Below are 144179 nucleotides of genomic sequence, written 5' to 3' on the forward strand. Positions count from 1 at the left end.
TTTCCTTTTTGTAGTATTCTTAGAACTTAATTCCAGGGGACTATAGGCAGTCTGAACTTACTAATTACTATGAAAAATCAGCTCCAAGGTACCCCATCTTAGGCAACCAAAGTTAGTGAGCAATTTTGGCCATACTTCATTTCCATCTAAAAGCTGGAATGAATAGAAATGGAAATCTGTATATAGTGTCTGAACAGCCATACCAGATGTTTGTTCAGCAATTCCCTGGCTCTTTGCCCTGCTTCCAAAGATAAAGAAACATCCATACTTGGACTTGAATCTCCATCAATGGTTCTCCACTGAGGTATTTGATGTGATTTGAAGGATCACAGAGAACATCACAAAACGGATTTGTTGTACAACCTGCACATCAGCTTAACTTACTTTCAGCAAGCAAAGATGATACCACTGACACAGCTCATGAGAGTCAAGAGAAACCAGTGGTTGTTTGTGAAGTGCTTAGGTGCTGTCATGAGGAACACCATAGCAAAGTCTGTAAGAAATCAACAGTGTCTATCAAGATCAGCATTTGAGCAGACAGTGATAAACAAAATGCAAGATCCCATGTTGAAATGGGAAGAAAATTATAGTGAATTATTTGGCACCATCCATTCTATCCAATAAATGAGGTAAGGGTATATAGAAAGAACACTGATCTGATAAAGCAAGGCCATTGAAAGGTGCCTTTGCAGAGGGGCTTACGTTTGCATGGACATTTTTAATTCTGAGCTATTCTAAATCATCTCATCTTGTACATGCCAGTTTATGTGCCATTTCCTAGATTTTTGTTAAAATAAAAACTATCTACTTCACATTCCAGAAAAATATATAAATGCAGTTTATTTCATATTACATTTCACTGGGACTTTTGAGTTCCCTGACTTGTTGAAACTGCTACACCTCTATATTTGAAGTTTGTATCCTTAACAAATACATGCTCCAATTACCCAAACATACCCTGACATATCTAATCAGTAGGTACCCAACTCATTAAGGAATTAAACAGAGAATTGACACACTGACAAGAAATTACATGGAAATAACACACCCAATTGAGCAACTTCACCTTGATGCTTGCTTTTCCTAATCATCTGGTGTACAACACAGTATTATTGTTATATACACTTTTTTTCCTTATGACTTCCACTTTTCTTTTACATATTAAAATACAGGTTTAAATAAATTACTTGCTCAAGCTCAGTTGAAAATCTGTGGCACTGCCACGCCTCCATGTACAAATCACTGATGGATGCTTTGGTCACACTAAAATCCTTTCTTCCTTTTACAATTCAGTTCTTAAAATACTACTCCTCTACAATGTTGATGAGTTTTGCGATTTTTAAATTTAAATAGTAAGAGAAATGTTTTTCCAATAGCACTATGAAGTGAAATTAAACATTGATTCCTTTCTTGCTTTCAGCTGGATCCAGTCTTCAGCTCAGCTGTATACACTGCACTCCTCCCTTGTATGAACTTTTCTTCATACAGCATTTTAAAAGGTATAAATTTTTCTTCAAATTTTCATTCTGTGTGGATTATCACCTTGAGAAAAGCCACTTTCTACATGTATTTGTTTTCATCTGGGGGCTCATTCCAGTGCAAAGTCAAATCCTTTTAAACCTTGAATTGATTCCCGGCTTTACTGATGGGCACCCTAGACTTTGGGTAGCTATGAATAATTCTTCCTCTATCATTCTGATCTCTAAAATTTTTATATACCATTGAATCGAATATTGTAGAAAGAATTTTTTTCATTCAACGGTGTTATAATATAATGCCCTGTAAGACAGTTTCACCAATATAACATCCATCAAACCAGAGATCACAGGGGAAGAGCCATGTTAGGCTGGGGCCATCTACTGGTTGTGTTGTTGAGCTTTCATTGACAGATTTGGAAAATCACTTTATATTTGTAATTCCACTGTAATTATAAAAAAAGAAGCATATCTTAATAGATTAATCACCTACATACATGATGTTTCTTATGTACTGGTAATTTGTTTTTAAGATTAAATATTCCATGAATTTAATATGGCCCAAACATCAGAAGAAAAAAAATTAGTTTATCTTGCTTTCATAAACAAAATAAAAATGGATGGAAGGAGGCCTGAAAAAGCTCTTACTTCTCAATAACACCGAAAAGAAATCAAGGAATAAAGTAATATTAATTCTAAGATGTAAACAATTTAGTAAAGGAATCCACATATCTTTAGTTTTTATTTCTGTAACGAAAGAGATAAATAATTCTTATTGCCTTACTTGATGCTTTGTAAGATTTCACCTTGAATTTGTATGTGTTGTTCTAAAATAGCTGAGATGTGCCATATACAGTTTTCTTAAGATTTAAAAAGATCTCAGTCACTTTCATGATATTCTTCAAAGGTTTTTATTAAAAAGAAATTCATGCCAGAAAAGGTAGCATATGAAAAGAAATATAAAGCCTTTAAAACCAGCAGTTCTAATCAATGAGCTACTGCAAACTAAGAATAATCCAGACAATTTAGTTCAAAGTCCAAAAGTGCATTTATATAATGATGCTATTTAGTGTGTATTTATTCACTTATTGTAGGATAATATTGATAACTATTTGTGCTGTGATTGAGTCTTATTTCTATTATTACAAGACTATACACAAGTTTTAACTGTGTTCTCAGGAGCAAGAGAGAACATTTTACAGATTTTGCAAGTTTAAGAGAGATCCTTTGCACCTATTAAATTAGTATATGTATACATTTATGTATTTATACAAACAGACACAAAAACACATACATATTAACTTTTATGCTAATGCCATGGTTTAGTTGATGAGGAGGTGGTAGGTCATAGGTTGGACTTGATGGTATCAAAGGTCTTTTCCAACCTAGTTCATTCTGTGATTCTGTGCCTATACATACATATATGTGCAAGTTTGCAATATATGTGTATACACCTATATATGTATATGCAGGCATGCACACCTATGTATAACATCAACAGCTAAGTTGTACTGTTTACAGTCTCAGTTAAACAAAATCTGCTGTTGGCTCTTAGTTGTACTGGGATTAAATATCTGCCATTACTCACATTTGCCCTTAGCAGATTCATCAGCAGGACAGACTTCTAACAGGAGCTGTAAGTGGCAAGTAATTTTATCAAGAAATGCAAAATGCAATTTAAAATGTATAAAAGGCAGATAAACAATGACACTTCCCAGCATAAACAGGAAAGCGTAAACATATTGCAGGTTTGGAGACCAGACTATGGGAGCTAGAACTAGGAAGAAAGACATTGCCACCATCACAAATGGAACAGGTAAAAACACCTGTAAGAGAAAGAAAAAAAGTGGTTTAGGAAATAAATGAACAAACTGTGACTTTATGCTTCATTCATAAGAGTAACAATGTGTTCTTTTCCCCAGTAGAGTACCATTTTTCTCGCTGCTATAAATTCACCCAGAACAAGAGTCATCTGACTCAAATTGCCTGTAAGAGAGGAATCTTTTTAAAAATATTTGTTTAGGCTCCTTCTATTGTCAAGAGGGAGAGATAGGCAGTACTGGAAATCCATTTGTTCACATATGATATTGTGGATTCCTATAGGACACTCAGGGCTGGGTGCCTAGAAGCCTTCACAACAAGCATATACTTCTAACCCAGCTTTCTGACTGCTAGAGTAAGAGGAAATTCAACCTATCCTTAATGCCTCTGATTGTGCTAGGAAAAGTGAGAGCAGATCAAAGCTTAATTGTGAATGGCAATGGGTCCTATACTGTTCTTGTTCCTGCTCCACACTGGTATGGTACCACCTTGTTTCCAAGTCTCCCCCATTCTGCAAAGAACCATCTCCTGTTTTCAACCGCAAGTTCTCTGGTGCAGAGACCATCTGTTTCTCTTCTTTTTATAGTGAAACAAAATTTTCAAATAAGGCTCTAAGCATTATTATTTGTATTTTTGTGACTATCCACTTTGAATCTGCACTTCTTCTGTAACTTTTGCATGCTACCCATGACTCAAAAAAATCTATAAAAATATTTTGTAACTTAGACCCATTTACTTTGTATGGTCGATGTAGATGAGGTTCCCGGTATCGAAGTACAATCAGGCTTGCACAAGTCAGTCCAATCATAAGCCAGGCAGAAAATCCAAAGTAATTTGTTAATGTAATAAGGTCAGAGGGGATGATAAAAATGGATGCAATGGTGGTTGAAAAAATCATGGCTGGTGCTGGAGTACAGGAGTGGACATTAAGCATGGATATTAAAACAGGTAAATGTCCTGACTGACTTCCAGCATAACTTAATCGACCGAGTGTGAACATGCTGCTGTTGAGGGCACCAAAAATTGAGACAGCAACAGAGAGAGGAATGATCCAGGCAACAGAGGGGATCACTCGATCAGCCCAAGTGACTGCCACAGCAACTGCAAGAAAGCAAAGAATTAGTGTACTACAAGTACCATGTTCTGAATAACCAACAGACTCAACAGGAACAAAACTTAAAATACAAGAAACACCTATTATTTACCAGAAATGCCTGCTTTTTTGTTGCAGTAGCCAAACACAAATCCAATCCTAAGGGTATTTAATTCAGGAACTAAGCATTTCCTGGGAGGATGACAGCAAGAAGGAGTGCTGCCTGCCAGAGCAAGTCAGGGAAACCTGCTGGGGCCAATACCACAGTCATGGACTTCCCAGCAGGAGTGAGCTGCATCTCACATCCTGCATCACAAACACACACGTGGGCAAGGAAAGAAAATTAACTCCTTGGTCCCTGGCATGACAACAGTGGTGACACGATCTGTTGTTACAGGAAACTGCCAACAGGAGCACATCTACGTTCAGAGATGGGTCGAACAAATGTGCTATTAATGAGATTTTGCTTTGGGTGGAACTGGGAAATGTGAAAGATTGTTTCTGAACAAGAGATATTCAATACTGCTAGGATATTAGCTATAGCTGATATTGTTACGAGGACAATATTTAGTGGGTCTATAACCAAATGCCATGAGGAACACACATCTTGCAGCACAGGAAGTTATTAGAGATGGGGAAAACAGTGCCCCCCTCCTCAAAAAAAAAAAAAAAAAAAAGTAGTGAAGGAACATGAACAAGCAATGTTTAAAAAGAGTGCTATAATTTTAGGGCTATCTTCTCAGCTGGATAAACACAGTTCCCCTGGTATGCATGGAGCTGGTCATGCCAGCTGGCAGCTGCTATTCATGGATAGTCTGGTATTTGCTGCCTCCTTCATTGTAGCATGCAAATGATCCATCTCTCCCAGCAGATGGCCTGACACTGGCTGAGCAATAATAGGAGGTTACTGAGTGACAGCTACACTCCTCCTATTTATATTAGTGAACTTTTTCCATAGGAAAAAAAATAATTGATCCATCCAAATGAGGTATGGTTTTTGTCACACCTGTAGGCAAGGTCTGATGGCTCAGTCTCATTACAGTGGGATTTAAAATGTGCTGCTTGGACAATCAAGGAGAAATACAGTTCCCCTTGGAGCTTTCATGGGCAGTTTATTGGTACAGGATCTGAGACAGACTTTACATACACTGGCCTTTTGTATAGGCTCTTCTAAGGAATCACAATATTTATCATGAATAATACACACCCAAAATGGCTACATTTTTGTGTCCATAGTCTTTTCTATACTCCTGAACATGTTAGACTTGTCCACCTCCTAAAGAGTAATGACTTTAGCCTGAGACTCCATGAGATAGGGAAAGAAGGAGGAGTGAAAATTTAAACTACAGGAAAACAAAGGTCATCTCTGTACTTGGGACCTGACATTCACCTTATTTTCCGGGTTTTTATACACTTCTGATTTCTTTTTACAGACAGTGTAGGAAAAAGCCAACAATTTCAACAATCTACCAGCATTCAGTCCAACTTGTGTCATAGAGTAAAATTTAGGAAGAATTCTCTGTTAAAAAAAAATTAACACAAATTTCTGGACTGTGAAGATATGTGAGCAGAAGTAACCCAGGACACAGACATCAGATAGATATGCTAATGTACACTCCTTTTTAATTAAAAAAATATTAAATACATACCTGAGGAGACAATTTCCTTAGGTGTGAGGACAGTCAGATATGAAATGTTCACCAGTAAATAAAAAACAATTACTGCAGGAACAGCAGTCATCACAGTTAAGGGGATATTTCTGCTGGGGCTTTTCATCTCCTCTGAAAAATACAATTTAAAACAACAAATGAAGCAAACAATGTAGCTTCTGCAAAGGTTTTTCAGTGGTGAAGCTGTGCAGAGTTTGATAAGACTGATACCAAAGTCCTGTCCCAATCCCTAATCATGGCTGCTAAATTCTCTGCTTGTGAAGCCCTACAGTGGTTCTCAAATAGGTTAATATCAGAAAACCTTAAAAAAATTATTTTTATTTATCTGTCTTTTAACTGTTTGGAAGGAGGGCTGGATGAACAGCTGATTGATTTAAAAAGATTGCAAGAGGAGTGATAATTTCCCTTTGATTTGATTAAGCACATGTCTGACTTACATTAGAAAACTGATTTGGTAGGAAATTTTCAAGTAGCCTTACTTGAAAATCAGTAGCTTAAAAATGAAACTCCAAAGTCACATTATGTATTCTTACATCACTTCATGAGTCCTGATCTGTAACTTACTGAGCATATTTGCCTATTCCTACTCAAAACCTTTCTCTTTGCTATTATATCAAAAAATACAGAAAAAGTAACAGAAAAGACTGAAGGTATAGACATAAGAGCAATAATGCAGTAGCTTTAAAAGGGGGCAATTTCCAGATGGATTATGATGATTATTGTCTTTTCCAGTGCAAAGACGGTGAAGGAAAATTGTTTAGTGCTAAGCCTGATAGCTTAGAATTACTCTTACCAAACAAGAAAAAAAACCCAAATTTTGCAAGTGAACAACTCAGGCACTGGCACACATTCCTGAGCATGTCATAGTCCCAGCAAAAAATGGAGCTGGTTTCCAGAACCCTAACCTCAATCACCCTCATCTCAATCAAAAAGGTTCTTTTTCATCTCTTTCACTCCTTTGTCTTGTTCCCTCCCCATTTCCCACTTCCCTCAGCATTTACAGACAATTTCCTGAGTATTACCAGCAAATAACTAACAAGAGAGAAGAAGTGAAAAGTCAAATGTACATCTTATTTAAACTCTTTTTAGGAGACAGAAATCCATTTTCTCCTTCACATTTGATTTCTGTCTTCTGCTCAGGACATCAGCCTTGAGCCATGATCCCTGTGCTGGCTGTAGTGCACAGAGACAGGACTGAAGGACCACAACACTGGAATTCAGATACTATCAGAGAATTTGGGATTTATTTAAAATGTAAGAAATATACGTAGTAATTTTGAGCTCAGAAGAGGATAATCACCAAATTTGCCAATTTAAATTTATCTTTCCATTCATTTTGTTCCTTGTTGCAGTCTTGCCATCCAGCTGGCACCTGATCTATCAGCTGAAGCTCACAGAAATGAAGTAATTGTTGAAGAATAGAAAACTCAGTTTTGTTCAGAACTATTGCATAGGTTACATCTGTCTAAACAGCTGTGCTGCCCAGTGTATGGCATTTATTAGTACTGCTAGCTGATCAGAAAATAAATCAGTATTTTACCATAAGTCTTGTACTTTCTCAGGCTTACAAAGCAAAGAGCTCACCTTTGAGGAAAACCATACTTTCTTGATTTATATTACTTTTTTTTAAATTACAGCCTATTTTTAAAGCTGGAGTACCTGGATTATAAAGATAATAGTCAGTTTTTTAAACATTAACCAAATTTTCACACTGTCCTCACCACTGAACTTTGTGTTATGCATTTAACACATTCAGTTTATTTAATATGTTACATGATCGAGGTCAATGGATGCGAATGGTTAAAAATATAACAGCAATATCCATTTGCTTACAATGTAATTCGATTAATCTGATGATACTATAAAACACCAATAATTTAACTAACATCATGAACACCATCTCTGTAGCTTTCATGAAAAAATGCTCATGTATTACTGCCACGTCATCAGATACAGAATAGGGTGAGTAAATAGATATGCAAAAACATTTTGAATGTTGGAGTACAAGTTCTATGAAAAATTTTATATGACCTTCCTTGGATCTCTCTTCACCTTTTGTTAGACTTCAAAAGTCTGTTTTCCCAAGAAAATACATCCCATAAAATTACTACATTCTAAGAAAATTCAAAATTAATTTGTCCATGCACAAACCAGCTGCATAACCTCAGATTAAGGCAAAGATATTTAAATAGAAATTATCTATGCACACAGTTTGGCATGGATAACTCAGTACTTTCCTAAAAATACAGTGAATGGACACTGAGAAAGACAAAATGCAAATTTTTAAGGTGTGAAAAATTCTTTTTATGCATATTTTAAATTAACTATTTTGATTCTTTTGAATGCCCCTGGAAATGTCAGCTTGATTCTGCACAAAAAGCAGGAATCTTCCCTAGAGAGGAACAACGCCTCTTGTACCAGCCCCAACAAACACAAAACCCATGTAAAACGTGAAGGACCCTGTGGTCTTGAAGCAGAGACAAGTTCTCCCAAAATAAGCTGAGGAACACAAGAATGAGAGCAGCAGAACTAAACCTAAAGAAGAGCAGCAGAATACCTGCCATGTAATTGAGGGACCACCAGCCTCCATATGCGTACAGTCCCTGGAAGAAGGCTTCGGCAACCTGTGAGGCGTTGGGGATCTCTGAGCCGAACATGTCCTCAAACCTGGCCAGACTCTCCTTTTGCCTGGCAACAAGGAAAACTATGCCACCGACAGCAATCACAGACAAGGCCATCATCTTCAGCAGAGTGAAAATTGTCTGCACCCATGCAGCCATTTTGACACTGAGGCCATTCAAAATCCCCAGGGACCAGAGAACGGCCAAGGCCAAGCATTTCTTCAGCACATCTGGTGCAGGGCAAATGCCATAGAAGGGCTGGGTGGCGTATTCAGCAAACAGCAAGGCTCGAGCAGCATTTGATGCTGGCTTGGTAAACGTTGATGTCCAGATAAACACGAAGGCGGGTAGGGATCCAAGGCCTCTTTTAATATGGCTGTATTCTCCTCCGGAGAAGGGCAGAGCGGTCCCCAGCTCCGCATAGCAGAGGGCACCCATCAGAGAAACCAGCCCAGATGCAGTCCAGATCGTTAGTGCAACGCCAACATTGAGTAAGGAATGTTTTAACACCCCTGTGGGAGACACGAAGATCCCTGCTCCAACAATTGATCCTACAATAAAACTTACCCCATCAAAATAACCTATATTTCTTTTGAGTTGCATCTTGGCTTTTTCTTTTCTTTGCACATCTTTAGGGTCATTGTTTTCTCCTTTTTCCATTTTTTCTGGGTTTTTTTTCACAGCAGATTTCACTTTGTTGTTAGCAGTCTGTCATGGCCCTACTTTCTAGTGAAATGTTATGGGAAGCTTGGCTTAATCATTCAGAAAAGAGAGCATACTTTGGGTTTTGATGTCTCCTGTGTGAAGATGATTAACCAAATACTTCAAGAAACACTGGCAAATCATGTACTTGTTGGTTTAATATGTACTTCAGAAATTATTAAGGTCTGCAGGTATTTTAAAAGAAAACAGCATAAAAAATAATGCATAGCAAATGCTCATTTCTCAGATGATTTTCATCAAGAGATTTCAATTTGTTTTATGTACATCTTCAGAAACAACCACAAGAGGTGAGTAAAGGTGACTTCTACATCAACCCTAGGGAAAGAGGAAGGCTATGGCAGCATGAGGAAAGAAATCAACCTTCCTTATATTATTGACAGTGACATGGACACTAGATGAACAGCATGGCCACTATTTTTCCACAGCCCATAAATAAAATGGACAGTGAAAATCACTAATCACCAGTATGTTTTGCCAAAACCTCATCAGTCACTGGGTATACTGGACCTTGTTTATACTTCACTCATTAAACACAGCCCTAGAAAGAAAATTACCAGTTTTATTCCAAGTTTTTTCCTGAACACTCATTTGTTAGAATAGTACTCCAGCACATCCTAAGATGGCATTAATCTTCAGAAATTGCTATGAGGGAAAGAAGCTGTATCATAATTTTCATTGTCTGCGCAGGGGCTGTGGAACAGAAAGATGAAGGATGGAAGCTCCCAACAGTGTGGCATGTGTCTTTTAAGGTGTGGCCACTGATTTTTCTACATATTTATCAATCTGTGATATATTTTGTGTTAGGAGCTTCTCTTCAATCAGATGTGGAGACATCATAAACCCATGACTTTTGTACAAAAGAAATGCATTTATTATTTCTAAAAGATGCAGAGAAAAATGGGCAGAAAGAAGAAAACTAACTGAAAAGAAGCTCAGCATGGACCCTAAGGGTTGTGTAGGTGCCCAAACCCATAACTGCAAAGTTCTTACTTTTTGTCAGTCAAGTTGCAGAACCAGTTTTGTCCTGCAGGTCAAAGCTCAGCAGTGCAGTGAACAAAATTCACGCTTTTACAGGGGCCAACTTGAAAGACACTGGTTCACACCAGTCCTGAACAGCAGGATTTTCACTCAAATACAAAATAAGTTCATCTGAAAAGTTAGTTTACATAATATGTCATAATGTAAAAAACCTTCAGCTAAAATAGGCATGCACAGACTGTTCTTTTGTTTCAATGACTTAGCTAAACTGGGTTTCCTTCACCACGCAAAAGCTTTGCAGCATGGTCAGTGATAGAACTTACAGCTCCAGAGCAGCTTATAACTATAGGAAAATTCTTCCATCTTCTCCAAATCCCTGCAGTACTCACTAACTACTTTCGCCTTACAGACTACAAAAATTGTAGTTCTACAAGTTCTACTAAAACTTGCATGCATTTTAAATTGCATTTATTCATTTCATAAACTATACTATGTATTTAAGTATGCATTTAACATGCATAGAAAATAATTCATAATAATTCAAATATTAATTCTCTAGTATTCATGACTGGGAAATTAAGCATAACATATATTTTAAATGCTTAAAATGCTTAATTTCCTGTTTTATTTCAGTGTGTTTTCTGAGTATCCTTCTCTGTGAATGTGCACATATTTTTTAATACCCAGCAATCTTCCAACTCTTTGTGTGTCCTGCCATGTACAGCTGGATTTGGATCACTATTTTAAAACAAATCGATTTTACACTAAATGGCATCTTTGAGTACAGATGCAACTGACTTTTTTCTCTGATCATCCTAAAGGACGATTTCTAGTACAGCAAAGGCATTTACAGAATCTCCCAAGCAGCAGATTAATAAGGCTTTTTTTACTTCTGACAAAGCTGCCTGATCTCAGAGAACCTCACTGAGGTAACAACCCCTTGGTGGCTGGGCACGGGAACGGGCTCCCCAGGGAGGCAGCCACAGTTCCAGCCTGACGGAGTTGCACATTGCTCTCAGGCACATGCTGTGACTCTTGGGGGTGGTCATCGATGATCCCTGTGTGTTCCTTCCAACTCAGGCTATTCTGTGATTCTGTGAAACTCTTAATACCGTGTGAGCTCTAAGAAACAACAAAGCCCCCCAACACTCCCCCGACAAGAATTCAAAGCAATCCGGTCTGTAGACCCGGCCCCTTCCTGGGCCGACGGGTAAGAAGCGGTAGGAAGCGGCAGGAAGCGGTAGGAAGCGGCAGGAAGCGGCAGGGAGCGGCAGGGAGCCCAGCGGAGGCAGGGAGCCCAGCGGAGGCAGGGAGCCCAGCGGAGGCAGGGAGCCCAGCGGAGGCAGGGAGCCCAGCGGAGGCAGGGGCTGTCCCCACGCTGGCCCGCGCTGCGCGGGGCTCCGGCAGCGCCGCCTCCCCACGGCCGCGCCCGCCCGCGGCAGGAGCGGGAAGCGGCGGGAGCGGAGCGCGGCGGCGCGGCCGTGAGGCGTTTGTGTCCCGGCCGTGAGGCGTTTGTGTCCCCGCCGTGAGGCGTTTGTGTCCCGGCCGTGAGGCGTTTGTGTCCCGGCCGTGAGGCGTTTGTGTCCCCGCCGTGAGGCGTTTGTGTCCCGGCCGTGAGGCGTTTGTGTCCCGGCCGTGAGGCGTTTGTGTCCCCGCCGTGAGGCTGGGAGCGCTGCCGGGGGAGGCGAGGGAGGTTTGAAGCGAGATGCGGCCTGCGCGGGGTCCCGGCGGGATGGCGGGCATCCCCGGCGAGCTCAGCCTTATGGATAAGGGCGTTAAGAGGTGAGCGCCGACGGGCCGGGGCTGAGGGCAGGCCGCGGCGAGGGGCGGAGCCGCCCGGCTGACGGTGGGCGCCTCTCTCCGCAGCCTGCGGGACGTGTCCCTGAGCTCGGACCTGCACACGCTCAACGCCCACTGCAACCTCATCACCAGGATCCAAGGGCTCGACCACCTCCGGAATTTGCAGCACTTGGATCTGTCATCAAACCAGATCCGCCGCATCGAGGGGCTCAGTTCCCTGGCTAACCTGCGCACCCTGAGCTTGTCCTGTAACCTGCTAACCAAAGTGGAGGGTCTGCAATGTTGTTTATTTTTGTCCATTTAGCAAGTTACAAAGGTTTTCTAAGAGTCGTTCTAAAGTTTACTTCTGGAATGTTTGCATATAATTAAGGTTATACTAAGTTAGTATGGATTAGTATGCTAACTATTTTGTAAAGGAAATTTTAAGATGCATATATAGAGCCTTTGTAAGCCTTATCATAGCAGAATGCCTTAACTTAGAAGGAAAACCTGATTTTTATATTATGATTATGGTTTAATGTCATAATTCATAGTTATGATCTTTAAAGGTTCATTTTTCAAGCTTTGAATTTGATGCAAGCAGAGCATTCTTCTGCAAATCATACTGTTTCTTTTTTTTCCTCATTTTGTTTAGGACTGGAACAACTCTTTAATTTAACTATGCTGAACTTGTCATACAATCACATACATGATCTCTCTGGTAAGTGACTTTGCCATGTGCTGTGCAATATAAAGCATTTGCCTCACTTTAATTTTGAAAAACTCGACCGAGTGTATTTTGAGAAGTTTCTAGCACTTCAAGTGCCAATTCACTGAATAATTCTAATAAAGATGGCAATTGCTGCTCCTCTCAGCTTTCAAGTTTCTAACACCAAAGATTGTTCTGAACTGGAATTTATTCTTTGTTTGGTGAGGCCAAGCTTGTTCCGAAAGTAGTACAACAAACATTTCAAACTTATTTCCAAAATATTCATATCTTTCAGTTTTATACAACAAAAATGCAAGTTTACGTATGATATGGAAGTTCTCTTCTATATCTCTTTGTTGAAATGGTCAGTTATTGCTTGTAAGATTTTATGCTACAAAATCAAGAGAACTTGTAATGGAAAATTAAAATAACATTTGTAACAATTTTGTTAATGAGCTGAGTTATAAAATGAAACTTAAAGGAAAATGTTTATTTTTATATGCTTTTTAGCAGTCAGAGATTAATCTGTTTCTTTAAAGTTAGTTCACATAGCTAGCTTAACTGTTGTACTTTGTGGTAGAGTAGCATAAGTAATTAACATATGTAGTCAAGGATATGGAGCAAGTGTTGTTCTCTCATTTCCAGTTATGATCTATTATTTACTGGATATTTTTCAACAAGATGCTATTTGTTCTAAACCCCATAGTCTAGGACTGTAGCAGAAAACATTACTTTGTGGTTGTTTGGGTTTTTTTCTGAAATTTCCAGGATTTCGATCCCTTCATGGAACCAGGCATAAGATTAGCCACATTGACCTTCACAGCAACTGTGTAAGCAATATTAATCACTTACTTCAGTGTGCAAAGGGGCTGCGCTGTTTGACAATCCTCACACTGGAAAAAAATGGAAAAGCCAATCCAGTGTGTCACACAGCAGGTATGGATCTTATCTTACGTAGATATTTTGTGCTCATTAGGTCAGTGATTTCCCTTAAGTTGTGAGCCATTTTCTGAAGCTTGCAAATGCATTCATAAACTGGCCAGCCTGCAGAAATCTAAATTCTGTCAAAGTTAATTCATTTTCCATTAAAAAAAATATTTTTCTTTTTTTTTTCCCCCCATGGCATATTCTCAAAATTGTAACTTGTATGCTTTGGTAAGACTCAACATTTTCACTTGTGAGTCCAGAGGAGGGCCACCAAGATGTTTAGAGGGATGGAGCACTTCTGTGAGGAAAGGCTGAGAGAATTGGGATTGTTCAGCCTGGAGAAGAGAAAGCTTCAGGGTGACCTAATTGTGTCTTCACAGTACCTGAGAGGAGTCTACAAGAGTCCTGTCCTAGTGTCCTAGTGACAGGACAAGGAGGAATGGCTTCAAACTGGAATAGATTTAGATAAGATATTAGGAAAAAAGTCTTTACTGTGAAGTGTGATGAGGTACTGGAACAGGTTGCCCAGAGTGGTTGTGGATGTCCCATCCCTGGAAGTTTTCAAAGCCAGGTTGGAAGGAGCTCTGAGCCACATGGCCTGAAGGAAGGAGTATTAATATTATAAGCTGGATAGGTGGAGAATTCAAAGAAAATACGAAGAGTTATTGAACTGTATAGACAGAGGGCAGGCACAGGAAGTAGATAGTCTGTTACTGATAGAGAACACAAAAGAAAGATCAGTAGCACTGTTAGCTTTTCCTTCTTTTCCTCCTGCTTTGGTTAGCAGTGACAGACTCTAGGAACCTCTGCAGTAATTAGCATTTTCATCCCAATAGGTGGCAGGTGTTTCACTAGGCAGCATGGAGACAAGTTGGAGAACGCATGTGGATACATCATTTTCAGTTGCATTGTTTAGAGCTTCTGGTTTGGGGGTAGTTTTTTCAGGCCACTAAAATGTTGCACTCTAAGTTCAAACAAGTTAAATTGTTTGCATCCTATACTGGTGTAGATTTGTGTGTAAGAAGGGAAAATCTCTTAGAGGAAGGTAGAAATGGAGGATTGATACTTTTGGGAGAGCTCAAAGATAATTTCATTATGAAGAGTAGGACAGTAGGAATTACAACAATACAAAACAGCAACCATATCATGAGCATACAGCTGATGCAGGTGTAATATACGTACAGTTAGAAAAGAAACATCAGAGATAACTGAGGAAAACCAAATAAGGTTCTAAATAATCTTGTCAGGCACACCCATCATGTTTTACAAATACTTTCAGGCACTACAGAAACAGTAAGGGCACTATTGAAGTTATCTGATTAACTTAGAAAATGCCACTAGTTTTCTTCTGCAAGTATTTACATACCTCTTCAAATCTATGTCTTTTGTGGCACTTTCAAAACCACAGTGTTCAGCAGCCCAAATTCCAGTAATTTAAAAACGTTAACTTCAGTGCTTTACAGTTTCATAATGCCTGACTTCATTCACTGAGAGAGGATGAAGTTGTCTAAGCCCTTTTGGAATTTGTTTTTCCATTACATTCATCTGCCCTTCCATTTGGTACAACTGTTTGGGTGCAGTAGGCTGATGTTGAAAGGTTGTCTGTGCAATTGCAGTGTGCTGATGGGGGTTGGGAAATCCTTGTGTAGATCAGGACTAGGCAGGCAGCTTCCCAGTTGATTCAATTTGTAGTGGTATCTGTTGAAAGCCTTGGGTGGGGAAAGGTGAGACAATTGTAGATAACTCACTCCTTTTTTTCTTACATTAAAAATGCAGTGAATCATTTAAGGTGATGAGGTACCTAATATACTAGACATCTCCTTAGGAGCTTGATTTCAATTTAAATGTGGTCTTTTTCTCAAGGTTATAGGGAAGCTGTTCTTCAGTCATTGCCCCAGCTAACAGCTCTAGATGGAAGAAATATTTCTGGTGAACCAGTGGACCTGGCAGAAGAAAACTGTTCAGATTTGCAGTGTTTAGAAGATATTATGGATTCTTTGGTTTCATCTGGGTGCCCTTCATCCAGAGATCAGGTGCCATAGTTTGTGTGTACTGGTTTTAAAAATGACACGTTCTATTTTTATATTGCATGCCCCATATTAATGCTACAAGGGTTGTCTTTTCTTCTGATAGAACCATGTCCCCTTACCACTGGCAACACCTCACATCGACCAGGCACTGGCTCAGTTTCGGCAGCGTACAAGGATACCAGTGCAAGGTGCCACCAGCTCCTCCACAGAGCTGGTCTCATCTTCTGAACCAGAGAAGACTGAGCTTGATAAAATACACTGTGAGATGAGGATTAAAAAAATAGAAGATCAGATTTTACAGATACTGCAAAAGGTGATTTTTTTTTTTCTGTGATTGCACAGCAAGTTTTATTTGTAAGATAAGGTGTGCCTTTCTGATAATGAAACATTTGCTGAACCAGAGTAGAGAATTTCTGCTGGTATGTATGGACTGACTGTGCTAATGTGTTCTTAATAATTTTGAGAAGCTGGGAATAAAATAAAACAAGTCTTTAAAACTGAAGATTTTACTTTGAATCATGACAACTTTCACACAGTATAAAAACCATAGTGTATGGGACTAGCAGACCTATTTGATCATGTTATATTAGAAAATTCTTTTTATGTTTTTTATTTTACCCTGAAGCTATCAATATCATAGCTGAACCAGAGTAAAACATGAAATGCACCAGAGTACCTGGACAGTTGGTGAAAATTAATTTCGCCAGTAGGTCTACTTGGTCTGACATGTTTGTCAGGTAATACAGTTTGTTTTATTAACATAGGTAGCTTAAGTTTGTTGGGTTTGCTTTGTGGTAGGGTTTGCATGGCTTTTTTGGCTTTAAGAGCTGTGTTTGTTTTACATTTTTCATCAACTTTTTATGCCCAAGGATTTTACCAAACTTCAGGTATTTCAAAAGGAAACAACTATATTTTCTCAAGCATCCTGGGTTTACTTTAGCTTTAAAACAACAAAATATTTTAGCAGGGAGGGAAGGGATTGTAAAAGTAAAAAATTGGAAGCAATTATTTAGTTTTTATCAAAATTACTTTGTGTGAACTTTTTTAAAAATAGCTCCTGAATAAGTGTTAGAAATTAGCCAATCAGAAATTGTAAAATTTCTATCTAGAACTTTGTTCTCTTCTTAGGTATCTGATAGTTCAAGACAGGAAGCTGCTCCAAGTGCTCTCAAAGCTAAGAGAGACACAGATCCAACTTCTGAGAGTGAAAATGAGAGTGGAAAAGAGAACAACAGAAAGGTCATGAAAGGAAGCAAGATCCCCACTTACCGTAAAACTACCTTATCCATGAAATGTCATGCAAGTCATCTAAAGAAGAAAGTAGCTGACAGGTATCCCAATGTTTACCATATAAAGCCAAAATGAACTAAACTGAATATTGTCAGCATGAACAAAGTTTTAGCTTGACACATTTCGCTGAAAGTGGTAGGTTGAGTAAATCAGCTCAGTTAAAAATGCCCTGAAAATGAGTAGCTACTGAGGCTTCATTCAGTCATTTCTCCTTATGAGCACAGTTTCTGTCTTGATGTGAGAAGGAAATTAAACTGAAGATTCCAGAACAAATATTTCCAAATTATAACAGCTTGTATTTCCATCTTTATTTTAAATTGTGGTTACAAAAGAATTCTCCACAGATGGAACTGAGTAATTAAAAAATAAAAATAAAACATACATGGTGTCAGAACAATGGTCAAGAACATATATCCTTGATGAAGCTGAGTATGCCATAGTGATTTGTTTGATTTATATAGTAAATATCAGAAGTGATGAGTAGAAGACAATACAAATTGGAATATATTAGTTCAGTAAGCCTACTCTACTACTACAGCTACTCTACTCTTCTAAAATTATTTCATGTCTATGTGATCATGAGATGGTTTCAAATAGCATCTACTAATTGTAAGTATCTTTTTAGAGCTGAATGTTTGAATTTAGCTGTTGCCGCTATGGTCTGATTGCAAATTATTTTCTAAATGATTTGAACTCTCTAGTATTCAGCTGCTGCACAGAACTGTAATTTTTTTTCATTTAAAAGCATCTGAATCCACTGTTACTGTTTAAACTCTGCATATAGGGAAGAGAAGAAGAGTTCCTCAAAGTGTCCATGCTCCAATCAGAAAGACTCTCATTTTAAAGTAGTGGGAAGAAAAGCTGAAATACTAACTGGAAGGCAGAGCAATATGGAAAAAGTAGAAGAATGTAATTCAAATCGCATAGAGGAATCAACATACCGAGTAAGTTTTGCATCATTTCAAGTTAAATAAAAGTATATCTTCACCTGAAGCCAAACATATGTCTCCTGGTCAAACTAAAACTGGAGGTGACAAAAATAATTGCATGTAGATAGTGTCAAAAGTAGTAGAGTTCTTGCAGCATCAACTGGGAGAGGATGTATTTTTTTTCACTTTTATGGGAGTTTTTGGCCTGGTCTCTTGCACTTTCTTCTGTCATCCATGAATTCCAGAGAGACAAAAAAGTCGTGTTCTACAATTATAAGTATTGTTTGTCATTTTTGGATATGCTTGAATATTTCCTAGTGAGTTGATGCTTATCACATTCTTGCTAAGGCACTGATTCAAGAACTGGATCAGGAAAAAGAAAGGAGGTGGAAAGCAGAGCAAGCAGAGAAGAAATTATTAGAGCATGTCAGTGAGCTACAGAAGCATGCAAAAGAAGAAAAGAATATTCAGAGTATGGCTGTGTACAATACAGACAGGTAGGGAAACAATGCTGTAGTCTAAGAGTTTGTTATGGGGTTTTTTTTAGTTTCCAATAATTCATTTTGTAGGCTTAAGAAACAAGAACAGCTTTAAGCAATATACTTAGAAAATAAGGCATCAAGAAGTAGTGCTAGAATTTCTCTCATTATTAACTAGTGACATTCCTTTCTGCAGCTTGCTTCTGGTTCTTGTAGAACAGGATCAGTGAGCCACTTTCCTACAGTTCTAGCTGTTACTTTCCAAACAATCTGTATCATAACTGTACCTTCAGTTCAAGCTCTAGTAGCTGTCCCATGTCATACTTCTGCCTTCTGTTTCCCAATCTCCCTTTCCACATATACCTAGAGTGTTCTTTGTTTTTTTCTGCACAGCATATTAGAAAAAAAATGTTTCTAGCAGGCCAGAGTCAGCCCACAGGCTATGTGCTGTGCAGGGCAGGCCTAGTACATCTTCAGAGAGATGGTTGTCCCCGTCCTTGTGTGTTCTGAGCAGCAGCCTTGTCTTCAAAAGATCTCCCTATTTTTGGAGATGTCTGCTCCATTTGTCTTTTTTTAACTGCATTGTATTTATCAAAACCACATTTTCTTTCTTTTAGGAAAAACCAAGCCACGTGCTTCCTGAGTTACCATCCGTGACTGACTGAATATTTCCCCTTTTCCCCTTCTTGTTTTAGGTTCACCTCCCACTTTTATTTTATACCCATCTACATTTATACCATCTTCTATAAGAGGCTTATTATGTTTCTCTTCTGTTGGGATAGATCTTATATAAAAATTGATAAAATATTTAGGATATTTCAGAGTTTCTGAAGATAATTATTAAATTACAAATGGATAGTGTATGTTCGAAATTGATGTAAAGCAAAGTCATACTGGAATGTCATTTCCTAAAAGATGTATCTATGAGGTTGTTTCCACCTCAGGCTTTTTAAATTGAAGCTCCATAGAGTAATGCTACACATGACTTAAGTAATAGTTTACATCTTTTTAGACACTTTTATGTGACAGTGCTGTAAATAGTAAAATGCAGTAAAAACCAAGATATGTTGCTACAACAGTTACTAATGCCTTTTTCTCAATGTATTTGGCATCAAACTTATAGGTAAAATGTTTGTAATACAACTGCATTGCATTTATTCTCAGGTTAAAGGAATTGATATTGAAAGAGAGAGATGCCAAAGCAAGACTCCAAGCAGATGTCCAACAGTTGAAAGGTGAAACTGAAAGACTTACTAATGAACTAAATCAGGCAAGAAATAAAGAAGCAGAACATCAGAAGGCCATGCAAGCTTTAGAAGAAACACTGTCCAAGATGGAGACACAGAGATTGCAGCAGCGAGCAATAGAGGTAAATATTTTTCATGAGTAAGTTATACAGTGGCAACAGGGTGGCTACCATAGTCCTGAATACAAAGAAACACTACATTTTACCAGCATTGAGTCTTGAGTTTTGCACAGTAAAACCTGGGGCTTTTTTTCTACATGGTAGTAATTAATAACAGGTATCCATTTTAATTGTCAGTTAATGTATTTTATAAATAGAAGTATGTCATGTGATGTGGTCTTAAGATACAGGAGAACAAATCCTATGTACATAATACTGAGAGTTGATATTTTCTGAAAACAGAGTGTTACAAAGACAAGTTTTTTAAAATATTGCTAAAATCAGTAGAGATCTTACTGCTGGGATGGAAATCTGAGGGTTGTTTGTTTTGCTAATCTAAAGAATTAGATGCTTTTAATTGCAACCAGAACAAAACAGTGATTGCTGAGAACTTCAAAGATTCTGGTTAGTTTGTGTGATGTTTTGTTTTTGTTTGTTTGGGATTTTTTTGTTTTGTTTTTACAGCTAGAGAATATAATGATGCTTTTGTAGTCAGGGGCTCTTTGTTGAGTATACAAATATGTAAGATCAAGATGCTGGACCAGATACTGCCACTATTTCTTTCTGAAAAATTAATTTCTGAATTTTCGGTGTCCTCCAATGTCTATTCCTTTTGTTTGTTTATATTCCTATGTTAGTCCATTCCTGTCTCACTGAACTTAAAAAAATTGACTCTTACCACATCCATGAAAAGTCAATAAACTGATAGTGTGGTGCTCTGGGAAGTGATGTTGTTCAGGTTTCCTGAAAGGAATGAGAATCAGGGAGTGTGCTGACAGACAAACTGCAAAGCACCATTCAAGACACTCTCTACTTTAGGCTCCTGTTCGGGCACTTGAGTGGCTCTTCCGTTTCTTCCTTAGCAGCAGATACCCTGGAGCTGTTAGAGAACCTAGAAGTGACCTTCGGTTTAGATCAGGTATCTGCCTGTCAGTTTGAAATGTACTAAATTTAGTGATTTAGAGAACAGAAGAGTGGGATTTGTGTGTGTGTGTTTTTTTCTATCCTATAAGAATGGATACACCTTATTGATGTATGAGGTTTTTATTTTTCCTTTAATGAGTTTGTAGAAATAAATCATCTCTTTTGGTGGTAGTAGCATTGTTTTTATCAACTGCAAAACTTTATTAAGGGAAAGTCTTTGTTCCTGTCTTTAAGATCCTGTAGCAAATACTCTGTAATAATTATGTTTCAAAGAATAATCATGATGCTCTAGAAACTAAATAGTATTTTTGAATGTTCAGATTTAATATACATTTGGCCTATTTTATCAATTCCAAGATTAAGAAATTCTAGAATATTTCATAGAGCTTTCTCATCTACATCCTGGCAATTACCTTCAGTGGTAAATTACTCCACGTAGCCACTGTTTAAGACCTTCAGTCAGCATTACTAGATGACCTCTTGAAGGGGGATTCAAGATGAGTAAGTTTACTATGCATCTAAATGTGTACCCTGTTTTCAGGCAGTCTTTAAATTTGCATGTGTTCTTGCTTGGCATTTTTTAAGTGCTTTAATTTAGGAGAGAATTGCTTCTGTTCTTCCACAAAACAAAGGAATACAGTGGGGTATGTCTAAAAGTTACTCATTAAACTATTCATGAAAAGGCTTACCATGTAGAACATGAAAACTTAGCCTTCTGAAGTGTCCTGATTCTGAACTACCATTTAATGAGTAATCAAAACCTTTTTCATAACTTTTTTTTCATCTTTTTTCTTCATGTTGAATCAGAAAAGAGTTTTGTATTTAAAAGGCTTAAGTCTATAAAATGGAATTACTCATAAAAGCTTGCATCGAATAGGAAAAGTGGAGTATGCCATCTGGTGTTTATACTGATTGTACATTTTTTGTAAAATCATTAGAAAGCAGCTCTGTTCAGCAACTCTAAACTGTACAAATCAGAAAGATGGAGATTTTTACAAAAGTGGAGTGTTAAAAAAAGAAATTTCTGTTGAAAACATCTAAAAATATTTTGTTTGAAACTAATACAAGTATTACAATATGAGAGTTTCTAATTGAAGAAATCATTCTGTCAATGCACTTCTGCTTCTGCAGGACACCTTTAAGTTCTTTACAAATTAAGTAAATGCCCTTGGTTCTTTATTAAGGTCACTTTTTGTGTTGTAGTAAGTTAAGACTTTTTTTTAAACATCTTGTCTTAAATTTCTTCAAGTGTTACAATATATATTAAGAAAAAACCAAAATAAAACCAGAACCAAACAAAAAAGCTCAAATAAACTCTTAGAAAGCACCTGTTCCTTTGCATTCTAGTATAAAACATGAGGACTGGATTACAGATTTAAGAAAATCTTGTTCTTGTCTTTATGAATTCCACACAGATGAAACAGGTGCAAGAAGCAGAGCTTAAAGCATCAGCAAATGAAAGAGAAGTACAGTTACTGCGAATATCCGTCCGACAACAGAAGGAGAAGGTAAAACAACTACATGAGCTTCTTGTATTAAGAGAGCAAGAGCGAAGGTATGGGGTCATTATTTTCTTTTCACAAGTTAATAGAGATGCTTGTGTTGCCAACATGTTTTGCTTAAATGTGTTCTAAAGTACTGGTGTGGTTTTGTTTCAGTTTGTTTTGTTTGGGGTTTTTTTGATTAGTGGGAGAGATGGTCTTTGTGAAAATGTAGAGGTACTCCCACACATTTTCTTGCTCATTTAAGAATATCTTGTAGATTCCTGACTCATGAGTTCATGTAGGCAACTTCCGGCCTTTCACGTGAATGGTTCTTGTCTTATTATATGGGTGAATTCTTTATTTTAAGTACTCGATCTGTAATCCAGGAATTATCAGATAAAAATAAAATTGTATGTGAATTACTGTCTGAAGAGCTGCATATGCTACAGTAACACAGTGTTCCAAAAAACCAGTCAGCTTCTGCAGTATCTTGCTTGTGGGTGGAGGGTGAGTTACTTGCCTGGCTGTTCTCCTCTTTGAAAATTTCCCCTTTTTTGGCAAATACTTGAGGCTAAGTTCTGTGGTGTTCAGCTAATACAATCAAATATGTGTACAAACTAAAGCAAGAAGCACCGTGTGGTATAGTAATCTATAACAAAGGTTATTAATAAAATAAGCTGGTTACATTTGCTGAATTTAACAAGGGAAAATGTATTCAGATACCAAGAAAATTGCAGGTTTAGATGGGAAGAATCTGATAGCTGTGTTTTGAGAACTTCCAATAATTACCTCATAAAGCTCCAAAAGATGTAATGTGAAGGACAGTGGATATTTTATTTTATATTGTTTTGATTTTAAGTAGATGAACAGAGTAGTGTTAAAGTACAGGGTAGATTTGCTTCATCATTGTCCTTTAGGTCCCTCTTGCTGCTGCTCTTTTCAGGTTTTGGGTCTGAGTGAATAGCACCAGTTGTTGGGTGAGGGTGAAGGGAATGACTGACTGCAGAAGAGGGTGTCTGGCTGTACACGGCTTTTCTCTGATTCCAGTGTCACTTCCAGATGTTTGCTAACAGCAAAGCAAACAAGTGCTAACTAACAGGAAAAGCACAATTGAACAATTTCTACAAATATTTGAATTAAAAAGTAAGGATATTCCTTTGGGTGTTTTAACAGTAGTCAACAGAATTTTCCTCATGCCAGGGCCATTGTCATAGAAGACTGAAAACTGTCTGTGCGATGAACGAATTTATCCCATTTATTATGTAGTTCATTATCCTTATTCAGTAAGGCCAAGGAAATGAATTAAAGCAGCATTGTGAGATCCTGCAGTTCATGTCTCAAGTATGCTTGACAATTTCAGGAAAGAACTTGAAACCCGAGTTGCTTTAAACGGACCTGAATTTCAAGACGCTTTGTCAAAAGTAATGGCTAAAGAGGAGCAGAGGCATGAGCAGCATGTTAGAGAATTTCAGGAGAAAATTGACATGTCAAACCAGAAGTACAGAGAGTTAGAAGATGAATTTCGTTTAGCTTTAACAATCGAAGCAAAAAAGTTTGAAGAGGTAAGACTAAGGGAACATTTCATCTCCCATTAGGTGGGGTTGTAGTTCTCTTAAGTATGCTGGGTTTGGGAGGATATTTTGGGTGTGGTTTTTGGTGTTTTGCTGGGTTGGTTTTTTATCCCTATGGTCTTTGCTCTAAGGATTCATGCAAAAATACTGGTAGAAAGATTTGAAATACCAGTGATTAGAACAATGACAGCAAATGCCAAGTCAACACTCAAAAACCCCAGCATTTTTGTTTATATGTAGAACATAATCAAAAGAAATTTTAAAAACACCTTTTGTCTGATGTTATTAATTTCTTTTAAAATATGTTGACCTTCTATTAGACTATACTCAATTACAAGTTTTACTCTTTTTTGGTTTGTGTTTTGATAAGGTTATAGTTAAATACCTATACAAGTGTATTTAATAATATAGTTCCTTATTGTGTAAATTTTCCAAATTGAATTTTGGATATACGTTTTGAAACTCAAATTTGAAACTTGCTTGCTTACTAAATTCCTTAGGGAATTTGTTTCTGTGGCTAGTATGTACATTTTTTTATATGTTAAATAAAATATTAAATGCTTCACCTTAAGCTTGGTTTTCTTCATTTTAAATCAGTTTTAAATAGATGGGAAAAGAGGGGAAAGAAAAGACAGGGGTTTTACCCTTCAAGTCTTTCTGTTGCAAGAAAAAAAGGTTTGAATGAACTTTGTTCTTCTTTTGAGATTTTAATGTCAATTTTAACAATGAGATTAAATCAAGGTATTGTTTCCAGTTACCAAGTATGGTTTTTCTGCTCTGCTTCCCATCCACCCATGGATTTTTTTTCTCTATGTGTGGGTTTTGTTTGTTTGTTTGGGGTTTTTTTGTTATGTTTTGTTGGGTTTGGGTTTTTTCTACAAATATGTAGCTGGGTAGAATATGTAGCTGTTTTTCAAGTAGAAGTTTCACCAACAAACCAGGAGAAAACCAGTTTCAAATATTCACTAATTTCATAGACCACTGATGAATTTCTGTGTCTTCACTTAAAATTCACATGTCACTTGTGTTTATATATGCATACTTTTTTTTGAAATGTTAGCATTTTTTAAGTTATGTCTTATAAAATTTTAGGTAAAACACGGTTTTGAAAAAGTTTCTGCTGACCTAGTTGAACACAAACAAGCCCTCTTTGAGTTGGAACAAAGGGAAAAAGACATGGCAAGTCTGATCCAAGACCTGACAAATATAGTGGAAGAACAGAAAGGAAAAATTGCAGACTTAACAAAATCAAATGAAGAAGCTACAGCAAACCTGAAGGTATTTGTTTCAAAACATTTCAACTACATGTTATTTTTTGTAATGTTTCATCTATAAAAGTTAATGATTCCATACAAGCTTGATAAACTAAATGACACAGGTTTCCTGTTGCACCAAAACCCAGTACTGCATGTCAGCCTTTATTCTTGCATCTTGCACTTCTATTTCTCACAAACACCGCTCCCCATATAGAAAAATCTAGATCCATTCTTGTCGTCGAAAGTGCACTCCTTGCCCTTCGAGCAGTAGCAGTTTATATATAATCAGCTGGTCAATCAAAACTACGCTAATATTCCTGACCCCTTGTAAATTCAAGGAAATAGAACATGCTTCTGCATTGGTCATTGTACATGAAGTAGAAATGTAATTGAACAAATAATGCAGTGTAATTGTTAGGAGCTTAGTATCTCCTACTTGTGTAATACTAGCAGTATTATTCATTATCTACTAATTGTCAAATTTTAATCTTAAACACTGTGGGCACAGTTGCTTTGTGGTAACATATTCTAGTACTGTCCTATTATCCTTAATTAATTCTTAAAAATCTTAAGAACATAACTTCTAAATGGTCGTGTGATCTAGTCCAGCTTTGTGCTAGAAGTTGGGTGCAGTACAACCTCTGCACAGCTGTTTCTAATCTCCCCTCTACATGTTGCTGTTAGGGTGTCCAAACATTATGTTGTTGTACAGAATAGGATTCTGCCAGTCAGTGGTGCTTCTAAGAACAAAATTGGAAAATACCTACATTAAATAGCTGTAATCTGTAAAACAAAAAGTAGCTTGGATAACTGAAAATAAATACTTATCATTGGAAGTGAAAGTTCATCCCAGCTTCTGTCTTCTTCTGATTCAGTTTTTAATATCTTTACTTTCTCTTTTGCTTTTCTTGACTTCTGCATTTGTAATTCTAAATGGGTTTTTATAATGACATTGAGAACTTATAGTGGCTATTTAGAAACCAGCTTTACTGGTTTTTGGAATTGTATGTCTATTTGAAGCAAAGATACGTGTTTCACAACTGGAACAAGATGCAGATAGAACCCTGAATGCAAGTAGAATATTTCTCAGTGAACTTAATCTGCTGTATATAAGTATTACTTTCCTAATCCATTAGTACTGATTTGAAATTTTGAATGTTGTTTTAAATGATCTTACTGTCTTTTCCCAATGTTTGTTCATATAGTGTCGAACTGAAGAACTTGAAACTCTGATTGAGGAGGACAAACAAAAGGCTGTTCAAGTTGAACTTCTAAAAAAGGAAAATGGAAAACTTATTTCCCAGCTGACAGCCCAGGAATCTGTGATTGATGGACTAAAAATGGAAAGAAAAATATGGGGGCAGGAGTTGGCAGAACAGGGTAAAATAGCAGGTTATTTTTCTTTTGCAGAAGAAACAGTGGTGTTCAATATCTTATGTTTCAAATAAACACTCCAATATAGTTGTAATCATGACAGGGCCCTTGGCTGCCTTCCTGATCTTATCCAGTTGTAAAGATGATGTGCAAAAATAGGTGTTCTGTGGCACACAGGCTGGTACAGGATCTGTAACAGCATTTGTGGGAGTCAGCTGCAAATACAATATATCTGTTTCCTGAAAATGTGAAAATACCATAATGTTGAACAAAGAACTTTTAAACATGAAACTAGAAAAACAAGGATTTGTAAATAATGTTATGTATTACTTCTCATCTAGCAGGGAAGTCTAATATGAAAATTTCAGTATATATCTTAAAAGAGTGTTAAATGCTGGGAGGAAAAAAAAAGTTTGGGCATTTTTTATTTTCATGTGACTCAGCACCACCTTGTGGTCCTTTGGGGTCTGTAAGATTTGCTGTCAACTATTTTTCAGAGAAGTTTTCAAAAAGGATAAAACACAGACCTTCAGTTCTGCATTTCCTCTTAAGTGTTATCTACCTACAGATTAAATCCCTACAGTGTTTCCATTGGACAAAATAGTCAGTACTTTGGTTTGTAAGGTTCTTACCTTTTCCTCCCCCAGCCCCATCTCCCAACATTCTACATCTTGAAATCATCTATAACATGAGTTGCTGTAATGTGAAAATCCTGTTTTGTCTAGGAGCTCATCTTGCACAAGATCGGGGGAAACTGGAGGCAAAAATTGAAGTTTTAACAAATGAGATTGACACGTTAAAAAAGCAAAAGGAACAGGACAGTGATACCATAAAAATTAAAAACAAAATAGTGGATGATCAGACAGAAACAATTAGGAGACTAAAAGAAGTAAGTGCCATATCTGACAATTTGTGTGCTTAACTTTCACTGCAAGTCTTAATTTTAGCTGTCACAAAGCCTGTGATGAAAGCTGGGTCTGCACTCGTAGTTTACCAACTCACAGATCACAATCAGGCTGTCAGTGGCAATTCCTTTCACTGAGAGCAGAAGAGGGCTTTTTATTAAATTGATGCACAGTGATGGTACTTTGAATCTCCCACTGAACCATATTTATGTACAGACTTTCTTCTCTTTGCTTTGCTTCAATTTATTCTTGATAATGATTTTAAGAGAGGTGAAAGTAGGATAGCATAATTCTTCCTGAGTGTTTAAAAGAAAAGGAGAAACATTTATTTTACAACATAAATATTTTTTCTTTATTTTGTTCTTGTAAAACAGTGTTTTGGCAGCAGAGGTGCTATGTTTTGTCCCATAATTCCATTTGTCTCATTTAGAGACTTAAGACTAGCTTATTAATCAAAATTTTGTAGCATGTTATGTCAAAGTTAGATGCATTACTCATTGTTACAGATTGTGACCTCAGTGACTTACATATAAGTTGTTTATTCAACTCTTATGTAGAATAAGAGTTCAAAATAACTTTTTTCTTAACTTGCTTTCAACTTCAGATTTGTGTTTTGATGACTTTGCTTTTTATTCTGACTTCTTTCAGATGAAGATTAAGTAACTGACTAAGTAACTGACTATCACTTTCTAAGTGTTCTTCATACATTCAGAAAAGTAAATTTTCACGTTCTTCTCTGCTTTATTCCATCGTAGACTAAACAAATACTCTTAAGGGGTAACAATAAAGTTTATGTGTTCTAAAATAGTTGTCTTCTAAAGGGCTTACAAGAAAAAGAGAAACAAGTCAGAAAACAGCACGAAGAAAATCGGGAAGCTCAGAAATTGCTTCAAGTGCAGTTGGATGAAAAAGCTGCTGAATGTGAAAAGCTAATAGAAAAATTAGAAAGGCAAAATGAAAGAAAAGACGAATTAAAGCAACTGCTAGAAGAAAAAGAAATAGAACTTGATGACATTAAGAATGCACACAGGTAATACAAATCACAATAATTCTTTGGGATCATTGTATGCAACACAGCTCTGAAGTTATTCTGTGTTCAGAGAGTACTCGCTTGCTATTAAAACTCACAGAAATGGGGAAAGATGGAAGCATGAAAAACTTTTCTGCCCTCCTAAGAAGTGGTATTTGCATTAATTGTAAATATGTGCATTTTATTTTCAGTGCACTGAAAAAGAGGTGGCAAGGTAAAGGAGAGCTGTTAAGCCAGCTGGAGGTGCAGGTTAAACAAATGAAGGAGAACTTCGATTTCAAAGAGAAGAAGTTGATTGAAGAGAGAAATAAAAGCCTTCAAAGTCAAAGGTGAACACTTTATTAGTTTATTTTGTGACTACTCAGTTACTGTAGAGTTGCACTATTAATAACTGCAGAAATGCTCAATTATGTGGTGAAAGAATGCATTAATACCTTTTTAACTACTTGGTGAGCCCAGTTACAAACTGGGCCTAGAAGGAATTCCTGCTGTAGAGGTGACTTACTTCATGGAACTGGCATTCAGTTACAGCATTCGTTGTCTGAACTTCTTAATTTCCATTTTCTTTGAAAATAACCTCATACAATTGGCCTTGTCCCATCAATCCAATCTGTCCCAATCCTTTCTGTAGTCTTCCTGCCCTCCTGCAGATCAGCACTCCTGCCCACCTTGGTGTCTGTTAATCACTGTTTGAGTCTGTGACAAACAGACTGTTTCTAAATTACCTGTCATTCTTTTCCCATAAAAATAGCAAGATTTTTAATTTATTTTCTTATTCCTCTTGTACTGTCAATTTCTTTGATCAGTTAATAGTTAAATATGAGATGATACAGAAACAAGTAGTCATAACCTGGAAAATTATTTCATATGCTTCTGGAATGATGGAGAAGTTTGTTAGACTGATGCCTGTGATAAGTTTAGATTCTTACTATAATTTTTACTTTATTCTTTGGCCCATTTCTCATGGTTTTCTTCCTTCCTCCTAACTACTCTTGAGAAAATACCAGATAGTTAATAAGACTGCATAAAAAGAAAAAAACAGAACTACAGCAAATCAACAGCAAACAACACTAACAAAAAAGCCAAACAAAACCAACCACCTCAAATAGCCAATAGTACTGGGGTTTGGAAGTGTTAGAAGAACAACAGTGAAACTAAAATTTTTGATCTAAATAATTCTGGTTTGTTTCAGAATTTTGTTGTAAATTTATTGTATAAATTTGCATTGCTTTTTGTTCCTACATACTTAAGAATTATCCCTTAAAAGCAGAATGTGCTTGGAGTTAAAGAAAATGCTTCTTTACAGTGAAGGAGGCACTTTTCTATTTCTGTGAGACACAGGCTCACAGGCCATTCACAGGATCACACAGTTCATTCCCTTCTTGGGAACCAAAAGCATAAGGAAATGTTTGAAAACAGGTGGAGCTCTTATCCATGTTGACAGTAGCAAGCCCTAATCTTCATATCCTTTGCTAGCGATTAAATGCCTCTCCGAAGAGAATGCCCAGAGTCCTAAACACAGTGCATAAAGCTAGAACATGTACTTGAGAAAACAGGACACCTTCTGATGCCAATATGTAATTGTCTTCATGCTTATGTTATTAAAACCTTATCAAAGGCAGAGTTGGACAAAGCAAAACACTTCAGCTGTTTGCGGGAGTGTGATTTTTTTTGTTGTTTTTTTAGGATTGCTGTGGAAAAGCTTCATAAAATGGATAATGCTTTCAGAAAACAGCTTGAGTCAGTGTTGGCAGCACATCAGGAAGAACTCTTGCACCTGGCAAATGAAAAGGAAAAACAAATTGAAGCAGCAAATGAAAAAGTAATTTTAGTACTCAATTTTATATTTATTGTATTTGCATTTTTATTCTACAGCTGCTACAAGAGTGGTGCTTGGAAGTCTCCTGTTTCAATCTATCAGGCTGACTCTGGATGGAAACAGTCCTGGTTGAGTACTCAATCTTTGCATAGCAAGAAAATCTCTAGACTTGTGCCATCATGAAGTTTTGAATTCAAGCAAAGTAAAGCTCCATGCTATGTAGCTACTACGAATCACTAGCTAAACATTTCCTTATCTATACAGGCAAGGGTAATGATGACTGTGCCAGATAATCCATTTAACTCACTTATGCCAACCTTAACAGTTACTGTTTCTGTTACCTACTGCATTCTTCCTTAACATGACAACTGGTGCACTTTTTTCCATAATAACTTTCTGGATTGATACAGTACTTGCTATGTCCTAGCAGATCAATACATTTTTTTAAAGAAAGATTTTGCTACTGCATCCAGTAGCAAGAGTAGTGCATAGCATATTCAAACAGAAGCATATAAGTCTTGCATTACTTATCAGTGTTAAAAATTGCCAAGATTATATGGGTTTAGGTGTATTAAGAAAAGCAAGAATTCTGTTTCTTCTCTGTGTGCTCTTTCAGGTTTATTCTGTTGAAGAAGAAATGCGGGAGCTTCTGCAAGAAATGGCAAACAATAAAAAAGCCATGGAAAATAAAATACGACGACTTACACATGCACTGAATGATATTCAAGAAGACTTTGAAGATCATTAATATTTATACTAAAAATGGATATTACACAAGCAGTTTCATACACTGCAATGCACTTTGCCTTGTTTTCTAGACAACTAAGTCTGTTGTATATTTTGATAATTCAGGGAGTAGACATAAATGTTTTGACATTATTTTCATAATAAATAGTTATTTCTAATGTTTGGTTATTTTTAACTGCTGTCAAAACGGGTCACAACATGTATAGATGAAAAGCATCATATAAAATTAGGAATTGGCATGTTTAATAAGAGAAAAGGAAGTTGGAAAGTTCTAACCCAAGAGCTTGAAGCTTTGCTTCAGTGAGGTAAAGATTCTTAAAATGAGAAAACCAAGAATGTTGAATCACAGAAGGACTTGGGTTGGAAGGGCCTTAAAGATCATCCAGTTCCAAACCCCCTGCCATGGGCAGGGACACCTTCCACTAGACCAGGTTGCTCAGAGCCCCATCCAACCTGACCTTGAATACTTCCAGAGATGGGGCATCCACAACTTTCTGGGCAATCTATTCCAGTGCCTCACCACCTTCACAGTAAGGAATTTTTTCCTATTATCTAATTTAAACCTACTCTCAGTTTAAAACCATTCTCCCTTGTCCTGTCATAACATGCCCTTGTAAATAAACTCTCTCCATCTTGCTTGTACCTGAAAACATGTTTACTCTGCCACTGTTGGAGAATGTACAACTACTGCAACTTAGAGTGGCTTTTTTGGCAGCATAGTTTGGTTTTCTCCACAGCAATAGGCTTCCTACCAGGCTTTTGAAATAAAGGAGATAATAACCTAAGAGCTTCTTATGGAAGCAAAACATAAGCCTTATGTTAATATATTACATTTATTTCTTGGTGGAGGCCTTACCATCTCCACTGTATTTGGGCATTTACTTCATGTGCTTGTTCTCTAAGGATCCTAAACTGTTACTGAACTATCCCCCATCCTCCGAAGCGTTTCATGCTGCACTAATAAAGGGAACCGTGAGTAGTAAAATCATGGAGGTACACGCTGCTACACCAGGTGGAGCTATTTTCTCCCTCCTTGCACCTCGCAGTAGCTGGAGCAGAGTCCTGTTGCTCCAGTGACGGTAGCAGCCCCTAAGCCAACTTTACCATCATTTGTTCGGAACCCAGGCTTTAGCACAGTGTAACTGATTGTGCATTTTTGTGCCCAGCAGCCCCATAACAGTACTTAGTGCTGGTAAAAAGCCCTGGCCTTTGGGTAACTGAGGTGCTGCATTTGTTAACAATTTGTTAATGAAAGCTTGTTGTGTAAACCAGAGCTTGATACCAGCTGCCTCTTGTTATGAGGTGCAGCTTAAGCGTGGGCTGTAAAAGGCCTTGAAAACGTGGGCACGACTTGAAAGTATAGGCCATGGCAGTGAAAACAACTTCCTGATGATCAGTAACTTGTCTTTGACAAAGCACAATCTTGAGAGCTAGCAGCACACCCTTTGTTTTAAGAATGGAAGTAGCAACAGCAAAGCAAAATAAAAAAAGGCCGCCCAACAACTGAATGAGACGCCTGCAACAGCCTGGGGAACAACCCCCACTGTGGGGAGGCGTGTAGGGCTGGGAATTGTCTAGAGATTGCATGGTCTTATAAAAGGGTAAAATTCCAAATTTGTGGAGGGGACAGAAAGCAGACACCTGCTTCAGCTCTGACTCCCTGCATCAAGAGTTCCTGCACCTGACCCATGAAAACACCAGGAATGAGCCATCAGCACTAACGGGGAGGTGTCTGCTCTGTGGTACTCCCAGCTAAGGTAGGATAGAGCTGTTAAGGACTGTTTGCTTGGAATCTGTCCCATTTATTTGTAATATGTAAAAATTAAGAAATAGTGGTAATGGTTAGCAAGGTGTAAGGACAAACTTTTAACTCAGTTCTCCAAAGGCAGAAGAAAATTATTTCTTGTGCTACAGTATGTGAGGAAATGCTCACCTGGAAAGCTGTTCTATAGTATTTTTACGGATATCATTGGTGCAGAAAGGTTGCACCACTTCAGTGTGCTTTTCTGTCATGTTGATCGAGTGTTTCCTGGGGCACTTCTTTTTTCTTTCCTTACTATTTGGCCAAGCTACGCTTTGGGTGAAGTAATTGAATACCTGGAATGCACCAGGAAGTTAAGAGAACTTATTCTTGCCCTGATTCAAGTTTTTAATATCTCCTCTGAGTTTTAACTCCAGAATTTTTGTTCTGAAACTCATTGTCTGATTTCATCATAGGGAGTTGTTTACGTTTTTAACATAAATTCTTTCTGTTCCTTGCTCTTGGCTCAGGAATTTCATATTACAGTACTTGGGAACGTTCATGTGTTAGCAGTGCTAGGAACATTTGTTTTTCTTGCAGATAACTCTGTCTTTGGCATTGCTTCCCTCTTTATGCTTACATGGCTTCCTTAGAGCTTTTTAATAAGTGTTTAAACGATTTTTACCTTCAAAATGGTGAAACAATAAAGATGTGGTGCAGGTGAAAGCTGTACCAAATTTACGTATTCACAAGGATAAATTTCAACCCAGCATGACTGAAAGATAAAACTTAATAAAATAAATAAAATACACTTAATTAAATAAAAATATGAACAAAATGTGAATGCTGACCTTGTCAGATGCAACACATGCTCTCGTGCATCAATCATGACAATTTAAAATCAATTCCATTTTTAGTCTTTGTTTTCATTTCCTGACTAGAGAATTATCTGTTTCAATCAATACTGAGAACGGAATGAGGAAATTGCTGTGTTATTTGAGACCAGGAGGACTGTGATTCCAGAGAGAGCGTGTTACCATGCACACGTTGCCCTGAACATGGGATTGCACGGTACAGCTCCTGTGCGCCATGGCACACCCAGGGTACAGCGCTCCGCTGCCGTGTGTGATGGCTACCTGAGGGTCTGCTCTTCCTTAAGTGCATCCCCTGAATTCTTATCCAGTATGGACTTTAAAGCTTCTCCGCTTTTATCCGATGGTAACTAGGGCACGAGGTGTACCTGAATTAAGGCCAAGTGTATTTGGACACAAGGGGAAGGGACTGGGTAGGCATTCAAAACTCCCTGTGCCCCTGGCCAGATCATCAACGTGTCCTGTGCCTGGCCTGGCAAGGTGTGAGAACATCGTTTGCAATTAATCTAAGTGCTTTTATATCAAATGCAAACGGTGAAATGAGCGACAAGGAGCTATCGAGGCGGGGACAGCCAGGCTCGCGGGACGTACCTCGCCGACTCCAGGCCTGCGCTACCCGTCCTGGGGGCCCTGAGCGAAAGCCGGGAGCGGCCCGCGCCAGCCAAGCGCAGTCCGTCTCCCGCAGGCCGCGGGGCCGCCCGCCCTGCCCCGGTCGGAGGGGCCGGGCCCGTCCCCCGCCCGCGGCCGCAGCCCCGCGGCCGACCCGCGCCGGTGTCCCGGCAACGGCGGCGGCGTCACTTCCTGCGGGCCGCCCCTCCCGCCGCCGCGCTCCGGGGCCGGGGCCGCGCTCCCGCTCGGGCCGTTGCGGCGGTCGCGACACGTGGCCCCGCCGGCGGCATGGCCGCGGCGGCCGAGGCGGCGGGCGGCGGCAGCAGCCGCCACGAGAAGAGCCTGGGGCTGCTGACCACCAAGTTCGTGTCGCTGCTGCAGGAGGCCAAGGACGGCGTGCTGGACCTCAAAGCGGTGCGAGGGCGGGGGGGCGGCCGGCGGCACCGCCGGGCCCGGCCGGGCGCAGGGCCCGCCGCGCTGCAGGGAGGCCGGCGCAGCCCGGGGGCCGGGCAGGGCCGCCCGTTCCCTCCCTCCTTCCTTCCGTCCGTCCGTCCTTCCCTACCGCCCGCCCGGCGTGGCGGGGCCTCCCCCGGTCGCTGACGGGCTGCGGGTGTCCGGTGATGGCTGACAGCCGTCGCGGTCGGCTCAAATACGCGTTTCGGCTTTTATTAAGGGGCATAATTAATGGATTCCGTGCGTTAAATTTAACTTATTGAGAGTGGTCTTATTTACTATGCCTTGTTGTGGGCTTCTCAGTACAAGAAAAACAAGGAGCTACTGGAGGGGGTCCAGCAGAGGGCTACAGAGATGATGAGGGGTCTGGAGCATCTCTTATGAGGAGAGACTGCGGGAGCTGGGCCTGTTTAGTCCAGAGAAGAAAAGACTGGGAGCAGGTCTCATCGGTGTTTATAAATATCTTATAGGTGCGTGCCAAGAGTATGGTGCCAGACTTTGGTGCGCAGTGACAGGATGAGGAGCAATGGCCATAAACTAAAGTACAAGAAGTTTCACCTCAAGATGAGGAAGAACTTCTCTACGTTAAGGGAGGCAGAGCACTGGAACAGGCTGCCCAGGGAGGTCGTGGAGTCTCCCTCTCTGGAGACATTCAAAACCCACCTGCATGAGTTCCTGTGCACCTGTTTCAGGTGACCCTGCCTTGGTGGGGGTTGGACTAAATGATCTCTAGAGGTCCAGTCCAGCCCTAATAATTCCGTGTATTTTTTTTACTGCCCTATGTTTCTCCCTGCACTGACTCAGTGTGTGGACTGCTGTTTAAACCTTGCCCACCCCCCTCGATGTCCTTTTAGCAAGAGAAAACGATGTTGAAAACCAGACCATTGCCACCTTATACTTTCTGTTATGTGTGAATGAAAGAAACTGAATTGGTGTATGAGTGACAAATCATTGTCACCCAGCTCTGCAGCCAGCCCACTGCCTCCAGGGTATGAGGGCATTGGGCAGCAGCAGCTGGAGCATCTCCAGTGATGCCCTGGGACCAGCCTACCTTGGCGTGGCCCTCATGCCAGGGGGTCACTGTGTTGCAGGAGGGATCCTTGGCACTGTGTCCTGCCAGTTCCCTGGAGCATGCTGCTGCTCTGGCCCAGGAGCTTGGGCCCCCCGGGTTGTCAGGTGTGCAATGCATTGAGGCAAAGGTGTGTTAACCTGACTGGTTAAGGTTGTCAGTGAATGGCTGAGGTCTTCAGCAAAGTGCAGCAAGAGGCTGGCTTGGTGCTTTGGTTAAAGTACTTTCTGGAAAATTGACTTATTTTTTAATTACTCTTAGTAGGCCCCAGGAGGTGAATGGTGTTCTCGGAGCTTTTTTTGTGCATCCCTGTTCAGACCGGATGCACTTCAGTGATATTACTGTGGCTACTGAAACTTCAGGGTGAATAGGGAAGGAACACTGATAGGTTTTATATTCCTCATTTGGTTATGCTGTGGTCTGGACAAGTTGATGAGCTCCTTATTATTAATTGCCTCTTTCTCTAGCAAAACAGAACGATGACGTTCAGATCTTTGGGATTGTTGTGCAGCTTCCTTTATTGTCTGTCATGTCCTGAGAGATGTTCCAGGTCAATCTGAGAAGCAAAACATACTCAGTTTGTAAGACATCAGGCCCAAAAGCTTGGCTTAATGTGCCAAAGAGGATTGACTTGAACAATAAAGTTGGGCTGCGTAGTGGGATGGAACAATGCTTCTTCTCTTTAGTGAGAAAGGTACTTACTCAGAAGGAATGAAAGGTTGATAGCCACGGAAAAATTAAGTAGGCACTGCAACCAATCACAGACATTTGTGCTCGAGACCTATTGGAGACTGGTGTAAGAATTATAGGTTAGTTTGTTGAAAGTAAATACTAATTGCAGTGCATAAATTGTTGGTACTTTCATAAACAGTGAGTCAGAACATACATTTCTGTGACTGGTTTTCTCATATATAAGCCATATATCTAAGGAAAAATGAAGACCAGTTTGTGTGTTTGTGTTCTGTCAGTGTGCTCAGCAAACTGAAGAACAGGACAGTCTTGAAATGGAACAGAGTATTCCAAGAAATGATTCATGCAGTGAACACCTTTAAGTGTCTCCCTGCTGGCTGGTATTGACCATCTGACGTTGTGCTGCTGATCAGTATTTCTTTAGCAAAACCAGCACTAGGAAGAAAATAAAATTTGGAAACAGGTGGACTTCCAGCTTTGCGATTTAGCAATTGAGAAGGAAAATCTGTTTTATGGGACATTTTCTGGTGATCTTTAATACATCTATAATTTCAGTTTAGTAGGCTGTAAAAGGAAGCTGTGAAAATGTTTTAGTGGTGGACACTTCACTGTAACATCTGAGAAATTGTGGGAGTGGAAGTGAGAATTTTCTTTACTTGAAATTTGAATTTTGCATTTACTTTAAAATCAAACAGCTATTCTAAAATAATGACATACTTATCACTGAATAAGCCTTTGTAAAGAAATCTAGTCATGGAGTTAAGCTTAGAACACTAAAGGATGATATAAAACTAAGTTTCTATCTGCAGCAACCCATGAATTGCAGGGAAGAGCGAAAAAGACCAAGTGAATAAGGGATAAAGCACCTGAAGGAATGCTCTTCATAGCATACAGTGCTTCTGCCTTAATTTCTTAAGTGGCCTTTGTTTCTAGCAGAATGCCATCTCTGCTCTAATGTTGGTTAAGTAGTGTTTCTGATCATCAGTGCAAAACATGAGGTATTCTAAAATCTACTTGTTTTAGAAGTGTGTTGGTCAAGGTCAAATAACAGCTGCCTTACACTTGTGGCACTCCACAGAAGAGCGAGCCTATCTATTAGATTTTACATTCCTTTTGTGTTTATGTTGCAATGACATTCAGCACTTTTCCATACAATTTGACAAGAGCGCCATTCAATTTAAAACTCTCACCAAACTGTTTACAACCCTCCTGGGGAGAAAATGTTGTCATGTGGTATGGGCAGAGTTCAGAAGATGCAGGACCTCTTTCCTTTGACACGTGGAGAGAGCAAGCAGGCAGTGCTGGCCCTTGTGCTTTAAGCTTCTCAGTAATGACTCTGTCACGGGTGCTCTATTGAGTTCCTCTGCTCTCTAGGGCTAACGCAGCACATCTGCAGCTGAGGATTTCTGCTGCCTTTTGTCAGCTCCCAGGGAGCAAAGAAGTTGGGGTGGGGGGCGAGGGGGGGCTACAAACTCTCAATTGCCCTTTTCCCGGCCTTTCTTTCTTATTTCTGGGTGGGTGTGCATGTGTGTGCGTGCCTGCAGCTGAACCTGTGCTGAACAGTGTGTTTTCTGTATTCCAAGAGCTGCACGATCGGAATGCACGGAACCATAGCTCTGTGCTTAGATATTTTATTCCAGCTCTGAACCTGTCTATGAGACACTCGTGAGTGCTTGGCTTGAATACATACTTAATCAAAGCATGAGGAGATAATAGGAGGAATAACTAGAGTTCAGCAGCTTTACATTTGAAAGATTTTATGAAAGAACTCTGAATGTGGAAGCTATGTCCACCTATGTTAGCAGAGTAATTGCTGTAGATAGGCTGAGAAATGATGAGTTTTATACAGTGTTTTTGACAACAAGAGATTTGTCTAAGAAAGCTCATTTAATTATTTAAATTATTAGTGAATGGTTTATGTGGAGGACTGAACTTAATTTCTGATCCATGTACCTGTCAGAAGGTATCACACTGATAACTGCTAGAATGTCAGGGAGGAACTTCTCAATTGCTTTTTAAGTATCTGTGAAATTTTTAAAAGATAATTAGATTACAAGATCAGCACCAGAATGCTAGTGAATGTCTGGATTAAACATCTCAGTTTGGGAACTGGCCCCAGCTTGTGTAGGTACTCTTGTAAGTAGCTGAACTTCATAGCAGTGCTTGAATTGTATACAGGGTAGTCGAGCCAAATACATATGTAACTGTGTCCTTCATTTTCCTGTGAAATGAGCCCCTGTCCTGGGGATCTGGAGCTGGTAGGGGTGAATCTGCTGCTGGTGTTCATGGGAGCTGTGCTTGGGGGATACAAAATGCAATAGCATTTAGAGTGCAACAATTACTTCAACTTTGAAACATTTGAAATTGGACACTCAGAAAAAGTGACTTTAAAAAAAAAATCTTAAGCTTTGGTTTCACAGCTCCAAATTTATGTACATTGGTATCTTTTGCTACCAGTACAATTTGAAAATACATTAAGATTAGTAAAGGATTTACATTTTGTAGACAGGCCTTTGGGAAAATCTCAAGAGGTAATGAAATCTGTCTCCAGAGCAGTTTCTTCATCATTCAAGCCCTGAGTGGTAGACTAAGTCCTAGGTCAATATGTAGAGCAATGGGAAAAAAGCAGAAAGCTGAATAGCAGCTAAGTGTGTGCTGTCCATTCCTTGCACTGAATAATGTAAACAGCTTGTAGAATAACTGAAGACTGTGAGATGTATGGGGTGCTGATTAAGCATTGTGCAAGTGGCATCAACTTTGTTACTTGCTAGATTTTTAAGGTTCTCTTGCAGTCACTGGAAGCAGTGTGTATGTATGCAGCAAAAACAGCAGATTAAGATAGCAGGTGCATACCTGCTGACACAAGTGATCAAAGAGCCTGTTTCCTTGGAGAGAACTAAACTGTGCACTTTATTTGTACTTGCATGTATTTTGTTTGGTTAGATAAGAAAATATTTTAGAAGACTCATACAAAAGACCATACAAAAGATAAACGCTGCTAATGGTGTCAGTGGAAACAGTGTTTAGTGGGTACATCGCTGTCAAGGAAAAAGAGCAGTGTTTATACTTCATGGCTATAAGAATATTTTTTTTAATCTCTGTTCTTTCTTTTTATCCTTTCAACTTTACTTGAGTAGCAAAAGGTAATTGTACTATTAAGCAAAGAAATTTGGTTTGCCTTCCAGGTTATGGTTGTCTCGAGTTCTACCTTTCTTTCATATAGGCTGCATACAAAAACCATAAATTTAGTAGATTGTTGGAACAAACTGAAATAAATGATTGTGTTCCTGTAGTAGAAATTATTTGACTTTATGTATTAGTTCAAATTCAGAAGTCTTTGCCTACCCTTCTCTTTTTCTTCTCTTTTATTTGTTTAATACATACAATCCCATGTAATCATTGTATTTAAGTGTTCCAAGTAATTACAGAGTCAGACTCCTTCCTCTCTGTTTTCCCTCCTTTTAGCAAATATTCTTTGAACTTGAGCTGCTTTTCAGGTGTGGAAGGCATGACTAGTTTGTTTGCTTATTTTATCTTATCCCTTTGCATCAGTTACACAAAAATCACCATGGAGAGAAAGAAGTAAGGCAGGAATTGGTTGTCTCTGCCTGACACTGCTTTGCTCAGAGTGGTGAGTTGTGACAGCCCTCAGATGTGCTGCACAGCTGGCTGTGTGTCAGCAGCAACACCCCTGGCAGCTGTACCAGGGCGCTGGTGCTCAGTGTGACAGATTGAGTGAGCCCCTGTACGCTGTTTGGGGCATTTGTGCAAGGACAATGGTGGCTTGAAATGCTGCAGCTCTCCTGCAGCCACTTTGTGAAATTACAGCCCTGTTGTTTCGTATCCTGGCACCACTGAATCCAAACAAAGGCTGTAATACCTCGAGTGTCAGTGGAAGGAGTGATAAACCTAGTATGTCCTTGGCTTCAGAGGCTTGCCCCACTGCAGGGTGTCACTGCCTGCCTTCCATACCTTTTCCTGCCCTCCAGAAAGAGCATGGCAAGCTCCTCCATGCAGTTGAATATGCTTCAGATACTGACCATGGTCTTTGCAACCCCTGTGAGCTCCCCTCTCTGTCAGGGGATGGCCTGCTGGCCTTCAGCCAGGGGACTGCTCCGTGTGCCTTGTAGCACTACCTGCAGGTGCTGGACTTCAGAATTCATGATGGTATCTGGCTCTTGAAGAACCTTCTCCCTTTGGAATGACATTAGATGGCATTTTTCCAAGGGAGTGGTTTAACTGTCTTTTCCCTCAGCATGCAAGCTGCTGATGGTTGTTCTCTCGACAGGCTGCTGATACGCTTGCTGTGAGGCAGAAGAGAAGGATCTATGATATCACCAACGTTCTGGAGGGGATTGATCTCATTGAGAAGAAGTCAAAAAACAGCATTCAGTGGAAGTAAGTTATGTCAATTCTGCAAATTTTTGCATGCCCAAGAGCAACAAAAATTGCCTCTTTCTACTTCTTCTGACTAGGTATGACACCATAAAATTAACATAATGCGTTTCAGTGAGCAATATGATGTTGTAGAATTACAATAAATTAACTGTATTTGTTTTCCTTTTAACTTGTGTCTTTGATACATAAAATCAAGTTTAAAGCACACAGAAGAGAAACTTTTAGAAAACTTCTAGTGCTACTTTATAACTAGCACTTGCAATTGAAAAATTCTCTGTGAATGAATCTGGGAGGGGTATCAGGGCACATGATCTCCACCTACCTGCTCTACCACAGTCCATGCCTATTGTCTCTTAGGCCTCTGAAAGTAAAAGCTCAAGGTAAGAATTATAGGTGAAGGAGAAAGGGCCTGCAAAACAGTTCCAACGCAGAAAAAACTACATTCAAAAGAAGATAAATTTTTGTAGAGGGAAATCTTAATTTGATCAGAGGTTAAGCATTTTCATTTTCCTGATAAAACACTACTGGGAGAGTAAATGCTCATTTCCTTCATATTGAATATTAGTAGATGATACTAATTTAAAAAAAAAATTCCAAATGTTGAAAATAGTCTTAAGAAATTATCAATGCATGTTTGGTTTAGATTTTCACTTGTGGTTACATGAATCCTTTTACCTTTTTAAGAGGAGTAGGTGCTGGCTGCAATACAAAAGAAGTCATAGACAGGCTGAGATATCTGGAAGCTGAAATTGAAGATTTAGAGCTAAAAGAAAAAGAATTGGATCAACAGAAACTGTGGCTTCAACAAAGTATCAAGAATGTCATGGATGATTCTACAAACCACCAATATCCTTTTAAATTAATTGTGTGCATTTTGGAACTAGAATTAAGGCAACGCCTAAAGGTAATGGATAAAGCATAATGTAGCCCATTTTATCCTGAAGCAAGGTAAGGCAAGTATTTTTTCAGGTTTTGCTTCAACAAAAGAAGATATAAATCTTAGACACATGACTTTTTAACTTCTATGACTGTGATTGGTAACATGAAAATAATTTAGCATATATATAGATGTACAGCAGTAACTTTTAAGTCAATAGTACAATCCTAGTGTCTTATTTGAAATTAGTTATATTGCTTCCAGAACTTGAATTTATACTTTGTTACCAGTGCTTTACATGAGTCTTTTTTGTTGCTTCATTTTGAAAAGATCAAGCTATCACCCAAAGATAAATTGATTTGACAAAGTTCTGAAGCCTGTTGGGTTTCAAACTGGAAATAAAGATCCTGTATATAAATATCAGAGAGTTCCAGCTGCATTGCTCATAAGCATGTGTTTAGCTGTCTTGCAAAATAGACACCTGAGATTGGGAGCAGGAAAGTGTCCTATAATACTATTGATAAGTACTTAAATTTTCTGGACAGAAACTGTTTCTGTAAAATGGATTTTGTAGCAAAGGAGATTGAAGTTAAATTTTAGGAGAAACTTTCCTTTTGGGAGAGCTAGCAATGAAATTGATCCCCCAGGGTGGAGGTGGTGGAATACCTGTCACTGGAGGTTTTGCAGAAGAGGAAAGAAAAACATCTGTCTGGAATGTCTGAACAGTGGATCAGTCCTACCTTGAGGCAGAGGAATGGGATGGCAGATGACTTCTGAAGTTCCCCCTAGCAGTATTTTTGTGTGATTCTGGGAAATGCTGGTACATACCTGAATTCTGTATTGTCAAGTTAGCAAAGTAAATGGTATTCTTCAAAACAAGATTTTACATGTTCTCCTTTTTTAGAAGAATCACTTCTCATTCAAGCTACACAACTATTTTTCTTTTTGTATTTTCTTTGCAGATACAAGTTTTTTCTTTAAAACACAGAACTCTTGTTATTTGTAACGAGCCATTCTGAAAGTCAAAAATAATGCCTTGATGACACTTCTAAGTAACTATAATAACATTATAGTTTAGGCTCAGTTTGCACAAACTTCTAAAGGGCAACATCTACCAGTTTTATATTGCTTTAAGAAAAATGTTCCTTGACATAAATTACATTTTCATATGTCACCCATGAAGATATCTGCAACTGCTTCAATGGTAAGTTGCTGCTAGGCTGTATTTCTACAGTGAGGGATTTCTTGAAAGATAACTTGCTAACTAACCTGCTTTTTCCTTGCAAGTATTTTGAATTTAGAAGTACTCAATAGTGATCAGTACTAGGTAGATGTTTCACAATGTTTGTGGCTACCAAGTTCTGGTATTTTCTAGTTGTAGTCACAGATTGTGTAGAATGGAAGCTCAGGTGCAGTCCTGTCTTTTTTGGTATTCATACTTCTCAGCAGCTTGCCACGGGCCATTAATGGAACCAGAGACAGAACATGTTGGTCCAACCCTCCAAAAGAACCAAGAAGATCCAAATTTCATATCATTTTCTGGTGGCAGCTGTGGCCAGACAGAGCTTGTGATGCTGTACAAGTGAAGCCAGCTGAAGGTCAATGATGGGGCATTGCTACTAAATCTGAAGGATTCCTCTACAGGTGGTTTGAAGAAATTGCCAAGAAATGCTGGCAGAGGTTACTTCCCTTGACATCATCTCCTGATTTTGGGCACCCAAGGGAAGATTGTTGTTCAGCCTCCAGCTAGGCTCAAACCCATCTTTTCTTTGCCACAAAGAAGATTTTTTTAAATAAAAACACAAGACTAGAAAACTACTGCAGTTTAACAAAAATGAGCTGTTACTGAAAAGAGTTAGTCATTACAAAACATGGAGGCACGTGGCATGGCACTCACATAATATTTCACCTACGTGTTTCTTAGGAGGCAGAGAAATAAAAGTGTTATTCCAAATTAGTTATGGACAAAGAGGAAATAATGTGCAGGTAGGCAAGTGACTTGCAGTATTGTGCCAGTGCTATGCATGTAACTGTGGTCCCCTGACTTTACCCAACATGTTTTAATGCGCATAGTAAGCCACAGATGAGTTTGAGAGCCATCTGTTAATCCCAGTTGTGCTGCGGAAGCCATGAGCTTAGATACTTGGAAGTGCTGGCACTGAACATCAATACCTCTTCTTCCTTCTGTTAAACTTCTGTAGTACCACCACTCATCAAAGTCATAAAGTGAGCTAGACCGGAGAGCTGGTTTAGCTGAAGTCATATGAGGAGTGGCTGAGGGAGCTGGGGTTGTTTAGCCTGGAGAAAAGGAAGCTCAAGGGAGGCCTTATCACTGTCTACAAGTACCTGAAAGGAGGGTGTAGCCAGGTGGGGGTCAGTCTCTTCTTCCAGGAAACAGCAACAGGACAAGAGGATATGGCCTCAAGCTGCACCCAGGGGAGGTTCAGGTTGGACATCAGGAAAAATTTCTAAAGAGAAAGGGCTTCTAAGCATTGGATCAGGCTGCCCAGGAAGGTGGTGGAGTCACTATCCATGGAGGTGTTCAAGAAACGACTGGACATGACACTTAGTGCTATGTCTAGTTGACAAGGTGGTGATCAGTCAAAGGCTGGACTCGATGGTCTTGGAGGTCTTTTCCAACCTAAATCATTCTTTGATTCTGTGAAAAAAGGAACTAAATATTTTCACCTTATGTTAGATATACAACTAGAAGACAAACGGGTAAAGAAAATTGTAACTCTTGCACTGTTGTGAGAAAATATTTTTGCAACTATGATCTAAATATTGGAATTCTGTGATTTATACTATGCAATATACTTGGGTCTTATAGGGACTACATATGTCTTACACAAGTTTATATATGCTAAATTGTGCAGTACTTTAGGTGGCCGTAGAGAATTTCCAGATCTCATTTGAGTGGATACTCTACAAGACTTAAGAAAAATACACTTAACACTTTCTTAAAAATTGCTGTTTAACCAGGAGATACACTTCTAGCAATTCAAGCACCTTGTGGTACACAGTTAGAAGTACCTAGACCTGAAATGGTATGTACTGGTTTCTTGTTTACCTAAGTGTTCTAGAGCAATAGTGGAAAAGAAGAGCTATTTTAGAGCAGAGGATTTCTCTCTATCCATGTGCAAGAGGAGGGGGAGAAAGGATTAGGATTGTTTCAGCTGAGAAGAGAGAGGCTGGATAGAAAAAAGTGGGTTTTGTACACTTAGACTAATGGTAACTGTGCCTTCTATTAAAACCAAGATACACAAGTGGATTTCTTTTTCTCTCTTGCTTTTAAATGTTGCAGCTTGAAAAATAATGCATAGTTGTCATGAATTCTCTTAAGAACTCGGTGACTTTTATGTGTCAAGTTCCTCTGTTATATTGTTAAAATGGATCTCTTAAGAAAAAGCCTTTTAGATTTAGTTTTGATTTAATTTAGATTTAGTCTCATGGTACTAGACTGGATACAGAAACAGACTGCAGTCTTGCTATAGCCAAAAGGATTAAATTAGCAAGATTAAAATAGAAGGCCGAATTATTTACTTCTGTCCATCTTTAACTTTTGTTGTTGTTGTTGTTGTTGTTGTTGCAGTGTTTGGTTTTAAATAGTTTACATAGTTGGGAGAGAGCCTTGTTTGTATGAAGCATGATAGCCACTGTGCTGAAAGAAGGCTGAAATTCACCTGAGAAGGTTCACAAGCTATTTTTAGTGAGGCTAAGCACAGTCTAATATCGTAAAAGCATCCAAGGCTAGAGCCATGAAGCTGATCAATGGTACTATCTTTGTCCATCTCTGCTGAACTCAGTTCAGGCAATGGTAAGGTTCTCTGCAGGACCCAAGTTAGCAGCTGTGATGTTGGATTTTGTTGGTTTTTTTTTTTTTTTTATTGTGGACTAAAACAGCTGATCTTAGTCTTCATCACCTTGTACAGTTCTAAGTTCAAGGAACAGTAACTTTCATAATACACCACCTTTACAGGGACAGAACGGACAGAAGAAATACCAGATCAACCTTAAAAGTAGTTCAGGACCTATCCATGTGCTGCTTATAAACAAAGAGTCGAGCTCCTCCAAGCCCACGGTGTTTCCAGTTCCTCCACCTGATGACCTTGCACAGCCCCCATCTCAACCTGCAGCTCCAGCAACTCCACTTAAATCAGCCGCAGCTCCTCCAAATCCCCCAGAACAGCATGACCTGAACCAAGGACGGGAGTTACCGCAAACGGCAGTTGCGGACACACCATCAGGTGGATCCAGGGGTTTTCCTATCTCCGATGGGTGGGGGAGGAAGGCAGCTGGAGGGAAAGAAGAAACTGTCAAGATAGGTGGTAGAGAAAGGAAAGATCAAGAATTTGCATAGGGTGGCAGCTGTCCATTAAAAGACTATTCCAGGGGCTTAGTAACAGCTCTCAGGAGGTTACAGAGACACCTCTTCCTCTTCTGTCTGGTGAAACAGATGCTTCCCTCAGAGCTTATCATCATACACTGAACAGGTTTTGGATGTAATCCTGTTAATTATTCTGAGGTGCTTCTCCAGAGTGCAGTTTGGAGCAAAATTGCAAACCTCTTGACAGAGGATATGATATGAATGTGTACCTTTTAATGAGACTGATAATACACCAGTTCCAGCTATTGTACCACAAGTCGCTTACCTTCTTCCACATGGCCACAGTGAGAGGCTCCTGAATATCAGGTGTTTTTTTCATAGTAAATTAATAGATAATAGGAAAAAATCTAAGAAAATGCTGTGAATATTGTAACTGCATTTCTGAGGGGTCCTGATTACCTTCATTTATTAATCTTTAGCTAATTGACAATTAATTAAATTGTGCCTGTGACTGTGGAAGGGGAAGACTCCTCTCACCTGATCCCAGACACTGGCCATGTTCTCCTCAAAAGACAAAGCTGGGGGCAGGTGCTTTGTGTTCTGTTTCACTGTAACAGAACTTGTGACATGCCTTCCTGTCCGTGTAGGTGGCAGCACCCAGCGGGACAGCGCAGCCCCCACAGCCCCTTACTCCAGCCTGCCAGAGCCGGAGCTGTATCCCAGCCTGTCCGGGGACGGTGCCCAAGCCTCAGCCAGTTCCAGTGACTACCAGAGCTTGCTGCCTCTGGATGTCAACTGTATTCTCAAGCCAAACTCATTTGACATTGCAAAGATGGAGGAGCCTGCAGGTAGGAAGCAGTAGTTCCTGTTGAAATGTTTTTACTGGTTCCCTGAGCCCTTCTTTGTGACCAAGTTACCAATGAGACCAATGAGTTACACAGAGGAAAAAACAGGCCTCTGTTTATCTCCTAATGAAGCCAGGGAGCCAGCTCAGAGGAGCATACTCATTTTGAGCAAATGAGTTTCCTTGCCACCAAATAAGCTTCATGTTGTATATTGCTCTTGGGTTGTAAGGGCTAAGTGGGAAAAATGTATTGGGGGGGGGAAAAGCTGAGGGATACAAAGATAAATATATTTCACATGTACATGGCATACTACCTCTGTAGCTCCTAACACTGCACAAGCCATAGTGTACTTGGCAATTCAGTGGTTTAATGCAAAGAATGTGTTGACTGCTATAAACACGTGTTAAAAAATCCTACATACTTAAAGCATGTGTTCCTGTCTCACAGGAAATATCAGTGGAGATATTATTGATGAACTCATGTCTTCTGATGGTAAGTATTTAGCATCTTTTGTAATAATCACAAGTAGCAGCATAGTTTTTGTGTGAGCAGCACTTAGGAAGCATTTGTTAAGTCTGATGCCAAGAGTCAGTATAAAACTACTTCTGTCCCGTGTTGCTTCCTCTGTCACTCCTGTCTTTGCTCCCCTTTCTGTTCCCTGCAAGTTTTATTTAACAGTCAAAATATGAAAACCTTAATCCAACAAGCACTTACATGCATGAATAACTCACCAGTCCTTCATTTAGGGACAAAGAAAGAACAAGCTGATGACTAGTGTGCTGCCTTTAAAAAGAAAACCAAACTGGTTTAATTCTATTCTGCCTAAAGCTTTATGCAGGTGCTTTGAGTATTTCAGAACATAGTTCTGGATGCAGACTGATACATGTCCAGCTGTGATACACTAAATGTCACCCATTTCTGCTCCTGCACCTCTGTGGCCATGAGTGCCACTGTACCACAGCTACTACAGAGCTCATGTGCTGCCTACCTCTGCCACTCTCACTGAGGTGCCAGGCAAAGAGGTGAACTCGGCTCGCTTTGTTCCTTTTGCCCTGTGATAATATATGCCCTTCAAGCAGACCGCCTCAGGGCTCATCCAGAAGACGTGGTTATATAAGAGCCAAGGAGCAAGATGGGATTCTGTGAACGTGCCAGTATGTGGTTAACATGGAAACAGCCTCCACTTCTAGAGCAGGGATGGCATGCCCAGCTCATGTACACTGTGTTAAAGTTCCTACAGTGCAGTGAGGGCTGGGGCTTCTCTTCTTGCATTCACCGCACAAAGACAGCTTCGAGTCCATGCTTGAAATGCAGTCAGTGCACAGACAAACTGCTAGCCTCCATTTCCCTTCTGTAAAAACAGAGATAATGCTAACTTCCTTACTTATTTGAAGGCTGGTAGTTGCGATATTGTAACAAGACAAAGGAATATAAATACAAATTATGGGTTTCTGGTTAAAGTTTTCAAAAGCTGCTCAGGAGCTCCTTTGCTGCAGAAGAACTTAAACCCATATTCCACAGCTATCACTCCAGCAAACTGACTTAAAATAACAAGCAAAAAATGGTAGATACATCAGTTACTGCATTAGTCTGAATGCAGTACAGGTATTCACGGTATGTATCCCAGTGAGCTTGTCAGATTATCAAGACTATTTTAATTATTAAGACTAACCCTGATGACAAACATACTGAATATGATAGGGCTGATTTTCCAAAAGTGTTTTAATTTAAACTAAACTATTCCTGCTTTACAGTTTTTCCTCTCTTACGACTCTCTCCTACTCCCGGAGATGACTACAACTTTAACCTGGATGATAATGAAGGAGTCTGTGATCTCTTTGATGTGCAGATACTAAATTATTAGATATTGTGTCAACCAGACTACTTATCTACCTCTAACTATAACATTCTAGACTTCTTCATAACCTAAGTATTTGAATAATGAATGTATAACTTCTTAGTTCACTGACTCTGGGAGTATATTTCCTTTTGTTTCCTTTAACTACTTCACAAAACAAATTCAAGAACAAGAAAAAAAGGGCTCTTATCAAAAAAATCTGGCACTTTTTCACCTGAGTGTTTTTCTGTGTAATCCAATTGTTTGGAGCTTTCTTTAGTAAGAAAAGTGAAAATACCTAATAGCCTTTTGATCATTTTTCAAAAAATGATTAGGCTTCTTGCTCACAGTTAACAGCATTTTTTTTGAAGCTTTACTGCCAAGAAGCTATAGTCTTTAACTTTTCAAACAATTTTGAAGCTTTCACTGCCAAGTTGAAATGTGAAGGGTATCAACTTGAGTTATGCTAAATTGTTTCAGTGAACCAATTTTGTGAAGTGCCTTCTGTTTTAGCACTTTAAGTTTCTCACACTGACTTCTGACATTCCACTTTCCTACATGATAGGAAAGGTCTGTTTGTAGTTTGTATTAAAGTGTGCCAATACTTGTATATTAACAAAATTTTTTTAATAAAATTGTGCAAACAAAGCCATCAGTCTTTGTGGTCTTTCATTTCTTGTAACCCCTTCATTGTCCATTTTATATTACAACTGAGATAACAGGCTTGTGGCAGCATCCACGTTTGCTGGTTCCTTTTCCAGATTTGTGGAAACCTGAAAAAAAAAAGTTTCAGTTTAAAGTAGAAAGCAATTTCTTTTTGTTCTGCTTGAAAAAAAACCCAGACTAATAAATACCCATTGTCCAGAAGATTAGTTTGTCTTTTATGTATTTAATATAGGCTAATTTTGCAGTCATACTTCAATAATTTGGGGAGATTGCAGGATACACTGAAGTTGAGACATAAGCAGAATAGGCTTTGTGCTTCAGGAGCGTCGTACCAGTAACATAACACACATGGCCCAACTGAGACAGGCTCGGCTTTTAGTTCACAACTGCTCTCAACAACAGTTTTGCAACTTTGTAGGCAATACTGTTACAGCCTGAGTAATCAAATTCAGCAGTCATGTAGAGCCCCACTAGCACAGGAGCAGTAGTACAGTGTGAAGTCTTGGAGGAATATGTAACAACCCAGCAGGGACAGGACCACTGGCTCCAACTGCCTTGAAATCCTTGCTTGGCCTCATCCTGTGCTGGCAGCACTGTCAGTTGTGTTTCATTTTTCTGTCAGCCTCTCCTTAAGTATTTGACACTTGTTCTGTTGCTCCCAGCCGTACAGAAACTTGATCACCTCAGGCACGCTGAGAACTCATGTCCACTTCTCCAAACTCCACCTTCCCCCAACAGCCAGGATGGATTCATCTGCACCTCATCCTGAAGGACTGCTTTCTCTCCCTGAAACTGTGCCTAGAGCATCAGTCAGCATACAGTTTATATGCAGGAACTTGTCAGGAATTAAACTTTGTGAATTAATTCTTGTGCAAGACTACAAGTAGGCCTGTATTAAAAAAACTAGACAAAGGCAAGTGAAACACTGTCTTGAACCCTAAATGCTGCAGGCAAAACCTGTACTACAGAAATTGCTGTTTCAGGTGTTGGTGCTTCTGATAGGTAATATGAAGGCTTAGAATCGGGAACAGAGAGAGGCAGAACTGTTTGTTTCAAAGCACTGTCAGGTGCTTCAGGTAGGGAACAGCAAGGTTCATCCTCTCTGTGTCTATTCGTGAGGAGATAAAAGTTTAAAATCAAGGGGGATTGAGCTGGAACTAACTTAAAAAACCAATGAGAAATCAGCTACAATGTACTTAAAAAATATGCTTTTGAAGCATGCTTGAGCATGGCTGCCCACCCACTTCTCTACTTCAGTAGTTACATAGCATTTGAACTTGCTAACCACGTTTCAGCGTTACCACACACATGAAATTCATAAAACTGGGATGCCAGCTTTAAAGCAACTGCATGAATTCACAGATTCACAGACTATTGTGAGGTGGAAGGGACCACAAGGATCATCAAGTCCAACTCTTAAGTAAATGGCCCACACAAGGTTTGAACCCAGCACCTTGGTGTTACCAGCACCATGCTTTGACCAACTGAGCTAACTGCCTACAGTCTCAGAGACACATTACAATGCTTCAAACACACATTCTTTTAATTCTCCTCAGATTTTTACAGAGGGAAGTTACCTGCTGAGTCTTCTGAGGTTCTGCTGTGGTACCTTTTGATAGCTGCTGTATTTCTTTCTGAACTTCAGCAAATGCTTTATTTATTGCGCTAACTTTTTCAGCATTTTTAATGTTTATCTGGGAGAGAAAAAAAAACACACATTGTTATTTTTAACAAAAATTCCACTTGTGCAACTATTATGCAGACAGTGTTACATGCTTTTCAGTATGTTTTATCTGTTACCTCATTAGGTCATCTAGTTGTGTACTAATATATTTAAAATCAAGAGTTAAACTTTCTCTATTGGAATAGGAGCCCATAGTGATCCAGAAAGAGAACAGAGAGATAACAAAAGCCAGGCTTCACAGGCGCTGCTACACCACCCTCAGCTCCTCTTAGCTGGAGTGGAGTCCCAGGAAGGGTTCCTTCCTTCATCTCTCTGGTGGACTGATCCTGGCTGGATGCCAGGTTCCCACCAAAGCCACTCCATCACTGCCTTCTTTAGCTGGACAGGGGACAGGAAATATAATGGAAGGCTCATAGGTGAAGATAACAGCAGGGCGAGATCACTCAGTTGCCATCATGGGCAGAACAGACTCGACTTGGGGAAAATGAATTTCATTTGTTGTCAGACAAATGCTACAGAGGAATCTCAGCTCCAGCATCTGGAGCACCTCCTCCCCCTCCTTCTTCACTGATCTTGCTGTCTGCAGGGCTGTTTCTCTTAAAAATTCTCACTCCTCTGTTCTGACTGCTGCTGGGGGTGTGCTTCTTAACTGCATCATCTCAGAGGCACTCCCTCATGGGCTCTGCCTTGGCCAGCAGCATATCCATCCTGGAGCCAGCTGGCATTGGCCCTTTCAGATATGAGGAAGCTTCTGGCAGCTTTTTAGAGAAGCCACCCCTGTAGCCCCTCAAACCCAATATAACTGGTAAATGATTTCACCATTTTGAATTTCATCCAGTAGCTTACCTTTCATCATCACACCTTGCGACCTAATTGTTCGTACTGTAGGTCTGGCCAACAATGTCTACCAGGTTTTGCTGCAGTATTTAAAGAAACTCTGCGGCAGAGAGGGATGTGTATATCTGTGCACCTCAGCCTCCCTTTTAGCCCAAGTCTGCCTTTGCAAGTTATTTTATCGAAAATGCTTTCAAAGAGGAAGAGCTTCAAAGAGGAAGTGCAACACGTGTTGCACTCTGGGGACAACTATCTGTGGCAGAGGAGGAGGCTAGATGCAAGAGGGCATAAACTCTCACCACTGCAGCAAAGTAAGATTCAGCTGATCTCAGCCCTAGCACCTGCTGCTTCCAAAATCTGGAACAGGATCCTTGCCAAGTAATGACGTATTACATCGCAAACATTCCAGAAGCACGCTCACAGGTCTTCAGGCAACCCCAAATTTCAGGATACCTACTGCTGTTCCAAAGGCTACCCCTGTAACTGACCTCTCAGCAATTTAAACGGGCAGAAGCAAACTGTGAATGGTTACACGTAGTCATTTTGCTTTCAAAGCCTCCATAAGTTCAGAGCATGTATACAGTAACAGTAATTCCATTTATTCTGAGTGACCAAGAGAACCACCAGTATTAAGAAAGCAGTGGCAATGAGGCTGATAAACAGGCCTACTCAGATCAACATTTTAACTGGGAGAGTGACTGGAGAAATACAGCCCCATGTCCTAGCTCTGATCAGAGTGGATGGACTGTTGGTGACATGATGGACAAAGACTACGTGTTCCATCAGCGCTTGTCACCATCTTCCAGCTTCACAGGGGTGTTAGAAGGTTCCAGTTTTAATAAGTGATACTGTCAGGTACTCAGGCAGGACTCCTCCACAGAAAGAGGCTCTATAGCTAGCACAGTATCTACATCAAAAGTTGTCTGAACAGTTACAATGGGGCTTTTAGCTATTAATTTTAGCTATTAACAATTTTTTTTTCTGAGCATCTTCCTATACTGCTTAATGATAAGTAAATCCCATTAAGCCCAGAGGCTTAATGCATTAAACAATACAGCTTCAAACACAAAGAATAAAATTTTACTCCTAATAGGTTACTGACTTTTCATGAATATGATTTTAAACCTGTTTCTCCCTTTATTATACAGGACAGTCTAGACTAAGACAAGATGCGACGCCAGCAACATGAAATTATTTTTTCCAAAGTTTGTTACATTCCTGTCTGTTCACCAGATTTATTCACCAAGTGGCTTTGGCTTGCAGGAGGAAATCTGAAACAGCCTTTTTTTTTTTTTAGAGCTATTTACTTATGTTTGTCCAGCACACTGCAACTGCATCAAATGGAAAAAATAAGCCACTATCTGCTTTTATTACTTTTATTAACAGATGCTTTTCTAAAGGGACAGCTGAACTCTCGCAGAACACCCACCTCAGGCTGGAGGCAAGGTTTGAGAAGATACCATGTAATGACTCACTGCTACCAACAGGAAAACTTATGTTTAGATCACCCCCATTCCTCTTCCTCTGCACTGCTCCCCGCTCCATGACCTACTCTCCCCCTCCTCTGGGCTGTGCTCCTCTAGAGACACAAAAATAACATTATTTTTGCTTCTTTGTTTTTCTATTGCTTTAGTATGTTAAATTGGCTCACAGAAGCATCTGCAGAGCATCACAGCCCATGTAAGGTGCAAGAAAGGGACAGAGAGGAATTAAGAGCAAAACACCCATCAGTGTGCACTCCTGGGCCTGTTCACTGCATCTCAGTGATAGAGCTGTACTTGACAGCTAAGGCAAATAAACAACTACTGGATCAGAAAAGGCTCCATCCTTTCTGGTTCTTCCCCACTAAGATGCTTCTCTTTGCATTCATTCATTCATAATTAAGTTTGTTCAACTCACCAACCCACCACATAAAAATGCAAAATGTATTTTTAATAGCTTTTGCTGCTGATTTAGCAAGTTGAGTCACCTAGTGGGTGAAGAGTTCCTGAGCCAGCATCAAGGAGAGCTGTGGGAACATAGCCCAGAGCCCGGCAAAGAGATCGCCTCCTGGGACCAGGAACGTGATGGAAACCACTTCCCCTTGTTAGTTGAACTAACTATGCCCGGTGCTTCGGATCAAGGCATTTTGTTAAACTGTACCCTGAATTACACCCTCGGTGACGCTGTGAATGCAGGCCAGTGAACGCGAACTCGCTGAACTGCTGACGCGCCCTTTAGCATCGCATTCCCGAGGACAAGGCGAGATGCTATCAGGCACTTCCCAAACGATACCTCAAGCACAGCCCGATGTCTTCTATGGCATATGCCTGCAAATTAGTCAAATGAACTTCCTGTGCTTTTTGCAGATGATGATATCCATATACAAACCTAATTTTCGGGTGAAAATCGTCCACTTTGCCGTTTTGTGCCCGGACGCACACTGCCCCTAACACAGCTCGATTTAATCAGTTCCCAGCGCTTCCTCCGCCGCGCAGCGAGGCCGAAGAGGAGGAAACCCCGCCAGGCCGAGGCCTCCCTGGGGCGCCGCAGCAGGGCCGGGGCCCTCCCCGTGGTGGGGCGCTGTCCCAGCCCAGCTAGCGCCTCCTCCCGCCGCGGCACTCACCTGCTTCAGCCCGGAGGTGACGGGCCGCGCCTTGCCCTTGGCCTTGGCCCTGAGGACGCCGCTGCGGGCGATGCGGAACACGCTGCCGGCCTTGGCAGCCCCGCCGCGGCTCTTGCCCATGGCGGCGGCTCCGGGCGCGGGCGAGTGACGTCACACGGGGCTGTGACGCGAGGAGCCGCCAATCGCCCGCAGCGCCGTCACGGGGCGGGCGCAGCGCGCGCGGAGCCGCCAGGGGGCGCGCGCCCCTCGGGTGGGCGCTGTGGAGCCGCAGCGGGGAACGGCACTGGCGGAACGGCGCTGTCCCTGTCCCTGTCCCTGTCCCTGATTCAGCCTCAGGCCCGGCTCTGCTTGCCTCTCCCGCAGCTTCGCAGCCAGCTTTTGCAGCACGGGAAAGCTGAGAGCTCCTTGGCGCGCGCCCGCAGCCCAAACGCCGAGTCCCAAGCTCCACAAGCACGTGCCCACGGCAGCCCCCGGCACACGGGGCGCTTGGATAAAAGAATAAATTCCCAGTGGGTTGTGGGACACTCTTCTGCCTCACGGCCCCGCCTGGGAAAACGCGGAATCTTCCTGCAGCCGATTCCAAAGGGAATTGGGTTTACACCCCTGGGAGAAAAACGGGAGGGGATGCAACGGTGCGCACTTGGCTTTACTTTCGGGAGTGGCGGGGGTGACCCCAGGAATGGACACTCCCGACTTTCCCTGCCGCACAACTCGCGCTCTGGCAGGACAGGGGCTGCACCTTTCCTCTGTCGGAGCGGGCCCTTGAGAGATGGCACTGCCTGTCCCGGGCCGCCCCGACGGTGCTGGGGGTGGGCTGGGGAGAAGCTGGGCGGCGAAGGGTTTGGGGCGAGAACAGGCACGGACGGCTCGGGAGGCCGGAGCGCTGCAGGTGCCCTTATCAGCGCCCGAGGATCAGGGCGTCGCCGCCCGTCCCCTTCAAATCGGGCGCAGCCGCCTCTCCCGCCCCAGCCTGTCCTGTCCCATCCCATCCCGTCCCGTCCCGGCAGGAGACCAGAGCCATGCTGCACTGGGGATACGACGAGCACAACGGTAGGGAACGGCGGGCGCGGCTGGGGCCGCTGCGGCGCTTCCCGCGGGGCCGTCGGGGCGGCCAGCGGGGTCCCGCCGGGAGCACCCCCCGCGGCTGGCCTCGGCAGCTCCCTTGCCCTCGGGAGAGCTGGATGAGCTGAAACGCTTTGCAGCGTGAGAGCGAGCAGATTTTTGTCTCGGCCTTCTGCAAGGCAGGCGGCTGAGAGAGGTGTCCGTGCGTGCAGCATCGCCTGCAGAGCCGGGCCGGGCTTGGCTCCGGGTCGGGTCTGTCGCATTTGCGGTTGGAATTTCGTTCGCTCGTTTAGCTGAACAGTTGCGTGCACGGATCGAGTAGACAGCCACACTGATCGGAACTGCTGTACCAGCAGTGCTTTTCTGATTCCTGCTGTGTTCTGCTTCTGTTACGTGGGAAATCCTAGTTACTTGACGGGGTTATTTAAATGTGTAACTATGCACCTAAGAGGAGATGCTTTTGGATTTTAGTTGTTCCGTGGTTTCCTTCATCTTGTCAGTCTTTGAAGTCCCAGGATGGGCTCATCAGCAGGCTTAAAGGCTTTGCTCTGTTTTGCATTTTAAGTCATGCAAACGCTACTCCAGTGTGCAGACGGTCTCACAAGTCATGCAAGTAGAAATGAAAGTGTTTTTGTAAATTGTAGGCTCAACTCTGATAAAACACATGGAATAACTTATATTGTCTGTACACAGAGAAATGTAACACCGTGACCGTAAAGGGAGACAGCTATATATTTGCATATACTATTGCCTATAAGAACATGCTTTGTATATAATATTACTTAGACTTTGGAATACTGTTTGCGCAAATACTACCTTTCCTTCCTGGCCCTCTTGTTCCATCTTTTCTGGATGGATGTACTTTTCCTGAAAAACTGGGTGGTGGTGGATCACAGGGATGTTGCAATGATTGGGTGTGCTATCTGCTGTTGTGCAGTCTACCCTACCCCTCCCCTGAAGACGTAAATGGGTCTTGTTTTTCAAACTTTTTTCTCCATAGGTTGCCATGCTTTGAGTTTCACCTGCACTGTCCAGATAAGAAGCCCACTTTCCCTCCCTTATCCTATCTCTTCATGTTTACTGTTCTCAACTTCTAGAGAGGAGAGGCCACCAGAATTTCTGTTGGAGTGGCCCTGGACCTGTCTTGAGGCCCTGTCTCTCCTATAAAACTCTGTTTACTGCCTGCTTGGTAACGTATTTGAGGTGGAGTTTGCCTTTCACTCCTTTCTTGGAGCTCCACAGCAGCTGTGGGGTGGATAGTTCCTCATCAGTCCATCCCTTTCACAGGAGACTAAAGGAGGGAGGCACGAATTTTGAGCACTTCAGTGCTTTTCCCTAGCACCAGTTTTATTTCTCAGCTTTTTCTCTTTTAATGCAATTATTTTACTGATTTAGCCTGTTTTTATTGTTTGAGTGAGTAGCAGATGGAGGAAATTGCTCTGATTCTTGAAAAATTTTGTTGTTCTTCATGGGCCTGAAAATAGTTTTCCTGAAACTAAGATTATCTTTTACAACTGAGACAGAAATAAAGTGAAATTAAATCTGGTGCAGTTATATACTGTGGTTGACTGCCTGAAGAGTTGAAAAGACATCTGTGTTCACTCTGAGGTCTGCATTTGTTACTTGCAACAGTCACAACAGAAATCATTATGTGCATAAACTGTCAAATATTAAAACATAGATATTCCATATATGCAGACATGTATGTTTAAGGGCATGGGCTCGCTGTTATATACAGTATTAAAAGTTTTAGGGACTGACCCTGGCTGAACAGGAGAGAAAACAGACTGAAAGTCTCATGGGTCAAGATAAGGATAGGGAGAGATCATGCATGAGTTACTTTCGCAGGCAAAACAGACTCAGCTTGGGGAAATTAGTCTTATTTGTTGCTTATCAAATCAGAGTAGGGTAATGAGAAAATAAAGTAAAATATTTAAAACACCTTCCCTCCAACCCTCCCTTTATCCCAGGCCAAATTTCACTCCTGACTTTTCTCCATGTGCTCTCCTACAGCAGCTGCAGTCTGTTCACCACATGTTGTTTCTGCCTCTCCCTTCTCCTCGGTGGGAGGACTCCTCACACTCTGCCCCTGCTCCAGCATGGGGTCCCTCCCATGGGAGACAGGCCTCCATGAAGTTCTCCAATGTGAGTCCTTCCCACAGGCTGCAGTTCTTCACAAATTGCTCCAGCATGGATTCCCCATGGGGCCCCAAGTCCTGCCAGCAAACTTGCTCCAGCTTGGGCTTCCCATGGGGTCCTGCCAGGAGCCTGCTCCAGTGTAGGCTGTTCATGAGGTCACAGCTTCAAGAAACATCCACCTTCTCCAGTTGTCACCGTCCATGGGCTGCAGCTGGATCTCTGCTTTACAGGGGACCTCCATGGGCTGCAGGGCACAACTGCTTCACTCTGGTCTTCACCATGGTGCAGGGAATCTCTGCTCTGGCTCTTGGAGCATGTCCTCCCCCTCCTCTTGGTGTCTGCGAGCTGCTTCTCTCACATATTCTCACTCCTCTCTTTCGGCTGCTGTTGCACAGTAATTTTTTCCCCCTTCTTAAATCTGTTATCCCAGAGGTGCTGCCACTGTTCCTGATGGGCCCAGCCTTGTCCAGCAGTGGGTCCTGGAGCCTGCTGACATTGGCCCCTATTGGACATGGGGGGAGCTTCAGCAGCTTCTCACAGAAGCCACACCTGCAGCCTCCCTGCTACCAGTATCTTATCACACAAACCTAATGCAGAAGTTCTCGGTTACTTTGATGCATGTGTTTCTGAAATGCATGGAGGCATTACTTTATTTCTATGAAAATATTTATTTTCATATTATTTAACTTTATTCATATAATAATATTTATTAACATAATAATATTTATTCTACATTATATTTATTAATATAATAATATATAATAATATTTATTAATATTTAACTTTATATAGTAATATTTATTTTCATATAATTTAACTTTATTTTCTATGAAAACCTTGGCCTTTGCTTTCTTGCTGCTTTTCTTACCTCACAGTTTTGATGTTCCTTATCTGTAGAGGCATAATACTGAAATCTTGAAAACTGGCTTCAGTGTGGCATCATGCATGCTTTTCACTGCTGCTCAAGGTCCCTGTCAGGAGGGCAATGTTCTCGCCCCTTCAGTTGTTTTTGGTTTACAGGGGAATCACTTCTGTTAAAAGGCAAATCATAGAATGAATAAGGTTGGAAGGGACCACAGTGGGAAATCAATTGTCTTCAGTTTTCTATTTGTTTAATGAAATATATGGGAATTATTTACATGAATTTTCTCTTACTGTAAAAATTTTCTCTTGATCTAGTTACTACTGTAATGCTGGGGCATTTTATAAATAAAAGGGATATTAATTTATAGAATCATAGAATCTTTTAGATTGCAAAAGACTTTTAAGATACTTCAGTCCAGCCATAATTTCTTATGCACTTTTTCTTTCTGAGAATAATTACATCATTTCAATATCTGCATTTTAAAAAGTTGCTTAATTTTACCCATTATGAATTTTTAATTGCTTTTATTTGAGCTAATCTTACTGTAACCTAATATGCAACCAAATTACCTGCAAACATAACTTTATAAATTTAAAGTACTCTGTGTTTGATAAACTGGGCAATGGATTCTCTTTAGAAATAAATGAGGATGTGATCCTGTCAAAGTCAGACTGTACTAAAATAATGAATTTTCTATATATAATAACAGGCTGTCAAAAAAAAAACCCAAACCCCTTTTCACCTGTACATGCTCCATTCATGCATGTATAGAGGCTCACTGGAACTCAGCTGTATCCTGTAGTGTCTTCACTGGGCACTGTCTTCACTAGTGTCAAATTATCCTGTTGATGAAATTCGTAATCTTTAGCTTCAGCTGGATAAAAATGCAACACTGTGAGGTGCTGTAGTGAGTTCTATTTCCTGCCAAATTCTTAACTGCCTTCATTGTGAGATCTGTTTCATGAACTGGATGTGTGCATGCTGGTGAGTGGTATATGCAGTGATAGTCTGACCTAAAAGTGTCAGACAATTCATTGCCTTTGGTAATGCTGTGTCCAAAATAAAGGCATGAAATCTTCAGAGCAGATGGTTCAGGTTTTTGTCATAAATCTCAGTCACAATGGCTTTGATTGTTAAGAGCTACTAGAAGATTGCCTCTAGCAACAGAACATTTTCCCAACAACAGGAGAGGATTTCATAACGTCAAAAATTGGTGTATTAATCACTTTCATTCAGTAATGAAAAAAATGAAGGGAGGTGAATCAATGAGTTATATTCCCTGGGTATGTCTTAAAGTGCATATTTATAAAACTGAAGTGTGCAGTATTTTAATATGGAGGCATCTAACTCAGATCTGAATTCAGAAGAAATTTTCACCCTGGAGATCCCACTGGCTTAAATCTGATTGTATGACATGCATTTGAGCATCTCTTTCAACAGTAATGACTTTTTTACATGTCATACACAAAGTTTGTGTTGGGGTAGGGTCATGAAATGAGCTGAAGTTTCTTGATATTTTCCTGTATATTTTGAAAAGTCAGGTGTCTGCTAGTTTGTTTTTCTGGTAGGTGTTCAATCCCCATAGCAAAACAGTGTTTTGATCATCTGAGCCAAGAACAAGTGCAAAATCAGCAATAATGTCTTTTTAGAACTGAATATTATTGTTAAATATTAGCTAGTGACAGAATCACAGCCTTGGGTCCTCTTTTTGGGACCTTTGTATTATTTCTGAGCGCAAGTCATCCATATTACTTAATTCAAATAACTATAGTTATTTCTGAGACAGAGCAATTGGACCAAGTAGTTAAGCACATAAATAGATTTTTGCCTTTTCTCAGTTAAAGAATATTAGAGATACTAAAATTAAGTAGCAATAAGCTTTTTCTAAGCATTCCAAATCACAGTAGTAAGGTATAAATGATGGAGTGGTGTTTCTTACAAATAAAATTTTGCATTGCATCCCTAACTACAGGGTATTAGGATCTAAACACAATTAAAATTATATTCTAAACTGTATTGTATTAGAATATTGAATAGCTTTGATGACCATTTGTGAAGTGAGAAGAATTAAGTTTAAACAGTTTTATGTTTCAAACCAGTAAAATTTTTATCTTCTGCATTAGAATCTATTTCTTTATTGAGTTTATTTAGTGAAGTAATTAACAAAAGTACTTTTTACCAGATCAAGACTGAAGGCATTTGTTCTGAGGCTTAAGTCTTAGGCTGTTCTTTACAAGTTTTTCCCGCTTCAATTTTCCAGTGCTGCTCAGAGGAGAATCATTCTCTGCCCAGGTGCTGTGCAAGCTGTGGCCCCACGGCTCTGTGGGCGCTTCCATCCCTGATTTACTGCCGGGGTGCCTGGGTGCTTTTAGCACCCGTGAGTTTCTGAGCTATGTTCACTTCTATTGAAGTTGAGGAAAGAAAAATATCTAACAGCTTTTGGTGTTTGGTTATTAACCACTGCATCATAGGTTTTTATCTTTTTTTGTCATCATGTTTATTTAAGTGCTAAGCCATCCAGAAAAACCCAAACCCAAATTTTACACTGAGGTCAGTTGTCTTCAGTATAAGGAGCTAGTTATGAGGATTTCCAGCGATGCAGATTTTACAAGACCAGGTTCTGATGCTCATATTAAGTTTTTCTTATATCCAGTCTCTCTAAATTGATTTTTTATGCTTCTTACCAATTATAAACCTGGACAAAAAACAAGTGCTGTGCTCTCCTTAATACTGAAAGATCATTTGCCCTGCAGACTTTCACCTTTCTCTCCTTCCTTTCTTCTTTCCCCTTGCTTTCTCTTCCTTTCTGTCCTAAACCTTATTTTCTGTCTTTACTTTGTAGAATATATTCCCCAGGCAACTTACTCATATTTTTCTTTACCCTCTTATCCAAATATGGCACATTAAGCAATAGCACATATATTCTTATTGTGAATCATTGGGAATGCTCTGATGTTTAGTAGGTAACAACAGATTACTCACACATCTTATCAATGAAGCTTTTCTTACTATTTTAGGATGTCATTTGCCATTTTCTCATGTCCATATTATTGATTTATTAGCTTTTCAGCGGACATTTGGCTTAGTCTGCTTAGAGAGAGAAAGGTTGAGATGACTAGTATTGATTAACAGCTTCCATAGCCCTATAATTTCTACCTAAGTCTGGTGAATGGGGCTGCAGCTGTGTCTGGAAGGTCTACTCTTATCTGCTGAAGGCAGTAGAAATACAAACCTCACGCAGGCTCCGCTGTCCTGGGTGTTCCTGCTCTTTGATTTGTCAGTGCTACACTAGTGTGTGTAAGTGTGCCTGTGTGTAAGGAGACTTCATGATTAGAGGGTGACAGTCTCTCTTTGTTGTGATAGCTGGTGGGCACAGTTGGTGGGCTGGGAGGACATGATCGGAGGTGCAGCAGTGCTTAGGTTCCAGGCACTGCCATCAGGCTCCAGAAACCACTCAGCATTTCTTGATGTCACCAATCACCTTTTTTGACATCTCCCCATCTCATTCAGAGTGATCAGTAGAAGATGTGTTCTCAGGTCTTTTGCAGCAAATGACTAAGGCATAAAAAAATCCTTAATGCAGGGATTTGCACAGAAGAGAGGTAATCCTTAAAGGCATAATGAGACGTGATATTAGGCAAAAAAGGCATGTCAAAAATTTATTGGGACATAGTGCCTGTTGGATACAGGATGCCTGATTAAATGAGCATTTGTTGTATTTGTCTTGTGCATAGCTGAGTTTAAACTGGGAATAATTAAGTATCTACATACTGCATGTGGCTTTGTTTAAAGGTACATGCAAGGTACAGGAACGGGTCCTGAGAGCTGCTGTTGCAATATGATGCAGCAAAAGTAGCTGAATATTTTGATCTGTGTTTTCCTGATGCATCATTTTTGAATTTAAGAGATGCAGATGAGGACAATTCAAGCAGAGTTTTCTTTCATAAGAATGAGGGTGCTGTCAGCAATTTAGATTTCTCTTCCAATGCATTGCAGGGCCTGCCCACTGGAAGGAGGTTTTTCCTGTTGCTAATGGAGACCGTCAGTCACCCATCGACATCAAAACTGAGGAAACCAAGTATGATCCCTCCCTCCGTCCTCTAAATCCCAGTTATGATCCAGCTTCTGCTAAAATCATCCTTAACAACGGGCACTCCACCAGTGTGGAGTTTGATGACACCGTCAACAAATCAGGTTTGTTCCTTTACTGTTGCACTGTGGCTTCCTCGACCGGCTCCTAAATAGAGTGCCTACCACCTGGGCACATCTCACTACTGGGTATGAACTCCTTATAAACAGTAAGGCTTTGCTCCTCTGGATGGGAGATTCCTTTTTCCCCTGTCTTTCTGCACGATACAGTGTCGGAACCTACTTGGACACAAGTTCAAGGTTGTGTTTCTCAGAAAGTGCTGGGATTCCCTACTCATAGGAGTGGTTTGATCCAGCTGGATAGTGCCATGCCCCTGTTGGAACAGTGTTGTGTACAATTTTTCAAATGCTGCTCTCTCTCACTGCAGATGAATCCTTTGTCTCATTACAGGTTCATTCCAACTGAATCGCTCAAATCTCTTATCTGAATTTAGCTGCAGGTTTGGTTATATGTTTTTTCCCTTTTTACAACCTATACTCTTACTTCTTGTGTCAAGTAAGAGCCAATACAGAACAAATGAAATAGATCCCAATTAATCCCTTTTCTTCTTTGAAAAGTATTATTGCCCCAGTCTTTTCCAGGAGTATGTAGCTTCCCTTTTTGTAAACAATAATTCTTATTTAGAAGTTCTCTGGTTTATCATAGTCTTTGTGATATTAGTGCCTTCCTCTTTAAAACCTTCTCTTGGATTTTGGGCAAGCCAGCATGCCTCCCCTTGAAGCTGTAGGAGTGCAGAATCTTCAAGAAAAATCATTTTGTGGCTGTGTGAGGCTTAGCTGAGGATCCAAGACCATATGATGCTTTCACAAGGGTCAAAGCCAGAGAGGGACCAATTTTTGATGACCCCGTCCATTAGTCTTGAGGACTTATTAGCTCATAGAGACATAGATGGACACACCATCATGTTTTTGTTTCCTGAACAGTCTTAGTTTCAAATTTTCTGTCAACATTGGATGTTGCCTGAAAGCCACCAGCTGACCATCAATGATCAGTCTGACCTTGTGTCAGATGCCACGGAACTTCCCAGAATTAATCTCTGCTTCGAGCCTAGTAGACGCTGGTGAACTAAAGCACATCTCTTAGAAAAATATACAGTCTTGATTTCAAATTTTCCAGCGATGATGAACCTACCACAGCCTTTGGTAAGTTGTTCTAACTGTTAATTACCCTCACAGTTTAAAAAAAAAAAAGGTGATGAATGTGAATACACCAAGAACCTCTTCCACTCTCTTAACTCCATCCATGAAGTGACAGGGCCTGACACACAGTGTTTCTCTAGGCTTCCCCTGGTACCGAAGCTATGGTAATGTGATCCTCCTCTTACTGCTTTCCTCAGGCCGCATCTCCAAGGATTTAGTTCATATCATGGCAAAGCACTGACAGACACTGATCAGATAATTAAAAGATGGAATCCCCAGTCTCCTTCAGTAGACTCCATGTCTTCTATGTGTGGACCAGATTGTTCAGTCTACAACCATAAACTGAGTAATTCAGTATTTTCCCTAATATTTGTCACTGACAAGCTTTATCAGTAATGTTTTTGTTTTCTTTCAGGTCTTTGCTCAAAAAATACTGAATTTTCTAGGGCTTTTGGGGCACCCCTGTGAAGTAAGAACTCCTGCCATGTGTTGGTTTCATGAAAAAAAAATCAAATTAATTGGTACTAAATACATTAGCATCTTCTAATGCATTATTAACTGACTTCCACATGAACTATTTCTTCACTTTGGTCAGCATTGGAACTGGGCTGTCAAGTCTGTAACTGTTTGTGTAAGTCTGTTTATGCTCTTTGGTACCACATTAGCACCATTCTTTGAAACTGTTCTATTGATCTTCTTCCAGCATTTTTCAAAATTTGAGATACTGATATTTGCCTTAAAAACTTCTCACTACCCTCTTCCTTAAGTACTGCTGGAATGAAAGGGTTTTACCATCACTGTGTGCTGTGGCACAAATATACCAACAGGCCATTTTCCACACTTTTCAGCAGAAGTATTTCGTGCTGGTGCATTTCTACATAATAGTTTTTCCTCAGCCAGTTAGAACAGTGATCATTACATGTTTCTAGGATCATTTGTCTCCAAGTTTACAGTCCTTAAAACAACGAATTTAAAAGTGCCACTGCCCCATCTCCTCTGTTGGCTAAGTTTATAGGCTGTGTAAATGTATGGTTTTGAGTTGAAGCTTTAAGGAAAATAAATATTTTTCCCCACAGAATAAACAGTCCCAGTTCCTTTTCATTATCCAACCTACTTGTGTTAGCAAGCAAATAGCAACTTAAAAATTCTTCTTTCATCTTTATTTGGTGTATTTTGTTCCTAAGAAAGTTTAGGTTTTGGACTAAACCTAATAGAGAGAAAAAATTGCTATTGTCCTTCCTACTGCTCTTAATTTAAAAAACATCTGGTTAAATCTCCCATCATTTTCCCTTGAAATTTCTATAATGAGCCAGTAAACTATTCCAGACTGATTCCCAAATGCTCAGAGGACATATGGAGCTGGGAGAGTGGAGTGATTGGTTTTGCCATGAATAAGGAATCTTTCTGAGTGTAATTCACATTCAAGTCTCTGTGAAGAGATATTTTGATTCTAAGTCTGACAAGAAAATTACAAGCACTTGCAAAAGCAAAATAATGAAAAGCCCACCCATATGCATGTTAATTTGAATAGAATTAGAACAGAATAGAAATAGAACAGAACAGACTAGAATAGAATAGACTCTTTCAGTTGGAAGGGACCTGCAACGATCATCTTGTCCAACTGCCTGAGCAATTCAGGGCTAACCAAAAGTTAAAGCATGTTGTTAAGGGCATTGTCCAAATGCCTCTTAAACTCTGATAAGCCTGGGGCTTTGATAGCCTCTCTAGGAAACTGGCTCCAGTGTTTGACCACCATCATGGTAAAGAAATGCTTCCAAGCATCCACTTTAAATCTTCCCTGGCACAGCTTTGAGCTTTGAGTTTGACACGAGTCCTGTCACTGGATACTTGGGAGAAGAGATCAGCAGCTCCCTCTCTGCTTCCTCTCCTCAGAAGTTGTATAGAGCAGTGAGGACACCCCTCAGCCTCCTTTTTTTTTCCAAACTAGATAAACCCAAAGTACTTAGCTGCTCCTCATAGGACATGCCTTCCAGCCCTGGCTAATTTTCAGTAATATTGCAGTTGTACGTTGCATAGGTAGCATTGGCTTAATTTTATTTATGTTAGTATAAGCTGCTTTTCCTCAGACTTCAATCTGATATAACTGGATCCAGTTGCAAATGGAGGAAAGAGCCCTGAAAATTTGTTAAGGTCCACCTATTTTCCTCCAGATTTCAAAGAGGAAAAGAAATTCTGCTGACATTACATTTTTATGATCCTGCTCATTATTCATAAAACCTGTATTTTGAGCTTAATTTTTTAGTGATTCTTTTGAATATAATCAAGAGAGGAAACTCTTGAATATTGCAAAATAAAAGTATTTCCCCATTTTCTGAGAAATATCCAACCCGTTGCAAGACAACCTTGACAAGAACAGCATATCCTTTAGTGGGCCATAACCCACTAATCTGCTCATAAATGCAATTTTCATAGTCATATCCTTGACAGGTGAGGGTTTCTATAGTACTTCCAAGAAATGGGAAGCCTTCTGAGACAGCTTATGAGCAGGAGCAGAGGACTGTCCGAAGACTGAAGTCTGATGTGAGGTTAGAGGATGTGTGTAGAGACTCCCGTTCTCTCGGTGAAGCCTTTTCCTCTGCTTGGGTTTCCAGTGCTGACTGGGGGGCCACTCAGCGGGACCTACAGGCTGCGCCAGATTCACTTCCACTGGGGATCCAATGACGAAGCCGGCTCTGAGCACACGGTGGACGGGATGAAGTATGCAGCAGAGGTAAGGCTTTACATGGAGTCATCTGTACCTCTAAGCTTGTGACTAGTTTTCCATTGCAAAAAGAATGTTGCCCCTCCTCTTCCCGCTTTTCATCTTCCCCTCATTTTATCAAAAAGACAAGCAGTCTTCCTGAAGTGTTGCATGTTTGGTCCTTTCTCAAAGGAGAACCTCTTTGAAAGCTTTGGAGAGGATTAGAAAAGGAGTACAGAAGACAAGAGCTTGATAAGAGCAAGATTTAATGTTCAAGAGTTATTTTAAACTTTGTCTTTCATTGTTTCTTCCTTGGAGAACATTTTCAAAGTCCTCTTCAGTGACAAACCACAGAATTACTGGATTTGGGGCCTGTGTAGTATAAAGTTTATGCAAGACTTAGGAATGATGCATTTTGTGGTGCACTTAGCAATGTGGTGGTTATAACTTTGAGAACCACTCTTTAGTATCTGTGAGATGCCTGCTGTCTGTGGGGTACCATGTTTCAGTGGAGGTGGTGTGCCACAGGGAGAAGTACACCATTTGCTCTGGCATGGAGCATTCACTCCTGCTCTGTCTCCTTTGGTACATTTGAGTAATCTGCAGGAAAAAGTACTCAGTACAAGATTCCTCTTTACAAATGGAAGTAACATGGAATATTTTGATGAGGTTGAGATCTTTAAAAACAGATGATTCAGACAGTGACAGAATTTTCTGGGGTTAAAAAGAAGTAAAAAGTGTAAAAATAAGTGGACAAATAAAAGGCATAATACTACAGAAGAAAAAGATGTAATGTGTGCACTGTGATGTGATCAGATTTTACTGGAAATGCTATAAGAGATACTGGTCAGGAAAAAAAAGATCAGTTTTCTAACACTAATGGGGAAAAGTGACATTTGCAGTGTTTAAAGGCTTATGTTTTCCACAGGAACCAGGTGAGATGGAATATAAAGAATTAATAAAGGTGCTTTAAAACCATTAAGTACCAAACCCAAATTTCTAGCTGAGAAAATATGTATATTTCCCATCTAAGAAACCAAATGGAAGGAGAAAATATCTCTGAATTTCTAGCCAGTCTAAAAGCCTTTCTGTTACCTGTTGGTTGGGTAACCCTCCACAAGAAGCTCTCTAGATGTCACTTTGGCTTTGGGATAAGAAACTCAGAATTAAAACCAAGGCTTCTGAATATTGTTCACAAAAAAGAAAATACCTGAGAAGGAGACATGAAGATGGTTTCAGTGCTCACCTTTTAAGGAAGATGTGCAAGATTTCAAGAAAAAGCATTAACTGAATTGAAGAAAGAATTAATGCACAGGTAAAGAAGACTGCAAGGTTTGGCCCCTAAGCCCACCGGGAAGCAGAAGGGATCCATGGCTCCATTCTTTGTGACAACATACGATCTGGTCAAGGTCTCTTCACAAGCTGCAGTGACAGAGCGGTGGTAAGACGGGATATATTCCTTAAAGAGAAGTCTCAAGCCACTGAGAACGGGTCTGTACCCAAAAGTGTTTCACGCTCTGTTTGTTTGGGGGTTTTGTTTTTGGGAGGGTTACCTTGTTGGGGATTTTTGGCAAAGCTATGAGACAGTGGGCTTTTAGTAGCTGGGGGAATTTTCCTTTTTGTTCTTTGTTGGGTTGTTTTTGGTGGGGTTTTTTTTTTTTCAAATCCACAATAAAAGTAATTTCTGACTGAGAGTATCTGTTTCCTTTTTGTGTATGTAAAAATGTAATTGTTTAAAAGTTGTTCAATGTAGGTTCTGTGAACTTATAATAGTGAGAGGTGCAGACACTATGAGCTCCAGGATATTAATGCACTTGAGGAAGGTTTAGTGGACTATGTTCTCTGAGGAGGTATACTTACAGCTTTTCACCAGCTAGGCTCGTAGTTCAATGCCTTAGAAAGCCTCGGGCATGGTAGCTGCAAATCTAATACCACCAGCAGAAGCAAAGAGGGAGAAATATAGCTCCCAGGTTGCCTAATTTCCCGCAATTAGAAGCTTTCAAAAAGAAACAGAAGCACACAGATGTTCGAAGAAAGAGTTGCAAAGCCAAAAGAGGGCGGGCCCCCCTTGGTCCTTTCTTTTATTCGGAGAAGGGGAAAGGGGAGAACTTTGGGCGGACCCGGGGTGACCGGCCAGTCAGACACTGCTAAAGAGTCTGAGTTACATTTGGTTTTGTCCGCGCTTGGAACAAAGGAGTTCAGATCACATGGCAGAGGCAAGTGTCTTGGGGAGGGGGAGGGGAAGCTCAGAACAGGCAGCAACAGTTCTCCTGATTTAGTTTATAATATTCATAGCAACTTTCCTTCAAGGATTTCTAAAGCTGTGAACCAGCATGTGTGTCATTGTGTCTGTATGTGTATTATTACTGACTACAGTGGGATTCCTTACTTGCTGGAAGTAATGTTTCAGCACTTTAGAGCCCAAATGCTTAACAAACATTGGTATCAAGTAAGACCAAGTAAGAGTTCCATTTTAGAGATATGGAAAATTGAAACTCATAGAGGTTAAGCAAGGATTGATACTTAGAACAAAAATCTTCGTATTCTTAGATGCCTATTTCAACCATGCAGCTATGTTGCTTCACATAGAAATCCTTTAAAACAAGTTTCAGCTTTCCTAAATTGTTCTTACTTTACTTGTCTTGTAGGTGCTGTATTCCAAAAGGAAGCCTTTTTTTAATGGGTTCATCCCAGTTTAAGTCATTCAATGGAGTTGCTTTTCAGCGTTCTTAAAGTTCAACATCTGAAAAGATGGTCACCAATTTTAGAAAAGCCAATCTCATGCCCTGCTCCTGAGCATCTTTATCTAAAAACTGTGTGTAATAAGATTTACTAATCCATTGAGGATTTGTGAAAGTAATTTATGTTTGTGAAGTACTTAGACTTAAGTGCTGTGTGAGTGTGCTCTCTCCAGTTTGGCAGTCAGACCATTGCTCAAGGCTGGGACATCCTGGCACTTCCTAGGAAGGACCTCCCATCATGAAGTGTGGTCAGGAATTAGGAAATCTGGTTTAGCAGGAGGGACTTAGGTGGCATGGAAGTAGGCATCACAGGCTTTTCCCACCTGGCTGGGTAGTGTCTTTAAGCTTCTTAAGTAAATATGACAGGACACTTCCAGAATAATGCATGTTGGAAATGCAAATGCTCAAACCTGAGATAATCAAGCTGCTTGTAAGGGCGTCACTACTGGTAGTCATAGAAAATAGCACTTGAAAAGTGTCAAAAATGAAATGCTGACGTTCCCTTGAGCTAAACAAGGGAAAAAGGGTCAGTGCGAGTTTAATGTGTATTTGCCTGTTTTCTAGCTATTTATGTAGATGATTAATGTTGCTGAAAGCTTGATTAAAGAAAAAGAAGAGTAAAATACTAATGACATCCTCATTAATTTCAATCACTTTTTAAAATCAGCTGTAGTAAAAATGGATTTAAAACCTCTAGTTATATAACCATTGGCTTTTTTTTTTTTGTCTTAACGTCTCAGTTCAAAATCTGGGAACCCAACAGCAATTTGACAGGCACTGTGGTGTGCCGATTGCTGCTGAATTTTTAATAATCCCAGCCACTGGAAATGCCCTTGCCGTTTGTGTGAACTATGTATTTACTGATTTCATGAAATATCTGCATTTGGAATACTGAATGGTTCTGCATACAAAAGAGTGAAGTAGAGTATCAAACACAGTAAAGTTGTAATATTCATTTGCCACCGCTTGAGTTCAGCGAGAGTTGATGCTGTCTGTGTATCTTGATTTTCAGCTTCATGTGGTCCATTGGAATGCAGAGAAGTATTCCAGTTTTGTTGAGGCAGCTTCTCAGTCAGATGGATTAGCAGTCATGGCTGTATTTCTGAAGGTAAGATGAGAATGTTTTAGCCCTTGTAGTAAATCTGCCTTATAAGCCCAAAGAGATAATGGTGATAGTTGGTGTAATTATTGATACTTGTTTTATACTTAGTTTCTTCATAGCGTTTAGCTGCCAATGTAGGAAGCTGTGCTTCCTTTAAGAATACAAATACCAGATTAATAGATTATTCAAGGCAGTCAAACTCTTCAGTTTGCCTAGTCTGCACACCCATACAACATTAGATGTGGAACTTAATTCAGCTGCCCCTATTTGGATCCCAGTAACTTGTTCTTGACTAGCAGGTTCCTTTAAAGGGACAACTTGATTTAAATGTTTCTTTAATGGCTTGTTTCTGAGCTGGTAGTTTCTTCTAGAAAATAATAATAATTTAAAAATGCAAAACCATAGACTGGAGAATTTCCTAATAGTTATTTTAAACCTTTTTGCCTTTTCTACCTGTTCGAAGATTAAATTCATGCAACAGCTTCACTGACTTCTGTTTGAAGAAGCAGATGGGGAATTCAGACAATCTATGGCAAAAGATAGGGCTTTGGTCAATTCTGTGGTTTCTGGTGGCCGACACAGCTTCCTGAGAACAGCTAGTACTGGTGCTGGAGCAGTCAGAGAGCCATTCCATGCAGCAGTTGCAGAGAACTGCTTTGGCTGTTCAGTAATTCTGTCTTTCCAGTTTGCATTACAATGACTCAAGGGAAGTATCACTGGATTTCTTAGCACACAAGTTCTGTTTGGAATGTTCTTATGTAAAAACAGTGTTTTCAGTGTTATAAGCAATTTAAATTTCTGTTGTTAGTCTGTAACTTTCAATATCCACATATTAAAACCTGAAAAATAAATGGTTTCTGTTCCCCTGTAGTGAAAAGTCTGTAATTCTTTTGTGGCTGAAATAATTACTATGAGTAGCCAGAATACTATCAGCAAGGGAGTGGATCTTTTTTATGACCAGTATTACTTCTAAGGACCAGCTAGTTGCAGGCTTGTACTCACAAAATGCAACAGACCTTACAGTCACTTCAGTACAGTTATGTAAAGCAGTTTCATTATGCATTTGCTTTTTATTAATTTTTGTTGCTTTTCTCTGGAGCTCCAGCGTTTCTTTGTTCTTTGGTGTTAATAGATTGGTGAATGCAACCCTCAACTGAAGAAGATTACTGACCGCTTGGACACCATCAGAGTCAAGGTGAACAAGTGCTTCTGAAAGAATACTAATACTTGTGATTGCTTTTGTTGGGGTTTTTCATTTTAGATAGGGTTTTTTATTTCTTGAAATCTGGCTGCTACTCCCTGCACCTTCATGTTTCCTAATACCTAGCAATTTATATCTGATTTGACACAGTTCATGTGCATTCTGTTTAGGTTGAAAACTAAATAGACAAAACATATTTTTACACAGTAAAAGATCAGAGGAAAAGGCTAATTCCTCACAGAACCCAGTCTCTGATAAATATGTTGCTATGAGGACAGTAACAGGGGAAAAACATACTTTATGGAAGGTTGTAAAAAAGATGAGGGGAAGACTTCCTCTCCTGTTTTGCTGAGGTACAGAGTGAGAAATAACCTCTTGTTTGTGTGAGAGAAATCAGCCAGACTCTCAACATGATGTTTCAGTCAGACAGCTCTGGCCTGGTATCAGGTACAGGGAGAAGCAGTAGTAGCTCCTGGGAGGAGTGAGTGGGGAGGGAAGCAAGTGGCAGTAACCTGTGGGGTTACTCTGCCAGCCCCACAGAGACCACCTCGAAAGTCTAACACCTTCTCTCCTCTCCCCACAACTTCCATCTCATGGTCATGTGTAACTTTGGGGAGTCTGTGCTATCATGACACCTTTGATGGTGTCCTGCCGGCATCAAGGAAAGCCACAGCAAAGCTGTCACCGAGGTAAGACCTCATCAGAAGGGCACTGATGAGGACCTCCTGTCATCACCCAAGATGCTCCCAGCCCACCTGATAGGGGAACAAGCCCTACCTCCTTTGGCATGATTTACCTTGGCCTCTTGCTTTTAAATAATATTGCCCTGGTATTTCTTTTTCTTTTATTTCTTTCCAGGGGAAAAAAGCACTATTCACAAACTTTGATCCCAGCTGTCTGCTTCCCAAGTCCCTGGACTACTGGACTTACTTTGGCTCTCTCACTGTTCCACCTCTTCTTGAGAGTGTCATCTGGATTGTTCTGAGAGAGCCCATAAGTGTTTGTTCTGAACAGGTATTTTTGGATTTTTGACTGCTATAGAAATTGCTTTTGTAAAACTTGAAATTGTAAATGCCACCCAAAATTACGTTTTCTTTTGCGGGCCTTGGCATTGCAGACCTTATAAGATTTTCAAAAGGGAAAATTTGTATATCAAATTTATTCTGACTTCTTGTTGCCTTTCTTGCTGTAACGGCTATTTATTATTAATTTTTAAAAATAATCTTCATACTCTAAAAATTAATAATCAAAAATAACCCACGGGAAACTTAAAGAAAAAAAGAATTGTGTTGACACTTAGAAATTCTGGAATTCCAGTTGATTTAATTATTTGCATATCCTGCTCAAACCTCATCTTTGGCATTTTTATCTGGCAGACAAGTAGTAAATTTTTTCTTGCATTCCAAATACATAAAACTTGATGAATTTACTAGAATTGTGAGAAGTGAATACAATTGTAAAAAGCTGGGGTTATGCTAGGCTGTTTTAGGAAAGCTGTGATGCTACATAAGAGTCTGTTTACATTCTTGTTAATGCTGCATGCTGTACCTTAACTTGGCAACAGTGACACCCAGCGGGCTAATCCTCTCAGATGTAAGTAAAATTTTTCTGAGTAGAGACCACATACTCAGCAGAAATGGTGACTTCAGTCTTTGCTCAAAATGTTAAGACAGTTCCCTGAATGGGTTTCTTGTTAGGAAACCTCAAATTCTGTTTTTAACTGAAATTGTTTATTTGCTTAATGAGTGTATTTTTCTCTTCTGTATCTCTTCACTCCCCTCAGTCTGGCTTTGTAAGGCTCGCTGCAATATGTACGGATGTAGGATTGAAAACTTGTGTTAAGGTATCCACTTTCCAAAGACAAGCCATTGTTCAGGTTAAAAGCTTACTATTTAGGCAAATCAATAATTAATACATTCTAAAATGTGAAATGCTGTATACAAACAGCCACATGTAACAGGTTCAGAGGACATGGTGTGGGAAAGTGTCAAGTATAGTGATCCTTTATTAGTCATTTTTCATAGACTTTAGCTAATATTATGTATTAAAGTAGAAATATGCTATATTCTTCTCAATATAAACATGCATGCAGCCAAAGTGTTTGTTGCCAGTAATGTCTGCTATTGTGATTGATCAGTCAGCACTGTGACTGATACTGTTCTACCATTTAATTTTATTCATCGAGTTTGCGTTTCTGTAGGGCTTTAGAGTTTACTGCAGACTTCTTGTTGCACTTTTCAGGTTGAAAGGAATTAAAAATAGCTTTTAAGTTTTTAGAAACTTACAAGGAGCCTGAATTACAAATGTTAGCTTTAGAATGGGGTGAAGCAAGATAGCATTGATGTTTTTTGCTCTTAATGTCATTATGGTGCAATGTGCCATACAATTAAATGCTCTATTGTAATGGAATGCTTTCTGTGCTGCGCTACCTATGGTAACCTAGGAGGGAAGTAAGGTGATATACAGAAATAGTAACTATTGGAAATATTAGATATTAAACAAAATTCTATACTTAGGTCAGAAATCAGGCTCAGATTTCCCAAGGTTTAGATATGGAACGCTGATAGGTGTTTCTGATGAGATCAGCATATGCTGAGTTATGCTTGTCCTGTGTCTTCACGAGGGAAGAATTTGGGATCTCTCCTGGTTTGAGTAAGTGCTAGTTGCAGAAGCTTTCTTTAGTGCCACACCTGCAATTCCAGGTTAATTCTGAATATACTTTGTGGACAAGGAAACATACATAGAATGTTTGTATGGTAAGAAACATAATCTTATTTTTTTGGCAAAAAACATTTCAGAATCTCCAAACTGTGAAATCCAACTAAAAATTATAACACCCCCTAGTATAAATCAAGTTATGGAAGACAAAATGTGAATAAAGGAAACAGGTAATCCTTATGCACAGTTTTGTGTTGACGTGTGCTTTGGGATATTTCCTCAGTAGTCAACCTTTTTGATTTACAAGGATAGAAATGGTGAAATTGCCATTGCCCTCATGACTTAATAAAATACATTTCTGTTCTTTCAGGTTGAAAAAAGTGACAAGTGTCTTTAATATTTACAAGTTTTTCATGAGTATGGACATGAGGGTTTTCTGCTGAACATTGTCTCTTTTGGTTACAGCTGGCCAAATTCCGCAGCCTCCTGAGCACTGCTGAAGACGAGGTCGCCTGCTGCTTGCTGAGAAACTTCCGGCCTCCCCAGCCTCTAAGAGGACGAGAAGTCAGAAGAAATTAAAGGAGTAAAGCCAGTAGCCTCCCTCTGAAACCAAAGGCTGAATTAATTTTATTAGTTAGTATACTTTGTGATTTTTAATTTTTTTTTTGTGAGATGTTTAAACGAATAGGTGGTATTTTATTAGTGGTTTCCATGCAGTTATTTCTCACAGACAAGTATGTCTGGAGTTGTCACAGGTTCATCAATGTTAACAGGTCTGACTGGGTTTGAGTGCATTGGCTTGGCAGCACTGAGCCATCAGCATTGCATGCACAGAGGTCATTGCTAATCATAAGGGTCAAATGTGGTGAAGGAGTTTCCCAGATTTTGCCACCAAATTACTGAACAGGATCCCTGGTATTATTGACAGTATAGGACGTTCTGGGATTATTCTTCTAGTCTTTAACATAACTTTTAGCTTCTATATGAACCTCACACTGCAGTTCCCAAGGGAAAAATATGTCAAGGATGATGTAATGTCATTGCTGACTTCTGCAATACCGTGCTTACTTTCCTACAAAAAGCAGTAATGACTAACAGCATTTAAGTAAAACAGATATTTATATGATCCTGTTATTCTGGCTGCTTCATAGCAGTAATCATGTACTGATGGGGTTTTTTTTTAAAGCAAATAGTAAGGATTTTGTATACTGCAAGATCATGTCAGGTGGATTAGGTATTCCTGAATTTCACAATGTGACAACATGAAATTGTCCTGAAACCTGAAACTGCAAGGTGGAAGGGCATAGAGGGAGCTGTTTGTGCCTTAATCCAGTTTGTTGTATTTGATAAAAAAGAAGGGACTATTACAGTATATCTGTGTAACATCAGACTTTTGCCACTTAAAATCAAGAGGCAGGGGTAGCTGTTGTTCCAGACTGTTGCACGCTGCAGTGCAAACCACATGCTGCTTACCTCTCATCTTGCTGTGGAGGACAGCACTACTCAGGTATAGAATGTCTCAAGGTACTGGCTGATGTTCTGTTGTCATAGTTGAACTTCAGTGGTTGCACTTATATTCCAAGACCAAAGATATTCCAAGACCAAAGAGAATAGTCAGAGTGAGCCAAAGAAATCAGAATCAAGTAAACATCTAATAAAAAGCTCAGCCCTCAATAGCAGTGTGTTGAACCATCTGTCTATATGAGTTGACTTGAGCCTGTGTTTCTCTAGGAGCTTTTGTTATCTGAATATAATTGGGGTTTTTTACACCAAATATTTTTATTAATGAACTTGCCATAGGATGTAGCTTAGGATAGAATTAGATTTACTCTCAAACTGTGAGAAGTACATAGTGAAATCCAGTGATACCTGAAAGAGGCAGCTAGAGGTTTTACTGGCAGCAGCTAACACCATTCTCTGTAGTGCTTCTGACAAATTCATCTTCCACGACTGCTCTCCTTGAATTCTTTTTTTTTTTTTTGTAAGTTTTATATGCTCTGTCTTTTACCTCAATGGGTCATTTGATTTTAGATGAACAAACATGAGGGAAATCACAATCAGGATTCACTTTTTATGCTGTTTTAGAAAAATAAATTAGACATAGAAATATAGGTATTTTATCTTAGTTTAAGGTAGATGGACTTTTTTGTTTTCCCCTCCCCAGAATATAGCTATTATATCCTGCAAGGCTTCCCAATGTCTTTTGAATATTTTCTGAAGAAAAGAGCACAAACAGACTATTGGATAAATAAAAAGTGTTTAGCAGCACTAAAAAGAAAAGAGGGAGTGTGTTGTATGTTTTCACAGCTGTTTTTTAGACCTAGGATTGGATCTTGTGTGTTTCCCTGTTATGTGAGTAGCTACAGAATGTGAAAAAAATGTTTACAAATTGCAGGAAGGATACAAAGTTTGTTTGCCTCAGAAGAGAAAGGAATATGGCTACTGCTTCATATTGTAAACAGAAGTGTTATGTACTTTTTACATATTGTAAGCAGTGGAGTTGATCCAATGCTTTTATATTTATAAGGATTTTATCAAAATAAAAAATTGATTTTATGAATGTGTCTTGTATTTTCTATTGAAGAGCTTAAAGTTTTACAGAGAAGGCTTTATTTTTAAAATTAGCACCTGCAGCTTTAGGTTTGGAAAAAATTGTCACCTATTATTTGAAGTCTGTCTTTGGGCAATATAGTATTAGGTATGTCTTTATGTTCCAAATAAAATGTTTTTGGCAGTGGTAAGACATGCAGTCAATTCTGCACTTTCCTCATAGTGCATTTTTGAACTACTGACTATTTTTATAGTTATGCTAATAAGCTTTAGAAAAAGTCATCATTCCGAGTAATTCCCCTTATGTGGAGATGCCATGTTCATGTTACATTGGCCTAGCTGAAAGTTAGTGGTGGCATCTGAAAAAGACTAGAAATGCTCAGTTGCCTGAAATCATTTGGGAGCAGCTTCTCAGGTTATTCTTCCCCTGCAATTGTAAAGTGAGAATATGGACACTGTCTCAGCTCTGAGCACTTGGTTGCACCCTCAGTCACCAATTTCCTCTATGCCCAAGATACACTGAATCTCTAACAAAAGTGCTCCCAGACAATCTTACCTCAAGTGTGAACTCCATGTTGTACCCTACAGCAAACAAGGCTGAAATATGTCATCACCCCCCAGCCCCCCTGCAGCCACACGTCCCTTTGATCAACTCTGAACCCTCTGACACACTTGGAGCCTTTATATTAAGAAGAATGAAATGCTCAGTGACCAAAATATAGAGTGTATTTGCTGAAAATAGTAGCTGTCAAGAACTGTGAACTGCTGGAAGGTTGATCACCCATAAACTTATTCTCAGAATTAAATAAACCACAGTAGAGCCCTTGGGTCATCTCTGCTGGTTTTGGCACAGGAGGGAAGCAGTGTGCTCTGCCATGCTTATAGCATTTGCCAGTCATTCTCGTGATGTTTTTAATGTTGCATGTGTTCAACATTAGCTGGGAATTTTCTTTATGTCAAATAAAAAACCTGAGAAGTAGTGGTCTTCCCTTCTGGAGTACAGTGGGCTGAAGATACAGCACTCATCTTTTTGATGATATACACCCATTTGCTATGTGCCTATGTTTTCTCTGCTACTTTAGAGATTTTTCTCTTGGTTGCTTCCAGACATGAACTGGGATCTAAGGGAATTCTAAGAAGGAATTTGAAGAAAAAAAACCCCATCAATTAATAAATTTCAAAATACCTTCACGGAAAAAAAAAAAGGGGAACACAGCATATGAATAAAATAACATAAAACAAATATATATGCTATACAGTTTCTATAAACTTAATGGAAAGAAAATTTTGGATTTAGATTCTTGTAGCTTTAAATAGGCAAGGGGCAGATTACTAGAGATAACTCTTCAGATGTTAAAAGCTGCAAATAATTGAGAAACTTGGAGCACCTGCAGGTTGTAAGCTCAGCATGAAGGTATGAATACCACAGGAATCTTGCTCAAGAGATGTGGCATCTTTCTTTTACTATCTTAGTCTAAAAAAGCATGGTGACAATCTCCCTTATCACTGTGCTGCTAGATACACTGCATCTGACCTAGCTGTTATATTTTGTTGTTCTCCCACCCAATCTGATCTTGCTTGCTAATTATAGATGTGAAATACAAAGATTTGGTCTGTGATTTAACCTCTTAGATACTTTTATTTCCATATCTTTTATTTGTGAAGTACTTGAGGGCCTTTCTGTGTGTCTACTGTTTTTGTGAGACAGGAGATAATACTGAAATGCTGAAACAAAAATGTCTCTAAATTCATGTTTTGTTTCCTATTTCTGTCAACCTCTCCATCATTTATGCCAAGTACAAGTTTTCACTGTGGTGAAACATTTGCATGTGTGATTTGCGTCTCTTCTCCCATGCAGCAGAATTTGAGGCCAGGGAATGTCTCTGACAGGAGAGTACTGGATTGTCATGTGAACACAAAGATTCTCTGCCTCTGCTTAACAGAACTGATGTGCTGCACTGTCAATTCCTGTGTCTGTTTCTATTTTGTCAATTTCATCCACATACTTGGGTAGATAAATTTGAATAATTTGTAGATACTACTGACAGTTTCATTTTTCAGATGAAAATCATATAGGTTACATGCAACAGGTAGAAGAAATACATATTTTTGTGAAGATCTGATTTAATTATTTTTCTGTTTATGGTTTGTAAATATTTTGAATGAAATATCAGCTGTTTAAATGTCAATACTTTTCTTCCAGTTCTTTTCCTTTCTGCAGTTGTATGAACAACAGACAGAAATGTGGTCTCAATATTTCCTTTTTTTTTTAGCAGCACTTTGGCCATTTTGAGGAAAAAAAATTAATCCAGTAATTCTTGGTGGTTTTCAGGGAGTTTTTTCTTTATTTCTGTTTTCCCTTTGTCCTGGTGAAGCTTCAACTTCTTTTATAGTTTATGTTTTCATTAATAAACTGGCAAATAGTGGTGATGATATAAAATCATCCCCGGTTGGAAACAGATGAATGATTGATTGAGAAGAGGGATATTGGGTTTGAAAAGATGATAAAAGACTGAGCTATATTAAGTAATCTAAAATTCTGAACTGACCGGGAACAATTGAGTGGGGAGATGTGGAGAAGATAAAGAAAAATGCTAAAGATAGAAGAGGCACTCTAAAAGCCTTCTAATAGAAAAGAGGCCCTTTGCATATTGCTTTTGCCGATAGATGTCACTGTGAATAAGGCAATGGTCACCTGCCCAGTGACACGACATCCTGTATAAGACCCACAGCATCCTGACGGCTCAGCCTGTGAAAGAAGACTATGCAATATAACTCATATTAAGGATGTGCTGTTGATTGTAATTTACTCCCTTTCTTAAAAGTGAAACAAGATCGTGAAGAAAAAAAATTACTTTCTGATGCATAACAAAAGATACTCAGATTTTAAAGATCATATTTAGGTGAATCTGCATGTTTAAATGCTCCCCTGTTTTCCATAAGCAATTGCTGTTATATAGTTTCACACACGCCTAAAAGCCACACCAGAAACAGCCACTATAGGAGCAAGGTAAGTTTTTCTGTGTTTTCTTCTATCTGAAAGTTTGCCCAAGCATTAAAAAAAGAATATCAGAGTCATTTGGGTGCAGGGAGCCTGGATGGTGCATGGCCACATCAGCACTACCAAGAAGGCTCTGTAGTTCTGGCACATTCTAGCTTAGCTGGACATCCCTGAGCTTATGGAAAGCCACTGGGCAAAGCATGGGCAGCACTGGCACTATGCCAGTGCTTTCAGTTCTGGCTGCAAGCTCTGGGTAAGGGCAAATTCACAGCCACAGTAAATACAGCTGAGCATAGGTAATCATCATTAGCCAATTGTGGGTTTTTTAAAGGGTACAGTGAAGATTCATATGGAAAATCTGATCAGTTATTTAAAGCAGTTTCTGCATCACTTTTCTGCGTCAGATGAATGGTGGTGCTCATTTCAGCCATGGCACCACTGTCACCTCACTCTCTGTGTGAGGTTCCAGAAAGGGCTTCTCTACCTGTCTTTCTCAGTTATGAGATACTTAAATATCACTGTAAGGACTCAAGGGAGGTTCCTTGGTTCACACAGGCACATTGTAAATACAAATGCCTGTTAAAAGATCTTTGTGGTATTTCAAAAGTCACGTCAGTCAGGTGAAGTCCCTGGTGTCTGGAAAAAAGGAAATATTGCACCCATTTTTAAAAAGGGTAGAAAGGAGCGCCCCAGGAACTACTGACCTGTCAGCCTCACCTCTGTTCTGGGAAGATCATGGAAGAGATCCTCTTAAAAGCTATGCTAAGGCACATGGAGGACAGGGAGGAAATTTGAGATGGCCAGCATGGCTTCACCAAGGGCAAGTCCTGCCTCACTGTTCAGTGGATGAAGAATAGGCCACAAATCATGCAGAGGGTACTGGTCAGTGGCTCAATGTCCTGATGGACATCGGTGACAAGTGGTGTCCCTCAGGTGTCCATACTGGGATCATTCCTGTTTGGTGTCTTCATCATTGACACAGACAGTGGCATCAAGTGCACCCTCAGTAAGTTTGTGAATGACACCAAGGTGAGTGGTGCAATTGACACACCTGTGGCATGGGATGCCACCCGGAGGGACCTGAAGAAGCTGGAGAAGTGGGCCCACAGGAATCTCATGAGGCTCAATAAGATCGCGTGTGAGGTGCTGCACCTGGGTCAGGGCAGCCCTCAGTATTGACACAGGCTGGGGATGAGCAGATCAAGAGCAGCCTGGCTGAAAAGGACTTAGGGATGCTGATGGATGAGAGGCTGGACATGAGCCAGCAATGTGCACTCACAGCCCAGAAAGCCAGTTGTGTCCTGGGCTGCATCTCTTTGGTTTTTTAAAAAATTTATTTGCATATCTGTCATTTTTACTGCTCTGGATTTCCTCCTTCGTGTCAGCATACAGAGGGTATGCGCATGGCCCCCACCTCTGGGTTATGGCGATCAGGATGTAATCTAGTAATCTACCCCTGCAGAGCAGCCATAGCAGAGTGGGAACACCCAGGATATCAGAGCTGAACAGCACTTGGGTAAACATCCTGCTTAGGTGTGATATTGCATAAATAATACAGAAGTCTCATGATTGTGCATCACTTTTCCCTAGTGACTGGCACATTGCATCACAACATTGTGTTCAGAGGTGCTTCTAGAGGCATTCACACTAAGTTCCTGCTAAACTGGGTTGAGATAAAAAAAAAGATTAAACTAGGGACTTTCTCTTGCATCTTGCATCCAGTAATTCATGCAGGAGGAAGACATATGACTGACTGAACTGCTTTTTATTGAAATAGAGAAAGCTTCATTTAGTTTTCTGGAGAGTGTGTATTCCTGTTAAGTTGTGCTTTACATGCTGTTATTTATATGCCAATAGTAGACTTGTTTCCTATCATGGCTTAAGGCTCTTCAGAATCAGTAGCCATCCCAGCCTGGGTACTGGGGCAACTCTTCAGCCTGCACATTTTTGACTGCTAAGATGTGCTTCACTTCCAGTACCTAGTGCTCTCACAGTGGTAGCCATTGAACAAACATGAGCTAATGCTTCTTACTGGCACTGTTGCCGTTCTCATTTGGCAGAGAAAAAGCTACCCAAACAAAGAATAAAAGCACTAACCAAGTGCTAACTAGCTCAATGGCTAAAAATAATTTAATTGCATATTCTTGTTTGCTGCCACTTTGTTTTCAGAGTTTACAGAGAGGCATATCACACTCACCATGTGCATGCTACCAAGTTAGATCAGTGAAGAGTTCCTGTTTAAAAACAGTGTAGCTGGTTCAAAGGCTGCCCAACAAGGCACTTGCAGAGGTGACAGGGATGCCTCAGGCTGGGCAGGGAAGAGCCACCTACTTCTTGAATTAATGTGCTAGCTACCAATACCCCCTGCTTTTCCAGAGGGGAATTAAGCATGTCTGCTGTGCCTTGCAGTGAACTTATTATCTGTGCCTCTTGGGGTAAATAAAACAAGCCAGGACTCACTTTCTGGTCCTGGAATAAGGACCATAACATGTCCTGAGTCTGTATAGCTGAACTTCTTGCATCTTTTATTCCATACAGTCTATTGGAAGCCATCATTTCACTTGTTTTAGTGAATTTAGGCTCTCTTGCAGAGAGTTCTAGCTGATATTTGCCAAAACCACACTGGGGAACCTCCACTTGACCATGGCCAAAACCTTCCTTCTCCAGGTGTTAGTATGGGCACGACTAACACATCTGGCGTGTGCTTAGAGTGCCATGTATGGCAGTGTGACCCAGGGCTTCACCACCACCTCTCTTCTTTCTAAAACCCCCTGGAGTGGCTGTGTGACACTTTGTTCCCAGTCTGTCTGGACACTTAGGTCTCCATAAGCTGGCTGCTGTGTGGGCATCACTGCACATGGCATTCCTGCACAACGGTGGTATTTAGATGTCTCATAAATGAGAGAGGCAGCCTGGTGTCTGCTTTCTGGAGTTCTCTACTGAATTTAGCCACTGGCATTCATCCTAAGTTTCATTACAGGTGCCAAAATGCATCTTCTGGAACCTGTTTTAAGTTTTCTTGTGCCTCCTCTTATTTGCAAAATGGTGCATTACTGTTTGTTTCATTCACTGTTGTCTTATTTGTGGTCATTCATGTTGTCTTTCAGCAGAAATTCAAAATTTTTGTGAATTTTATGTCACAGAAGCCAACACTTAAGTGAATGCTGTTTAACCACTGTCTTTGTTAGGTATGCAGTCAAATTAGAACCTGGTCCTGTACTCTGAGCCAGGAGCATGAGGGTGGGATCAAGGATTAGAAATTGAGTCCCCTCTTCTTTCTCTTTGGGCAAAGGTTTGCAGCCTAGAAAACTGGATGTGTAGAAGGAGTTGACTCTATGCCAGGACAGGTCACACATCTGTTTAAGAGAGAGCAGTGGAAAGTGTTTTTAGAATGCTGTGTTTTAATGGTAGGTCTGCTCTAGGGAACTGAGACATGTCTAGGATGGGAGCATTGCACAGAAACTCATTTCTGTTCCTAACTTTGCACCGCTTTTCTTTGTGGCTTTGCAGGAGTCACATTACATCAGCATTTCCAAATGGTACTTAACTCCTTGTTCAGCCATTTAAAAAGAAGCTTTTAATTTCCTTGAAGTACTGACTGCCTAAAAGATCTCCTAGTTAACAGAAGCTCCAGCCCCGTGGCAAGTGGATCACTTCTGTTGCGGTGTTTAGAGAATTTAAAGCATAACCTTTAGGAACAGGAGCTCAGGAGTAGCTGCTGAGTGTTATTATTAGTCCAACCATTTCACTGGAATAACTATATTCCTGTGTGTTTGCAGATACACAGAAGAACATGAGTAAGAGCACAATGTATGTCGCAGCCTTGAACAAAATTAAGTTTTAATATGTGGTCCTTTATACTTACAATCTTGTTCTGTTGAATAATTTATTTGAATTCTATCCGTGTTCCTTTCACAACTGACACAACTTGCTGTAGTATCACAGAAACAAGTTCAGAAACAGATCTAGAGCTTGATCTCCAGTACATAAGTGTCTGGTCTTGCAACTACTTGAGCCAAATATCTGTTCTCCACCTCCCTCTCATCAATCTGATATTCTCAAATGAGTTAAAATGTCAGTTGAGGAAAGAAATATGTCTACAGCAAATTCTTGGAAGCAGAGCTGAAAGATCACAGGATAGGACAGCAACATTCATGCCAGGGGAACCTAGGAGGGGAGGCAAGGTACAATGAGTGGAATAGGAAACAATTCTGTAGGTCTTGGCAGAGCTTTCCTTTGCAATAATTATCTAAAGCTGTCTGGAGGCTTTCCCTGGAGCCTTTCTCTCTCTCAACCCAATAACAAAAGAATCTGTGTTACAAACTGTTAGCTCTTAGCTGACAGCCTTGGGAAATTCTGCCTTAACGTTAATCCTGCAGGATTTGTGCAAGGGCTGAAAGCACTCAAGAGCTGGACTGTGGCTGTTTCAAGCTTTTCTCTTAAATACATGCATTTTCACAGAGAGAAGACACAATGGATCCATGGGACCACGACTCCAAAATATGTAGCAGAAACAACCTGTATGATTCCATGAAGATAATTAAGAATAAAGGGTCTTGAGAGGATATTAGACCACACTTCACAATGGTGCAGATCAATGCAAGAGCACACAGTTTGGTGAGGGACAGAGGGGGACATACAGATCTGGCATCCCCTGAGGAGTGCAGGGAAGCCCAATCACTTGCACCGAAGGGGCTGTGGATGTCCCCCTCCTTGCTCTTCCTCATGGGGAACCTCCTGATAAGACAGGGGTGGATCTATTGCATCAGTTGCTGACAGCTTTTTGCGCCACTGCTACCAAATCTGTCCTAACACATTTTTAAAGGGTAAATCTAAACATTTCCTGATGTCACATTGCTGGGGAGCCAAGGGTTAGTGTCTCCTTATCATGAGGAAGCAGTTTGGTTTCAAGGGACAGCCTGGATGACCAGATTGCCCCAGGCCTCAGCTGCCTCCTGGTTAACACCCTCCAGCTGTAGGATCGAGCTTACAGCAGGGCAGGAGAGGCTATGCTCTGAGATACCATTTCTAAAAATATTGGCAGTGCATGTCTTGCTCTTTTATATTAGAATTACAGAATTTTTTGGGTTGGAAAAGTCCTCTAAGACCATCAAGTCCAACCATTAGCGATTCACATTATTGCATTGCTCTGGATACTGAATGTCCCAAACACATATGGGATTCAATTGCATTAGATTGTCAGGCCAGACACTAACTTTCGCAGTCTTTTGGCCCCATTCACTGCTTTATCCTGTTCAGCTGCAGTTAACAAGCATTTTGCTAAAGATTCCAGTGACAATAAGAGCAGGCTGAATCACCACCACACATCAGATCTGTGGCCTTAGAAAAGTATGCCTTTGTGCCACCAGGTTTCCTGTGAAGAGCTGATGCTTTTGTGACCAAAGGGTCAAAAATGGTGCTAAGGAAACTGTCTTACCTGGTGCTGACAAAGTCAGCAGGGTGGGCCCAGCAGGCTCAGCTGTGGCTGAATTCAGTGGTGTGGGCCTGGCCTGGGTCACCATGGCTGTGTGGCAGAGCTTTGGCAGACACACGCTACTCCCCTGCCCCGCTGTATCTGGTTTGGGGTTTTTCCCAGCTCAGTCTTAAACTCCCGCCCTGGTGTGTGTATGTATATATTTATGAGAAAATTAAGCAGAAGTTACACATCACCCAATACAGTGAATATCAGGGACATAATGGATTTCCCTGGAATTGTTTAAGGCCAGGTAGAATGGGGCTCTGAGGAACCTGGTCTAGTGGAAGGTGTCCCTGCTCATGGCAGGGGCATTGGAAGTAGATGATCTTTATGATCCCTTCCAACCCAGGCCATTCTACGATTCTATGATTCTACGATTCTAAAACATCCCAGCTTCTTGATTTCACAGATTTGCCAAATGTGAGAAGTAACTCCCCAAAGATAAAATGGGAAGTGAAGGTAATGAATATCTAAAAGGGGATCATCAGGTGGCAACAGATTGGTGGTGAGGGAAGTGCTCATTTCAGGCTGCAGTTTTTACAGTGTGATCTCTTGGTTATATCAGAGCATTGAAAACACATAATGACTTAAACAGTCAAAAAATAAATGCATTTTATTTGAGCTCTCTGATACTGCAGAACTTGAATAAGGCCTGTAAGGAAGTTAGAGTGCATTATCATAATATAGGCAGCAGTATACTGGGAATCCTGGTCGTTTCTTTTCTTTTTCTTTTTCTTTTTCTTTTTCTTTTTCTTTTTCTCTTTCTTTTTCTCTCTTTCTTTTTCTTTTTCTTTTTCTTTTTCTTTTTCTTTTTCTTTTTCTTTTTCTTTTTCTCTTTCTTTTTCTCTCTTTCTTTTTCTTTTTCTTTTTCTTTTTCTTTTTCTTTTTCTTTTCTCTTTTTCTTTTCTCTTTTCTTTCCTTTTCCTTTTCCTTTTCCTCTTCTTTTTCCTTTTCCTTTTCCTTTTCCTTTTCCTTTTCCTTTTCCTTTTCCTTTTCCTTTTCCTTTTCCTTTTCCTTTTCCTTTTCCTTTTCCTTTTCCTTTTTTTTCCTTTTCTTGTTGAGAAATCACCCATTCAAATTACTACACGGTGATTTTCCTTTCCATCTCTTTTATATTGCCAACAAGTCCTATTGGATGTCAATATAGTGATAGCTTTATGTCCTAAACTGCAAGCCTGTTTGTATTTTATTATCTTTCTTTGCTATAAAGATAAGAGAACTCTCCTTCACTGGTAGTCAAAGTCTAGACATTCTGTGAAACAAGCTTGCCTTTCTTTGATCAAGTTAAGGACATTTCCTTTTCCTTACCATTTCCTAGGCTATGAATAACTTATTCATTTTCTTGGTTGTCATAATCAGGTCTCTTTGATTTTCAAAGTTATTTCTACCTAATGTTTTTACTTGTACTTGATCAAAATTAATTTCTGAAGGAGTTACTGTAAAGGAAGAAGGGTGAAGTCTTTATGTTGGAAATGAACTTGAGACAAACCAGTAGATGTAGTTGCCCACTTTGTGTCATGCTTGTGCACACATGCAAAGGTCTTCAACTGATTGAACCCACAGCTCTGCAGCTCAGGCCCACTCTAAATCTGAGAAATTACAGGACACAGCCGGTTAGAGAGATTTTTAAAGGGATTCTGAATGAAACAGTTCTGTATAGGAAGCTGTTGTTCTGCCTTAACAGATTTGTTCCCATTTCTCAATGCTGTTCCACTTGTAATCTCTTTGCAAAATTTAATTTTTTTGCCATCACAAGGAAGGTAATTCCTTTGAAACCAGTCAAAGTGATGTATCTGTTCTCTCTTTTCCCACAAGCACCGTCAGCTTTTTTCTGAAGAACTGCGAGGAGTGAAAATGATTATTCTTCTGCTCATGGCAGTTAAAGGGATAATCACTAAGGCAGAGTGCTGTGGATTCAGGATTGCTCATTAAGAAGATACCAATTACCTGAGAGGATTATTGACCTCTTCATAACTGTTTTTGCATTCTTATGAACAGAAAGAAGTCTTTTACGAGCTTTGCTTAATAAGGTAATAGGATGAGGATTGGAGGAATATCTGACTGAATGTTATTTACCTGTCTTTTAATTAGCATAGAAGTGGAAAATGCTTATGAATATTGAGTTCCTCATTCCCATGTTCATGGATGAGCTCCCATTTCATTCATGATTCTGCATCAGAGACTGATATTATTAGGAAAACACACTTTTTTTTGAGAAAAGAGAAATTTTCCTTCATCAAGGTGGAGGTCTAAGACTAAGCTGAAGCATTGCATTTTAGCTGTTATGTGCTTATCTGCAGTTTGTGCTCTCTCTTCTGCACTTCTGTTAAAAATGAACAATTTTTTCCTTTAATTCCAAGTAAGGAGAATGAGACTAAATGATCTCTCCTTTTTTTTTTCAGGTGTAAATTGCTTGTGATATCTCAAAACCTGTTTCGTATGAAAAATTATCCATAAATGTAGTGCCTGTTTTGGAATGGAATAAAGACAGGTCTTGGTATGATTTCATTGTGTTTCTTACAATTGCATTACATGGAATTAAGTTAGACTATTGACTTCTGTCATCATGCTTAACAGGATAACGGCACAAGGCAGCAATGCTGCACAAGCCTACCACATATAATGGCATTTCATTCATTTCACAGGTTCTGATATACTTTTTGCTACTACATTGTGGTGGCAAGACACTCACCAAGGCCTTGGTGATCCAGTTTCTGGATACACACACTGGTTAGCTGAGAAGGTGGTCCTAGGAGTATGTCCCACTGAATAAAGCTTATTGCAGCGGAGGTGGTATTTTGTATTTAAAACAATTCAGTTTTCAAGTATGTTTGGAACAGGAATTTGAAATTTCTCTGTATTTTATAGTGGAAGTGTGAAGACCTGTAAATGTTTACAGCACTGCTGTAAACACTGTACAGTCAGAGGCATGCAAATGTAAAAGAAGCAGCTCTATCTGTAGCAACATGTGCTGCAAAACCCTAACAGATAATGTTAATGTTTGCTGACATAATTTAAGGCAGGTATTCATTTCAGACAAAAACCATGTAAGTTACAGAGTGGGGTCAACTGGAAACCTGATTTCCATTCTACTGCTTTATGTTGTTCCTTGTGGAGCCTGACTTTACCTTCTTCAGATCTTTGCCACTATTAAGTAATTCAGTTGTCCTGGCTGGAGCCATTTGTAAAGCTGAGAATTCCAGTGCTTGAGAAGTAGTGAAATTGGTGCTGTAAGTGTGTGACTTAAATGTACAGCCCGACCAAGGTCCTTTATTTTTCCATGGACATATGCCAAATAATTATGTATTAGATGTGCAAGTGAAATAAAACAGCAACTATCACACAATTCCTTTTAAAACACTGAAAGCATAGCACTGTTAAAATACTGTTTCATTTCAGATTCTATCTCTGGTTATCTTGTGCCTTTTTGAGGGAGTTAGTGTGACTAGTCACTGCTTCACAAGACAACATAAGAAAAGTGCATTTCGGGTGTTATTTCTCCCTGTTTTTTCCTTCCTTTAACTGAGTGAAATTTCAGTATTGTGAGACTCTGCTGGTGATGAACACTAGGGTTGATTTTAAATAGACAGACAGATGGAAACACAGGATTAGGTAGGAACCAGTAACAGTGAACTCTTACTTCTACACAAAAAGCCCATATCTATCTAGAGAACAGAGCCCTAACAATACAGAATTTCTTATGGGATCCCATAAACTCATACCGAGGATCATGCTCTCAAATCTCAAAAGCCTCATTCAAATGAACTCCTGCATTACTTCCAAGTCTTCAAAAAGGCAGATGAGAGACAGCATAGATTTTAATTTAACTGCTCTGTGTATTATCATAATCAGGCTGTGATTATGTTTACCCTAGTCTTTACTGAATTCAAGACTGTCAAGATACCATTCAGGTTTTCATTGCATAAGCCAACCTGTAAATAAAAACACACTTTAAAATCCTAAATACATAATGATAGCTTTATTCTTACAGAACAAAAATAAGAATATGCTTTATAAGTATTGATTAATTGAACTTCGCAAACCCATTATCAACAAGACAAAATTTAGAACTTTTGAGAAAATAACAGGAATTTTTCCTTCTGCTTTTCAGAGTAGTACAAATAGTGGTGCAAAAATAATGTGTTCAGAAGTATATGATTGCATTGATCATATGTGCTTATCCTTGAAATTCTCTTTGAAAACATTTTGCTGGTATCTTTTTTTCAATGTGAACTATGAGTAATTACATTTTAGGAGTATTTAATGATGTATAATACTGTGTTATAATGGTTCCTTAATATAAAAAGTTCTGTAGTAATAAGGAATTATTTTTCCTGCCCCAGTTGGGTTTGAAAGTCTGAGTATGTTATTCATGGATTCAAGGCTTCTTGGAGCTCTGATGTAGAATTTTCTTTTCTGATTGGTGAGACAGAAGTGCCACACATAACTCAAACAGTCTGTCTGAGAAAGTCCATGTTGTAAATGAAGTGGAAAACAAACACAAAAGCTGTGAACATTTCCTGTTACAAAAAGTGAATGAAACAACACAAGCTCACTAGCACACACATTTTAAAACACAGCCCTTCTTGAAGGGTCTGTGGTTTAAATCGGCATTTGGGTAAAACATCCATCTAGAAGCATGTGCAAAGTTGGAAATATTTGCTGTATTAGGATAAGAGGAAATCATCTCCACCTACTTTACACAAGGCCTATATTTTCTAGTCCTCATCACTGCAGTTTTGATAAGGAAAGGGAAGAGAGATATGTGTTTTCAGCACGTCAGCAACCGACCTGCAATTGTCAAACAGTGACAATTGCCAAGCTATCCCGCTTGTTGAAAGCCTCAGCTGCATTCAAAATCCTGTCTGCCTTCCAGTGAATGAGATAAAGCTAAAAACCAATGGACAGGATCAGTTCTGCTGGTTCTATTACAAAGAAATGGCACAATTAGTGAGAAATAGTAAAGCCACTCTGCACTCTTAGGGTCTGATGATGAAACTGAGAACGTGCTTGTGAACGCTTGCAGATTTATGGTGATCAGCTGAATTGCCCTGGCATTGTCAGGACTCACTCAGGCTTTCCCTTGGGTGGGCAGAACTGCACGGATTCCTGAAAGCCATTTAGGGGTAAGTACACAGACGTGCACAAGCACAGCTTGCAAAGGACATACATTTTTCTAACTCTGCTGCTAACAGTTTCCAGTGCATGCCTTTATTTCCATGTCTTTAGAAATGTAGTATATTAAATAGCATTTTGAGGAATGTAACCACTTTGTTACACATGGTGCAATATTTACCCACAATAGTCCCATTTACTGCAAAACTTTGATGGTATGGCCATGAATGTCATAGAGTTTTAAGGAATTTTTGTTTAGTCTAGTGTTGCGTGTTTTATCTTGAGCTTTTTTTTTCCTGTGGAATATAAACTTCCAATTTGAAAATCATAAGAATTTCTTTAAATGCCATACCTCCTATGAATATGCTTAGCAATTCTGTAGGAGCTAAGTAACTCTACAGCAAAAGACTAGTCCTGGCTTACTTGTATGATGTTTCAGCAACATCACAAACAAAAATATAAAAGCATCTTAAAATACAAGGAGGAGATTCTAAAATATAGAAACAGAACATGGAAATGATAATGTAATAATGTAAAGCACATAATCTTAAAATTCTGATTTCAATCCCTTTTTTTTCTAATTCCTTTTAATTTTAAATCTGAATTGCTGTATTTTCAACTTAATATCTTTACTGGTTCAACATATTTTAAACTATTGATTCAAAGCAAACTATTAAACACTTAATCATGTGCTGCATAAACACAGCTGAAGTGCATTTTACAACTAAAAGCAATTCTAAGGGGACACCCCTTTCTCATCTTGGCTGTATCAAGTGAGATAACTACATCACTGACAGAGAAGAGGAAGATTGTTCTGGCTGTGTGTTCCTAATGCCTGGATTAAAAATGTATAATCCATCTCCATCGTTTTCCATGTTGGAATGTTCATGAAATCTAAAAAAGGTGCCAAAGATAACATTACATGGATTGAAGATGAATAGTTTGTAGCATGCTGATGACTATTAGCAGGACTTTAAGGCACTGGAAAGCAAATAAAATCTGTTATTTTAGAGATGGTTTTAAATTTTTGTAAATCAGACCATGCTTCATTATCTGGAGACCTTTAATGTACTGGACAGCTGCTGGGGCCCTTACTAGGTAACTTTTTTCCGTCTTTGCTTCCTTAATTTCTTTTGGGTTTCCTTCTTCTTTGCTGTCCTTGAAAAGCCAGGAGGAACAAAACCAACAAACCCAACCACCTTGCTGTGATCAGCATGCTTGTAGCTTTGAGGAGCTCCAGCTACAATTATAGTGGGGCATCGGGTGATCAGGCTCTCTAAAAAGCACATGATGTAGTATCAAGTTCAATGTACTTGTACAGCTGACCTTTTAAACATTTACCAGAGGTTATTTACTTTTATACCTGTACCTTACAGCCCTATTTCATTATTTAAATATGGATTTAGATTATCTAAATTTAGCTCAATAAGCACTGTCAACATGACCCAATTTGGTCTTGCAAATTCAACTTTACACATGCAGGGATGGTATTGTTTTTGTAAAATAAAATAACTCCCAATGCTATCTACATACGCTTTTTTTTTTTTTATTTTCCTAGGGATGATACATGTGAACAGACCTTAAAAACATGACTTTGGCTTTTCTTTCATTGACTCTGCCTCTGAGGCATATTTCGTTCCAGCCACTGTGTGTTCTGTGCCTTGCTCATTAGTTTGGCCTCAATGGAAATGAAACTGCTGCAACGTTTATGTTCTAGAGAGGGGTCCTCCAGTCAGCCCTGAAAATGCATGAAGTATGGTAAAAACTATCAATCAGTAAAGTCTTTCTGACAGCCAAGTTAGAGATTTCAAAGATTTTTATACTGGGCAAGCAGTTTTCTTCATATTCACATCTTTTTATATGAGATTATTTTTAAGTATCTAGAGAAAAAACCTGACAGTTTAAGCAGTTAAGCCAAAGTCATTGAAGGTTTTAATTCTAGGTATGTATATGAGTGCATCAGTCATAGTAAACCTGCACGTCTCTCTTTGACACAGTTCCAAAATTCCAGTGAAATATATGTGAATACATCTTCTACTCCAGAGAGTATGACAGTATTTTAAAGGTCTATTTCTTCACAGAAGTAACAGTCATGGGTATTTGATGTTTTCTGAATTTAGAGTACGAGCTGCCCCAGGTGTACTCAGATGTTATTGACATTGCTTATTGGTCATTATCATTAATTTCTTGCTTACTATCACATAAAATAGTATTGGCTTCCATTGTAGTGATAGGCACCTCTAATTGTGCATGATGCTTAGAAATATGTACCTGGAGTTCTTACAGCATTTACAACATTACACATCAGCAGAAAGAAATCTCCTTTGCTGTCAAGGTAATAAGACTCTCCAAGGGAAAAAAACCCCAAGTCCAGAGTGTTTTCATTGGGAGTAATAGTGTAATTTTTGCATATGTATAAATCTCCCACTCAAGATTTAAAAAAAAAAAAAAAAAAAGCACAATTGAGTAACTGTGTTTGGAAAGTCTCCTCCTACATTCTCCTCCTCAAATCAGTGAGTATCCTGGAGGTTTCCTACTGGGAAATTACCTTTTACCATTAACACAAGAATACTTGCCAACAAGTCCTAATTTTAAAGAATGTAATTTGGATCTTCTCTGCCATTTAAAGGATGTTGCCAACTAGTATAACAGAATTAGCAAGCATATCATAATCTATATAAATACTCCTGAAAAGCAAGTAGTCTTTATATATAGTTTTTTTTAAAAGAGAATGAAAAAATAAATGTCTCACATCCCCTTCTTCAGGCCCCCTTTTTACTAACCTGATGGGTTTTATTTATCCTTATGCTTAAATTTCATGTGGAATGGAAGTCCAACATTGATGATCTGTTTGCATCTGGAAGGTTTCCAATTCACTCAGAGAAGACCCAGAAACTGATCTGTTTTGTCCAGTGGTCAGGTCCCAGGTAAAGTAAAAAATTGAAGTTTTCTGCTTATAATTCTGTACCAGTAGTAAATTGATGTCACTTTCCCATGGAATTGTATACATAATAAAGACACTTGATATGTTAATAATACCTGTAGCTGATTATTTTTATAATTAAAAGAAATAAATATATTATTAAAAAATCTGTATTTCTGTTAAAGATTGCTTTTACCATTGTTGCCTTGATAACTGCAGCTCAAACTTTCCCTTTTTTTGTCCTTGCAAGGTGCTGTCTTCTTTAAAAAAAACCCTACTGATGAAAACTGTTAAGAAAAGATCTCTGATTTGAATTTCTTCTGAATTTCTAACTGATGTATGGGCTTTTATATGCCTGCTTGAACAGTAAAGATATTAACATTTTCTAACCAACCTTTATTGATTCCATGTGACTTCAGAATGGCATGAAAAACTGTGCTAAGAGAAAGGGTTGTAATAAGGAAACTATGGTTTGCACAATCAAAAAGTGTTTATTTTTTGATTCAGTACATATATTAAGACAGATGTGAGTTGGATGCCAAATTAAAATATAAATCATTCTAACTGTTCAAATGTTGTCCAAAGATACACTGAAGTTGTACTACACTAAAGATACTACAAGGTTGCACTAAATAACCCAGAGGATAATTATGGTATAAAAATGAAGACTACACAGAAAGCAATGGATGCTCAGCCTTTTTTAAAATCCTTGTCACTGATTTAAGGAATTTATATGTGGATTTTAGAACATTGATTTTGACAATCTCTAAGAAATAGTCAATCTCAGGAGCTTTTAGTGGTGGAAAACCTTATCAGTGTTCATGAAAATGGTCAATATATTATTAAATACTACATTAATACAACTAGCAATGCTCTCAACAAGAAAGGACGTCCAAAACCTACTAAGTCCTACCAGCTTCAGATGTTTTGGGAATGATCTCAGGCCATTTTTGTACTGCTAGGAATCTTCAAGGCAATCTTTTGGGGACTGATACCTGACTGTTTTGAAGCTAAATTCTGCTAACATATATGGGATTTTGCTTGGCTTAAACTCTGTCTCATACACACTTATAAACAGGGTTGCATTTTTAGGACCTTATGCTTGACAAGTACTGCAGCATAGTTAAGTAGCTGTGGTGTTATCTATATCTGTAAACATCTGAACTGAGTGTACAGAGTAATTAATTCTATATAAAATAAGGTTTAATATACATTATGTAAGTCTTGCCTTGTCATCCTGCGTTGCAAAACTGGAACCTGTTGACATTTTCCTGTTTTTCTTACAGGCTATCCTCAGTAATAGGAAACTACTGATATCTGCCTTTGCAGATGTCCACAGCTGACGTCAGGAATTTCAGACACCATTGTGCAAGTAGTGTTCTAACCTGTAAAACTCACTGCAGTGATGACGAGGGATATTACAGCTTTTAGGTACATCTCTAACATAGGTGGATTGCAGTTTTTTGTTCATTTTTTTTGGTTGTTCAGAAATTATGTTTTATCAGAATAGAAAGCGTTCAAAGGAAAATTACCACCACAAACTTCTGGCTGAGAGACAGCTTCGCCTGCTTAGTCTCTGATCCCAGTCAGATTACTAAAATGATATCAGCCATTTTGTTTCAGAATGTGCTTCTTGCAGAACAGAAATTTTGACTTTTGAACAGATCTGATATCAATTATCATTGTTCCTTTGGAATAATGTAGGACATAAGTTCCTCCACTCCTATATGAGCCAGAGCACCAAATCATCTGCAGTTGTTCACACTCACAGCAAGGTGAAAGAGAGAGAGACCCATCAGTTCCTTGTCTGCCATCTACATCTGTAGTCTGTGTTGGTTACTGTGAATTACTTATATAGATAATATCAAAGACCTGTGGTCAAGAACTATCAGCTGAACCACTGAAAAAGAAAGTGACTAGTTAGATGGGACTAATGCAGAGAGATTTGAAAATGTGTTTATGGTTTGTGCGAAACAGATGGTGTATTGCAGCATGATATAGGGACAATATCATATAAAGAAATTCAGTGACAAAGAATACAGAAGAGTGGGGCAAGGTAATTTGGAATTTTCTAAGAAAAGAATGAATAGGAATAACACCAAAGGAAATATAAATCTTACCCTGTTATACAGATGCAATGGGAATGTAATTTGGAAATATTACCACAGTTTCTTTTGCTTGATCAGACAATCAATGTCAATTTTATGACTATGAAAAACGTTTTTTCTGCACAAGGTGAGCATGGCAGAGATTTGGTAAAATGATCTCTTGGAAGAGGAGCCAAGATTTCAGAACTGTGACCTTTTCACTGTCTCATCAGCCTGGCTATAAAGTAATTCTAGACTCTGGTTTAATGCAGCAGACTGTGTGTGACTGACACAACAACTGGTTTGCTTCTTGAAACCCAACACAACTGGCTTATGATTCTGCCCATTGCTGCTGTTTCTACATTCCAAAGTGTACTTCAGCTTTTAGCTATGATCCTACCACTGTTGTTAAAATAATTAATTACTAATATTTCTTAATTAAAGTCTAACCTGCTAGTTCTTACAACTTCAAATAAAAACCTGCCAAGCCCTTCCTTCTGCTTGAATGCAGGGAGTAAGGTTAATGTTATGAAGGAGCTCTTGACCTCACGCAAAGCCTGTGAGCCAGGATTCAAAGGAAAAGTCTAGTAGTTTTTTGAATAGACTTCCCATTTTTTTTAGTTCTTGAAGTTATAGTGTGGCTGTGCAATCAGCCTTTCTCCAGATGGCAAAGAAATTAGGTTTAACTTTAAACAAAGTCCTAGGAAATGGAGCTTAGAAAGGGTGGCTGAAAGCTTACAGCTTGTTGCACAGCTCTTTCCATTTGGGCAACTTCTTGCAGATCCCTTATCTAGGTGACAAAACCCATTTCAAGGCTTCTTTTACAACATCTTCATGCTAGGAGGAAATACCTGAACTCAAAGAGCACGGAAATATTTTTTCCAAAATAAGAGCTTTTTGTAAATTGCAATAGGGATAGAAATAAATTATTTGTAAATTTAAGTTAAAATAATACTATTTAAAGCAGTTTATAATTAATTTTGTGACTCTTGTGCATTCCTCCATTGTACTTGTAGTCCAGATGTTGTCGTGCTTTTCCAATGCATTAAAACTATGGGACTAAATTGCTGAGACAGCAACCACAAAAAATGTCCCAGCATCTCAGGGCATAGGAAGGCTGAGGATAATGGATGGTAATACACTTCTTAAAACACAACCCTGTATTCCATCAACCACTGATTATTGTCTACACATTTTAGGCTACCCCATTCTGCAGGGAAAGTGTTAGCACCCTTCCAGGAAACTGGGATTAATGAAATGTGATATCCTTGGCAAAACCTTCATAGTATAAATAGAAGTGAATCCCTGGCTTTCTGGATGAATGCGTTCAAAGTTTTAATGTCTAAAGCTCTGAACCTACATTATAAATGTGTTTAAAATGTATATAAAACATTATAGAAGTATTTAACTTTATGCATAGCAGGACACCTACTGACCTTATTCGAGATTATGAAGTGAAAAATGAACATAGCATAGGAATGCATGTAAAATAGTCTTATTTTAAGGATGCTAGTCAGAAAAAAACCAGAAAGCTCTTCTGAAAAATATTATATTATAAAAACATTGAAATTATTTTTTCATTTTGTGAGTTCCAAATATGACATATCTCAATAATGAATTGATTCATGAAAAAGACAAATGCAAATACTCTTACCAAATATTTCACTGGCTCTCATGGTGACCTTTTTATTTTCATGTTAACAAAGAATTGAGATATTGTTATTGTAATGATCTGGTCAAAATGAAATAAGGAAATAATGTATTAGATAATCTTCCCATACAGGTATTATAAGTAAACCAGTGGGGGGAAGTTGCAAAGTCATAAAAGTTCTGGAGTGAAATAGGAGGGTGCTTCCAAACCAGCAGGCATTGCTTGATCTGAGGAAGCTCTGGCCATCCTTGTGCAAAGTATTGCACAGGGTGCAAGAGATAAGGATCACCTCAGAAATAAAATAAGTCATAGTAAACATTGGCCTATGGCATAAAGGTGTGAGATAGTAGGTCCCTGATGGTTATGCAAGAGCTGTTGTCTCATATTACCTCACACCTGCTTCATGCACTGGGCTTTGCTAATGTCAGAGACACAGCTCAGTTTGTGTGTGCACAGCTGGGTATTGTGGATAGGATCAAACCTGGCTCCTCTGTGTGAAGGAAAAAATGACTTCTTAACTGGGGAATTTTATCTGCTATGGCCTACAGTTTTAGGCTTTTAATTCTAACTGAGCATTTATTTTAAGTTGTGAAATATAGAACACCAATCTATATAAAAAGTATAGAACTGTCTGTCCTATAACTCCCTGTCCCATTTAAAAGAACAGCCAAACCCTGAACCAAGGGAAAAACTTGTGTCCAAATAATGAAGTACTCATAATAATTTCTTGTTACTGGCTAGTAGGAATATGTAATCCATATTTTCTAGCAAATACCAACAAAACTTTATATTTGTCATTTTGTACTTCATATTCAGGGAATGTATTTAATTGCACTAATATGTTTAGATATCAGAAGGGATTTGTAGGTAGACACTGAATGATAATAAAAACAAATTTTATGCTTTGCAGTTATAGTGACACAACATTAAACAATCGGTAATTAAAATGATGGGGTAGTTCTGTTTTTTGTCTTTTCCTTTTAACTCTGTATCTTATTATGAAAACAGCATATATAGTGGCAACAGCCTCCCAGATTTATAGATACAATATACAAAAGACAAAGAAATACTGCTATGTTGGTACGTTTTACTTTCTGTACATTATGGGTTTTCACCAAGCAGGCTTGCTCTTCTTGTTTGTCTTTCACGTTTAAAAGAATCCACAGACACCAGAGTTTAGGACCAGAAGCTGAAAATCATATTTGTGTGTCAGGAGGTTGCTGAGAATTGTTACTTGAATGTTACATTGTCAGGATTTGCACCCTTCAGCTGGAGCTGCTGATCAGTTTGAATGTAGCTTTGCCAGGTGTATATATATATATATATATATATATATATATATATGTGTGTGTGTGTGTGTGTGTGTATCACTGCTATTGCTTGAGAATCAATTTGAGCCATATCTGTGGAGCTGTATGTACGGAGCAGATGTTTGTCCAAGGTAACCAAATGTATTCAATTTTTGGAGTTCCAAAAATTTTGGCTCTTTTTTACAAGGGTGTGTGGTCATAGTACAAAGGGGAATGGCTTTAAACTAAGAGAGGGTAGGTTTGTATTAGATATTAGGAGAAAATTTTTTACTGTGAGGGTGGTGAGGCACTGGAACAGGTTGTCCAAAAAGGCTGTGAATGCCCCATATCTGGAAGTGTTCAAGGCCAGGCTGGATGTGGCCCTGAGCAACCTGGTCTAGTGAAAAGTTCCCTGCCCATGCCTATGGGCAGGGAATTGGATGATCTTTAAAGTTCTTTACAAAGCATTCCATGATTCTTCAGTGATACGTGACAGCACCTTTATTCTGGAATTGAATTAAGCATAACTACATCTCATGATTTTTGTACAGAATTGGCTGTTGAATAAATAGCATTTCAGAGGTGTCACTGACTGTTGAAACTATTGTTTTAATCAAAACGTCGTTCCTCATTGAAAACATTTTAATCGGAATGAGGCACAGTCGCACCGCCTCCTGCTTGGGACTTTCAGCAGGGAGCTGTGCCCTCTACTGTTGGTTTGAGCACAGTGAAGGCATAGCAATAAGCAGCAGCCTGAATACTTTTGACCTGAAACATGGGTAAAATGGGACAGTTCAAAGATAACTTCTAACTTAACAAATTTTTATTTTTATTTTTATTTTTATTTTTATTTTTATTTTTATTTTTTATTTTTATTTTTTAAGGTTCTTGTCCAAAACCTATTTGTGATATTAGGATTTTTGTCAAAATGCTACAGCATATTTCATTCAAGTTTAATTGTAGGTTGCCTCTGGTGGCTAAGAATATTTTTTGCTTGTTTCTAAGTTGCCTGAGAGACTCATTAGTGGAAAACAGGAGCAACAGAAGCTTTGACAGAGACTTTTTTTTTCTTTTCTCAGAGATGAAGCATTGAAATTCATGATCCATGATTTCTTCTGAAACAATGAGTAAAAAAGTGCTAACTCTTCTATCAAAACAGAAGTAAAAAACCCACAAAGATATGGTTACTGGAAAGGTTATTGTTCTTTTTATTATTGTTGTTGAACTTTTTTCATCGAATACTGCTTAAAACCCAATTCAAAGCTTATTTGTCTATATTAATGGCGGCTATTCTGCCTGTAGTTTACCATACCTTTTAATTTTACTGTCCACATTGGTGATAGTCACAAAGAATAATTCCTATGAGCCAGTGAGGGATACAGTTCTTTTCTCACAGTTTCTCAAACAGAGTTCTTAATAACAAAGGGGCACGAAAAAAAAATCATGATTTCGATTTCAACTGTTTTGCTGCTATTCTAAACTATTTTTCTTTTTGATCTACTGAGCTGCTGGAAACGTGCCTACACAAGCAACACATTAAAGTTTTGTTACAAATGTAAAATGCAGATACGTACCTGTGCAAATAAGCATATTTATGCACCACAGCAGTAGTTTAGCTGATTTCCATTCTAAAGGCTTTATTAGACAGGCGGTGTTCTCTCTTGTTATGTTCCACATTAAGCTCCATATGCATAGTGCAAGTTGCAGAAGCATCCAAACTGCAAGATGGGGACTGGGGGAGAAAAATTCCTCTCATGGTAAGAGATCAGGTTTGTGACCGCTTGAGGAACCTGAACATACTGTAGTCTACGGGATGTTGAAATAAATCCCAAAGTCCTGAGGGAACTGGCTGATGCCAAGCCACTCTCCATGACATTTGAAAAATCATGACAGTCAGGTGAAGTCCTAGGTGACTGGAAAAATGGAAACATTGCACTCATTTTTCTAAAGGGTATAAAGGAGGATCTTGAGAACTACTGTCTTTTCAGCCCTACTACCTGGGAATATAATGGAACAGATCTTCATGGAAGCTATGCTAAGGCACATGGAGGACAGAGAGGTGAGTCAGAACAGTCAGCATGGCTTCACCAAGGGCAAGTCCTGCCTGACAAACATAGTGGCCTTCTGTGATGGCATTGACTACATCAGTGGACAAGGGAAGAGCCATGGATGTCATCTATCTGGACTTCTGTAAGACCTTTGACACAGTCCCCTATAACATCCTTTTCTCTTAATTGAAGAGAGATGGATTTGATGGGTGGACTGTTTGGTGAATGAGGAACTGGTTGGACCATGGTACCAACCAGAGGGCAATGGTCAAGGGTTCCATGTCCTGATGTACATCAGTGACAGGTGGTGTCCCCCAGGGGTCCGTACTGGGACAGTACAGTTCAATGTTTTTTATCAGTGACATAGATGGACAAGCTTGAGAAGCCAGCCCACAAGAGCCTCAAGAGGTTCAACAAGGCCAAGGGCAAGGTCCTGTACCTGAGTCAGGGCAAACCCTGGTACTACATAAACTCAGGTATGAAGGGATTGAAAGCAGCCTTGCCAAGAAAGACTTAGGGCTGCTGGTGGGTGAGAAGCTGGAAATGTCCGGGCAATCCCAGAAAACCAACCATACCCCTGTGCTGCATCAGAAGAGTGGCCACTGGGTCAAGGGAGGTGATTCTACCCCTCTGTTCTCGTGAGATCCCACCTGGAGTACTGTAGCAGCTCTAGGGTCCCCAGCACAGGGAGAACACAGAGCTGTGCAAGTGAGTCTTACAGAGGAGAGCCACAAAAATGAGTAGAGGGCTGGAACACCTCTCCTACGGGGAAAGGCTGAGAGAGTTGTGCTTTTTCAGCTGGGAGAAGAGATGGTCTCACCACAGCTATTCAGTACTTTAAGGAGGCCTATATGAAAGATGGGGATAAACTTTTTAGTATGGTATGTAGCAATAGGACAAGGGGCAATGGTTATAACTAAAAGAGGGTAGATTCAGATTAGATACAAGGAAGAAGTTCTTTACAGTGAAAGTGTTGAAACACTGGCACAGATTGCCCAGAGAGGTGGTAGATGCCCCATCCCTGGAAACATTCAACTTAAGTTTGGACAGAGCTCTGAGAAACATGATCTAGTTGAAAATACCCCTGCTCATTGCACAGGGGTTGGAACTAGATGAGTTTTAAGGTTCCTTTCCAACCCAAAAACCACTCTGTGATTTTATGATTCTTTGATAAGTGTATTCACTTGCTTGGTGGTGCATGGATGGCCTGGCACAGTGTGACTTGTTGGTACCCTTCCTTTTTCACCAGGGCATGTTTGGCACCTCCCGCATATGCGACCTAAGAATCATATTTGTTAAGAACCAGAAACAATTTCAGGAATGCCACAAAAACTGACAAGTACCTCAGAGCCATTAAACCAACTCTGTCACCTACAGACACTTCATTTCTGTATTTGCACTAAAAAAAAATGCACCTTGGCTCTGTGTAGACTTCTTATGGATGTGCAATTAAAAGGCATCCCAAGTGGGAAATTCTAGTGGGTTAACTGAAGTATGGGAATGTGAGGAATGATCAAGATTTAATGTGAATTGTAGAGAAATTGAGAAAGGTTTTTGCAAGAAAACATACGTATTCCATAACCATCTTCAATAGTGGGCATCCCACTGGGATATGAGCAGGCTTTGTGATGCTAAACAGGAGGGGGGAATTAGTTGGTTTTAGTAGATAAATACTGATATATTTTCTATTCTTAAATGAACATCTGCTTTTAAAAATTTCTGATGAAAATATTATGTGCCTCAAAATGTCAAAAATATGGCTTGCTCACTCTGTTAGTTCCTGTTGAAGTTTAGCACATTCCATGCTCCCTGCTACCATGAAATCACACTTTGTCCTACCTAGTTATGCTACTCTTCTCACAGAGGATACAAAAAAATAAACTCTGGTGTACTGCCAAAGCATCAGAGAGAATTGTGTGAGTCCCAGGTCAACAGAGCAGGCTGCATGTCTCCTTCCCGTTTAAAATAAGTTTTTTCATCCATTTTCTTCCCAGAGATGGCCTTGAAAACCTGAAAGAATGTAAACAGCCTGGCAAGAAGCCAAGGAGTTGATCTCAGCTTGACAACAGGCAGAAAGCAAGAGAGCTACTGAGTGGAGACAAGTGCATGATGGCACACCCACAAATTCATGTTCTTACCTTTTCAGAAAAGAAGAAAGCCTGAAGAAATCTCCCTATCCCTTACCATCTCCCTGGCCATTGTCCATCCCATTGCAGGCTGACAGAGCAGGGATGTGGGAGACCATGAAAGACTCTCCCAGCTATTTCTCTTCAGCTCTGAAGAACATCTTTACCTGTCAGGACAGATAGTTTAAAAAATCGGAATTATTACCTTTGTGAGGAATTCACATTCTGTCTCTTTCTTTGCAGTTTACCCCAATTTCATCCTTCCCAGTAACAGTGTCTTGAAAAATGCCTACTTTTATTTGAAAGGACTATACCCTTGTGTTTCTTTAGTGGAAGATTAAAACCACTCAGATGATCTCAATAACATCAGTCTTTGACAGCTTCTTGAAGTGACAAGAAAACAGTTCTAAATAAAGATATTTTGGCTTCTGTGTTTTAGAAACTGAACAAAAAAACTGTGAAGAGGAGGCTGTAAGACACAAACAAGAAGTGGAGGACTCACAGAAAAATATCTGTGTAGAACGATATGGGACCAGACTGGATCGGAAGATGTGGGAAGATGGAAAGGAAGTGTATGTTAGGACAACCTGGTGTGATAAAGTTCTAGGTTGTGGCTGCCTTACTTACACACCTTGAGTACTTCTAATGCAGATACACAGAACAAGGCTATCTTAGCTTCACTTGATGGGAGAAATAAAGTGTTTCTGTCCTTTACAATAATCAATCTGTACTTTGACTGAGAGTAATTTTCAGTGAAGGACGGTCCTTCTTTTCCTCATCTTTGTATTGCTCTCTGCCATATACAGCAATCACTGAATTTCAGTTCACTATTTTTCTTACACACGTATTGCTGTGGATGTTTTTTTTAATTGGCCATGTGATGCTATTGTTGCCTTTGCACTAAAACTTGCTGTCCTTGTAGGAAGGTTAATCTCATCTAATGCAAGACTTTGGACCTCAGATATATTATTTTCCCTTATCATTTCACTCTTACCTTATCAAACATCATCATATGGTGTACATTAACGGTTCATGTACATTAACCCTACACATTTCTTGTTACACGGCCAACCATTCTGAAAGTGCATTTATTTCTTCCAGAGTTTACTGAGAACACTGGTTCTTATACTTCATTCCCAAATTTATACCAGTAAGCGAAATTGAATTTTAGCAAGCATTTTAAGAATGAATTATGAAAGCAGCTCTTATGCAAAGTAAAATTTATATATATTATTTTATTATGTTTTCTGAAATGTTTGTGTGATATTTTGAGGTTGTTATTTCTGCAGGACATTGGACTAGATGACTGTCTCAGGTCCCTTCCAGCCTGAGTCTTTTTATGTTTCTGTGGCTGGAATGTTATAAAACATTTCTCTGTCACTATAAAAAATATTGGAACACTAGATAAGAATACTGAGTCCCTGGTTTATTCCATTTATTTTCTACGAACAGATACAGGAATCATAGATTGCGCTGTATAGCGAATATGTCCACAATTAAAGACAAGAAGAATGAGTCAGAGATGTGGGCATCGCCTTGGGAATTTTGAACCTGGATGTGCAATGATTTTTATAATTAATTACTTTTGGATTAGTACATACATAGATAATGGCTGTTCTCTTAATTTACATCTGTGGTGAAAATCATCTTGTGAATAAAGTAAAACAGCCAAGAGTTCAGAACTAATCACTTTGTTAAGATAAACTAATAAAATTGAGAGTTGAGATATGTGTATTTATAGGAAAAACAGAGTATCCAGTAAGTGACAGTGTGGGATGTTGCAAGATGGGGATGATCTCAGCTATTACAAACAGGAGACTAGATCTAAATGAAGGGGATTATAAAAGCTATAATTAGCTAATGCTTCCTAAAAGTCTAACCTAAACTGTTGAGTTTTTTCCATTCTAAAGTGGAATACCATACAGAGATCACATATCATGTAGTAAGTGCAGAAAGAAAAACAAATCTTCTTCAAACAGCATTGTCTTCCATTATTTCAGGGCAATCTTTTAAACTTTCTGAAACAGATACTTTAACAATGCTGTGATTGCTGAAGGGCTGTTTACTTATTATATTGGAATATAACAAATATAATTAAATATCACCAAGTTATATTGATTTTATTTACATGTTTATAGGTGATGCTTTAATCTCTAATTTGTGCTGTCAATTCTGAAGAAAGCAGATGGGTCGGTGAAAAAAACCAGAATCCCTTGTCTTGTAAAAGCAAGTTTACTATTCAGGAATGGTTTCAGTACTGTTTTATTTGTTTACAAGTATTCACATGTTAACATAAAAACCTGAGGAAGGATGGCTGTGTCTGTTCTGCATGAATCTTATTCTCTGTCCCCAGAGAGTTTTCAAAGTGTGCAAATATGCAAGAGTACAAACCCTGACTGAGAATAAGTGAAGGGGAATTCGGAGATCTTCCTTTTCACAGAGAACCAGCAAATGTGTCTTACCCTTTACTGTCGACACATGAATAACAGAGGGAAGCACCAGAGAAGAAGGAGGACTACAAGCAATGCCAAGGCTTTTCAGAAGTGTGGTTAATGCTGTCTCACAAAGGACAGGCAGTTTGTACCATCTGCTAGAGATGCAAGAGAACAAAAAGTGCCTTGGTGAGACATACATTGGCTAAACAGGGAAGCTCAGTCTTGATTCTCCCAAGTCCCCCTCAGCACACCCAAAGAACATCTGGTAAGCTAATTCAGTAACAAGATCAAGTTACATTAATTTTTAAAATAAGTCCAGAGTTTTTTCAAATGCAAAATTTTATGTGACTTTAAAAACAGACGACTGCTATTTAAGATAAACCTCCAATATCTAGAGTAACAGAAAATGTTATTTACCTGAATTGTGTCTATAAAGGGTACAAGTGCGAGCACTCCAGCTGAAAACAAAGGAACTGGTTATGAACTTTAAATTCTTCATGTGCTTAAATTTTCTGCTAGGTTGGGCTTGTGTGCTAGATAACTTAGCTGTCCAGCAGCAGTGCTTTTCTCTAATTTTGGAAGCAGAGGAAAGTCTTGCAACCATTTTGGCCTACACAGCACAAATCTGTCACTGTAACAGTGTATCAGTGGTGCATTGAACTCCTCTCTTCTCCCTCTTTGCACTAAATAAATGAAAGCTTTAGTTATTATGCCATAGAAGCAAATGACTCACTGAATATTTGTCTGTCTAGTAACAGCAAGTCTTAGTCTTTCTGAGTCAGTGCTAAGAGCTATTTTCTGTTTGAGTGATCAAATAAATACAGCATATATCTGTGACCCATAAGGAGGTTTTCTCCACAGGTGACATGTCTTGCCTTCATTGAGGCACTAAAGCTGTAGTGGTGACTGTTGAAGGAAAGACATCAGTTTCTAATGCATCTTTTTTTGAAAGCCAGCAGAACTTTTGTAATACAAAATGACTCATATTTATCATCACTCTTGAAGGTGGGTTCTGTATATAAGCATGACTGACTATTAAAATATAAACTTTTTGTGGACAAATGCATCCAGAATGTCTGTTTTTCAGTATTACAGGATGCTTAGTAACCAGTGTTATTAGATGTTAGTCCATGTACTACCACCCAGAAAATTAAAGTTATAATATTGTCAAAAGCAAAAGACTGCTGCCAAAGCTGATAAATCCAGAAGGGCTTAATGAAGATGTTGTCTGTCTATGATGAAACAACGAGATTTAAGATATATTTTTATAAAAAAAAAACTTTTGGGGATTAGATTATTGCTAGTCTACATGAGATTGCTTAAACTCTCAGAAACTGTGCTGGGTAAGGATTACTTGACTATGCATTCAGCTGTTGAAGTGAAATTCTTTGTATTTGCATGCTGTTTGGGTAGATTATCTGTTATTTTACCATACTAAATAATTGTTGGGGTTTTTTTACAAGATTACAATTTATTATTTTATTACACTCAAGGATGTTGTCAAACACAGACCTTTAATAAACTCAGAGAAGTAGAAATACAATGCACTCATCATCTCTGAATTTATAGCTAAACAAATGGTATTGGTCTTGGAATACACAGATGAAAATTGTTGGCCTGTTGCCCAATTGTGTGTGTAAGACCTATAATTGAAACACTGGGTTCACTGCCTCTCTCAAAAAAGGTATTGTGATGCAAGGTTAGAAAAATATTTTCCGTGTCTAATGCCTTAAAATACTTTGCTATAATTTCTGTAGAGAACCTTTGCAAAAAGCACGTGGTTAAAGCTGGAATGCCCATGCAGAAGCACAAGGAAGAAGACTAAATATTGAAACTAACTTTACAAACACCAATGTTTAGGGACACAAACTGAGAAGTATTAACATGAATTTCAGGTTGTTGTGGGCACTTGATCTGCTGTTTGTTCCGTCCATCATGCTGCTTGCTGACTATAACTCTGCAAAAAAATAGTGAAATAGATTGGTGATGTTCTGCAGTGGGGACACCCAGAACAGGCCAGATTTACCCCTTCAGTAAAGGTGTTCCTGTAACAAGTAGTTAGCTAACATTTAACATTTGTGTGGCTGCTTTGATGAATAACAGAGTTTGCAAGAATCATTTTATGCATCTTTAGCACAGTCCTGTGAGGTAGAGAATAGTGCTCTCTGCATGGCTACAGCAATGTGAACACTGGCCAGGGAGTGACACCCACAGCTCCTCAGAGGACATCACTGTTTGAGATGGGACTTGATTTAACAGCTTCACATTTTTTATCATATCCCTTTCATTACAGTTGTTCTGCCTGGAGAAATTTGGTTTTTGAATAGCTGGGAAACCTTTGCTCTGTCCATGTGGGATATTTGAGAAATTGGCAGATGCTGATTGACTATACAAGCTGCCAGGATTGACGGGCTTGAGAATTCTTATAGGCATTTCCTGATCTGTGATTCTTCATTATCATGTATTTAATCCTTATTTCTCCATTTCAGCTCAGCATATTTCTTAAAATTAATCAGGAAGACCTACCAACTAATTAGATCTGTTTCATTTTGTGTCTGAGTTGTGCAGCAGTGAACTAGTGCGTTATTCATGTCCTCAGAGAATGCACCTGTGTGAACAGTGATCACAAAGGCTACATTGATCTCAATTCTGAGGAAACCAAAAACATTTCACGAGTCTAGAATGATGGGTTGGCTATATAGAGAGTTTCTCGGCATCACTAAAATTGAGGGAATGACATCAACCCAGCACCAGGCAAATGTGAAGAATCAAAGAGAATTATTTATATTCTCAGCCGCTTTCCATAGTTAAAAACATGTTCTCCTCCAATGACAGTGACGAGGACCTGTGCCTGTGACAATCTGGGGAGGATGTACAACCACCACTGCTGGGAGGGCCACAGTCTGTAGATCCAGCATGATCTGGGGTTAGGAGTTCCAAGCTAGGATAATAAAAAGCACTTCATTGTTCACTATTACTGAACTCTTTATGTGTTGGATTCCAAGCCGTGACCATTGCTGCAGTGGCAGAAATAGCAAATTTCAGAGGGCACCTCTCAGCATCACTCCTTGGTATGATGCAGACAGTGCTTCCCAAAAAGCCCGAAGTGCAGCACAGTGCAACAGTAGTCAATGTCTTCCTCACAAGGATGAAACATAATTTCCTTATTTACCTCTAGCTTTTCACATCAAAGCCCTTCACAAATCTTCTTTGCAGACAAGTTAGGAAGATTGGAGAATTTGTGCTGGAAGATATTCCGTCCTTGCCTAGGAGGAGCAGTTCCACAATGACGTAAAAGGCTTATTAATAAAAAACCCCCTCAATCAGAATATTCAAACTGTCCTATTACATTTGACTGCTTCTATAGATAGCCCTGAAGCATCCTTAAGGTAAAGAGTAAAGAGCTTAGTTCTGAAAAAGTCTGAGTACTTTGTCCCCATACTTCATATTTCTGTACCTCAGCACTACTGTGGGTATGTGAGTAAGTTCACTGAAATTACTGTGAGAATGGAAGAGTTTGATTGGATCACTTAAAATATGTCTGGCATCAATCTTAAACCAGCCATGAAATCTTGACATCTCTTCAGGTGAATAAAAAAAAGAGTAGGGTTGTGTTTTTCTTTTCAAAATACGGAATGCAAAGATGCATTAAGCAACCAACGCATTTGTAGAGAATGGGAGAGTAGCACCACAGAGAAATTTTAAAAAAGAGACTGAGGATCATGAAGACACAGAAAAGTAGGAATAGCGAGAAATGGACTAGCAAAACCTTTTTTTGCACTGACAAACCACTGTGCTGAATCATGCTAAACTGCGAGACCAACAGCATTTCTGTTAGCTGCACTGGCATCTTTAAAGCGCAGATGCATTTTAGAATCCGTAGCCCAAGCCTGCATGTGGTTGTATTAGAGAAAGCTGAATATGAATTGGAGCCCATTAAGGTTCATCAGTATAAATTCAGATAAATGAGACTTAGAATGCAGAAGATGGAATCTGAGGATTTTGTCCATAAGACTGTAATGTACTACCAATTACAAAATGAGGTACTGCTCTATTACTGTATCCTCAGACAGATTTTTAAATATTAGATCTTAGGGTCACTGCACATAATTCTTTCAGTCTGTTTCTGTAGGATTTATTAAAAACACCCTCAACTTATGATAGACTGCTAATTTCTTAATTAGACTGTTAATTTTCTCTGAGAAGAACATTAACATTCCCAGCCAATACTGTATCTAAGTTATTAAAGGCTCTTTGTTACAGTTTTATTTTCCCTCTCTTCTGGTAATACCTGCTGTTCAGTATGCGTGACAAGCATGGGATCCCCAATACTGATTCCTTTTTATTACATATTACTTACACTTGCAATGCACATGAAAATGTTTACACTTACACATATCCAGTTACCTTTTCAATATGTACAGATGATTCTTCCAAAGTTGCTTTGTGGTGTCAGAGTGGAATTTTGAGTCCATTGAAGTGAGGCACAGATATTGATAGAAATGGAATGTTATGCTCTGACCTTTCAAAGTGTACAAATGGCATGGATTCCAAAGGAGTGGCTTTCTTAGAACTTTGGGAAACGCACATCTCAAGGAATTTCTGGAAAATGTCTATGAGATAAAAACTTTTCTGCCTGCAGAGATCATATTTCAAGGGCTGGAAACACATTATTTTCTTATAAGATTCTCTTTCAGGAGGATGTATCTCACTGGAAAATATGCATGAAGTATTTCTGATTTGCTGCATCATTAATTATATGATATATTTAATTGAGATGCCCCTTATAGAACTCTTATGAACTCCTCCAGCCATGTTTGCATTTCTGTGATATAGTCAGGACTATTCCCAGGAAAAGGCTACTGCCAGAGTATCAAGCAAGATAAAGGTCATACATAAAACTCTACCTCAATATAGAAGAGTTGCCAATCTGCCAGAATTTCCAAACAAGCACATACAGACCTTATAAAAGCAAACAGTACAGGTCAAATTCTCGTACTTGGATTATTTCAAGTCAGACTGTGCCAATGCATATAAAAGTAGATAGCCCAGCTCAGATTTGGATTTCAGTGTGAGTGCCATACAAGAAAAGCCCTATGGGAATAAAGAGAAGAGGCATATTCCTGCAGAGTTTATCTGGTTAGTTTTTCAGATCTGGAAAAAGTGTCTGAAATAGGCAGTGTATTTTTGTTGTATCAGATTTGTATGTGATAAATAACATATTTACTTTTTTTTTAATGCTAGCACTAGTTCTTCAATCTATGCTCATTTTACTAGACTGCTACAAGGAAAGCTTGTTCACCTTTTTGTTCCTTTTGCTAAATCTACAGTCTGGCTTATTGTTTCTATGTTTATTGTATCTCACTGACTAAATATTAAGTTTTGCAAATGGTAATGTAGGCTCTAAGCCACAACAGAAGGATGATGGGATTTTGTAAGCAAGGTCCTAAAGTCTAAACTGCAGACTGCTGAGTTACACATCTTCTGAACTGGAAAGATGCATTAAAAGTCTGCCTAATATTTGGCTAGATGTGCTACACAAATAAAAGTGTTAATGCAGCTAAAAAACTCACTGTGTATAAAAACAGCAAAATCAACCCAATATGCTTCTCATTTTCCTTTGGCATATCTTCCAATAAGATCTGGCTGTCAGTGGGGGTTTGCATTCATTCCTACAATATTTTCCACAGCATGGCATCTCAGTGAAAGCATATGACAATTTGGCTTTTTGGCTATGGCATGCCACCATGGCATCCCTCAATCCAAAGCACTGAGTGGCATGCTTTTCTTGCACTGCCTGGCATGCAGTGTGCAATATGTCAAAAAACACTGCTGCCCCTTCCATATTATCAGATTCCTTTCTGTTGTACTGTTTTCTTCCACAAGTTATTAAATATAGTAGAACATATTTTATATTTAGATTGCCCACAGGCACTGAGTAAATGCCTTTGCTCATTTAACCGTGTATTCAATGTGGGCACACTCTGCGCTCCAGCAAAGCCCTTTGCATGAAATCACCCATGGGAAATATCTCTGAGCATGGTGAAACCTGTAAAACCTTAGCTTCAAGCAGAGGCATTCTTGAATTACATCCTGCTGGCATATTTGCCTTTGTGTGTCGCCACACAGCCATTCCTAGCTGTCATGTTGGCTCCTGGAGACAGCTGGAAATTGGCATGCTGAGGTGAAAGAGTATTTTGGTTGTTCTAGTTATTTCAAGGTATGCGCCAAGTCAGTCATGGCTGGCAGAGCTCAAAACTGCTGCCAGTCACTTTTCCATGCATCATTCTCCTGTACGTGTTTTGTGTGCTCTGGGTAAGGCCATGGCTCTGAGCCATTTTCCACACTCTGCTTATTCCTTCTTTCCATTCTCAAAAAAGAAAGTCTCTATGACTTCAGGTAAGGTATTTTTGTAAGCAAGATGAGCAAGATGATGCTTCTTGGTTGTTTAGCAGAAGCAAATGCAGCATCTGAACTGCATGTCCAACAGATGGTGTTCCATAGCTATAGCATGTTGTTTGTACTGGAGCCTCTGTTTCAATCTTTCATTTGGGTGACAAATGGACAAACCCCTCTTTTGGATGAAGAGCACCTTATGTGATAGGTATCCAACAGGACCACCATGTTTTATTTATTTTGATAATCTTTTGAATAAACTGTTTTCATCAGGTGCCCAACTGTAATTCTGTGACTGCATGCCAGTTTTGGGCATGAGCATGTCTGCAATTGCTGAAATCCTGAACTTTTTCATGAATGATAGAAGTTGATCTTGTTATGCTCTTGCCTTGGTTGTTTCAGATGGCTGGTGGCTTTCAAAACACGTCCAAGGTTTACAAAATAGAAAGAAATCACAGTAATAAAGTTGTGAATGTACTATGTAGCACCACTCCTCTTAAATGTTTGAAGCTGTGACCTTTTAATTATAATGGCATTTCTGTGATGGAAGTGTTTACTTCCCAGAAAAAGCAAGTTTTTGCAAGTTAGATGATAATGAATTTCTGAGACAATATCAAAAGAAAAGGATAAAGGTAGATCCTAAGGAATGCAAAAATAATGTTATTCTGATTATCTCTTAATGCAGGTAAAGCTACTGCATTTGCTCTTTGCTCTACCTTTGATGAGGAAAGCAACAGGAAAAGAAAGCAGTCAGTGAGACACTGTGGGATGACTCAGCACCTGGGGCTGACTCCAAGAACCTACATTTGTCACTTGTGTGTAAGTTACTGCCTGGAAGGCACAATGTGCAGAAGCTGACAAAAAGATGCTCCTCTGGATGCAACAGGACCAGCTCACTGGAAAGTATGAGGACTTTTGCCGTTGGATGGGGCTCTTTAACAGAGAAGATTGTAAAAATTCTCACATAGAGCAATGAATTTAAATACATGGGGAAGAACTGACTTGCACCTTTTTCTGTGTAACACAAATCATGTTCCTTGCCTCCACAAAGGGCTACAATAAGCATTCTTTGTGTGTATGAAGTCGATTAAAAGTCTCTCTGAGACTTCCATGAACAAGGCCACTAAACCTGTCGGTTTATACAGACAGAAAACGAGCTGCTCCAATTAGAATTTCATGAGCTCACAAATTTTTCTCTCTAGACAGATAAGGTAGAAACCAATTCAAAAGGATTACTGCCTAAGCTTTCTGAATTAAAATTGCAACAGGTGTCAATTTTACGTCCCTGCCCTTTCAACAGATGTGACATTATCAATTTGATTGATGACAAAGAAATTTTTTTTTGTCTCTTTTGAAAGCAAAAAGATGTAATTTTCCATACCATTGTACCTAAATCACCTCCTAGTATTTTCTTAATTGAATTCTGCCTAAAAAGATATGAGGAACTACATGTTTTAAAGGACACTTTGATGATGAACGCATCTCCGTTCCTTTAAAGATAGTAAAAGGATGCCCCTTAAAATATTGTGTAAGTTCCTAAGGTTTATTGAGTTTCAATTTGATGTATCTTCTCCATGTAAAAATACTATCTACATGACTACAGACATTTTCTCAAATGCAGATTCCTAAGTGAGAGATCTTGTCCTACCTTTGTCTCAAAGGATGCAGGATATCTACTTCTGATTAAACTCAGAGCAAGACAAATTTACTAAACAAGTTAAATAAAGTCATTTTAGTTATGCTAAACAAAGGCTATATTTAGATCTTCATTAGCCTAGCTACACTGGCCACCTAGAAGGGCAACCTTTATCTTCCAGCTGGTTTTGGGACATCAAATAGCATCAAATTAGTCCTAGGCTCTGTATATTGCAGCTTCTCAACCTTTTTCCTGTACCTCACCAACATGAAAAGTAGAAAAAAAAGCTGCAGGTTTATTTCCATGCTGCATTACAGTGCTGATGGGTACAAGTTCGCTGCAACTGTGTTTGAAATCTCCATGGTTTGTGATGCTTCTTGACTGACTCCCAAATACTTATCTTGGAGTACTATTTAGTTTGAGTTATGCAGTTTGAGGTAGTATTTAGCTCAAGGTAGACAGAGTTGCAGCAGCGTTAGCATGGATGGACAAAGCTATGGGAGATCGCAGCAAAGCTGGCATTTGAGAGAAAAGCTCTGAGTATTCAAAATAGACGTGCAGACAAAGCCCACTAACACAACCATATGGTCACTAACTCCCCATCATCTGAAAACCAAATGCCTTCCTGACCAAAATACCCACTGCTAAGGTGCCTAACACGAGAAAAGTATTTCGTGTAAAGCTCCCTGCATGAAGGAGAACTGACTGGACAGCAAACCCAGACTTGAGCTAATGGTCAGGAATGGCCTCCTTTGAGGCTGGCAGAGTCTCCCTTCGCACAATGGGATACTCGCAGGCTATGAGATATCATTTCAGGCAGACATAGGGCCTTTCTGAGCTGTTGCATGGGAGCATTTGTGAAAGCAAGGAAGCGGGAGTGGGGAAGCCTGCCCGCCCTGGGAGCTCGTCCAGAATCTCCGGGTGTGCTTCCCGCAGAGGGGAGAGTTGCGTTCCCGCCCTCCGCTCCCGGCGCTGGTGCAGCTGCTAAGCGCTCCAGGCAGCCGCTCCTCACCCGAGCCGGGACCACGGCCCCGGGGGCTCCCCCGCAGCACCGGCCCGGCCGCGCCGTCGGACCCTCTGTCCGCGGGACGGGGATGAAGGGAGCCGCCGGGCCCCGCCCGCATCCCTCTGCCTCCTCCGGGGGAAAACACGGCTCTGCCCGGCGGCCGCCCCCAGCCCAGCCCTGCCCAGCCCTGCGGGGAGGACGCGAAGCCGCGGCGGTCTATAAAAAGCCCCCCGGGCCGGGAGGGAGGGGACCACCCGGGAGCCGCAGCGCAGCGAGCGGGACGGGGCGCGGGCACCATGGCCCAGTCCGTGTGGGGCTACGACAGCGACAACGGTGAGCGGGCTCGGGGCCGCGGGGGCCGGGACGAGCCCGGCTGAGCAGGGCCGACGTCTCTTTGTCTTTGTCCCTCAGGACCCGAGCGCTGGCACGAAAACTACCCCCAGGCCAAGGGCGACAAGCAGTCGCCCATCGAGATCAACAGCAAGGACGTGCAGCACGACTCCTCTCTCTCCTCCTGGCACGCCAGCTATGACCCCGGGGCAGCGAAAACCATCCTGAACAACGGGCGCACCTGCCGCGTCGTCTTCGACGACACTTTTGATCGATCAGGTCGGTTTCTGGTTTGGATTTTCTTGATGGTTATTAGGAATCAAGGTTTTCAAAGCACCATGTATCAAAAAGTATCCTTTAGTGTCCAGTCTGTGCAGGCCAGCAGAGAAAAGTCACTTGGGAACGTAAAAAAAGTGCTCCTGGAGTTTATTTTGGTGGATCTGCAGTGGGACAGAAAGGCTGTAGCTTCAGGAGCACCCTGAAATACAAACTCAGCTGGATGGTGGACTTCTCCCTATCTCACCTCCTTCAACAGAGACACCACATTTTCAGGTTTTGTGTAAGGGAATAGAGTGGTGCCCAGAGGGTTTAGAGTGCTCTGAGACACTTTGTAAACAAAAAACTTGTATATACATTGCTACTGACTGTGATCTTGGTTGCTTCTGCATGGTAGTTCTTCAGGTACTTCACAGCCTGAAAAAGCAATGAAAGCATTTATGTAAATAACATTTTATAGTTTCTGGAAAGCTACGAAATGGCTTTGTTATTTAGCTGAGAGTGAGCAATCTCATATCACTAAATTAAATTGTTCAAAACTTGATTGCAGAGCTGCATCTTTGTAGCTCTGATGCAGATAGGCAACAACTGTCAAAATGAATAATAAATTCCCAATATCATATAATGCAAAGACATCTCAAAAGCATGCAGTATTGATTGGTCCTTCATCAAGAAGGAACGCTAATTAATGGAAAACAGTTACTTTTCTTCGTATTTTTCTGTATCTGCTTTGATGGCATTTGTATTGGGATTTTGTTCTTAGTAAGCTATATCACTAATTAAATATATTCATAGTACATTGAAAGATCACTCTCCTGCTTGTTTATCTTGATGAGGCCCTTGTTTCCTTGGATTTCTTCATTTACCACTACAGCTATTTGTTATTGTTCCGTGTCTCTCAGATGGAATCTCAGCTATTTAGGACGGGGACTGTCTCTAAGTTACGTATTTTTATGGTCCTTTAGTATTTATTACCACAGTTTCTACACAGTGGTCTCATAAATTGCCCTTTTATCACCATAGAAACACAGAATGGTCTGGATTGGAAGCAACCTTAAAGATGACCTAGTTCCAACCACACCCTCATCACCACCTTCCACTCTACTAGGTTACTAAAGATGCATCCAACCTGGCCTTGAACATTTCCGGGGATGGGGCATCCACAGCCTCTCCAGGCAACCTGTTCCAGTGCCTCACCAACCTGACAGTAAAAAATGTCTTCCTAATATCCAATGTAACCGTACTCCCTTTCAGTTTGAAGACTTCTTCCTTGCCCTATCACTACCTGCCCTTGTAACAGGTCCCATTTATAGGCCAGAATGCTCTTCCAAAAGCACTGCATAAAATCAATGCCGTGACTGAAAGCATGGGAAGTAAATTGGTAACGAACATTTTCACATGGTTGTTCTGTTCTGTCTTCTTCACAGCTTCCTAAAGGCTGAAATATTTTAGACAAGCTGCTCAAGAAGTTGTCTGCCCAGGGAAGAGTGTTGGAGAAAGACCCTGATTTGCCCAAGCAAAATGCAGCCCTGGGTGCAGCCCTTGGTGCAGCCCTTCCTTTAAATCATCTTCCCTCCATTCCCTCCCTGTCTCTCCCCTCCCCATCACCTGTGTTGTTCCTTTAGGCATCCAGAGTGTACCTTCACTCCTGGCTGCCCTTACTTTCTGCAGGTTCCTGGACAGTAATTTAGGACACGAGTGTTTCATAGGCATGTGTCTGTTCAGAATCAAATACGATGTTTGACAGCTCTAAAAGACCACATGAGAAAGAATTTCATAGATATTTTATTTCCTTCATTTATTGGCTTCTGCAGTGCTAAGAGATGAGGATAAGTAGTAGCCACAGATTCCATTTTAACTGGAAAAATAAATATAGTTGAAGATAATTTTTTTTTCAATGACATGGAAAATGTTGAATATGAAAATGATTTTGTTTTATGCTAGAGAGATTTGTATACTGTTATGAAGTGCTGTTTTCAAGTGCTTCACAGTATTTGAGTTCTGTAAAGGACCACCTGTAAGAAATGAGTAATGAATGAGTCTCCAACTCTGACACTGACTTAGCTTCTAAATGTAGACAGGTCACATAAATTCAGCTCCTGCAAATCCCTGCCTCCCATTGATTCCCGTGTGAAATGGCAAGCAAATACTTCAGAGGTGTTGAGCCTTAGAGTCTATGCCTTTTTTGTCCTATATTTGAAAGTGAAATAACATTAATAATAATAATAATAAATATTTTCCATTGAAGGCTTTTACAGAAGGTTTACTCAATATTACTCAATAGTATACTGAGTTATGATTATTTATGTATGAACAAAGTAAGAAAAGTAAGAGGAACTACATGCGTAAGTCTCAACAGTGCTGTTTTTCTGGCTCTCCCCTTGGTGGTTGTGACTCCTACCACCTAAAAAGAGAAACTGCAAAATTAAACCTCTTGCTCTGTGGAAGTATTCCAACATATATGATATCAAGAATTCATTTGAGACCATTGGGCAAAAGAGGATTTATTATTTCAATGTTAACTTTGAACTTTAAAGCTATTGGTAGAAGTTCAAAATTGAATGCTATTTAAACAAGGTCTTCTGGCACTGCAGTTGTGAACTACATTATCAGCTTTCTGTGTAAGGAAACACGACTCATTCCAACCTTAGGTAATGAATGAAAAATACATTTGAGAGCTTATCCTCTAGGCAGTCCCTGCTCCAAAGAATCTCCAGGCTGAAAGAGGAGGTGTGATGTTTTGAAAGTCAGAGTTGATGTCAAGTGCTAGACTGATGCATGGTCAGCATTAGTTGGCTAAGCACAGCAGAAATAACAGCATCGTAATTTCTTTCATTGGTGGCTCAAGAACAATTTTCTAACTCATTTTACCTAAACTTTATTGTCTTCCCTCACTTCCAAGAAATAGATCTTTTTTTAATTTTTTTTTTTTTTTTAGAAGCAGCTAACCATCTGTAACCATTGTTTAGTTGTTTGACCTGTAAAAAGTATGCCAGTCATGGACTAGAGTTAACTTAACAGCCCTAACTCCCATCTTGGCAAAACAGACCCTTTCTTGATAAGAATCACCTGTGAACACCTCTCTTCTCTCTCCATACCAGGAGCTGTAGTGTGTCCACTTGCCAGGAGAAAAGAGGCTTGTTGGGCAACTGGGGTTTGATCCCGTGCTTGACTCACAGCAGCTTCCACAGTTTTCACATCAAACAGAGCTCCTGACGACACAATTCAGCCCCAGCCATATAAACTGGCGAGTGTTGTGGGCTCCTTGCGATGAGCTGGCTTTAGGAGAGGAGCTGTGGTGGGTCCCCACGGGGGGAAGGCGTGTGTGGGTGTCGTGGGGGTGCTGATGCAGTGTCCTTGCAGTGCTGAGAGGGGGGCCGCTCACCGGCGCCTACCGCCTGCGCCAGCTGCACCTCCACTGGGGCTCCTCCGACGACCACGGCTCCGAGCACGTCATAGACGGCGTGAAACACGCGGCAGAGGTAGGACGGATGTTTGATAGTGGCGTTCAGTGCTAACTGGAGTTTGACTGATTTTCCATCTGAACAGATTGACCGTTCTCCCTCTTGCAAGTATTTAGCTATCAATTTTTGTCTGTCTGTGAAACTTGTGAGCATCGGTTAACGTGCAGTGGGATAAGTTGCATCTGCCAACAAATGTATCCCTGCAAGTATATTACTAACATGGATTTCTTTTCTTCATGCCAGAGTTTTTGCTGGTATCTCGGACTGCTTTAAAAATATTTGCGACAAAGCAATCTGTTATTTCCAAATAGGAAGATCTGATGTTTTTTGGCTTTTAGTCATTTCTGGTGTGTCTTGAGTTACCAAGTTAATCCAGGAAGAACAGAAAAACTCACTAAAAGCACATTTGATAAGCTGGCATTCAAAATTAGATCCATCTTAAAACTGATTCAGAGTATGTTTTAGTTTCTGAACATCTTTGCTTCAAAATAGCTGGGTTTGTTTTCAGGAACCATGGAAAATACGATGTTTGGGTTTTGTTTGGGTTTTTTTATGTAAACTACTGCAGGACTGTTATCCTAGTTTGCTAAAATTCATGAATGCTTTAGGCCTTGAAGACTTCTTCAAGTCCTAAATATAAGTGAATTAACTATTGATGCTAGAGAATTGCTAGGAGAGGTTACCTCCTTCCTCCATCTTATTTGATAATAAGTTCAAAATACATACCTATGCCCACAAAAATCCTTCAGTAGTATTTTCCTGCCTTTCACCTAAACTCTCAGGGCCCAGAGCTTGGAGGAGTTTGCCCACCTCTCCCAGGACAAAACCAAGGCAGACATTTTCAGGGTCAATGTGCACAAACATTGCAGAGATGACTGTGGGTGATGGCTTAGGAATTTTTTTCCCCATTCCTTAACCACAGCCAATCTTTGCTAGTGTTCTGCTTTCTGTGGCCAACTCAACAGGAAAAATCTGCTTCCTCAAACTATTTCTTGGCTAGTTCAAGCACAGACTTTTTATGTTACTTTTGTTAGCAATACTTGTGTATTTATGGACAGGAGAAGAAAGCCTGGAATATATGTACTTTTGCTGCATTGCAACCAAAGATATATGGTTGCTCCAACTTTATCCTTAGCAATAAAACCCTTACCCTCAAGAGAAAAGAAACAGAACAATAGAGTAATTTATATTCAGGACAATTTTTTTTTTTGTTATTTTACATAATCTTTAAAAAAGAATACTTTTATTTCCCCCCTGTATGACTGTGTTCTAGATGCTACTTAACCTGAGACTGCTGGTTGCAGCATTTGTAGAGATTTTGCATGAGCTAGAGATTTTCTGGATAGAGACACAAAAATTTGAAATACATCCTGAAAATACAGCATTGCTGAAAGTAGATATGAGAAAGAAATGTCAGATTATATCCCACAGTAGATATGAGAAGGAAATGTCAGATTATATCCCCACTCCCATCTGGTGCAATGTGCTGAGAGTAATAAGAGATACAAACCAATAATGTATGAACTACATACAACCCAGTGTAAATCCTTGAGCTGACATTTCCATAACCTGAAGATCTAAAAATGTACTTGAGATGAAGTGCATGTCAGTAGGTGTTTTATGCACTGCATGAGTGAATGTCATGTGTTTGGATTAAACTATTTATAGTTGTATTGTCTGATATTGTGTGGTAAACACCATTTTCTTTGTCCTATGCTTCAGGTAAATGCAAAGCAATGCTTTTTGGAAAATGTGAGCATAGAAAAGCATGGGAACAGCAGTAGGAAATACTTACATACAGTTTTCTTTTTGATATCCATTCCTTTACTTACTGTGTAATGGAATCTTTACTCAATTTAATTTAAAGTGAAGATTGTGCTGTTGGCAATTTCTTGTATTTATAACTGAGGTTTAATTGATTTTTTAGTTACATATGGTGCACTGGAATCCAAAACATGGTAATTTTGCTGGAGCTTTAAAACAACCTGATGGTGTAGCTGTTGTGGGCATTTTTCTGAAAGTAAGTGGCAAATATTCAGTCTTTATAATTTTCTGTATTTTTCATCTTTCTCTAGTGCCAGGGAAAAAGTTACCATTGTTTTTTCCTGCGCTGCAGCCCTTTCCTGTGGTGTGCACTGGGTGAGGAGGAGGGTCTGCACAGGCTGAGTGTTTCCTCTTGTCTGTTTTCTGCTAGCAGGTGTTGTATCTGCCTGTCAGCAAGGTTATGTTGACTGATTGCCTTCTCTGGTCTCTTGTTGATTCCCACACGAGCTGGGAATCAAAATGAGTTCAACAAACCTACTCCAAAAAGAAAGAATTCATGGTAAAATATCACTCAACATTTTAACATTGGAATACAGAAACTTTTTAACAAAATAATACTGTACCAGTATTTTCAGATTGATTTTTTTGTAAACTTAACAGAAAGAAAGCAATCTTGGTATCAAACCTGTATGTGGTCTAGGACATTGAGAAATGGTAACAGGCACACAGCCTAATAGTGATAAATTACACAAACTTCAGTCCTTTTAGCTGCAGGTGGGCATTTCAGCTTGAACACACCATCAGGGAATAGATATCCTTTTATTGTTGTATCACTAGGAAGTGGCTTTTGTACAAGCAAGAGCAAGTGGATGTAATTAATTTTGCTAATGTCCCTGGACAGACTAGATCCAGTGTCATTTTAATTCTATTACACTGTGAGCCAACCTGACCTTTTCTCTTGTGGTTAGTTTAAACTGAAGGTCAGCACCTGTCCAGATTCTCCCCTATGACTATGTCCTTCAATTATTCTTCCTTTTTCATTCCTTTTGGTCTATTTTAGGCTAAAATTTATATAACTTACAAAGCACACTACTATGCTCCTATTAACCATGCTAAGGTCAGCTAAAAGGTCTAGAAAAGTAAGTAGTATCATTATATCTTCTGGCCCTCTTTCCCTGCTTCCTTCTTGCTTTTTGATGAAGGAGCTATTGTTTGTTCTCTGAATTTGTCATGTTCCATTACTGGGTTTTGGGATACTACTAAAACAGGATTGAATTATCTTCTGAGGAATTGAAGTTAATCTATTCTGGAACAAAACATGGCAATAACAGTACATCTTATCCATACTGCCTTTATTCTTCTGGGATGTCAAAGCTTTTGGAAGTGCTGAATGTCATGGACACAAGCAATAAAGTGACCCCATAGCTTGAGGTTATCTAGACATGAATTCATCACATGTCTCACATCAAGCCTGACCTGACTGCATATGTGCTGCAGAATGAAGTGTCTGCAGAGCTACAGCCCTTCAGGCCATTACGACTTTGCCAAGTGCCAAGTGCTCAGACAGCTCGCAGTGGCTGTGGGTTGCTTTTGAAGCAGGAGCCAAGGGTTAGGCCCTGGGTAGTGACACTGAGTGTGCAGTTCATTCCTCAGACAGGTGTGATGCCTTGTAGGGTCCTTCAACACATGTTCAATTGCAAAGCTAGTTACTGGAGTCTGCTATTTCGGATGTTTTTTAAACACACATAATATTCTGTCAGTCTCTACTGGATTCTCTGAGACTGCTGTTGCCTAATGTGACAGATGGGATGTGCTGAGTTTCTTTAAAATACTGTGGAACATGATGAAAAAGATACAGTATTTGTGCTTTGCATTACAGGTTGGAAAAACTCCCAAACCAGAGATGAAGAGAATTCTTGAAGAAATTGAAAACATTAAGACCAAGGTATCGAAACAGTTTTTGTAACCTAACATAGCTGGAAAGCTGCAGAAGCAGGAATCAGTAGTTCAGATGCATATTTTGGCATCATTTTGATGCCAAACAGTAGCACCAGAGATGATACATTGGACTGTGGAGCAGGATACTTTCTTTTGCTTAATTAAATACTTAACTCCTCACTTCTGCAAGTATTCTTGTTAAAGAGGATTTTTTAATTAATCCTTGCATACACGATTGATAGTCTTATTGATACTGCTCTGTAAAAAATACGCAAGTGGGCCAATACCAAGAAGAAATGAAAAGCTTTTTGAATTTGAGGACAACAGTGGCCAAAACAGATGCATATAGCAGAGTCAGAAATTTAGTTAGCCTAAAATGAGAAGAAATTAGTAGGACTGATGGAGCAGGCTCCCAGTCAGTGTAAGGGAGATTAAAAATGTTACTAGCTTTAAGAAGGAACTGTATCTATTTATAAAAGGAATTACATGGTGCAGTTTCTGCACCAGTCCTAAGTTCTCTCTTCCTATGATAGTAGCATTGCAAATATAGTCTAAACTGTTTTTCAGTTTAATTAATGATCTAAGGCACCAGTCCATACCTACTGCATAGATGCAGCTGCTGAAGGGAGCTATTTCCAGAGAACTGCAATATTGCATCTATTGTCATTTAGCATTAATATTTAACATAAACTTAATCTCTAGGTATACTTTAGGAATTCTACTTCATGATAAACTTTATGATTCTAATAAGGCTAAAAGTCCTTTTCTTTATTTCACCTTGAACATGCCACCAGATCACCAAATTTGTAGGCATTTTCTTGAAAATTTAGCAGAATTCCTTGCATTTAATGTTCATATGTGTTAGTACTGCCATTGATGTGCAGGTCTGAGCCTGAAAGCTCCTCTCTCCTTTGTACCTTTGTAAGAGTCATACTAACTTTATTTTTTCAACTCATTCTTCAAAGGCAATTAAGTTCTTTCTGCTGAGGGAACTGAAGGTTATTTTTTTCACCCTATCCATGCCCCAGCCTGCTGTGTCAGTGGTATCTGTTTTGATGGCTTTCTCTCATATTGCCTATATCATTTTTTGGCCATTTACATATAGCAGTTCTGGAAAAAGCAACAGTTGAAGTAAAGCAGAGAAAGATAGGTGCATATGCAACAAACCACATATTGTATATTATCTCTTACTTCTTTTCTGTCATCACATACATTTTCCCAAGATTACTTATTTTTCGGAAAGATTAGTGGGTGGCATCACTGGTGTATTTATCACACATGCAGTTTCAATTGCTCTGAGTTTCTTGGACACCATACTGTGTTTACTAAAAAAGCACAATTTTGTGAAGTTATTTCCAAGCCCATATTGAACTTACAGAACAGTATTTTCAGGAAGATATAACTGGAGTCTTGATGTTACTCTTTCTATTCTTAATCTGTGCAAGGATGCTTGGAAACGATTTCAGCTCCTGCCACTCACTTTGTTCTAATCTAGAGAAGATTCTCCATGATAGAAAAATGAAATAGGAATAATATATCTTGCTTTCCAGAACTGCATCCAAAATACCAATAGAGAAGTGAACTGAATTTCCTTGGTTAGTTTTTGTTGCCCAGAGGGAACAAGGAATACTCATCACAGTCCTGTGGAGATACTATCCTATTCAGTGGCAGACTAATCAGGAAATGTTGTCTGGTGTCTCCTTTCTCCCTTGTCTTGTGGTAATCACCTCTAATTGTAAGATACTTAGGACCTAGTACTCTTACAGGAAATATTTTAATTTTTTACACTAAGTGTAATAGACAAAAAGACTGAGAGTGCCACCATGAATATATTATTAGAGCACAATCTTGGTAGGAGAGAGGTGCAGATTCCAGTTCCTTCAGATAGAAGAGAAGAATGTAATGAATCTGGGATAAATGCTTGGCCACTATCCTATTGGATAAAAAGGGTAACAGTACCAGCAGTGCCACAGGCTTCAACTTTTATCCCAAGTGGCCCAAAATAAAAAACAATTTTGATAATTCCAGAATAGAAAAATGTAAAAATGAATTTGCTTTGATCCCACACAATTCAGTTTGTAATTTCTTTTAATTTATTAATGTAATCAAAATGTCAGGTATTACTAATTGCTGGGAATGTGCTTGACAGGAAGAAAAGGAGATTGATTTCTTGCATGAATCTTGGTATTTAATTAGTTCCTTTTTAATAACATAGATACTGCTGTCTTTTAAGATGTGTATCTCTAGAGTTACTGCAGAGAATTTTTTTGTTTCCCTAAGGGAAAAGAGGCTCCTTTTCAGCACTTTGATCCTTCAATTCTTTTCCCCAAATCTCGGGACTATTGGACCTACCACGGTTCATTCACCACACCCCCCTGTGAGGAGTGCATCACTTGGATTCTCCTAAGGGAGCCTATTGAAGTCAGCTCAGACCAGGTAAACTCCAGCCAGTTCTGCTACTCCTTTACCAGTTGTCAGCAGTGTCTCAGTATGTCAGTGTGATGATTTGCAAGCCCTGTGTTACCTTGCACTCTTTGGTAGGGCAAGCTTTAGCTGTGGACAGTGAGAAATTGCCTGCAGAATGGACTGCTGGAATGGGCTGTAAAACTGACCCTGAGAATCAGGCCCTCTTGCATGACACCTCCTGGAACAGCCTCAGCAGGGGTGTTCTTGGGATCCTGAAAACCTGCTAAGGCAGAAGTGCCCCCGAGCCACAAAATTCAGCCATCACAGCAGCCTCTGTTCATTCTGTGTGTTTGACCATTAAGTGGCAAGTGTGACTAATATTTTGATGGTTTCCTGATTTAAGAAATTGCTGGTCCAGATCTTGACTTCTTAAAAGCTGTCAGTGAGAAAAATCAAACTACCTAGAACCCGCAAATCTGAATGTTCATACAAATTAACGTACCACTTGTATTCACATAGCTCAAATGTGCATTTACAGAGGGGGAAAAAAGAGCCAGTCTGGATAAGGTGACTTTTTTAGTTCTTGTGTCAAAAATTTGGTCAGCAATACAAGTCAGGGTATATCCTTTTTACTGAAATGGCTGTTTTCAGAATAGATTTATTTTTCATTTGGATGAAAGGGTAACAATTAATAAAGCAACATTGAAATTAAGTTGATTTGAAGAACAGCAGCTGAGTGCTGAATTCATGATTCAGCTTAATAATCCAGTTGGCGGATCTCTGCCTTACAGCAAAAAAATACAAACTTCTGCACCAGCTTTTTCTATCAGACTGCCTTGCACCGAGATAGGTGCATGCTCCTTCACAGATAGCTGTATTTTCACAAGAGCCTGTAGTCCAGCTCCAGCAGGGTCACAGTAAGGCGTGGGTGGGTGTTGTGGGGGTGCTGTGGTGGTGGGGGTGCTCTTTTTCCACAGTGTGGATGTGAATCAGAGAAGAATCCAGAAGAAGCCCATGCAAGGGTCAGATGATGCACTGTTCTGTGGATGAAGAGTGTGGAGATCCATAGAAACAGTGCTAGCTGCTGGGCTGCAGTGATCTTTATCACCAATCTCTACCAGCATTGTTAGAGACTGTCATTGTCACTCTGTGCTTCTCATTATATAGGAAAGTTCCTTTTTCATCTCAGAGTCTGTTCTCGGCAGTAAGGTCCACAGTGCTTCCACATGGACACTTTAATTTTTTTTCCTTGCAGATGGCAAAGCTCCGCAGCCTTTCCAAGAACAATGAGAATGAACCCATGAGCCCTCTTGTTGACAACTGGCGCCCACCTCAGCCTCTGAAGGGCAGGATAGTGAGAGCCTCATTCAAGTGAAATCTCAAGTCTCACTCTGCTGAACCTGAGTGAGAAAATCCCTGCATCCCAAAGTGTAGTTAGTTTTTGCTGTCTACTGCTTTTCCTCTGGATCCAGGTCTGTGTTTCTCAGTTTGGAATTCTGAATGGTAAAAGTGAATCTGTTTTGAAAAGCAGAAAAATACTGTATGCAAATATTAAGCACAATAAGCAAATGTGAGATGCTGCAATTCTTGACCACAAATGCCTTAGCATTTATGATCACTTCTCTGCCTTGTGGTCTTGTAAGAAAAATAGGCTCAGTTTCAATATTTAAAATTAATTTCAAAGGACATATAGTAAGGCAGAAAAATGAACCAGTAGTTCAGGAAAGCAGAAGTAACAGTAGATGAACAGGAGGGAAATGCCTGTCTCTACACTGTGATCTTGCTCAGACACCCCACCCTCAGAGGAGACATCCAAAGAATAAGTACTCCTTTAACATACCAGATTTTCCCTTCCCTGTGTTGTTCATAGTTTTTCGTCCAAGATTACATTAGTGTTCTGAGGGTAAAATCAGGCATACTCAGTTTCTGTGTGAAGAAGAAAAGATACCTTGCTGTCATTTCAGCATTTGCTGTCTTTGCCATATCCTGCTGCTGCCATTGTTGATCTTTCCTTCTTTCACTGCTGCTATTACTTCACCCATCCAGTGTAGAGTCCTGCTGGTATCATATTGCCTTGTATTTAGTATAGCAGCTTTAGTATTGCTGAGGGGGAAGTGCCTTTCTTCTGCTGCTCTGACTATGTTATCTCCCAGAATGATGGATTTTTGATGCTCTGCCTGCTTTTTATTTTTGACACCTTAATGGTTTCACCTATTAGGGATTTTGTTGCATATGGAAAGGATCTCTCTGGATGATTCATATGTGTCATTTGTCATTCCCACTACTGAAAAATCCAGACTAAGTCACCTAAGTGTTTGTTTATTTGACTCTGTAGCTGGAGAATATACGTGGATTCTGTTTGGCTCTGTTCCTTTCTGGGGAGACACATCAGCTTGCAAATATGATCCAAGCAAGGAATCGCTGGCAGACAGAAACTTCTAAATCAACTTCCCCTGTCCTTCACCATGTAAACTTTGTCATTTCAGTGTAACACAAGTACCATCTAGGTTGAGCCCACATACAGATCATGTGAATAAAGATCTACATTATATTCAACACCCAGGTGATTATTCAGTATTGGACATAGAGGAGATTGGTCAAAGGTGGTGCATAAATCCTGCTGCGCAGGAAGCTTCTGGGCTCTCTGTGTTCCTGTAACTCATCAGTGGGTAGCAGTGGGTGTTCTTCTGCAGATGTTGCCACAAACATGTTCACAGCAGCATTTATAAGGGATATGTCAATGTCTGAGAAAAGCAGGATTACAAATAGGCATTTCCAAGTTCTCCTTAACTATTTCACTTTTCACCCTTACTAGAAAAATGGTGTTCCAACAGGGAAGTAATGAATGGGCGACACTGGGCAAATTCTGCTGTTATTACCAGCAAAATTCAGTGAGAATTCAGAAATGAAACTGAGGGCAGATTTTGATCCTTTTTATTAATTTAGAAATGTTCTAAGGATTGCTGAATTTCCATTGAAAGTTAGTGTTTTAGTCTATTAGGAATGTATTTTGCTCAGTATAAAGCGGTTTCTTTTTTAAAACTGAGTTCATGTGAGTAGAAGCTAAACTACTGATTGAATCCTGTTTACAGATGTTTCAGCACTGGCTTAATTTTATCAGAAGATCAGCTTTTGATACGATGAGTGCAGAACTTGCAAGGGTATTGATTTTAGGAGTCCCTTAGATCTTCTTTCAAATCCTGAGTCTGTATATCTTCTCAACACATAAAAATGTTACTACAGAAAGCTCATAAGCAACCATTTTTTTCTACTGTACTATGTCTTACATGTAAAATTTCTTCTCATATGCATATGCAGTTGGTCTTGGTGAGGAGAAAATTTTAACACAAATAACTGAGACGAGGGTTTGAGTCTTTCTACCTAAAAGCCATTGACTGTGATGTTTTAATCTCTTGTTACTGGGGCAGTAAAACAAGATTAGTTGTCTGCACTTGAAATAACTGCTTTTATGTCTTCAGAGAACCAATAAATTGACTTGCATAAAAAATAAATTGATTGCTGTTTTTATGCAAAGTGGTGATTGAAAGTATGAAGAACTTACTAGAAAACTTTGCTGCTCCTTTCTTTGATACATATGCTTGTAATACAAGGGGGACAAACACTTGAGTACTTTTTAGGTGTTGGAGTTTAGTTTAATAGCTCATCCAGGTTTCCGTTTGTCCAGTCAAATAGATCCTCAAAAATTTGAGGATCATACAGAATCACTTATTCACTGTTTTCAGGTACAAAAAAAAGGTGTTTATTTCTTGCCTGCACACAAACATTCTATCTTCCCAAAGTTCATACATGCCTATCTGGTCTCGAGTATCTCTAATTTGGACAGGAATTTTTTTTCTTGCACAAAGCACATTGACCAGTTAGTTGAAATGCTACATAATTCTGAAAATTCCTGATTAGTTTATACTTTTGAAGGAGACAAACTTTTTAAAGAATAATTGCCTGCAAATCAGACAATGAGTGCACTTTGCTTTGTTTGCATGTTTCCTCTACTGCTTTTGAAAGGTAGAATAGACAGAAGTTTATGAACTACTGAAATGGTTTGGTTCCAACACCAAACACGTGATTTGTATGTTGGCAAAAGGAAAATAACAGTCTGAAATTTATATTGCTTCCTCATGCACCTCCTCTGATTCCATTCAGTTTTCGGACTATTATTACACAAAAGCATCAACCTCAGGGCAAATATGCTTTAAAGTTTTGTTTTTCCCGTGAAGAATAAAGTGCACACAGTTTTGTTCCACTGCCTTTCTTCCTTTGATGAATAGTGTAGCTCAGCATTGATTACCTTGGTAACAAACTCCAAATATGTGGATTCTAATCCTGCTGCCTCATGTATTTTAGAGAAAAAAAAAACTACCAGTAAAAATTACCCAGATCTTTCTGGGACCCTAAATCCTTATGAATTTAGTGCATATAATGTATATATTAATTACAGCAGGGCAGCCCTGTGATTCAAGTAATTACCGCCTATTAGGTTTTGACAAACACTTAAAGCTTCCCAGTTTCCCACACCTCACAAGAGAAATTACTAGAAAAATCAAAATCTTATTCCTATAGTTTGAAAGCTTTTCTTTATTAACTGAAACTGGTGTCACCACCTTTCAGTCATGTGTAAATTCGTAGCAACTGTGAATTCCAGGTATGACCCTCAGTGTACAACCAGCTATGATTCTGCATTTCTACTGCAAAATGAAAAGAATAGGTATCTTTTTTTCCCCCCCATATCTTAAAGAAAGATGCTCCTGGATGTCTTTGCTGATGTTTTTCTTTTCAGTAATCAGCATTGAAGAACGTTCATATTGTCAGAGAGTTGAACAAAATAGAACAGAAGCTGTTTCTTCCTGAGGCATTTTTCCACCTCGTCTATCTACCTTTCATCTCAATGAATTCTGGCATTTATCTTTGTCATTACTGGAGCACAAAGCATGTATTCAGGAATTATCTTATTTCCAAGCCTAAGAATTTAATAGAACTTTTATAACATTCCTCACTCCCCCAAAAGGTAATGTACAACCAATGCTGAAATAGAGATCAAATCAAACTCACATTCTTTTTTAAGAATGTATTTTTAAAAGCATCTTCTTTTCAGTTTACAGCTGCTGTACATGTTGATTTTCAAAAAAGTGCAATAAAATTAAAATATTCAGAGCCATTTGTGAGGGAGAGACCGAAAAACTAGAGTTTCGTGTTCATTAAAACACACAAACATATTTGAATACAGATGGAGAACTTGTGATATTACTGGGAAAATAAACACCAACGGAGTACTGCTATTACAGAAAATTTTAACTTTGTATATTTGGACTGGATAGCGCAATACTTGCAAGAATGTTCGTGCACTTAAATAAGCAAAACACTTGTAGAATCATAGGCCTGAGTTGGAAGGGACCTTAAAGATCATCTAGTTCCAACCCCCATACCATGGGCAGGGACACACACCTTCCACTACACCATTATTTGGGAAAAAAAATATGTAGTAGGTGGAAAATTTCTGTAAAACAGGAGGGTGGAGAAGAAAGAAATGCTGTTTATACTGCAAACTGATGAAGATAAAAGTCCACAGTCTAAATTAATACCTTGCTTTCAATAAGGATGACTGTGAAGAATGTGTGCAAGTGAAGAAGGATTAATAGGAATATATAAATATATATATATATGAGAGAATAAAAACTATCATTAAGTGAGATGGTAAATTGAGTAGGACAGTAGAGCAAACTTCATACAGATGGAGTTGTCTCTGTTTCAGAAAACAAAAAGATTGGCATAATAAATTGCAACACTTCTGTTGAGAACTCTCTGTAACAATCTCCCTGGAGACAGCACCCTGCCTCTCTATGGGAAAATCCAACAGGAAGGTTGGAAGCAATGATGCCATCAGGTATGCAGAAGAAAGGTTTCAGTCACTACTGAACCACACCTGTACTTAGCACAAGCAGGAGCATTGACACAGAATGTTATCTGCGTGGGAATTCTCAAAGTAAGTCTCATTGATTCTGCCACTAATTCTTTAAGTCAGAGGCTGACATTAACTCATGCTTTTGCAGTTATGTCATGCCACCAGTAAGTAGAATATGCAGTAGGTGTTAGGATAAAAACATGCCTTTGGTAAATTTGAATAGCACACTGTCACTCTTTTACTATCTTGCAAAAGATCTGTCAGAAAAATGTTGAAGAACTTGAGACTCCTTCCTGGAGTTAGAGCAGCTTCCTCACTGCACTAGACCAGCAAGACCATGGGCCAGTTGTCTCAGACCTTGATAACAAATAACAGACCTTTACAAGACTAAGATTTTTAATTTTTCCAATTCCCATGAATTTTTTTTTAACTGACATTCCCACTGTTCATCTTACCTTCATCCCACAGACAACACAAATATCCTTGCTGAAAACTGAAGTGAAGGATGCTGCTTCTTGCTTGGCTTGTAATGGTCATTTTCCGGAGCCCACACGGTGGAGCCAGTTCTTCAACAGTCACCTTCCTGACACGACTTTCAGCTAACAGGAGGCCTGAGCAGTGCAGATTCCTCTAGTCCAGCACAAGTAACTAAGCATTGAAACAAATGCAGTTTATGCAAGTTATCCTTAAGCAATAAGATATGATGTTTAAATAAATATTGATAGTAATGGACTGGTATTCATTTCTATCTAAAAAACTTCTGTATTTTGTCTGCATGTTTATTCATGCAAAGTCTAAGTATGTAAGTGCTTTTGCTTCTATAGGTTGAGAATAGTCTAGATAATTCCATTTCTAAAGCTCCAAAGAACCCCACCGCAAGGCAGAAGGAGTTACACGTGAAAATCTCCCACTGGTATGTTCTGAGCTGGTTGCTGATTTGAGTACTTACGAGACCAGGACTGCAGGACACGTTACCCTGCAAACTAGCAATGCCCTGGCTGAATAGCAATTTCAGTCTACATAGCCCTTTTCTCTCTGCACATGTCTCAGTCATCCTTCGAGGTTATGATAATTTCTACACTGAATTAAAAAACAATGTTTGCTTATTTCAGAGAACAGTGACTTTTTTTTCTTAACACTGCAGGCTGCCAGCCATTAAGCCCTAATTTAAGAGCTCCCACAATGTTGTGAATTGTCTGTGTAATAAATCTCTGCTGGAGAAAGAGTATAATCATGAAATATTTTTTCTTGTCAGACATCATTGAGAAACAAATGGCAACAGTGTCAGCAACCTATCTAAATTTACAGCTAAACAAATGCTACTGACTCTTGAATAAACAGATGAAAGTTGATTTGTTGCCCAGTAGTGTGTAAGACCTATAATTGAAACACTGATTTCATTGTCTCTTTTGGGAAAGGTAGGGAATATAAGTTTAGAAACAATACTTTCCATGCCTAATGTCTTAGAGCATTTTGCTGTAACTTCCACCACTGAAAAATTATGCAAAAGGCATAGAGTCAGTGTAATCTAAATAAAGCTGAGGCTATGGAATATTTCTTCTGTCTTTAAGGTAATAATTGTGCCAGGACTTAGATTAAATTACATTCAATAAATATGGTATAGTATTAATTAACAGCGAAAATAATTATGTTCTTGTACTGATTAACAGCATCAGACTATTTTAATGCCACTTCAAGAAGTCCCATAAAATATTTTGAACATTTCCAATGAGATTTCCCATATGTTCTTTCCATAGCCTCAAACCCCCAAATTCATAATATCTGCTGTGTTGCAGGTATCTTCTCCTCGTCTTAAAGGTGATGGGGAGTAAAAGTCCACTGCAAACAATCTTGATTGGCAGTTCTCTGTAAAAGCATCTCCTTGCTGGACTCTGATTGTGATCTTTTACCCTGGATATGATCTGGGTTATAGTGAGGTTTGCTTTCTGGTTTGTGTTTCAATCAATTTGATCTTTTAATGGTTAATATTTAATAGTATACAACAATTAAAATTGTATTAGTTAAATTTAATAAAAGTAAGCATTGACATTTCACAGTCATTTTTGGAATCCTGACAAAATCTGCTGCTTATGTTACTGTGCTGAGCTTGGCTGTCCTATTTAGTCTCTGTCCTCCTTGCTGGAAGCACAGTGTTCCCTTTTCACAGGATCTGACTGAAGGGTTTGCCATTCTTACCCTAAGTTTTTGGTGTTCACTTGCTCCAAATGCTGAACCAAAAGCAACACTAGATTAGAGATCTTTTTTTTTTTTTTTCTTACTGTATTGAAATGTCTTTAATCAGGAAATAAAGTCCCATGATTTGGAAAAGATCTGCCCAGAACTTCACAGTACCATCTAGGCAACACTATGCATAAAACCATAAAACTTCAAGTTAAATAGTGAATCCATTGCTTGTATTTGTATCTTCACATCACAGGATGTAGGGTCCAGTTCCTGATGCACCTGTTCAAGTGAGTGATCTCCTCACTTGCCAATATTTACTGTGACTGAGCTGTTGAATAAAAGACATGCACACACTAAAATTTGTTGCCTGGACAGACTTCATGAATGTGGGCGCACATATTTCCACATCAGCGAGGGAACTCAAGGAGTAGATGAATTTCCTTTATGCAAGTATGGAGAAATATTTATGACCAGTAAATAAGCATCATAGCAGTGCCTGGTTATAACCGGACAGAAGAAGACAAGCTGTTGAACACCTCTTTGCCCCAGCTTCTGATTCACTGTGTGGTCTATCTCATGCACAAAAATGTCAAGCTTCCCCAGTTGGAACTGGTGAAAGAAATGTGTGAGAACATTCACATAATCTTAAAGTAGGATGTGGAGTTTTGCCAAGCAGCCCAGATGGAGAGGGCACAAGGCAGAATTACCTGCAGAAGTTTTCCCGTCTGTGCCTTGTCACAGGGAATCTCTGTATAATCCATCTACCCTGTTAGCAGTTGCTGCAATTTATGATCTGGTTGTAATTTTCCCATCACTGCATGGACACTTAATTAAAGCATGCAAATTATTTATTTACACTTATTTCACTTGGAAAACACCCCTGGTTGCAGCTGGGGAAGGAAATGATATAGTCTTCACCATAAAGCTAAACCCATCTCCATATACATATACAGCCAGGGCTGTCTCCAGCAGCAGGGTCTCTTCTAGACTTCACCTCATGGATGCAGGAGTCTGGGGGGACCCTTCTATGTTTCTCCTGGTGATGCTTTCTTGCTTATCCATGTCCGGTCTCCAGAACAGACTGCTTCTCTTTGCGTGGGAGATGGTACTGCAGGCTGCAAACTGAACTGGAATAGCCAATGTGGACTTCCAGGATTTTTTGTCCTAGCAGGCAGACAGAGTTGCAAAAGTTCCTGGAGTTCTTTAGGAGTGTGGTGGTTTGGACAAATTTGGAGGAAAATATCCTCTGATAGAAGGCAGGTTACAACCATCCCTCCCCCACCAGTTTCGGGAAAAAAGAAATTTTCCTCAGAGGAAAGTGAAAGAGATAAAAAAACTATTTATTTAACAGACACACAGGAAAAGGATAATAATGCTAAATAATAAAACCTCTCACTGTGGAGAGAAACCTGGGAAGATTTCAGAGTCCTTCTGTAGCTGTGGTCTCTCTCCTCCTCCTTCTCAGAGCTGGGTCGTGGGCCCACCTCTGGGGCCTTGGTGGAAAATTCTCCCGATGTGTTCTGATGTTGAAACAGTCCAGAGGAGAAGAAGGGAAAAACCGAAGTCCCAGGAAAACAAAGTTCAACTCCCGTCTCCGTCCGGAGAAAAGGAGCCGAAAGCTGGCGGGAAAGCACGAAGGGTGCTTCCTCCGCTCTTGCTACCGCAGCAGAAGGACGCAGAGGAGTGTGTGTCTGTGTCCTTGAAAAACTGCTTTGTAAAGTTTGCTCGGTTTTTCTCTCTCCCCCCTCTCAGGCTCAGCTTAAAGGCACAGAAAGGCACAAAATTAATTTCTGGGCATAGAGCAGCAATAGGGGATACACATCATCATAAAGCCACCCCAAGACAAGGAGTTTCCTGCACTAGGCATTTCTCTGGTTGACCCATCTCATCAGCATCAGATAGACTTTTGCAGGTGCAATCTTTCTGCAGAAGTGCATGTTTCTGGTTTATCCTGCATTGCTATCTCCACTTTACCAATGGCACAAGCTGTTATTCCTAAGATGGTTACCCACCCATCTAGTAACACGCTTCTTGAGCATGTTGCAGTTGTTCCACCTAAACTGCTGTAGAGTCAGTGCAGTAAACCTGTTGGCTCCACAATTAAACATGGGTGATGTGTGTGTGTGTGCATGAAGAAGCAAGCATTTTCCAGGGCTTTGAAAGGAATTGAAAGGTAGCAGGCAAAACAATGCAGTTGACAGAAATGCCTGGATGGTATTCAGAAAGTATCCAAATGAGCTCACAATTATGTGTTGTAGCTGCACTGCATTGCAAAGTGGGTAGATGGGAACACATGCTGAAATAGGCCAAGTATTTTACCCACATTCCAGCCAAGAGTGCCAACACATTTTTAACATTCACCTGGATAGGTTTACTTGGGCTTTATTTCTAGCTTATCCCTGTATAAAAATTTTTACCTAAAAATGTGACAAAATTACTGATACTAACAAAATATGCTCTTTTTTTTTCTTGTTTCAGTATAGATTTTTGTCCATGTGGACTTTTAAATAATGTAAGTGGGGGAGCAGAGCATGCCATAGCAGCTCTTTGATTTTGTAGATGAATAGCAATGAAACCATAATAAATCCTGGCAGAAAGATATTTTATAGATGTATCAACTCCTTGTCTGTAAGTATCAGTTCCTTGACAACAGAAACTGTGGGGAAAAATTGGGGATTGTGACATAATAGCAAAATAATTCAACTCAGCATGTTGTTTTTCTTATTTTGGCAGACAAAGATCTCACTGTTGATAAGTTTCCATTCATGCCTACCATGTTTTCCATAGCCTGGCACAAATTTCAGTGAGGTGGAAGGCATATGACAAACTGGCTTCTTGGCTGTAACATGCCACACCAACTACGGCATGCCCAATGAAAAGCACTGTGTGAATGCCTTTTGCACAGTGCCAGGCACGCTATGCACAACCCGCTGCAAAACAATATGGTGCTTTCTGCAGCTTCTTCTTTTGGTTTATTATTTTCCACAAATTCCTTATTAAAATAGAAGGCAGATTATATTAATATTTGCATTGAATAGGCACAAAACAATAATTCCAAAACAGTTCTGTAATTTGGTGCAACTGCTCTGCAGTCTGGCACTGCCCTGAAACAGAGTTAAAGGAGGCATATGGAGTGCTCTACCGATGGAGTGAATCTAGCAAGCTCTGCTTCTCCTTGCCTGTGGTGCTCCAGCCCACTGTCTTTCCGGCCCTCCACTGCACCTGCAATGCTTATTCAACGTCTTTCTTGCAATAGCAGGCTCAAAATTGGATTCTAGAACCACTTGTACAAGTGTTGAAGATGGAAATTATTATTGCTGCCAACCTGCTGGCTACGCTCTTGTTAGTGCAGCTCAGTGTGCACCACAGCAAGGGCACACTGCTGACTCAACTCATTTGTTGTCCACCAGGATCTCCACATCTTTTTCTGCAAATGTGCCTGCTGGCCAGACAGCCCCAGCCCATCCTCCTCAGGTGCAGGACTTTGCACTGCCTTTGTTGAACTGCTTCAGGTTCCTGTCAGCCCATTTCTTCAGCCTGTCTGGACTCCTCTGGATAGCAGTTTGTGATTTCATCCTTGAACTTGCTGAGGGTATATTTTGTGCCATTGTTCAGGTCATTAAAGTTCGGCCAGTAATAAGACAAATGAGTCATGATAATAATAATGGATACTCTGGTGGACCAAATCTTGTTCATCATATCTGAATAAAGTTAATCTAAATTGTCATTACCTCTTTGACTTGTCTCTTTTTGATCATAGGTGTACAAAATTTCAAGGATGGGGACTCAGTTTATAGTGGAACATTTTACCAATGCATCACTGCTTTTACAGGATGTATTTATTGACGTCGCCATCTGGTCTCGTCACTTCTCCACTCACAGACATCGTAATCTGCCTTCATTTTCTCCTCTCTGTTTTATTGACTCCTGGCAACCAGCCTATCTTCTATCATGCAAGCAATTCTTGTACCACAAACCTTTTTCCATTTTTTAAATTCACTGCTGTTCCTTACCACTTGGCCCCCTTTTCTCTTTTCTGCCTGCCCCAAGGATTTATACCAGTCTCAGTAATCCCCTTACCATGCTTAGTTCCCATTCTCCTTACACGAAGAGCTCCATATGTCCCTTGTCCAGGCTATTCTCCTTATGACACAATAGAGGCTTCACGTCCCTCTTCCTCCCTTTATTTACTTCTTCTGTCTTACCACTTGGCCAAGAAATCACTCAGTGACTTATCAGTAAATATGCCTAACTGGGAAGATGAATAGGGAAGACACTCAGCTTGTAGCTGGGCAGAACAATAATAACTGGTGTGACCAGCTGGCTGTTTATTTGATCTGCAGAAAACTGCAGAGTTATTTGGGCTACTGGAGTGCTATGGTGCCGCCCATTCCACTGTTATCACATTACTTCCAAGCAGAGAGAAATGTCATCAACATGATGTCATAGCACTCAGCCAACTGGCTTATGTGATGCTGATCCTAACACATTTTTGAAATATGCTACAGTTCTGAGGTTGGATCTTTCTAGGTTAGTTTTAGGCAAGCTTATTGCAAGTGCATTGCATGTACTAAAATGCCTCCCATTTGTCAGCACAACATTTACCTCATATTTTTATTCTATTGCATATGCATATTTCTCAGATTGAATAGCACACCTACTGTAGCACTGCAACTGACCACCAGTTCAGTAAGAACTAACAATAATGGGATTTTATTCTGACTGGTTGCCTTTTACATATAGATGCAAGACTAAAACGTCACTTTCTGAGTACATCCTTTTGAAAAGTGGTGTTTCATTCACCTCCTTGAAAGATCATGTAATTGTCAGCAGCGATATTCCAGTGTGTTGACTCATAATAATGAAATGACAAATGCCTGCTTAGTATTTTTTAAGCCAATTGCTCTTCTGGCCGTGACCAGCTAATTTTCAAGCTTTTGCATGTTTATATTCAACAATGGCCAAACAATTGAAGAATTTCTGCACCTTCCTTTCTTTGAGTAAAACTATAGATAACTTTGCCAGCTTCCTTTAGAAGCAGCTGATATCCAATCTTGTGAAGTGGAACTTCATTCCTTTCTCCTGGTGATATATTAATTATGACTTTATTGCTATCTCCTGGTGATCCACAAAATATTCAGAGGACTTTTGGCTCCTAAATTCCCTCTATTTAAGCTGTTATATGTATTAATCCCCAAACTTAACATTGAAGGGCTCTGGATGCAATCTCTGAAGATACTGTGAAATCCTTGCTGTAGCCTTATTATTTGCAATTTGGGAACCACAGTTCTCTTCTCTGTTCCTTCTACTCTGTGTTCCATTTTGTAAATACTATATTAAGAGCTTATTTCGAGGCTGAAACAGATGTAAAAGGGTGAGCTGGCATTCTCCATTTCTTGCAGAAATAAGTCTAAAGAAGCAAGCATGGCCTTAGTAAGCAGAGCCTTTTGGCAAAGGCTCATCCTCTGAGATCAATGCTTTTCCACTGCTTTGTTCTCCCTTGTACAAACAACGTAGGATGAGGAGGAAGAGGCAAAGAAAAAAAAAGTACTGTTTGGGAGAGAATGCTTGAATTAATGAAACAGTTTGGATGAGTGTTTTTATGAATAAGCCAAAACTGGGGTTGGGTGTGCTACATAAATGGCAGCATGTGATGAGAAGTAGGTCTGATTTTACTTGCAATTGCTGTTGATCTGCCTTGTAATGGAACAAGGAATTTTTCTGTTTTAATAGTGGACTTTTTCAATCTTCACTTAGTTCTAAATAAAAAACATGCAAGGAACAAGATTCTTTGGATGAGAATCATGTAATAACTTAATGCAGCAGGAGCTGATTCTTCCTAGACCTGGTAACAGAAATTACAAAAGTACCACAGAAGTTTCCTAAACTTTACTCTTTGTTATGCAAGAAGGTGGCTGGCATTTGCATTAACCTCTATGGTTACGCACTAAAAGTCTTTTCACTGACTCTATAACTTGACCCCTGTGTAGCTGGCTTGTGTCAGAGCTTGTCTCTTTTTTTCTCATTTTCTCAGCAAAATGACAGTATGTGGAATTTTTGTAGATAGAGATGAAAGTATCGTAGTTGCTGAGATCTCTGGGAAATACAGAGATAACTTGAAAGAATAAATTTACCTTTATATGTATGATAAAAGCAAAATTTACACATTCTGATCTGATGAGTTTTGGAATTGCCCATGTCTAAATCCAGGAATGATGACACAATTGCACTACAGAGAAATACAGTTGTTCTTAGATTGATGAATGCATCAATCTGATTTGAATGAATAGCCTGTTATTAAAGCATATTTGTCTATGCCCTGTACCTAAATTCAGAATAAGCTTCAAAACATTTCTCCATCCCCACTGACAAATCCCTAGTTTTAAAGGTGATTAGTATTATGTGGAAAAATATCTATCTGAACTGTAAAGTCCAAGCATATGTCTGAGAAGTAAATATAACTGCCCAACCTAAACCTCCTGGCCAACTATGTGCCTTTGCCTCTTTGAACAGGAATTATCCTTGTACTTGTTCAAAATGAGACTATAGGCTCTTGGGTTCATGATCTTTTGTTTTATGCCTCTGAAACGAGAAGTGAATAATCATAAGGGATGGAAACAATATATAGAGGTGATAGTCTGCTAATCAGTCAAGGATCTTGCACTAATTCATGGTCCCTTGAGCAAAGCCTAAATAAAGTCATTTGGGAGGAATCGCTATGTCAGGATTGCTAGAAATAGCAACCTCCTCCACTCTCTGGAAGTGAGTTATGAAACACGAGCAAACACAACCTCTTCATCTATTTCTGGAAGTAATTTTTGTATCTTTGTCCCCGCACCATCAGTAGTATCAAGGCTTTGGCTGATGGATCCCCACAATTGTAAATCTACCCTCTCACCATGTTCCTCAGAGTTTTAGCTTACTGACACAGAAGAAGCTTTTGTGAGCACTTCTCCATGACATGTAAGGAAAGGGGACTCCCCGTGCACTTTCAGTCCTAGGACTTTGTCTCTCATTAGCTACACTTCAGAACTATTTAAGTTCTGATCTATTTCAGCCCTTCTAATAAAGGTAGGTAACATGCAGGATCTGGACCATAATCTTAAAGTGCTGGGGTTCATCTTACATCAAAACCATTTCATGGAATATTTAACGGCATTTGAACCATAAACGTCTTCTGATAAAGACATGCTACAGTGAATATGGTCAGAGGAAGAGCAAGAGCTGGGGCATTTTAGACTGGGAAGTGGGACTGCTGTTTAAGTTTATAAAGATTGTGGGTTTCTCTTCCAGACCTTCCTTTTGTGTGTTTGGATCTTAAAATTAAAAATTTTATCACATCAGTTACTACCAAAGATTGAGAGCTGAGGTTTATATAAGCTTTAGAAAATTATCTTGGTAAACTTAATCACCTGTTTAACACTGGACTAGTCCTTTTCACTTCCAACTCACAGTTTAAATTCAATGCAAATTAATATAAACCATACCTAAGTGAACAGGAGTGACCAGATTGTGGGATTTTCATAGCAGACATGCAGATTTTGCTTTTATGAAGCGATGACATCATTCTTACTGTTGTAAGCCTCAGTGCCAAGAGCACACATGAGCAGATTGATCCACTCTTAAACAGAGATTTACATTTCAGCATATATGCCATGTGGGTAATGCTCACAGCAATACCACAATGGCTAACTAGAAACATCCTAGGATTCTGTGTATTGAATTTTTGTGTTTATTTTTTCATGGATAGATGCTGTCTGGTGAATTTTAATCTCACTTCCTGAATGCTTTTAATTTCTGAACTCAATGATTATCCTTTAAATCAATTTAAAAATAGATGCCAAGCATGTCTTAACTTTTTTTGATAAATCTGACTTTAACATTATCTAAACCAGCAGTAGATTTATTAGTTACAACACAGAGAGGGATTCCACCAAATTGTGACCTGTGGTCTGCCCTGAAATAACTTTCTGTATCTCATCAAGGTACAAGAACAACAAAACTTGTTGGAAGTCATGGTTCTAGGGATTTTTGTGCATGGGGTGGACCATAAGAATGCTGGAATCCTATTTCTAACTCTCTCATTATTCTGCTTTGTAAACATGAACTACTCCCAGTGTTCCTGACTACCTATCTGCTTCCCTTCTCTTTTTAGACCACCTCTGCTTGAGACCAAATTCAATCTTGACCGTTGTCTTCTACACCATCTGCACACCTTCTTAGAATGCTTCTCTTGTCCAGACCATGTTCAACAATGAAGATCCCAGAAAAGAACTTTTAAAGGCCTTCTTTTACTGGGAGAGAAGAACAATGTTTTTAACGGATTCTACACAGGCTTTTTGTAGAATGAAGTGAGTGACTCTTTCATCTGGAGAGAGGTGTTGATAGACACAGCATCCTCAGGCTTAGGGAAAGGAGTGAAATCCAGAGGGAAGGGGTAAGAACACTGTCTTGGATAAGGAAGAAGATCAAAGTGGAAATAGCCAGAAGAAAGCCTCCAGGCTCACTCTGTCCTCTTGATGACCCTCAAGTCTTAGAGAAAAAGAGCTCAGTGAAAGCAGATACACAAAAGACTTTTTTTTCCCCTCAGAAATACCTTATTTATTTGATTTAAAGGTCTAAATTGAAGTGTCTAATGTTAAAATGTTTTCTTAGATTGCTTCTTCCTTCTTTCCACAGTCATTTTCAGGTTATCTAAATGCCAAGGAGTTCAGAACAAACACTGACTCTGAAAAATTGCTATGTGCCTGAGAGCTCAGGACAGAAATTTCAGTATCTACTGAGTCTTCCTACCGAGGCAGTAAAGTACAACCTCAAATCTGTCCATTAAAGTAGGCTTAAAAGACACAGTGCTTTTATCTCACATGTTCATGATCTGAAAATTTGTCTGTGGGTCATGGCAGTGAGAAGATGCTCAGAAATGGAAGTGAAAATTCAGGAAGGGGTGGAAAATAGTATGAGCTCTGTCAGGCATAAATACAAAGCTCCTGTGTACCTTGTTCATGTCTCTGCTTTTAATATTGCAAAGTCACTGGAATACTTAGGGTGGTTCCAAACCTTGATCTGTTATCTTGCCTCAAATTGTTCATGGCAAAGTTATACATAACTGTTCATTGGCTAACAGTGCTCTATAGCTTCAATAACTCTTATAATTTGTTGGTGTTTACCTCTCTGATGAAGCATATATAAAGACAGCTGTCACTTATCCTCTTGCCATTTGTTTGCTATGCAAAGCACACTAAGCTTTTATAGTCTCATCTTATAAAAGAGGCTCTTTAATGGCCTTGTCTCCTCTGCACCTGCTGCAATTCGTCGTAATTCAGCTTCGTGAGGCCAACAGACCTGTCTCAGAGGAGGTCATCTCCAGCTCCAGTGACATGTCCTTGGTTCATTCCTGGGTTTTTCTGTGAGCATTTCCTGCCTGGTGATGCTTACTGACGTGTTATCACCAGCAGACCCACTCTTCTTCCTTCTCTTTCACTTCCTCTTCACATCAGAAAAAATCTATCAGCCAGGACTATGATTCAAGACCACCATGTTGCACTTTCTGCTACTAAATTCACCCACTGTAGTTTACACGACATTTGGGAATCTGAATTTTTCTGAATGATGACTCCACACTTCCATCCTGTGTCACTTGCATTTTCCTTCAACCAACTTGTACTTTTTTCCCCCCCACTTCATTACTAGCAAGTAAAATAAGATCACTCCTTCTTATACAGAAAGTCTTCTAAAATTTAAATCAGAAATCCACCTTTCAGTCCAGTGTTTTGTCTTCTACTTAGTCAGTCCCTCACTTTTACTCCATCGGTGCTAACCTCTGTCTGCTCTATCTTATCTGGCAAGTCCGTGTGTGTCAGAATAACAAATATTTTTAGAAGTAATTTGATTTCTATGTGTCACATAAGGAACACATGCCTGCTAGCAAACATGCTTACAATTTTAAGTGCAATCTGATGCATGACATCCTGCTAAATGAAAGGAGAATTAGAGCTGAAGCAAAACAAACAAATCCTGTGCTTAATTTGATAATAACGATTTTATCTGGAGCTGGCAGGAGCTGGATCTTCAGCTGGTGTAATGACTTCCATTTTCCAAGAAACCTTGGGGCAGAGGAAGCAGCACCTTTTTAAAGGCTGCAGCAATTAATGCCACCGATGTTTTGCAGGGAAGCTGTTTATGAAGGCGACGGGAAACCGCACAGCAGGGAGCAGCGCTGGAACCCAAGCGAATACACGGGAATTTCATAGGGAAGGGTGCGAACCTGTGATAGCCATTTGAACGGAGAAGCTGTTGGACTCGTCCTCTCACCCCCTGCTGGCCCCTGGATCAGGGCTATGTCACACACCCAGGAGGGAAACACGTCTCCAACACGGTGTCCTGGGGAGGGACTCAGCCTCTCCGAACCGGACAGGCCTTACGCCAAAGAGGCTTTCTGCAAAGAGCCATAAAAAGCCCCGCCAGCCTGCCTGTGACCTGCACATTTCATTTCAGCAGCCAGCCAGGCTAAGGCTTCCTGGTTGATCCGGCTGTGTGTGCGCGCATGCATGCGTACACATCTCACTTGAATTTGAAAACTATTCCTACACTGCCTGTGCCTAGTGCTGGACATCCGTGCTTTTCTACATTCCCATCTCCTCGGCGCCGGGGCAGGCGGTGGCAGCCCTTTGCCCTCCCTGGGCATTCCCGGCACGGTCCCGGGCCAGCTCCTTCCCCCGCATTCCCGGGGGGACAGCGGGAGCCGGGCGGGCGGTGCGAAGCAGCGCGGCTCTCCCCGCCCCCGGCTCCCGGGGCCGTCCCGGCCCTCGCGCGGCGGGGACGGGCATGGATTTGGCGGGAGTCTATAAAAAGCCGCCGTGAGACGAGGCCACCGTCCTGCCAGAGCCGCCGGCACCGCACCATGATCAACCCCAACTACTATCCCTGGGGCTACGACAGCGACAACGGTGAGCGCGGGGCCGCGCCCGGCCCGCTCCTGCTGGCACCGAAGCCCGGGCAGAACGGGGGCCCCGCTTCCCGAGGGAGCATGGCGGGGGATGCGGGCTTCAGGCGGGCCCGGGGCTGTGCAGGTGGCGTGGCCGAGGCCGCTTGGTTGTCGCTCACAGGCGCGGAAGAGGCGAAGCTGGTGGAAGGAGAGGTCAATGGCAGGGGGTCTCTAAGTTAAATAAAGTCAGATTTCCTACTGTTGATGTAAATTAAAATTTGACATAGCAATAAAATCCGGCTTTAAGCTAGCCCTAATGCAGGAAGAGCAGCGCTGGGCTGCAGGCCCCGCCTGCCTGCAGAGGTTGGGGATATTGGTGGTCTCTTGTTCCTGCTCTCTCCTCTGCTGCAGGAAGAACAGCTCAGTATTGGTCAGGCGCTTTCCACATGAACTTCTTGGTAAAACCGTGATGATAATTAAATCCATGTTTCAAACTCCTGGCATGTCCAGGGATCAGTGGCCTTTTCTCTTTCCATATGAGTACATGGTGCCACGTTTTAATCATTTGGGTATATCCCATCATATTTCTAGCCACTGCTGGACTTGGAGTATATACCTCTGGTTTTCTGCCTTGGCATATTATCAGTCTCCTAGTAGTCAGTCTTGAGGTTGCTCTAAGAGTTTAGGTTCAGTTGAGTGACTTGAAGTATCCAGTATTCCAGCTAAAAATCAACCAGTCAATTGCTTTTAATATAGTGAAACTCTTGGTAAGGCATGAGTAACAACTATGCAATTAGTAACCTACTTATTAATACACTTAAATGATGTTCTGTACTCAAGCAAAGCCAAGCTTGTGTTAATTGTAACAAGTATAATGCATACCTGTCTGGAAAAGATTTTCATGATACTTCTCTGTGCTTTTTTCTAGGACCA

General features: G+C 39.7%; 7 protein-coding genes across 7 annotated transcripts in view; 5 read left to right on the forward strand and 2 right to left on the reverse strand.

The window, feature by feature from the left end:
• Positions 1-3055: 3055 nt before the first annotated feature.
• Positions 3056-9340, reverse strand: SLC7A13 (solute carrier family 7 member 13; the record flags this gene model as incomplete). Its single annotated transcript, XM_082278782.1, has 4 exons — positions 3056-3301; positions 4033-4397; positions 6039-6170; positions 8617-9340. The coding sequence occupies 4 exons, from the start codon at positions 9338-9340 to the stop codon at positions 3056-3058; spliced, it is 1467 nt and encodes a 488-aa protein (XP_082134908.1).
• A 2677-nt stretch (positions 9341-12017) lies between these two features.
• On the forward strand, positions 12018-31138 carry LRRCC1 (leucine rich repeat and coiled-coil centrosomal protein 1). The gene is made up of 19 exons (XM_082290211.1): positions 12018-12163; positions 12248-12453; positions 12816-12881; positions 13638-13805; positions 15660-15829; positions 15930-16139; positions 16955-17157; positions 17901-18060; positions 18394-18542; positions 19689-19893; positions 22269-22408; positions 23698-23899; positions 25001-25186; positions 26370-26544; positions 27264-27427; positions 28265-28473; positions 28665-28802; positions 30160-30295; positions 30909-31138. Exons 1-19 carry the CDS (start codon positions 12087-12089, stop codon positions 31038-31040), a joined length of 3096 nt encoding a protein of 1031 aa, XP_082146337.1. The 5' UTR covers positions 12018-12086; the 3' UTR covers positions 31041-31138.
• A 3343-nt stretch (positions 31139-34481) lies between these two features.
• E2F5 (E2F transcription factor 5) lies at positions 34482-49350 on the forward strand. The gene is made up of 9 exons (XM_082289089.1): positions 34482-34675; positions 40762-40871; positions 41556-41717; positions 42909-42952; positions 44731-44795; positions 45728-45995; positions 46723-46923; positions 47368-47412; positions 48675-49350. Exons 1-9 carry the CDS (start codon positions 34550-34552, stop codon positions 48782-48784), a joined length of 1131 nt encoding a protein of 376 aa, XP_082145215.1. The 5' UTR covers positions 34482-34549; the 3' UTR covers positions 48785-49350.
• Positions 49351-49362: 12 nt separating this feature from the next.
• RBIS (ribosomal biogenesis factor) lies at positions 49363-54685 on the reverse strand. The gene is made up of 3 exons (XM_082289101.1): positions 54547-54685; positions 51001-51117; positions 49363-49530 (listed from the first exon to the last, which is right to left on the reverse strand). The coding sequence occupies exons 1-3, from the start codon at positions 54664-54666 to the stop codon at positions 49462-49464; spliced, it is 306 nt and encodes a 101-aa protein (XP_082145227.1). The 5' UTR covers positions 54667-54685; the 3' UTR covers positions 49363-49461.
• Positions 54686-55530: 845 nt separating this feature from the next.
• On the forward strand, positions 55531-76593 carry LOC309575015 (carbonic anhydrase 13-like). The gene is made up of 8 exons (XM_082285141.1): positions 55531-55596; positions 62609-62806; positions 64497-64532; positions 66514-66632; positions 70356-70451; positions 71578-71640; positions 72505-72660; positions 74770-76593. Exons 1-8 carry the CDS (start codon positions 55566-55568, stop codon positions 74881-74883), a joined length of 813 nt encoding a protein of 270 aa, XP_082141267.1. The 5' UTR covers positions 55531-55565; the 3' UTR covers positions 74884-76593.
• A 37523-nt stretch (positions 76594-114116) lies between these two features.
• Positions 114117-128170, forward strand: LOC309575014 (carbonic anhydrase 3-like). Its single transcript, XM_082285140.1, has 7 exons — positions 114117-114376; positions 114455-114652; positions 118013-118131; positions 120041-120133; positions 121757-121822; positions 124096-124251; positions 125477-128170. The coding sequence occupies exons 1-7, from the start codon at positions 114340-114342 to the stop codon at positions 125594-125596; spliced, it is 789 nt and encodes a 262-aa protein (XP_082141266.1). The 5' UTR covers positions 114117-114339; the 3' UTR covers positions 125597-128170.
• Positions 128171-143211: 15041 nt separating this feature from the next.
• LOC309578157 (carbonic anhydrase 3-like) overlaps positions 143212-144179 on the forward strand; it is a gene marked incomplete at its 3' end in the record, with an annotated part of 13763 nt that continues 12795 nt past the window's right edge. The window contains exons 1-2 of the mRNA XM_082290571.1: positions 143212-143268; positions 144175-144179. The exon at positions 144175-144179 is cut by the window's right edge and continues 193 nt beyond it. Coding sequence (XP_082146697.1) covers positions 143223-143268; positions 144175-144179 — 51 coding nt within the window. The 5' untranslated portion in view covers positions 143212-143222. The remainder of the gene's footprint in view (positions 143269-144174) is intronic.

Source organism: Coloeus monedula, assembly GCF_965178545.1.
Source record: "Coloeus monedula genome assembly, chromosome: 1".
NCBI lineage: Eukaryota > Metazoa > Chordata > Aves > Passeriformes > Corvidae > Coloeus > Coloeus monedula.

Coding starts and splice junctions, on each gene's coding strand:
- LRRCC1 (XM_082290211.1), top strand. CDS start 12,087: ATGCGGCCTGCGCGGGGTCCCGGCGGGATGGCGGGCATCCCCGGCGAG. Junction 22,409..23,697: donor TTAAGAGAGCAAGAGCGAAG/GTATGGGGTCAT, acceptor TGACAATTTCAG/GAAAGAACTTGAAACCCGAG. Junction 25,187..26,369: donor AAGCTACAGCAAACCTGAAG/GTATTTGTTTCA, acceptor TTGTTCATATAG/TGTCGAACTGAAGAACTTGA.
- E2F5 (XM_082289089.1), top strand. CDS start 34,550: ATGGCCGCGGCGGCCGAGGCGGCGGGCGGCGGCAGCAGCCGCCACGAG. Junction 42,953..44,730: donor TATCTGCAACTGCTTCAATG/GTAAGTTGCTGC, acceptor CTGTTTAACCAG/GAGATACACTTCTAGCAATT. Junction 45,996..46,722: donor AGTTGCGGACACACCATCAG/GTGGATCCAGGG, acceptor CTGTCCGTGTAG/GTGGCAGCACCCAGCGGGAC.
- LOC309575015 (XM_082285141.1), top strand. CDS start 55,566: ATGCTGCACTGGGGATACGACGAGCACAACG. Junction 55,597..62,608: donor GGGATACGACGAGCACAACG/GTAGGGAACGGC, acceptor AATGCATTGCAG/GGCCTGCCCACTGGAAGGAG. Junction 66,633..70,355: donor GGATGAAGTATGCAGCAGAG/GTAAGGCTTTAC, acceptor CTTGATTTTCAG/CTTCATGTGGTCCATTGGAA.
- RBIS (XM_082289101.1), bottom strand. CDS start 54,666: ATGGGCAAGAGCCGCGGCGGGGCTGCCAAGGCCGGCAGCGTGTTCCGC. Junction 51,118..54,546: donor TCACCTCCGGGCTGAAGCAG/GTGAGTGCCGCG, acceptor TTTCTCTCCCAG/ATAAACATTAAAAATGCTGA. Junction 49,531..51,000: donor AACCTCAGAAGACTCAGCAG/GTAACTTCCCTC, acceptor TTTTTTTTTCAG/GTTTCCACAAATCTGGAAAA.
- LOC309575014 (XM_082285140.1), top strand. CDS start 114,340: ATGGCCCAGTCCGTGTGGGGCTACGACAGCGACAACG. Junction 114,377..114,454: donor GGGCTACGACAGCGACAACG/GTGAGCGGGCTC, acceptor TTTGTCCCTCAG/GACCCGAGCGCTGGCACGAA. Junction 124,252..125,476: donor TTGAAGTCAGCTCAGACCAG/GTAAACTCCAGC, acceptor TTTTCCTTGCAG/ATGGCAAAGCTCCGCAGCCT.